Genomic DNA, 143,683 nt, shown 5'->3' with positions numbered 1-143,683 from the left:
GAAATGGACGTCAATAAATTTTTGGCGGAGCTAACCACTGAGGCAATAGAGGATGCCAGGAGGGTGGAGCTGTTGAGTATTGCAAGAAAGTTGAATCTTTCGAAGGTGAAGACATCAACAAGGAAGTCAGAGGTGCAGAGAGCCATTGCCGACATTATGTATCTACGGGGGGTGTTTCACGTAGAGGAGCTAGAGTCATTTCCCGAAAGTAAACCTAGTGAGGTTGAGATCTGACTGCAGATGGAAAAATTAAGGTTTGAGGCTGAAGAGAGGAAAAGGATGCAGCAGTATGAGTTTGAGTTGCGAGTAAAAGAGATGGAGGCTGTAAGACAGAGAGAAGAAAGGGAAAAAGAGAGGCGGTTTGAGCTGGCAAAGATAAAAGCATTGCAGGAAGGGGATAGGTAGTAGACCCAGCCGGGGAGATTCAAGGTGAGTCAGGAGATTAAGATGGTACCCCCATTTGAGGAAACGGATGTCGATAGGTATTTTCTGCATTTTGAGAAAGTCGCTGTGAATCAGGACTTGCCGAAGGAGAAGTGGGCTATTCTGTTACCGTGTGTTCTTAAGGGGAAGGCCCAGCAACCCTATTCAGCGTTGTCTGCGGATGAGGCAAAGAATTATGATGAAGTAAAAGGGGCTATACTGAGGATTTACGAGTTGATTCCGGAGGCATACCGGCAAAGGTTCCGGAATTTGAGGAAGCCGTGGGACAGCACGTACTTAGAGTTTGTCCATGAGATGCAAATGTACTTTGAGCGTTGGTGCGCCTCGAAAGGGGCCAGTGAGGATCTTGACAAATTAAAACAGCTGATGCTGATCGAGCAGTTTAAAAGCTGTGTCCCTGAGGGTATGAGGACGTACTTGGACGAGAAAGAGGCAGAAACCCTGGCCATGACTGCCAAGTTAGCAGACGAGTATGCCTTAACCCACAAGGTAAAGTTTTCTCTGAGTAAGAGCTACCAGAGGGTAGTAGGGATGATAGAGAGAGCCCACCGGCTAAGTCAGAGAGTAAGCCGGGGACTAGCGGAAAGGGTAAGGAGGATGAGAAGCGGTCTGGAGGGAAGTTCCCCAGTTCTACGTGTTATAATTGTGGGAAAGCCGGTCACATAGCGCCTAAGTGTTTTGCTCCCAAAAGAGGTAAAGGAAAGGGAAAGGCGCCAACTCCAACTGCCTGTATTTAGCCGGCTGAAATGCCGTTAAGGGAGGAGGAGGAGTCAAGCCAGGTTCAGGAAGGATGTGAGGCATTTCTTTCGACTGGGTTGGTATCTGTGAAAGAGGGGTCAACCCCAGTGCCAGTGAGAATCTGGAGAGACACTGGGGCTTTTCAGTCCCTGATCCTAAGCAGTGTGTTGGACTTCAGTGCTGGTGACGTGGTGATAGAAGGGGTTAGAAAAGGGACCGAGGCAGTACCGTTGCATAAAGTATTTTTGAAATGTGACTTAGTATCCAGACCAGTCACGACAGGGGTGCAGCCTGCACTCCCGATACGTGATGTGGATGTCTTACTCGGGAATGAGCTGGCAGGAAGGGATGTTTTCCCAGCAGTTCAGCTCACGAGTAAGCCTGCAAGGGCTGAGGACCCGCCCACAGATTCGGAAGTTTACCCTGCCTGTGCAGTAACCAGAAGCATGGCGAGAAGGGCTGCTGAGACAAACACTAATTTAGCTGAGACATTTTTACTGTCCCTGGATCAGCAGGGATGAAAGAATAGTGAGGATATGGAGAGTAAGGGGGTCGAGGCAGATTTATCGTTGTCAAGGAAAGACTTTGTGGAGAAACAGAGCAAAGATGAGAAGCAGATGTGGCAGCTGGAAGGTCCAGTGTTGGACACTGATGGTTTATGTAGCTTGAAAGAGCTGTCTGCAGTTGGAGAATTTAAGGAGTGTGTTCCCGATGCTGTGAGGGCATTCTGAGGTGAAAAGGATGCAGCTACCTTGAGGGTTAGCAGACGAGGTTGTTTTAACCCGCAGGGTTGAGTTTACTCCGGATGGGAGTTTCCCAGGGAATAGCTGGGAGGATCAGGAGAACTTGGAATTTGAAACTGGAACTGGTATTGAAAGCCTGGAAGAGGCAGATGTCCCGTTTGCCTGTGTTCAGGTTGTTGCGGTGCCTGTGGATTCACAGGGTACTGAACCTTGTGTTGAGACTCAGTTAAGGTCTGAGGTGTCTGACTTGGTTAAAAAGGAATGCAGTCCTTTTGTGTCAGATAGACTTGGTTCAGCGAGTAAGGGGTTAACCCTGGTGCCAGTGGAAAGTGAGGATTCTCAGTCACTTGTGTTAGAAGGTGTTCTAAAAGTTAGTGATGAGATGAAAGCCAGTGATGTGAATATTATTGAAGATAAAGGGAAAATTATTGTTCATGGACTTTTAAATAAAGTACTTGTGAAGTGTGGATTGACTTTGCTGAGAGAAGCTGCTCTCTCAGATGCTGAGACACTACTTGCTGATTTGTTAAACTATGTTTTGGAATTTAAAGACAAATAACTTGGTGGTGTTGTTCAAGTTTGTGATTTGGAGAGACCATCTGCTGGTGTTATTATGGAAACTGATAGGATTAAAGATCTTAAAGATAAAATTAATGACTTGCTTAAAATTAATGAGTTGTTTGGAAGTTCAGTAAATGGGCTTAGTCTGGAAAACATTGGTGATAAGCTAGCACCTGTGCAGGGAGTCTATGAAGGCCTTATCCGAGCTGGTAAGAAAGCTGATCACGTGATGCTTAAGTGTTCTGTTTCGAAGTGGAAAAGGGACAATGGTTGACCAAATGCCTCTTTAAATAACAAGATCTGGTTTTGCAGGAATTAGATTTTTTTTTGTGACAAAGCTTGTGAAGGAGAAGAACAAAAGATTGCTAAACTGGAGTCTGATATTACAAGAATATGGCCTCAAAGTAAAGGGTACTGACAACGTGATTACTGATTGTTTACCTAGATGTTAGATTTGAAATTATATCTGTGTTACTCTGTTGATTGATGACTATTTATGTATTATATTAGACTCTGTAATGTACATTTATGTATAAATTTTTACACCCCTGTAAAAATTCCTAAAAGGGTGGGGGTGTGATGAGCAAACCAGGCTGAGATGGGGTCCAGAGTTGACCCCCCTGTGAACTATGCTGCTAATGAGAGAGAGAGAAAGAGGGGGGAGGCATCCTGCACAGATGAGAGAGAGAGAGAGACATGATTTAATATTATGGCTCCTTGGCTGATTGTTTATCCTTGTTCCAGTGACACTTTTGCCTGCTTGTAAGACTCTTGCAGAGACAGCAAGGCGGGACTGGCCTGATGGATGGCCAGTGTCCTGTAGAAGGGAGATAAAACAGGGGTGAGAAGACAGCTGAAACGTCTCCACCCAAGCAAGGCTGCAGGCCTGGATGGTGTCAGCCCCAGGGTGCTCAAAGCCTGTGCCCCCCAGCTATGTGGAGCACTTCACCATGTCTTCAACCTGAGCCTGAGTCTCCAGAGGGTTCCTGTGCTGTGGAAGACGTCCTGCTTCGTTCCTGTACCAAAGACACCCCAGTGCCTCCAATGACTACAGACCAGTGGCATTGACCTCCCACATCATGAAGACACTGGAGAGACTTGATCTAGAGCAGCTCCAGCCTATGGTTAGGCCACACTTAGATCCCCTCAGTTCGCCTACCAGACCCGACTAGGAGTTGAGGATGCCATCGTCTACCTGCTGAACCGTGTCTACGCCCACCTGGACAAGCCGGCGAGCACTGTGAGGATTATGTTTTTTGACTTCTCCAGTGCGTTCAACACCATCCGCCCTGCTCTGCTGGGTGAGAAGCTGACAGTGATGCAGGTGGATGCTTCCCTGGTGTCATGGATTATTGATTACCTGACTGGCAGACCACAGTACGTGCGCTTGCAACACTGTGTGTCAGACAGAGTGTTCAGCAGCACTGGGGCTCCACAGGAGACTGTCCTGTCTCCTTTTCTCTTCACCATCTACACCTCGAACTTCAACTACTGCACAGAGTCTTGCCATCTTCAGAAGTTTTCTGATGACTCTGTCATAGTTGGATGCATCAGCAAGGGAGATGAAGCTGAGTACAGGGCTACGGTGGGAAACTTTGTCACATGGTGCGAGCAGAATCATCTGCAGCTTAATGTGAAAAAGACTAAGGAGCTGGTGGTGGACCTGAGGAGGGCTAAGGTACCGGTGACCCCTGTTTCCATCCAAGGGGTCAGTGTGGACATGGTGGAGGATTACAAATACCTGGGGATACGAATGGACAATAAACTGGACTGGTCAAAGAACACTGAGGCTATCTACAGGGTCAGAGCCATCTCTATTTCCTGAGGAGACTGAGGTCCTTTAACATCTACCGGACGATGCTGAGGATGTTCTACGAGGCTGTGGTGGCCATTGCTATCATGTTTGCTGTTGTGTGCTGGGGCAGCAGGCCGAGGGTAGCAGACACCAACAGAATCAACAAACTCATTCATAAGGCCAGTGACGTTGTGGGTGAGGAACTGGACTCTCTGACGGTGATGACTGAAAACAGGATGCTGTCCAAGTTGCATGCCATCTTGGACAATGTCTCCCATCCACTCCATAATGTACTGGTTAGTCACAGGAGTACATTCAGCCAGAGACTCATTCCACCGAGATGTAACACTGAGCGTCATAGGAAGTCATTCCTGCCTGTGGCCATCAAACTTTACAACTCCTCCCTCAGAGTGTCAGACACCCTGAGCCAATAGGCTGATCCTGGACTTATTTCCACTTGGCATGATTAACTTATTATTATTTAATTATTTATGGTTTTATATTGCTATATTTCTGCACTATTCTTGGTTGGTGCGACTGTAACGAAATCCAATTTCCCTTGGGATCAATAAAGTATGTCTGTCTGTCTGTCAAAAGCAGGTCTGCAAAGACACAAGCAGACACACCACGGGACACTAAAAGAGTGTTGTGCACCCACGTGAAGGTGGGGGTTTGAAGGATCGATTCAGGGGAATCGATCAGTAGCTCACAGTGTGTGAAGGTGCAACCGGTGGGGACTTGTTTGTGTGTCCACCCTTGCCTGGGTGACAGGACTACCACTGAAGAACAGTTGTACAGGGGTCACAGTCGGTGACCATAACAGGACAGAAAGATAATGAAAGGTTCGACGGCAACGGAATCACCTCTCGCTCTCTCTCTCTCCAACGGTATACTAGCAACTACCTCAACCTAAACTGAACTGAACTGAACTCTGCACCATCGTAAGACTATTCATTTACCCCTAGACTTTGAAAGAGCTTGGTTTTGATTCCTATTTCCACACTTCTGTATATATCATTGCTCACCAGTTTCATATATTTGCTTTTTATAGTACTGTATTACTAAGTTTGCTAATAAACACTGTTAGTTACAGTAATACCAGACTCCAACGTGTATTCCATTTTTATGCTGGTTCGGCAACCCGGTCACGAGGTACGTGACAGTTGGTACAACTCCAAAGCCACTCATAGTCTACACCAACTATAATCCGTCAGTGTTTCTGAGTAAGATGAAAAACAAAAATAGAAGATTATTAAATTGGAGTTTAATGTTACAGGAGTATAATATATTTATAACTCATATTAAAGGCAAAGATAATGTGATTGCTCATTGTCTATCTCGATGTTGAATGTACCATGTAATTTTTTTAAATTGAATGATAATTTAATATTTGTCACACCTCTGTGTAATAATTTGTAAGGTGCTGTATACTGTGTATGTTGTAAATTTTATACATTTGTATTTTTTCTTTTGTAACTAGTTAATTGTTAATAACAGACCAGAATTTTTTTCGGAGGGAGGTGTTACGTACCCGTGGGTATCCTATGACTGTCACATGACCATGATGTAACTGAGGCTTTGCTGGGCATGATGTAATGGTCTTGTGATGGTGGCGTGATGTAATTTTCCCACCAGTGAGAGGCCATGTGATGGCCTGATTCAACAGAGTATAAAAGGAGGACCCCTCCCTGTGACGTGGGTCAGTTTCGTGGCTTAAGTCGTCCGTGACTCCGTTCTGCTTCATATTTGACTTTATGATGCAGTTTCGTTTTAAAAGTGGAGTTTTAATTTCTACTGTAGAATCATTGTGCTAGCAGTTCTGAAAATCATTGCCAGTTAAAGTCCAGTCGGAGAGTGAAGAATTATCGAAGTTCCGGAAGCCGAAGAATCAAGGAGAGTTGATGTCGGCGGTAAAACGGGTTTGATCTTATTTAATCTTCGTACACAGAGTTAGTAACCTGCGGCTGAGATAGTTCCTGAATTGTGAAAGCAGAAAGAGTCGGACGCAGTGTTTCACCAAGGAAAGGTCAGTGCCTTTAAGGCATTTTATTTCCTTTGCCGTAAATCCTTCAGGAACAGCATACTTCGGCTGGGATCAGCAGTAACGTCATGAAAGGGAATTTATTACTTCAAGGAAAGTCTCTCCTAAATGACTGTGTAAATCATTTGGACTTCTTGCAATACTATTTTAAAGAATTGAGTTTGCATTTCTCACTTTAAGAACTATTCGAGCTGCCATATAGCAGTCAACTTCCAGTTAAGTTAGTCATTTGTTTACTTTTAGGTATTTTTAGCAGTGTTTAATAAATATTTTATTTGTTATAAAACACCTGTCTCAATTATATATTCATTGTTGCTGGATCATAACACACTCTTTTTATTAATGCTACTTCACATTGTATTTCGTTACTGGACAGAAGTGCTGCAGCTTTCCACTGGTTGTCACATTTCCATTGGTTGTCACAAGGGCTTGTAAAGTTATGTTCAGCAGCATGTGCCTTGTTCTTATTTCTGGATCCACTGACCAGTTCCCTCTCATTTGGTCGCAGTTTCTTGATGGAGAATTTTATTTTGCTCCTAATCGTTTTAAGTCTGGGCTTCAGTCTGTGGACTGCAGATCTATTTATGGTTGATTATCTCTGCTGAGGACAGTGTCAAGCAATTGTCTCACAGTAACATTAGTAAGCAACACACACAAAATGCTGGAGGAGCTCGGCAGGTCAGGCGGCATCTCTGGAAATGAATAAACAGTCGACGTTTCAAGCTGAGATCCTTCTTTAGGACTGGAATGGATGTTCAGAACTGTACAGTCTTACAGAGGAAATATGTATTCCTTAAAAAGTATTTGAACACAGCATTGTAACAAAGTAACCACAACTTTCACCATGTTAGTTAAAAGGAACATTTTAACTTCCCTTGTCCTTGTATGGAATGTTTTGGGCTGTGCAATGGATCGCATTCAGTCATTTTCAGATGCGAGAGCATTGGTGGTGGAGTGAAGTAGGTTTGCTCAGGTTCTGAAACAAAAACGGAAAGTTGAGTGCATCTTCATTTCTGAGTTTATTGAATTTTTGTTTCACAGGCAGTGACACAAGGTTGTTTCTGGACTAATCCATGACATGATCATGTTGCAATGATGACATCTCACACAGAGATTCTTGCTTTTCTTGTGGTCGTTCCATCCTGCATTGGTCCAAATCTCAGTTTCACATCTTGCTCTGTATTTGCCTTCTCCTGCCTCTTTGGCTTGTAGATGTTGATAGTTTATCTTGCAGGGTATCTCTGTACACAGCAGCATTCCAGTCAATGAATATGGTCTCACTTCGTAGTTCTGTAATATACAGTAAAGTTCTTGTTTCCACAACTTTCTTTGTCACAAGGGGTTCTTTACCATATATATACATGTGAAAACTAAGCATACTGCAAACTGTTGAAGAACTCACTGTTAGCTCTCCTCAGAGCTTGCAAATCACCTAACAGTGCAGAGACATAGTACATTTTGTAGATTCCGACCTGACATTTTCTCCAGTGGGGATCTTAATATAGTCATCATCTGTTACAAGTATGTGTATGATGGAGAGCACTTGGTAAACACACTCCTTACACACACAAACCTTGCCTGATCATTCTGTTGTTGCGCTGAGTGGACACACTTCAATGTCTTCCTCGGTATATTCTCATCATGGGTCCTAAGCCACTTGGGTTGGTTTTATGGTGCCTTTCCTGCCATACATGGTGGAATACTCCATTTCTTTAGTAACGGGGGATGTGTAAGCCTGTAAACATTGTTTGTATACTGTAATTAAGGTAGATGCTTCTGTTGATTTGGTAATACGATTCTAACTACACTGTGGGGTACATCAGATTCTTTGATGGTAATTAAACGTTCTATGTCGTGCTGAATTAAAGGGACTCTTAACTCTCAATATGAGAGAGAGATAGGGGCTGTTGAGAGTTCACATTGGACAAGCCTAGTACAGACTATTATTATGTTTTCTGGTAGATCTTGTAAATATTGGTAGTTTTCTTTTCAGTAATTTTTGTAAGATGCACCTAATAAACACCCTTGCACTGAAGTGCTAAGTGACTCCAGCCATTTTCCCTTTGGTCATTACCCACATGCCTAACTATCAACTCTAATGTTAACACATGCTCTCTTTGGGTGCTTCCCCTATCTTGAAGCTTGGCATTGTGGTTGTTTGGTATATCAAACACTTGTCCAATTCCTGGGATCCACAATCTTTCTCTTAACAGATGTTTTTTGACGTTGCTGTGAACATTGTCCATATTGCATTCCCGTAGTGACTCAGAGTTGACAATGCAATTACCTTAGAGCACAAGTTTTATGAATCAGGATTATTATCACTGACATATGTCATGAAATTTGATGTTTTGCAACAACAGTACAGTTCAATTCATAAAAAATTACTATAAATTACTATAAGAAATATTAGACCATAAGACATAGGAGCAGAATTAGGCCATTTGGCCCATCATGTCTGCTCTACCATTCCATCATGGCTGATTTATTATCCCCCTCAATCCCATTCTCCTGCTTTCTCCCCTTAGCCTTTGATGCACTGACAAATCAAGAATCTATCTACTGCCACTTTAAATGTACCCAATAACTTGGACACCACAGCCATCCATGGCAATGAATTCCACAGCTTTGCCACTCTCTAGCTAAAGAAATTCTCCCTCATCTGCATTCTAAATGGATGTCCCTCTATTCTGAAGCTGTCCCTCTGATCCAAGTCACATACTGTATATAGAACTAAAATACTGAGGTAGGGTCTATGCATTCATTGTCAGAAATCTGATAGCGGAGGGAAAGGAACTCTTCCTGAAACATTGAGTATGTGTCTTCAGGCTTCTATACCTCCCCTTCATGGTAGCAATGAGAATAGGGCATGTTCTGGGTGGTGGGGGTCCTTAATGATGGATGCCTTAATGATGAACGAACATGGTAAGTTGAATTTGGAGATTGTTGTGAACTGTGTGTTCAAATTGCAGTAATATATAGTGTAAATCACACGAGGGCGCTGTTTCCATTTCTGCGATTGATGCTGCACCCACAGCAAAGAGTGACATTGGGTTCCATTGCAGCATCATTGATTTAGGCAGGGTATTAATGCTCACAAAGTCTCTGCAATGTGGGAGGAAACTGGAGCAGCCATTTAACTTGCTTTTTAACAAGATGATGCACCATCAATAACTCTCTGAGACGTGAAGGTGAGATATCGGCTTTTATTGACTGGAAGAAAGAACAAGCAGTTGTTGACCACCATACTACATCCTGGAGACTGAGGGCAGGGCTCAGGCCTCAATCGCCTTTATACCGGGGTCTGTGGGAGGAGACACGGTCAGTGGGAGGGGCCACAGGAGCAGTCAGTGGGGGGGGGGGGGCATGTCCAGACAGGTATATGTAGTTCACCACACAAGACTTTCTACAGGGGCACGATTGAGAGCATCCTGACTGGCTGTATCACTGCCTGGTATGGGAACTGCTCTTCCCTCAATCACAGGATTCTGCAGAGAGTGGTGCGGACAGCCCAGCACATCTGTAGCTGTGAACTTCCCATGATTCAGGACACTTACAAAGATAGGTGTGTAAAAAGGGCCCAAAGGATCATTGGGGACCCGAGTCACCCCAACTACAAACTGTTCCAGCTGCTACCATCCGGGAAACGGTACCGCAGCATAAAAACAGGATCAGCAGGCTCCGGGACAGCTTCTTCCACCAGGCCATCAGACTGATGAACTCATGCTGTCACAACTGTATTTCTACGTTATATTGACTAACCTGCTGTCCATACTATTTATTATAAGTTACTACAAATTACACATTGGACATTCAGATGGAGGTGTAACATAGGGATCTTTACTCCTCATGTATTTGAAGGATGTGTTTAATAAAGTCAATTCAATTCAATTCCTGCCTTCCCCTTTGTAACCCTTCATGTCCTGATTAATCAAGATTCTGTTAACCTCCACTTTAAATATACACAAAGACTTGGCCTCCACAGCTGCCTGTGGCAATGAATTCTACAGATTTACAATCCTCTGACTAAAGAAATTCCTCATCTCATTATCCTCAATGGTTGTCTAGTCAACAAGTTAAACAGGCAGTTTGCTAAGGTCAGGCTGTGTTAATGGAGAGAGTGAGTCGATACAACAGGGATAATGTAAAGCAGAAATGGTCAGTTCTGATGCAAAGTGAGTTGAAAATTGAACACACTTTCCATCTATCAATGTCTCTGCAGTAAAGCCAGAGCACCCTGACGAAACCGACAGTCAATGGAATGCAAACAGTGAGAATCTCTGTTCTTGTTACTTGCCTTACTGCTGGGGATGTAACACTGGACCACAAATGTTTTCAAAAGTGTTACTTCATCAGAATTTCTTTATGCTTATGATCGGCCACTTGAAGCTGAACACACATATAATTTCAGATTATTCCATTGATGAATTCCAGTTGCCCAGATATTGTTTCTCCATGACCACAATGTCCTGGTGAACCCTTTCACAATGCTGTCACTGACAGAGCCTAGAATTGCAGGGAAGAAGTTGAAATGGGAATGTAGAAAAGTCATCTTTGGAGACAGGTTGCACTTCATGGCTTTGTATGCTTGGAGCATGTTGTCAACCAGCTGCACGTAGTTTGGTGCTCTATAGTTGCCAAGAAAGTTTTCGACAACATTCTTGAGTGCCTTCTATGAGATTTTCTACATTCCCACTAGAAGTTCTTTGAATTGCCTGTCATTGATGACCTTGTAGCGGTGTGCTACACGCAGCGCTAAAATTACGACACAGAGTCGGTAACTGCAGTCGAAAGAAAAAACTTTATTCGAAAACTTCAGCCTCACTTTTAAGCCTCTGTCAACCGACCCCCCCATGGCGCAGAGGCTCCAAAGCTCTGTGCTCGCAAACCCCCGTAGGCTATCTAATTGTGAGTCGGTTCGGATACGCTAGGAAATGGGTCGCCACAACCTGTTTGATTTCAGGACCAACAAAAATTCATTCCTTAATCTTGGCATCAGTTGTTCTGGGAAACATCTGTCTCACATATCAAAATCCTTCGTGGAAACTTAGTTTTTCTAAAAACCTGTCCAACCTTGCAACATCTGCCCTGCCTAAGCATGCCCAGGCACGCCAGGGCAGGATGGAAAACTTTTCAGCTTACATTGCGGGCACCAATTCAATTGACTTGAATTATGAATTGAAACAACATATACAGTATAGGCAATTCTTAAAAATTGATGCGTGATTGGGAAATTTCGTGGTGATTTTCATGATCAGCATCCCAAAATCCATTAGATACACCCAAAAGTATTCAGGAAGCAAAATCTTTCTTGTCTAGTGTGATGGATCCTCTACTAGTGATGAACTTTAAGAGGATAAGCTGATAGATGTAACTAAGACAATAAAAAGAACAGAGAAGGGAGTTAAGTCAAATACTTTTCCCATGCTAGGGATATCAAAACAAGAGGGCATGGTTTAAAGTGTGAGGAAAGAGGTTTAAAGGAGTTTTGAACACAGGTGAGATACCAAAGGAGGTGTAAGCTTTTCTCTCTCTCCGCTAGCCTGCAGGTCACCCTTGGGCAAGGTGTAGCATCTGCATCGCCCCCCCCCCCCCGATGAGGGTCATGTGAAGCTACGGAAGCAGGTGGTCGTATGAGTAGCCGGTGCATGTCACAAGTCCTGGTTATGTAACCACTGACACAAGGTGGATGATCTCTGAAGAGTATTGACAATGACTAGGGAAGTTAATAACTCATCAGTTAATAACTCATTGGGGTGATTGATAAGTTTGTGACCTAAGGTAGAAAGAAATGAGTTATTAACTTCAAACTGTCTGCATAATCACTCAAAGAGTTGAGTGATCTCCTTCTACCTTAGGCCATGAACTTATCAATCACCCATCTGTGGACACTTTCTGGAGGTCCAAGATCTGTATGCTCCATGACCGCTGGCCGAAGTGTGTAAATGTAGGGGGAACGATGTTGAAAAATAAATGAGCTAGGTTTTCTAAAATTGACTCCTTCTACCTTAGGCCACCAACTTATCAATCACCCCTTGTACTTACATTGTCAATGTTTCAAGTTGGTGATACCATTTATTGGAGCAGCAAAGTGAAAGATCTGCTTGCATCTATAAGTTCTGATGTTGATACTGTAGCTATTAATCAATTCATTCAACATGCGTATAATCTCCTGGATAGTAGATTTCCTGATGATGAGTTAACAGCATTGCAAGTTTTTGACACTTGCATTTGCAAACGCAACCTACTTTGACTTTGTATGACTGATAAAAAAAAATACAACGAAGGTTTGGCCTCAAAAATGTCACAGCAATAGTGTGATTTCAAATTTGCTGTTTCTGAGGAAGTTAAGACTGGTTCAATTAAGACATTCACTGATATGTTGAACTACGTGCTTAGAAATGAAGAATCTGAAGAACTGTCAACTCTTGTTGACATCACTGGAACACTTCAAGCATCGAGTACTGACTGCGAACATGGATTCAGTCTTATAAATTCCACCGACGGCAAATCCAGAAACAGACTAGAAATGGAATATTTGGATGATCTAATTCAGGTGGTCTTGCAGTCAACCCAACACTCCTTGGGTTGACATCTTCTGGATAGATCATGGAACCATATGTTTCACTTCTTTTATGTCTCTTGTGCTTGTTCTTCGTCTCAGATGTGATTCTGGAATTGTTGGAGCCTGTGATTTGCTGCATGGAGATGGTTTAGGTGTTCCAGCGCTCTGCAGTCTCCAAGAGAATTCCAGAGGCTGCGTGCCTGAACTTCAAGTCAGGCAGGCTGCAGGATGGCTATGGGGCATGAACCAATGTTTGACTCCATTTTGCTGATGAAAGCTTCCATTGCACTTTAAAGTGATGAGGGAAATTGAGGTATTGAGGTGATTACGGAAGGTAAGTGCCAGCTGCCTGCCTTTTGATCATTGACGATCAATAGACAATAGGTGCAGGAGTAGGCCATTTGGCCCTTCAAGCCAGCACTGCCATTCGCTGTGATCATGGCTGATCATCCACAATCAGTATCCCGTTCATGCCTTCTCTCCATATCCCTTGACTCTGCTATCTTTAAGAGCTCTATCTAACTCTTTCTTGAAAGCATGCACGCCTGCTTCACCAGGAAAAGCCTTTGCGCGGGACGGGACTGTGAATTCATGCCTCCTACAGTATTCCTGCCCGGGGAAGTTTGAATAAATCTCTTTTGTAACTGCAGTTCACCGACTACATGTCGTTATTTCAGCGCTGCATGTATCACACTGCTACAATTGGTGACCCTGACGGCCCAAATGATATTTGAGCCAAAAATGAACGACGCCGCATCTGTTCATGCAGTTTCGTTGAAACTGCCAAGCTTCTGGACGCTGCGACCTCACCTATGGTTCCAGCAAGCAGAAGCCCAATTCCACATTCGGCAGATAACCTCAGATGCCACATGTTACTACTACGTGGTGAGCTCCCTCCACCAGGAGACAGCTGCCCAGGTTGAGGAGTTCATACAGTCGCCCCCAGCGGACAGAAAATACACAGAATTCAAAGCCCTGCTCATAAGGACTTTCGGACTCTCACAACCCGAGTGAGCTGCCGGCTTACTGCACCTGGATGGTTTGGGAGACAGGCCACCATCGGCTTTGATGAACGAGAAGCTCTCCCTGGCTGGAGGTCACAAGCCATTAACCAGGGATAAGGACTCTTGTCAATATGTTGTAAAAACTTTGAAGGAGGAGTTCTCGGTTAGAATCTTGGTATGTGCAGCCGGGTACCAGAAGAAATGCTCGGTTCCAGCTAAAAGGCAGCAACAAGAAGATGCAGCTTTCAGACCTTCTTAGACTGGGTTGGTTGGGTGTGTTGACTTTAAGGTGGACTGTTGGCAAATTGAAGGGAGAGAACAGACTAGCCATGGCATGGGAAGGCTATTGAAAAACGTGAGTCAATTTCTGTTTATTTATTTGCTTGTTTGTTTATTTAAAGTCCTTCTGGTCCTTTGAGTCCCATTGCTCATCACTCCCCTGATTTAACCCTGGCCTAGTCATGGGACAGTTTACAATGACCAGTTAATCTTACCAACCGATCAGTCTTTGGACTGTAAGAGGAAACTGGAGAACCCAGAGGAAACCCATGCGATCACAGGGAAAACATCCATACTCCTTGCAGATAGCGGCAGGAAATAAACCCAGGCTGTTGGTACTGTAAAACGTTGTGCCAACACCACACTGCCGTGCCACCTCATGAGTTGGAAACATCAAGGAGGAAGGCTCCATCTGAGATAAGAAAAGATAACAATTAATTTCAAAATCCAGGGATTTGTAGGGCTGACTTACGAGCATTTTTCAAGGTGTGCTCATGTGTTTACTTGCTACAGGCCTGGACTGGTTCAGATATTTCAAAGCTGAGTGGAGAGAGGTCCATGGTGCTGGGTGACAGGCACTGGTAAATATTCAGAAACACTATCAGGTTTAATATCACTGGTATACATTGTGAAATTTGTTGTTATGCAGTGACAGTACATTGCAATATGTAATAATAAAAATTGTGAATTACAGTAAGAAGAATATATATAAAAATGTTAAATTAGATAAGTAGTGCAAAAAGAGAAAATAAAAGTAGTGAGGTACTGTTCATGGTTTCAATGTCTATTCAAAAATCTGACGGCGGAAGGGAAGAAACTGTTGCTGAATCTCTGAGTGTGGTTTTCAGGCTCCTGTGCCTCCTCCTTGGTGGTGGCAATGAGAAGAGGGCATGTCCTGGGTAATGGGGGTTCTTAATGATGGATGTCACCTTTCTGAGGCATTGCTCCATGAAGATGCCCTGATGCTGGGAGGCTAGTGCTCATGATGATGCTGATGGAGTTTACAACTGTCAGCAGCTTATTTCAATCCTGTGCAGTGCCAGATGGTGATGTGATACAGCCAGTTAGAGTGCTCTCCACAGCACATCCATAGAAATTTGCAAGGTCTTTGATGACATACCAAATCTCCCCAAGCTCCTAATGAAATATTGCCACTGTTGTGCTTTCTTTGTAACTGCATTGATATGTTGAGCCCAGGGTGGATCCTCAGAGATGCTGACACCCATGAACTTGCAATAGCTCCCCCTCTCCACTTCAGATCCCTCCGTAAGGACAGGTGTGTGTTCCTTCGTCTTCCCTTTCTTAAGTCCACAATCAATTCCTTGATCTTACTGACGATGAGTGCAAGGTTGTTGCTGTGACACCACTCAACCAGCTGGTCTATCTTGCTCTGGCATGCATTCTTGTCACCACCTGAAATTCTGCCAACTCTTTTCCACAGATGCTGCCTGGCCTGCTGAGTTCCTCCAGCATTTTGTGTGTTCTGCCAACAACCGTTATGTCCAAGAATAGAGGAAAGCCAGTACTGATCTTGGGTTTAAATTCATTTTGGTGCCCCATACCTCTTTCATTTTCTCCTATTTCTTTATATCTGTGCCAGCTCCTTGTCTAGACTTTAAAGGGCTCAAACATTGAAAGATTCCTGTTTCTTTTCCAGAAAAAATTCTGGCATGTTTCCATCTTATATTTGGTTTAGTTGTCAGATTTCCAGCTGCCCAACGTATCACCCCTGCTGGTGAACTCAGCTTTCTCCAGACTCTGCTCCCTTTGAGATCCCTGCTGATTCATTCTCAGCTGTTGCATAAAAATTCTTAGACACAGAGCAACTGCATGCCAATAAAAGTACAACATATCCTGGTGTCTAGCAACCAGCTACAAAGAAACATGGAAGCGACAGAGGAGATGGTTATTTTTAGGAGGGAAGTTTGATGATAAATAGTTCAACATCGTGCACCCCTGCTGCTCGCCATTTCAATGTAAATAGATAACCTGTTCCATTCCATTTAATGGTGTTGAGTCTGGGACAACTTGTAGTGTTTGCTCCTTGGTGACAGAATGATTCACCATGCTGAGACTTAGCAAAAGGTCAGAGTAAGGGTGTGTGGAAAAGCGTAATGGAACATCTTGTCTGCCGTTATAAGCCAATGCGACAGTATTGATGCAGGTATCTCAAAACTGCTCTGTCAGTTGGAAGTTACTTGTAACTACAATGAGGCGAATTGTCTGGTGCACAGGGGGTGGGAAATTGCTTGATTTTGTTTGAGGTCCAGAGAATCTAATAAACATATTTTATTAACATCTGGCGATTGTTTCCAGCAGATTGGCTGGTGACATTAGGAGCCGTTCTGGAGTTTAGGAGACGGGATGGATGCCAATGGCCAGTATGGCTTTGCGCACAGAATTCCCATTTGTAAATGAACAGGTTCCCCCTTTACTCATTTGGCTGGTTGGTGGGCTGTGTAGATACATCTGTTGGAATTCCATTTGCTTGCTCAATATTATTTTTCTCAGCAGGTGGCAATCAGTGTGACACACCGTGAGGCCTAACAAGAGTTTGGGGGCTCTTGGCTTCTTTCTCTGTGGGCAGCAATCAGCATGAGAGGTCGTACATTGCCGACACAGCATGAGAGATCAGCTGTTGGTGATGCAGCATGAGGTTTAGAAAGAGCTTTATTTTTGGCAGGTGGCAATCAGAGCGAGGGGTCGTTGGCAAAGCAGCGCAGGGTATAAAAAGAGCTCAGGTGTTCTTTTTTTATCTTGGTGGGCGGCAATCAGCATTGGGCCAATAAAAAGAAAGGAAGTGCGAGTGGAGTGGCCATTGATGAATGGGACACTGCTAGAGTGGTCCAGCTTCGGCTAAACAGGCTTGGGCAAGCACAGGTGGAGGTTCTAAGCAAGTAAGTAGGAAAGTTTCTAGTAAGTTTTTTTTCTGCTAGTGCATTGAAGATGGGCCTGGGGATAGTGATATATTCCTTGTGTGAGATGTGGAAAATTTGGGAGACCTCCAGTCTCCCTGTTAACTGCATCTGCATGAAGTGCATTGAGCTGCTGAGAGATCATGTTAAGAAATTGGAACTGCAACTCAATGACTTTTGATTCATATGCAGGCCCCTGGGAACAGGAATAGCCAGCCAGTGCAGTACCCTTATGCTGATCCCCTCAATAAAAGATACACTGCTTTGGCTACTGTTGGGGGTGGGGGTGATGACATACTAGGGGAAATCACACAACCAGGTCTCTGGCAGTGAGTCGGGCTCTGTGACTTAGAAGGGAAAGGGGAAGAAGACAAATGCAGTAGTGATGGGGGATTCCATAGTTAGAGGAGCAGAAAGCAGATTTTGTGGATGTTAAGGACAGCCGGATGGTATGTTGCCTCCCAGGTGCCAGTCGGGATATCTCGGATTGAGTCCACTATATTCTAAAGGAAGAGGGTGAACAGCCAGAAGTTGTGGTACATGTTGGTACCAATGACATAGGTAGGAACATGGAGGAAGTCCTCAAGAGGGAATATAGGGAGTTAGGGAGGAAGATGAAAAGCAGGACCTCCCCAGGGTAGCAATCTCTGGATTACTACCTGTGCCACGTGCCAGTGAGAGTAAAAAATAGGATGTGAGGCTGAGGAATGGGTGCAGGAGGCAGGGGGTAAGATTTATGGATCATTGGGATCTCTTCTGGGGATGGTATGACCTCCACAAAAAGAATAGGTTATACCTGAATCCGAAGGAGACCAATATCCTTGCTCGAGCTGTTGGAGAGGATTTAAACTAATCTGGCAGGGGAATAGGAACTGGAGTGATAGGGCTTAGGATGGGGCAGCTTGTATGCAAGTAGAGGCAGTGTGGAGTGAGACTGTGAAGAAGGACTGGCAGATCTTAGGTGATGAATACAGAAACGAAGGTGTTATATTTGAAAGCACACAGTATACGGAATAAGGTAGATGATCTTGAAGTGCAGTTAGACATTGGCAGGTATGAAGTTGTGAGCATCACCGTTTATAGCTGTGAGGTTATTGTCCAAAGATAGGCATTGTATTGTAGCAAGAGGACAGACAGGTAGGCAGAGGGGGTGACATGGCTCTATTGGTAAAAATTGAAACCAAATCTTCAGAAAGAGGTGACATAGGATAGGAAGATGTAGAATCCTTGTAGGTAGTGTTAGGAAACTGCAAGGATAAGAGGTCCCTGATGGAAGTTATATACAGATGTCCGAACAGTAGCTAGGGTGTGGGATACAAATTACGATAGGAGATAAAAGAAAAGCATGCAAGGCTGGGGATTGAACCCACTAGGGGAATGGGAATTCTAGATTGGAGGTTATTAATAACTCAGATTAGATTAGAAAATTTAAGGTGAAGGAGCCCTTAGGAGTTAGTGATAATAACATGACAGAATTCTCCCTGCAATTTGAAAAAACAAAACTAAGATCAAATATATTGGTATTACAGTGGAATAATGGGAATTAAGGAGGCATAAAAGAGGAGCTGGCCAAAGTTGACTGGAAGGGACACTAGCAGTGATCTCAGCAACACTGGTGTTTCTGGGGGTAATTTGGAAGGTGCAGGAAAGAGACATCCCAAAGATGAAGAAGTATTCTAAAGAGAGGATGAGGGAACTGAAGCTGACAAGAGAAGTCAAAGACACCATAAAACAGGGGTTCCCAAACATTTTTATGTCATGAATCCCTACCATTAACCGAGGGGTCGGTAGGCTCCAGGTCTGGAACCTCTGGCATTTTTTTTAGCATGTCACATCAGACAGTCAGCTGTTCTTGTCTGGCGTGTGGTGTCAGGATTGGTCTCCTTCTGGATTAACCCGGTCACGATATGAACGTTCCTGACTCGACCCTTGTATTGTTTACGAGGCTGACACTCAACCCCGCATGGATGGGAAGCGTGCTTGGGGGGGCAGCTGGACTTGGATTTGAACTCGGGAACCTTCGCTCTGGAGTCTGGCGCTGATGCCATTGCACCACCAGGTGGCCTACCACTGGCATTAAAGCAAAAGAGAGGACATATAATATTGCCAAAAATAATGGAAGGAAGGGGATTGGTGAGCCTTTAAAAGCCAACAAAATACAACTAAAAACAATAAAGAGAGAAGCGATGAAATATGAAGATAGGCTAGCCAATCGAAGGGTCTCGGCCCAAAGCGTCGACATCGCTTCTCCCTCTCGATGCCGCCTAGCCTGCTGTGTTCTACCAGCATTTTTTGTGTGTTGTTGTTTGAATTTCCAGCATCTGCAGATTTCCTCGTGTTTGTACAAAAAGTATATTCAGATGTGTACACAATAAAAGAGGAGAGAGTGGATATCAGATGACTGGAAAGTGACACTGGAGAGATAGTAATGGGGAAGGAGCATAATAGCAATTTTGCATCAGTCTTCACTGTGGAAGACACAAGCAGAATGCCAGGAATGCAAAAGTGTCAGGGGGCAGAAGTGAGCGTCATTGCTATTTCTAAGGAGAAGGTGTTAGAGAAGCTCAAAAGGCTGAAGTTAAATACATCACTTGGATACATCCCAGAGTTCTGAAAGAAGTAGCTGAAGAGAATCTGGAATGGTTTGTGAGAACTGGAAAACTGCAAATGTCACTCCATTCTTTAAAAAGGGAAGGAGGCAAAAAAAATGTAGCTATAGGCCAGTTAGTTTGACTTAAACGGTTGGAAGGATGTTGGAGTCAATTGTTAAGGATGAGACTTTGGGGTACTTGGAGGCACATGACTAATTAGGCCAAAGTCAGCATGGTTTTCTGAAGGGGAAATCTTGGCTGACAAATCTGTTGGAATTCTTTGAGGAAATAACAGGCAGGATAGACAATGGAGAGTCTATGGATGTTGTGTATTTGGATTTTCAGAAGGCTTTTAATGAGATACCCTGTGTGAGACTGCTTAACAAAATGAGAGCCCATGGCATTACAGGAAAGATACCTGGAGGGATAGAAGATTGGTTGACTGGCAGAAGACAAACAGTGGGAATAAAGGGAGCCTTTACTGATTGGCTGCCAATGACTTATAGTTTGCCACAGGGGTCAGATTTAGGACTGCTTCTTTTCATGCTCTATGTCACTGATTTGGATGAAGGAATTGTTGGCTTTACGGCCAAGTTTGCAGAAGATACATAGATTGATGGAAGAGCAGGTAGTGTTGAGGAAGCATGGTGTCTGTAGAAGGATTTAGACAGATTGGGAGAATGGGCAAAGAAGTGGCAGATGGAATATGATGTAGGGCAGTGTGTGGCCATACACTTGGGTAGAAGCAATAATGGTGTGGTCTATTTTGTAAACATGGAGAAATTTTTAAAAAATCTGAGGTGCAGAGGGACTTCATAGTCCTTGTGCAGAATTCCCTAAAGGTTAATTTGGTGGTGAGGAAGGCAATTGCAATGTTAGTATTCATTACAAGAGGAGTAGAATACTAAAGCAGAGATGTAATACTAAAGCTTTATAAGGCACTGGTGAGGCCTCACGTGGAGTATTGTGAATAGCTTTGGACGCCTTATCAAAGAAAGGATGTGCTGATGTTGGAGAGGACCTGGAGGATGTTCATGAGAATAATCCCGGGAATGAAAGGGTTAACATACGAGGAGTGCTTGATAGCTCAGGGCCTATACGTGCTGGAGATAATCTATCAAACATTGAAAGGACTGGATAGAATGGATGTGCAGTGGATATTTCCTAAAGTGTGGGAATTTAGGCACTGAGGGCACAGCCTCAAAATGGAGGGACATCCATTTGGAACAGAGATGAGGGAAAATGTCTTCAGAGGGTGGTGAATCTGGGGAATTCTTTGTTACAGAAGGCAGTCCAGGCCAAGTCATTGAGTATATTTCCGTGAATAGTCAGGGTATCAAGGGTTACAGGGTGAAAGCAGGAGAACGGGGTTGAGAGGGATAATAATGAAATGATGGAGCAGATTCGATGGTCTGAAAGGCCAAATTCTGCTCCTAGGTCTTATTACTGTTTTGAACTATTGGAAGCAATTGCGATGCCCAGCTAAAGAAGAGATTGAACCTGAGGCGGGCCTGGTCTGTTTGGTACAGTTTCGACTACCTGAAGTCTCGACTGGTAGGCGGTATTAAGTATTACACTTCATGCCCGAATGGTATGGTTAGCTTTGTTGATGAACCCACATAATTACTGGGACACAACTGTCCTTCTACCTTCCCTATCCTGACAGCCACGTCTCTGTGAATGCAGATCTTGACGGTGAAATGTGTCACTACTTTGTAGGTTTCACTTGAGTGCGAAGTTATTTGAAGGTCAGGATCATGGATGTTTCTTAATCTCGTGCTGCATGAAGCAGCAATGATCCCTGCCCTTCTTAGGCCTGAACAACCTGCTGCTGGGTCTCCGTAAAATCCTCCAAATTCACCGGAAGGATAAATGAACCGATGTCAGGGTCCTCTCCCAGACCAAAGTCTGCAGGCCAGCCTCTTTCAGTACTTCCACTTCCCTCCACCATCTGCCCGTCACCTCTCCTCACCTGGATCCACCAGCTTGGCAGCTGTTGTACCATCCCTTTCTCACCTCTTTACAAAGACTATCTATCTTTCACCTTTCCGTCCTGATGAAGAATATCCCCTGAATCTTCAGCTGACTCTTCCTCTCCACAGATACAGCACGAACCACTGACTTCCTCCTGTTGTTTCTTTTTAGCTCCAAATTCTTTTTGCACCAGATTTTCAAAACCGACACTTCATATCAATAGGTTTCAATAGATACATTTAATACTGGAGAAATCTATAAAATATTCATCCTGAAATTCTTTTTCTTCATAAACATCCACGAAAATAGAGTCACAAAGAATGAATGACAGTTAAAATGTTAGAACCCCAAAGCCGTCCCCCCAGATTCCCCTCTCATGCACAACCAGTAGCAAGGTAACGACCCCCTACCTCTCCCAGCAAAAAAGCACCACCACCCTCCACCAAGCACTCAAGTGTGCAGCAAAGCTTCAATAAAGACACAGATTTGCAGTACCCCAAAGACTACTCGTTCACCCAGTATTCGACATACCACAGGCTCTTTCTCTCTCTCTCCCTAATAAGGGAAAAAGAGGAGCCCCTGTTCACAGTGAGAGGGGAGACATAACAGAGAACTCACTGATCAACTTTGCTCTGGAAGAAATGACCAGGGAGACAGGAAAAGATGTAAGGATATATTTTAAAAATCTTCACTGACCTCTGGGGATCCTTGGACCAAAACCATGCAAAGTGGAAGAGGAGCATTCAGGACGGTGTTGAGAACTGGGAGCACACAGTGTTAGTTGGCTGAAGGAGAGCGTCCGTCTCACAAGCCACCCGCCTGTCCTCAGGGGTTCTTGTTGTCCCATCTGTGGAGAGTTTCCAGCTTCCACATTGACGTCGTATCAGCCTCCTCAGAACCCTCAGAAGTGGAGTGGAAGTGTCACCTTCAGCTCCCGAGATGATAGTGCAGCCACGCTCTCTTTCACCTAACCAGACTTTGGGTTGCATTTTCAACCATAGAAGTTTCCTAACCTAGGGTCTGCAGCCTCCTTGGTTAATGGTGTTGTCCCATGGCATAAAAAAACCCATTGCACTAAACCCATTGCTTTTTCTCCATCTCAGCTGCAACAAAATGATCTCTGCCCTTGTGAAAACTTCTATGGCAAGCTACGAAGACCATCCTTGATAAACTATAAAAATAGTTGACTTTCAACAAAATGCATGACAGTTCCCTTGTCAACTTAATGGCATTGAGAAAGGGGTATAAAAAGTGAATCCTGTTGCAGAGGAAGTTTTATTTAAGGACAGTTGATAACATTTATATATAAAGTTTGAGGTGAGCTGTGGGTCAACTGGAAACTGGCTGAGGTGAAGAGCACGTTAGAATACTGGCAGCAGTGGGCTGATGTGGCATCGATGTCACCACCTCATGGGCTGCTGACATTTTAGTTAAATGGTTTATCCTTGGTCTTCGACACAGTGTGCTCAGCCTAATAAACTGTGTAATGTACCACCAGTAAGCAGTGACTTAGTGCACAGAGGTGAAATTCCTCTTAACATTAGTCACTGTCCCTGAAACTCTGCTGCCATAGGCAAGGTTCCTCTCAGAGAGTCTGATTTTCATGTTGGAACCCGATGAACTTCCTTGCTTGTTGAAGGGACACTTTAAAAAATGACTTCTTCTGCAAATGTGCCCTTTTAACTCTTTGTGGGCTTCAATGGAATGGATAGCAGTGGAAGGTCTCTGTCAGATCGCCATTCATTTTCTGATGTTTAGGGTTATTCCAGCTGTTAAGAATAGCCAGCAGTCTTAATTCCAAGATTACAGTTTATTTTAGAGTACAAACAAACAAACAAATACTAAACAAAGTAAATAAAGAGCTGGAAAATTATGCTAAGAGGTGTATAGACAAAAGAATAAAGATGGTGCCTCTGAAAAATCTTTCACTTTTATAAATAAGATAAAAGTAAATTCCTTAGATAGGAATGAATGAATTAATTGGCTACATAATTAAGTCAATTATATCATGTGGGTATTGTGCTAATACTTAGCCAATGAAAAATGAGGAAGGTGATAAACCGTTAGTTTTATCGCTATCGTTAGTTTTACCGCTTTCTGCCAGCGAATGTGAAAAATACATGAGTTTGTGAAAAAGTACAAACTTTGTAAAAGGTCTGATTAAAAAAAAGACAGTGGTTTCCAACATCTTCAAGCTTGGAGACTCAATACCGTAACCCAAGCAGCCGTGTAAACCTCTCCAGCTTTCTCCCCATCTCTGCTCGTAGGGCAGAAGATGACAAGATCATCCTCCACAAATGCATGGAATAAGCAATATCAAAGTATTATTTAACCATTAAGGTGGAGATGAGGTGAGAGGGATATTAGCACCAAGGTAAATGTTTAAGCAACACACACAAAATGCTGGTGGAACACAGCAAGCCAGGCAGCATTTATAGGGAGCACTGTCAGTTTTCACCTGACCCTTCGTCAGGTCTTGGCCCGAAACTTCAACAGCGCTTTTCGCTATAGATGCTGCCTGGCCTGCTGTGTACCACCAGCATTTTGTGTGCGTTGTGTGAATTTCCAGCATCTGCAGATTTCCTTGTGTTTGCAAGGTGAAGGTTTACTTTACTTTATTGTCACCAAACAATTGATACTAGAGCATACAATCATCACAGCGATATATGATTCTGCGCTTCGCACTCCCTGGAGTACAAATTGATAGTAAATATAATAAAAATTTAAATTATAAATCATAATAAAAAATAGAAATGAGAAAGTAAGGTGGTGCAAAAAAAAACTGAGAGACAGGTCCGGATATTTGGAAGGTCTGGCCCAGAACCGAGTCAAGATCCGTTCAGCAGTCTTATCACAGTTGGAAAGAAGCTGTTCCCAAATCTGGCCGTACGAGTCTTCAAGGTCCTGACCCTTCCCCTGGAGGGAAGAGGGACAAAATGTGTGTTGGCTGGGTGGGTCGTGTCCTTTGTTTATCCTGGCAGCACTGCTTCGACATCATGCGGTGTAAAGTGAGTCCAAGGATGGAAGATTGGTTTATATGATGTGCTGGGCTATGTTCGCGATCTTCTGCAGCTTCCATACCAGGTTGTGATGCACCCTAGAAGAATGCTTTCTATGGTGTATCTATAAAAATTAGTGAGGATTTTAGAGGACAGGCCAAATTTCTTCAGCTTTCTCAGGAAGTAAAGGCGCTGGTGGGCCTTCTTGGCAGTGGACCAAGTCAGGTCACTTGTGATATTTACCCCGAGGAACTTAAAGCTTTTGACCTGTTCCACCTGCGCACCACTGATGTAGATGGGGTTGTGTGGTCTGCTACTCCTTCTTAAGTCAACAACCAATTCCTTCGTCTTGCAGACATTGAGGGATAGGTTATTGTCTTCGCACCAATCCACCAGGTTCTTAATTTCCTCTCTGTACTCAGACTCATTATTATCCAAGATATGGCCTACAATTGTGGTGTCATCAGCAAACTTGTATATTGAGTTTGATGGAAACTTGGCTACACAATCAGGGGTGTACAGTGAGTACAGCAGGGGGCTGAGTACACAGTCTTGTGGGGCACCGGTGCTCAGAGTGATTGTAGAGGAGAGATTGTCCCCTATTTTTACAGCCTGTGTCCTGTCTGTGAGGAAGTTGAAGATCCAGCTGCAGATCTGAGTGCTGAGACCCAGGTTCTGGAGCTTAGGAATCAGTTTATTTGGAATGATGGTGTTAAAGGCAGAGCTGTAGTCGATGTAAAGGAGCTTTACATATGTGTTTTTATTCTCCAGGTGTTCCAAGTAGGAATGTAGTGCCAGAGAGATGGCATCTGCCTTTGACCTGTTGCTCCGACAGGCAAATTGCAAAGCGTTGAGGTTGACCGGTAGGCCATAACCAATCACTTGAAGCACTTCATAGCAATTGATGTCAGAGCAACAAGTCAATAGTCATTCAGACATGCCACCTTGCTTTTCTTCGGCACCAGGATTATCGTTGCCTTCTTAAAGCACGAGGGGATCTTAGACTGAATTCTATATAAAACATTGTATAGGTTTTCACAGCATATAACCAGGCGATTCCAGCCCACCAATCCATCCTCATTTTTATGCTCCAAAGAAGTTTCCTCCCACTCTTCTTGAATCTAACATATTTCATTCTCCCTTGTGCATGTACATTGCCATTATTTGCCTCAATTACTCAGTGTGGTGGAGACTTCCATAATCAGAATCAGAATCTGGTTTATTATCACTGGCTTACAGTTTCATTCATTATGTACCATTTTTTATGACGTCAGCAATCACGATCTTTCCGTGACCATGATTGTTCTTGGTAAATTTTTCTGCAGAAATAGTTTGCCATTGCCTTCTCCTGGGCAGAGTCTTTACAAGACGAGTGACCCCAGCCATTATCAATACTCTTCAGAGATTGTCTGTCTGGCGTCTGTGGTCACATAACCAGAGCTTGTGATCTGTACCGGCTGCTCAGACAACCATCCACTACCTGCTCCCAGGGCTTCACGTGACCCTGATAGGGGGGCTAAGCAGGTGCTACCCCTTGTGCAAGGGTGACTTGCGGGCTAGCGGAGGGAAGGAGCACCTTACACCTCCTTAGGTAGAAACATATCTCCACTCCACCTCTCATGTCTTACAAGTATATCGTGAGAAATTTGCTATTTTGTGGCAGCATTGCAGTGGAAAACATGCAATTGCTGTACATTACAAATTATATAAATAGAGCAAAAGAAGAAATTATTTATTGAGATACAGCACTTTGAGCCACACCGCCCAACAATCCCCTATTTTAACTCTGGCATAATCATAGAACAGTTTACAATGACCAATTAACCTACCAATGGTACATCTTTGGACTGTGGGAGGAAACCCCGGGGCAGCCGGAGGAAACCCACGCAGAACGTACTGACTCCGTACAGGCAGTGGTGGGAGTTGAACCTGGCTCCCCCCGTACTGTAACGGGTTGAGCTGACCACTACGCTACAATGAGATATTATTGTTCACAGGTCGATACACTGTTTAGACATCTGCAGATTATTTTCTGGTTTGGGTAGATGTTCTCCAAGAAACGCTGTTGCATAATACAATATTTATTAGTGACATGCAATAAGGGTCATTGGGAAAATGGTCTGCCTGCTTGAACTTTGAACCACCATTCTCCTCTGGCATATGGTGAATGCTCCATCCTTACTGTGAAGCTAAACTTCCTTCAGGATCCTGACTGTGGATTCTTGGCAACTGAAACAGGCAAAGAAACTGGCTGTATTTAAGGTTGAAGCTATTCCTCAGCAAATCTTGGTGAGCGGCCTACTTCTGAACTTTGTGACAGCAACCCTCCCACACTGAGCCTTCCACATTTAATCACGGCGATGAGCACTGATCAAAACCTCCAAACCCACTCTACCCTTTTGCCACACTTTCATAAGCAAGCACTTTACAAAAGAATTTATCAGATCACAGGTTAGTTTTCTTCCTTTATAACTCCAGAGTCTTTCAGGGTCTTTGAGCTAATTTGATCAGCTGGAGCCAGTGTTAAAAATGAGACCGTGTGTTAGCAAAGGTCCAGTGGTCTTTGCACAGGGCTGGTCAAATCTTTGCCCCAGATGGAATGCTTGATTAGACTTGCCAAAGTGAACTCACATTTCAGTGATGAAGCAGATAAAACATGATCCTTGATTGAGTTTCACTGGCGATGAAGTTTACTGTCCAAGTCTGTCTCTGCTCTGCCAGCTGTGGAACAAGGTTTCTAAAATTGGAATTGGGTCATTAGCTTAAAATAGGCAAGGAAACACTGGGAGAACTCAGCAGGTCAGATAGCATCATTTCAGCTGAAACACTCAACAGGTTTTTTGCCTGGGTTCCTCAAGATTTCTAGCATCTGCAGAATCTTTTGTGTCTATGATAGTTTGTTAGATGGTGAAGAAAAAAGTTTGATGATGGAGCAGGTCACCATTACAAAGATCATGGGCACTCTGATGATACCTCCTTTACATTAAAAACTCAGTGAACTAATGAAACAGCTTTTATCTCCTTTCTGAAATCCCTGCCCCATATTAATCTGATCTGGATGTGACAGCTTGTTGTAATGTGAATAAAGTCACTAGAGAGACACTGAAGCTAATGGATACAGAAGTGTTTTATTCAACAAAAATGAGCAGCAGACATCATACTGAGACCCTCTCGGGAGGAAGAGGCCTTCCGGCCCAATATCATGTGACATTTTTTTATATGCTAAAGATTAAAGGTAACAGCAGGACAATTCTATAGTTACAATGCTTCCTTTGAATTACATACAGTTTTCACACACCTCCTTCTTTGCACTCACACTCCAGACACCCAAAATGAATGTTAATCAGCATTGTCTGGTTTGCAATCAACTGGTGTCCATAGCCCCAGGAAACTATTGTTGCGGGCTGCATTTTAAATTCAATCTACAATCCACGTTCATGCCTGAAGATTGGTTGATGGTGAATTTAATATTTTCTGTATAGCCTCGCTCCAGAATATGCCCTAACACGGCCCAACACACTGGGGGTTTCACACCTTGAAGACCAACAACACAGTCTGGGTGGAGACTGGATCTGCTGGCATAATGAGGAGGAGCCTATCACTGGAAATTTAATCTTCCACTTGGATACCTCTCCAGGTGCCTGACCATGTTGGTAATTCCCACCTGGTCCAGGTGCTGTCTTATTCCATGAAGACTGCGCCTAGTGGACTGGAGAGGAACTGCAGCCAAGACTATTCTGAACTGAAGAGGGTGGCTGCACTCCAAACAGCCAATAAAACTCCGCCACATCAGCTACAAACCCAGGCACCCCCCCACCTTCCCCACCACTGCATAGCTCATTAGCTATCAAAGCTCTCACAGTATATTGAATGCTTGCAATAGCTGACATATTTGTAAACTTTCAAAGATGTCTGGGAAAGTATTAAAATATCAAAATTGATACACTAAACACACACATACTATGAAATCAATGTTTAATTAACTGTATAAAATCAGATAAATCAGAAAAAAAGGTGTAGTCATTCTTCAGGCAGGACCTGTTCTACTCACTTACGCCAGAGAAACCAGCATTTTCTGTGTATGGTAACCTAGTTGAGGATCACTGGGGAAGTCTGTGGAAGTTCAAGTGTCCCAGGAGCAGCAGCACTTGACTGGAATCCTGAACTTTTGCTCAGTTAATAGATTATTATCTGGATCTGCCGTATGTACTATAGATCATTATATCAGTCTGATGTTAAAGCTTCACTAAAGTGTATATGCACAGAGCAACAGGATGAGAATAAGACCTTAGACAAAATATTTGCTCGCACAGCTTCTAAAAAGGGCCGCGTGGTTGAAATTCGAGTTAAACCAGGCAAGAGCAATTAGCACCCATTGAGAAATTAATTTTGTCACATTTTGGTAGCATTATTTTATTGAACCAGTGATCCTGAACTCCCCGGCTGGAATCACCCAATGTTTTTCTGATGCTGGTCCATGTGGAGTTCAGCAACTGGTGGAGTTCTCTGCATTTATGTATGGAATTGGCTGTTTGAGCCTGCGCTGGTTAGAGCAACTCCCGCTGTTCCTGCGAAGAACAACAACTGTGAGGGAGTAAGGTAAGGATAGAGTAATTGATTTTCTAAATTATTTATATTTAATTAAATGTTTGTAATTATTTTACAATGACTTAAACATTTTAGTTTCTGTTCACTTCTTTAAATTAATTTATTTTAACTAATGTTTTTATATTATTTTAAAGAGTCTTTTAATAGAACACACATTACAGCATAGTGCAGGCCTTTCGGCCTATGATGTTGTGCCAACCATTTAACCTACTCTAAGATTAATCAAGCTATTCTCTCCTGCATAGCTCTCCATTTTCCTATCGTCCATGAGCCTATCTAAAAGTTTCTTAAATGTACCTAACGTACAACTGTAACCCCGTGAGTGCAAGTTGCACCCGGAGGACTGGCGAGTGGCTAATGCTGAACCTCTATTTGAGAAGGGAACAAGGGAAAATCCTGAGAATTATAGACAGGTGAGTCTCACGAAAGTTGTAGGGAAATTGCTGGAGAAAATTCTTAGGGAGAGGATATATGAGCATTTGGAAACCCATGGCCTAATTAGGGAGAGCCAGCATGGCTTTGTGTGAGGCAAGTCATGTCTTACCAACTTGAATGAGTTTTTTGATTAGAGAGATTGATGAGAGAGATTGATGAAAGTAGAGCAGTGGATGTTGTCCACATTGATTTTAGTAAGGCGTTTGACCAAGTCCTTCATGGAAGGCTAATACAGAAGATTAAGATGCTTGGGATCCATGGAAAATTGTTTTTTTGGATTCTGAATGACCTTGCATGTAGAAGGCGGGGCAGTGGTTGAAGGGACATTCGAGCTGGAGGTCTGTAATCACTGGAGTTCCACTGGGACCTCTGCTGTTTTGTGATGTATATAACAGACCAGGATTAAAATTAAGGTGGGTGGGTTAGTCAGTTTGCAGGTGATACCAAGATTGCTGGAGTTGTGCATAGTGTAGAAGACTGGCAAAGAATACAGCGTGAGATAGATCAATGGAAGATATGGGCAGAGAAAAAGCAGATGAGGTTTAACCCAGATAAATGTGAAGTGTTGCCCCTTGGTAGGGCAAAACCATTAACGGTGTCACAGTGCAGAGAGATCTTGGGGCTCAAGTTCACAGCTCCATGTAAGTGGCTACACAGGTCAATAGGGTGGTTAAGAAGACTTATGCTTTTATTAGTCGAGGCACTGAGTTCTAAAGTCAAGAAAGTATGTTGCAATTTTATACAATTATGGTTAATTTTGGCCACATCTGGAGGTTTGCATACAGTTCTGGTCACCCCATTATAGGAAGGATGTTGAGGCTTTGGAAGAGAAGCAGAAGAGGTTTACCAGGATGCTGCCTGGTTTAGAAGGCGTGTGCTGTCATGAGAGGCTGGATAAACTTGGGCTGTTTGCTCCGGAGTGGCAGAGGGCTGAGAGGATTACTGATAGACGTTCATGTGATTCTGAAAGGCATAGACAAAGTAGCGAGGCAGTATCTTTTCCCAAGGTCAAAATGTCTAATACCAAAGGGCATGCGTTGAAGGTGAGACGTGGTAAGTTCAGAGGAGGGGTGAGGGGTAAACATTTTACTCAGAGACTGGTGGACGCCTGGAATGTGCTGCCTGGTGTGGAGGTAGAGGCAAATACCTTACATATGGAGGCCAAGTGGGAGGGGATGGTTAGATTAATCTTAGAGTAGGTTAAATGGTTGGAACGACATCTTGGGCCAAAGGGCCTGCACTATGCTGTAATGCTGTACAAGAGACATCTTGATATGCACACGAGAATGAGGAAGATGGAGGGGTATGGACATGGTGTGGGCAGGAGGGGTTATTTTTTGTCTTTTTTAAATTTACTTTTTAGCAGGTTCAGGACAACACTTCTGGTCAAAGAGCCTGTTCCTGTACTGTCCGGGTTCTATCTTTGTATCTGTGTTCTACCGCCACCCCTGACAGGGCATTCTTTGCACCCACCACTCTCTGTGTAAGAAACCTACCTCTGACATCCCCTCTGTACTTTCTTCTAATCATCTTAAAATTATGCCCACTTGTATTAGCCATTTCCATGCTAGGAAAATGTCTCTGGCTGTTCATTCAACCTATGACACTTGTAAACCTCTATCAGGTCACCTCTCATCCTCCTTCGTCCCAGTCAGAAATCCGTAGGTCACTCAACCTATCCTCATAAGACATGCTCTCTAGTCTAGACATCATCGTGGTAAGTCTCCTGCGCACTCTCTCTAAAGGCTTCCACATCCTTTCTGCAATGAGGCGACCATATTCCAAGTCTGAACTAACCAGGATTTCACAGAGCTGCAACATTACGTCAGTCTCCCCACTAGTGAAAGCCAACACACCATACACCTTCTTAACGACACTACAAACTAGCATCTATGGACATGGATCTGAAGATACCCCTGTTCCTCCACACTGCTGAGGATCCTGCCATTAATTCTGTATTCTGCCTACAAGTTCAACCTTCCAAAGTAAATCACGTCTCATCTGCCATTCCTCAGCCCAGCTCTGCATCATATCAGTGCTCCAGCTTCTGCAGTATCCATAATTCCACCAACCTTTCTGTCATTTGCAAACTGAACAACCCACCCTCCCACTTCTCCATCTAAGTCACAGGTAATCACAAAGAGCAGGGTCTCAGAACAGATCCCTGTGGAATGCCATTGGTCACCGATCCCCAGGCAAAAAGCTCTCTATCTACAACCCACACTGCCTTCTATGGACAAACCAACTCTGTATCTACATGTCCAAGTTTCCCTAGATCTCTGACTTATGGACTAAGCCTACCGTGGGGAAGCTCATCAAACGCCTTACTAAAATCCATGTACACCACATCCACTGCTCTACCTTCATCAATGTGCTTCATCACATCCTCAAAGAATTCAATCAGTCTTGTGAGACATGACCTGACCCTTACAAAGCCATGCTGACAATCCCTAACTAAACTATGTTTCTCCAAATGCTTGTAAACCCCTGTCTTTAAGAATCTTCTCCAATAATTTGCCCACCACTGAAGTAAGAGTCACTGGTCAATAATCCTTCGGTTTTATTTTTGTTAGCTATTTTGTGGGCAGGACTTTGTTCTGACTGCTCCAGATGACGGGATTAACACATACATCTTGCCAGTGTACAGGGCCTCATGATTAGCAGTGGGGCTTGTCACTTAGCAACTAGTTGATAGATACATAAACAATTTTCCAGTCGATCAGCAGTGGATGTGGATGTCTCGATGACGGCAGGAATTTCTGGCGCAACGCCCTGAGAATAACTACTGACTTCCCTGACGTGCTTGTTGCTTTCCACAGTGGATCGTGAGAAGGAAACTCCCTCCTTAAAGTAGCTGCAGTAGAATAAGCTCTCCTTTAATGGTGGCTCTTCTTGCTTTTTATAAAGGATAGGAAACACAGAAGGTGACAGCCCTAGATACTAGATCACACTTCTTTGTCCAAGGCAACTAACCTTTAAAGAAATAATGCTGAAAGGATAGTGGCAGATGATGAATTTCAAGCAACACACACAAAATGCTGGTGGAACACAGCAGGCCAGGCAGCACCTATAAGGAGAAGCACTGTCGACGTTTCGGGCCGAGACGTTGACAGTGCTTCTTCCTATAGATGCTGCCTGGCCTCCTGTGTTCCACCAGCATTTGGTGTGTGTTGTGTGAATTTCCAGCATCTGCAGATTTCCTCCTGTTTGCTCGATGAATTTTAAGACTGGCTTTCTGTGAACCTCTGAGAATGATGGTCTAATGAACAGAGGGGTGTGCAGTGCACATTTGGACATCACTTCAGGAGTTTACACTGCGACCCAGTGAGAGATGTGTGCATCGTTAAACTGATTTTCCCATTGTAAACATGCTCCAAGGATGTAGTTGTGTAGATGAACCTTGGAGGGGAGGTGGGGATTAATGAGTGTGTGGGGAGAATTAAACACATGGGATTGATGTAAATGGTAGCTGATGTTTCCATTGGACTCAATGGGTCTAGAAAGGCTTTACTCTAGTACTGTACAATTGAATATGGGGCATAATGTGATAAAGATAATTTCTGAGTTGCTTTGACTCCCGGTGGAAAATTCAAACAAGTACTTTCTAGTGACAGTCACACTAGTGACATACCAATGCATCAGATTCCTTGTCACATGTACCATTTCTGACTTTTTTGATACTTCGAGGTCTCTGCTGGAGACGTTGGACAGAATTGACAGGGTGACCATTTTGGAAACTCCTGGAGTCGCATCCAAACAGCTTCAGGAAAGCATGGGGGAAATGAAAGCAAAGATTATCATCCTCTTTTTCCTTTTTTTTGGTATTTAATTAAAAAGATAGATACGTTGGGAAGATGTGCAGGGTAGCACAGTGCCGTAGAGGTTAGCACAACACTTTTCAGTACCAGCAACCCAGGTTCAATTCCCAGCACACTCCAAAGACGTACCGTTGGCAGGTTAACTGGTCACTGTAAATTGTGCCGTGATTACGTTAGGATTAAATAGGGAGATTGCTGGGTGGGCAGGAAGGGCCTACTCTGTGCTGTATCTCAGTAAACAAATAAATAGATAGTGATAATGTAAGGATTAAGAAGAGCCATCTGTGATTGATGGGACAAGTAGTGGTATCCTAGCTACAGTTTATTTTGAGCTGGAAGCCCTCTCCACCCTTGCTCTCCTTATTTGGTGGGTGAGGCATTTTAACGCTGCAGGGATTTCTCTCCTGCTCAGTGGAGAGCTTGCCGTCAGACTGTGCACATCCCACTGACCTGTACCCTCTAGAAATGGCCGAAAAGAAGACTGAAGCAGCAACTGAGGAAGTTGACAGTAATGAGAAAGTAGAGGGCAAACAAAATGCTGATATTGCCGACCTGGGGCCTTTTGAAATCGTCATCGGGTGAGTGTCAAACTGCTTTCCACAAAGTAGTGGCATGTTAGTGAGGAAGGAAAACGTAGATATGAATTTGACAAAAATGTCTCTAAAGGTCGACTATCTAATTTCACCATGCTGATAAAGGGATTAATTCAATATTTATCAGTCATAGATTCACACAGGGCAACAAGGGTCCCTACCTTCCACAGAGTCTGCACTAATCATCACGCACTAATCCCATTCCATCCTCTCCACGTTCCTGACAACTCCCCTCAGATCTGCTCACTCATCAACATGCCGGGGGCAATCTACAGAGGTCAATTAGTATACCAACATGCATGTCTTCGAGCAGTGGGAGGAAATCGAAGAACTCTCCGGAAACCCATCGCCACAAGGAGAACTTGTAGGCTCCATCTATACAGCACCCGAAGTCAGCACTGAACCTGGGCCACTGGGGAGCTGTAATTCAGCAAGCAATTTTACCAGTTGTGCCACTGTGCCATTCCATCGATGTTCAACAGCACTCATTACAAGAACAAAACCTGATTGAAGATGAAGAAGCTACAGGGAAAGTTAATCAGTCATCAGCAGAAAGCAGAACCTATTTCACAGAGTGATACATGACAAGCTCATATTAAAAACATTGCAGTCACTGTATTTAGTGGCCCAGTTAGTGGACAGTCCAATTTGTCTTCAACTTCAGCACAGATAGTAATGGAATTAGAACAACTTAATACATTCATTCACTAACGACAGCAGCCTCAAAATACTGTATCTTCAGATGTCTATGTTTCAAACTCTGGACGTTGTTATTTCTTGTCTCAGTAGGCAAAGGTTGGTTTATTGACTATGCACAGCCAGCGCACAGCTTTGCCTGCCAGAAGCTCTTATAAGGAAATTTTGGAGAGGCTGCCTAATAATTTAACAGTCCGTGATGGACATCACATCTGCAGTGTTCTCATTGATGTTGCCAATTAGAGATTCAAGGCAAGACACATATTCAGGAAAAATTACCTTCATAGAACATATCAAATAAATAAATATGTAGTGTTGCATTTGTGCAAAGCATATACAAATATGAGTATATTTGAGTATATATATATAGATAGATAGATAGTGCATATTATATATTTTCCACAAAATAATAAATCCTGTCTTAAGATCTTCAAGGTATTTATGATAAGTGTGATTATAAATACATAAAGATGAAAAGGCTCTCTGTTGTGGAATCCAATACATGTTTAATTAGATATAAATGTATGTACCAAGAGCAAAGGTTCATCTCAGCTTTTTTTGCAAACTTAATAAATCTAGAAAATCAACAATACAGTCTTCAACCCTTTCACTGACTTGCAGATTTTGAGCAAGACTCTTCATCTACTAAATAGGCCAGTTTTTGACTTATTTCTAAAGTAAAACACATGAAGATGGTGGAAATTTGAAAGGAAAAGCCTTTTGTACCTCAGTTTCAGCAATGTGTTTTTTCCCTTCCTCTGTAAATCATTCATCTCCTATTTACATTAAACATAAACTACATCAGCAAACCTTTACCAACCCCTCAGCCTGCAGCAAAACCAACTGTGCCTTCAGTCGCTGCCTTCTCACAAATGTTCTCTTTGTTCCCTCCGCCCCTCCTATTTAAACCATTTTAAACTTTTTCAAGCTTTGACAAAGGGTTCATCAAATTTTAACTTTATTTCTCTCTCCACAAAGGCTGCCTAACATGCTCTGCGCTTTTTGAAATTTTCTCTTTTAATTAACAATCATTCCTGTTATTTATCAGGATTAATGTCTCCCTTATCTTACTCCCACAGGGATAGCAACAAGGTTTGTAGAAAAACAAGGATGCATAGATTCAGTTGCTAGGGGTATGGGGAGGGCGCTAAGTGGTCTATGAAATTTCAGAACGTTCTGGAATTATTAAAATGCATTCAATGTAACTAATTATAGTTGAAGTATTGTTCCCATGAGTTTATAATAAGGCAGGAAATTTAATGAACATTATGGAAATTTTGGTTATCTAATGAGTTAAGAAGACTGGTTGCTCATGTTAGTGAATTTAATTGAATTGACTTAATTTCTTACATCCTGCACATACACATGGAGAAAAAACCTTTAGTTATATCTCCGTCTAAATGTGCGCTGTGCAATCATAGTCATTTATAATAAATTGAGCAGTCAATGGAACATAGAAATACACTCATGTCAGCTTGAGTTAATCAGTCTGATGGCCTGGTGGAAGAAACTGTCCCGGAGCCTGTTGGTCCTGGGTATTATGCTGCGGTACCGTTTTCTGGATGGTAGCAGCTGGAATAGATTGTGGTTGGGGTAACTCAAGTCCCCAATGATCATACAGACCCTTTTTACACACTTGTCTTTGTAGATGTCCTGAATCATGGGAACATATATGTTATGTGGGTCTTATTATTAGTAAAACCATAGAACATTACAGCACAGAAACAGGCCTTTTGGCCCTTCTTGGCTGTACCGAACCATTTTTCTGCCTAGTTTCAAGGACCTGCGCCTGTCCCATATCCCTCCATACCCCTCTCATCCATGTACTGTCCAAGTTTTTCTTAAATGTTAAAAGTGAGCCCACATTTACCATTTCATCTGGCAGCTCATTCCACACTCCCACCACTCTCTGTGTGAAGAAGCCCCCCCCCCATGTTCCCTTTAAACATTTCCCCCTTCACCCTTAACCCATGACCTCTGGTTTTTTCCTCCTCTAGACTTAGTGGAAAAAGCCTGCTTGCATTCACTCTATTGATACCCATCATAATTTTATATACCTCTATCAAATCTCCCCTCATTCTTCTACACTCCAGGGAATAATGTCTTAACCTATTCAACCTTTCTCTGTAACTCAGTTTCTCAAGTTCTGGCAACATCCTTGTAAACCTTTTCCGCACTCTTTCAACCTTATTAATATCCTTCCTGTAATTTGGTGACCAAAACTGCACACAATACTCCAAATTTGGCCTCACCAATGTCTTAGCCAACCTCGCCATAACATTCCAACTCTTATACTCAATACTTTGATTTATAAAGGACAATGTACAAAAGGCTCTCTTTATAGCCCTATCTACCTGTGATGCCACTTTTAGGGAATTTTGTATCTGTATTCCCAGATCTCTCTATTCTACTGCACTCCTCAGTGTTCTACCATTTACCTTGTATGTTCTACTTTGGTTTGTTCTTCCAAAGCGTAATACCTCACACTTGTCTGTATTAAACTCCATCTGCCATTTTTCAGCCCATTTTTCCAGCAGGTCCAAATCCCTCTGCAAGCTTTGAAAACCTTCCTCACTGTCCACTACACCTCCAACCTTTGTATCATCAGCAAATTTGCTGATCCAATTTACCACATTATCATCCAGATCATTGATACAGTGACAAATAACAATGGACCCAGCACTGATCACTGTGGCACACCACTAGTCACAGGCCTCCACTCAGAGAAGCAAACCTCCACTACCACTGTCTGACTTCTCCCATTGAGCCAATATCTAATCCAATTTACTACCTCACCATGTATACCTAGCGACTGAATCTTCCTAACTAACCTCCCATGCAGGACCTTGTCAAAGGCCTTACTGACATCCATGTAGACAACATCCACTGCCTTCCCTTCATCCACTTTCCTGGTAACCTCCTCGAAAAACTCTAATAGATTGGTTAAACATGACCTACCACGCACAAAGCCATATTGACTCTCCCTAATAAGTCCCTGTCTATTCAAATACTTGTAGATCCTATCTCTTAGTATTCCTTCCAATAATTTACCTACTACTGATGTCAAACTTACTGACCTATAATTTCCTGGATTACTTTTAGAACCTCTATTTATAGAGGCTTAATGAAATAAACCAGGGATAATATTCCAGAAAGAATAATCTTCAGATGTATTAGTGGGTTCAGTCTTTTTTTAAATAAGAATGAACATACTTTGTTGAGAGAGATCTCACACACAAAAAAAATCACAGCTCAGTGACCATTATCTTTTCAGATTTAGACCTACAGCCAGTCCAGAGTGTGATGTCCATGCAGGTTATAAGATTGTTATTTCAATCCTTTTCACTGTCATTCATCACTCACCCCATTTCCAGCATAAACTGTGAATGGCAGTATTGCTGGACAGAAACAACGAACCAAGCGCACCTTACTCGTTCCATATGGAAACAGGCAGCATCTCCAGAAAGTCATCTTGTTTATGTTAAAGACAAATCTTTTCAATTAAGTTGACTGAGTTCCTTGACAAGCAGTTCGAAGATAGTGAGGTTGCTGCTTATTACTATTTGAAAGTACTTGATAAAATGTCCCACAGGAGGCTGAAGGAGACTGCAGAATCAAGGGACAGGTGACAGAATGGATTTAGATTTGGTCTAGATCAGGGGGTCTCAACCTTCTTATGCCATGGAATCTTACCATTAACGGAGGGGTCTGTGGACCCCAGGTGGGGAGCCCTTGGTCTAGAAGGTCAAAAACAAATGTAGAGGCAAAACAGTTAATACTGGCCAGGTAATCCAGAGGCTTGGATTAACTATCATGGTAGGCTGTGGATTTACTTCAGTTAATACTCTTGAATTTCCTAATTTAAAGTTTGAATTATATTTTATTATCCAAGTAAATATATGTCACCATATTTGTTTTCCTGTGGGCATTCTCAACTAATCTATAGAATAGTAACTATAACAGGATCAATGAAAGATCAACTAAAGTACAGAAGACAACAAACTGCAAAAGCAAATATAAATAAATAGCAATAAACAACAAGAACATGAGATAACAAGATAAAGAGAACTTAAAGTGAGATCACTGGTTGTGGGAACATCTTAATGTATGAACAAGTGAGTGTAGTTATCTCTTTTTTTCAAGAGCCTGGTGGTTGTGCAGTAGTAAGTGTTCTTAAACATGGTGGTGTGAGTCCTGGGGCTCTTGTACCTTCTACCTGATGACAGCAGTGAAAAAAGAGCTTGACCTGGGTGGTGAGGATCTTTGATGATGGATGCTAGTTTCCTACAACAGCTTTTCATGTAGATGTGCTCAATAGCTGGGAGAGCTTTTCCCATGATGTACTGGGCTGAATCTATGACTTCTTGTAGGATTTTCTGTTCAAAGACATTGGTGTTTCCATACCAGGCTGTGATGTAGTCAGTCAATACACTCTCCACTGCACATTTATAAAAGTTTGTGGAAGTTTTAGATGTCATGTCGAATGTCATGACAGACTCTGAAGGAAATAGAGGTTCTGTAATGCTCTCTTCATAATTGCCCTTACATACTGGGCCCAGGAGAGATCCTCTGAAATAGTAACACCCAGGAATTTAAAACTGCTGACACTCTCCACTTCTGATCCTCCAATGAGGACTGGCTTGTCCTCTTCTCAAGACTACAATCAGTTCCTGGGTCCTTTGCAACAATAAATAGATTTTAGTAATGACGACCACAAAATAAAGCCCTACTGGACTTTGTAAAGACCCATCCAGTTCACTAATGTCCTGTACCTATGTGGTTGACTCAAAAAACTCATATGCCCAGTAAGCCATTTATTTCAAGGCCAATTGGGACAGGCAGTAGACACTGAATTTGTCAGTGACACCTGAATTAGAAAATGAGTTTTAAAAATGCAGAGAGAAATTTTGATAAATATTTTTTAGACTGAGATTTGATTTGTGACAATAGTCCATAAAGATTAGTTAGGGTCCATTACTCATTTTCAATTTTATACCTGACTACTGAGATATCTATTATTTAAGTTTAATATAACATTTCTCAGTAAGTGACTGAGTGAATAGTTATGAATTTCGGAATGACATTGATGAGGTGGTCGGAGCATGGCAACAGGGTTTGGTGATGTGAAGAGATGAATTTTGGAAATGTTGGTGCAAAGGGACAGTATATACTGTACAGGGCATTGCTTTAAAAGGGTAGATATAACTATTGATTAACTTTTATGAATACAGGGTAATGAGATTGTTATTATGAACAGATATAATGTAATTGGTAGTTTTTAAAATCTTTTTTGACCTTTTATATACACTTTTTTGTACTCTGTATTCTTCTATGTAGAAACTAATAAAAATATTGGAAAAAGAAAAGGGTAGATAATTAGAGATCGTGCTGCCCACATAAATTACAGTGTGCTCAGTCTTTAAAAAACTTCGCATGAGCTTAAGTATAGACCACAAGATCATAGAATATAGGAGCAGAATTAGGCCATTTGGCCCATTGAGTCTGCTCCCCCATTCCATCATAGCTGATCCAATTTTCCTCTCAGCCCCAAACTCCAGCTTTCATGTATCCCTTCATGCCCTGACCAATCAAGAATCTATCAAACTCTGCCTTAAATATACATAAAGACTTGACCTCCACAGTTGCCTGTCACAAAGAATTTCACCACTCTCTGGCTAAAGAAGTTCCTCCTCATCCCCATTCTAAAAGGGCACCCCTCTATTCGGAGGCTGTGTCCTCTGGTCTTAGACTCTCCCACCATAGGAAATATTCTTTCCATATCTACTCTATCAGGACCTTTCACCATTTGACAGGTTTCAATGAGGTCACCCCTCATTCTTCAGAATTCTAGTGAATAGAGGCCCAGAACCAACAAACACTCTTCACATGACAAGCTAGTGAATCCTGGAATGATTTTCATGAACCTCCTTTGAACCCTCTCCAGTTTCAGCACACCCTTTCTAAGATAAAGGGCACAAAACTGCTCAATACTGAAAATAAGGCCTCACCAGTGCCTTATAAAGTGTCAATATTGCATCCTTGTTTTTATATTCTAGTCCTCTTGAAGTGAATGCTAACATTGCATTTTCCTTCCTCACCATAGACTCGACCTGCAAGTTGACCTGAGGCAATCCGCACAAGGCCACCCAAGTCCCTTTGTACCTCAGTTTTTTGTATTTTCTCTCCATTCAGAAAGTAGTCAACCCTTTAACTTCTTTTACCAAAGTGCATGACCATACACTTCCTGACAGTATTCCATTTTCTATTTCTTTGCCCAGTCTTCTAATCTGTCTAAGTCCTTATGCAGCCTCTCTACTTCCACAAAACTACAGTGGTGCTTGAAGGTTAGTGAATCATGCAGAATTTTCTCTATTTCTGCATAAATATGACCCAAAATATGATCAGATCTTAGCTTAAGTCCTAAAACTAAATAGAGCGAACTCAATTAAATAAATAACACCAAAACATTACACCCATTCATTTATTTATTCAGAAAAATAATCCCAATATTACATGTATTTGTTGGAAAAAGTATGTGATCTCTGGGGTAATGCCATCTACAAAAGCTGTTTGGAGTCAGGTGTTCCAATCAATGAGATGACATTGGAGGTGCAGGTTGTAGAGATGCCCTGCCCTATAAAAAAAAGAGACAAGGTCAGGTTACTGATTCAGCCATTCCAAAACATAAATTTTCTTCTTTTTAACATTCTGTTGTTGATTTACTCTTGTCTTTCAGATCCACTTCTATTAAGCTTCAGGTGATGGACCACTACCCTGACATTCTCCTGTAAAAATGTCTTGATACAATTTTGAATTCATTGTTCCCTCAGTGGCTGCAAGTTCTCCAGGCCCTGAGGCAGCAAAGCAGCCCAAAACCACATGCTTCACAGGTGGGATGAGGTTTTGGTGTTGGTGTGCAGTGCCCTTTCCTTCAAACATTGTGTGCTTCTGCCAAAAAGTCAACTTTTGGCTCATCTGTCCACAGAACATTGTCCCAGAAACATTTTAGAACACCAAAGTGGTCTTTTGCAAACTTGAGATGTGCAAAAATGTTTAGTTTTTGGAGAGCAGTGGTATCCTTTGTGGTGTCCTCCCATGAGCACCACTCTTGTTCAGTGTTTTTCTTACAGTGAGCACATGAACGGAGACTTTAGCAAGTTCTAGAAATGTTTGCAGGTCTTTTGCTGTTACCCTTGAGTTATTTTTCACTTCCTTCAGCACTGCACATTGTGCCCTTAGTGTGATCTTCACAGTGACGCCCACTCCTAGGGAGAGTAGCAACAGTACTGTTTCCTCCATTTGTAGACAATTTCTCTTACTACAGACTGATCGATACTCAGGTCTTTAGAAATGCCTTTGTAGCCTTTTCAAGCTTCATGCGTCTCTACAATTCTTCTTCCAAGGTCCTCTGAAAGTTGTTTTGATTAAGGCATGATGCACATAAACAGATCTTTCTTGTGAACAGCGGGCTCTGTCAGCAACCTGACTTTGTGTGTCTTTTTTATAGGGCAGGGCACCTCTACAACCCACACCTCCGATCTCATCTCATTGATTGGACCACCTGACTCCAAATAGTTTTTGTAGAGGGCATTACCCCAGAGGTTCACATACTTTTTCCAACAAATACATATAATATTGGATCATTTTTCTCAATAAATAAATGACCAAGAATAATATTTTGTGATATTTATTTAATTGGGTTTTCTATCTAGTTCTAGGACTTATGTGAAGATCTGATCACATTTTTGACCATAAGGCCATAAGACATAGGAACAGAATTAGGCCATTTGGTCCATCAAGTCTACTCCACCATTCCATCATAACTGATCCCAGATCCCACTCAATCCCATACACCTGTCTTCTCGCCATATCCTTTAATGCCCTGACCAATTAGGAAACAATCAACTTCTGCCTTATATATACCCATAGACTTGGCCTCCACTGCAATCTGTGGCAGAGCATTCCACATATTTACTACTCTCTGGCTAAAAGATAAGTTCCTCCTTGCCTCTGTTCTAAGGGACGACCCTCAGTTTTGAAGGTGTACCCTCTAGTTCCGGATACCCTCACCATAGGAAGTATCCTCTCCACATCCACCCTACCTAGTCCTTTCAACAGTCTGTAGGTTTCAATGAGATTCCCATGCATTCCTCTAAATTCCAGTGAGTACAGGCCCAAAGCTGCCAAACAATCCTCTTATGTTAACCCCTTCATTCATGGAATCATCCTCGTGAACCTCCCCTGGACTCTCCAATGACAAAACATCCCTTCTGAGATATAGAGTGCAAAACTGTTGACAATAGTCCAAGTGTGGCCTGACTAGTGTCTTTTAAAGGCTCAACATTATCTCCTTGCTTTTATATTCTATTTCCCTTGAAATAAATGCCAACATTGGATTTGCCTTCTTTACCATAGACTCAACCTGGAAATTAACCCTCTGAGAATCTTGCACGAGAACTCTTAATTTCCTCTGCATCTCTGATATTTGAACCTTCTCCCCATTTAGATAATAGTCTGCACTATTGTTCCTTTTACCAAAATGCATTATCATACATTTCCCAACATTGTATTCCATCAGCCACTTTTTTCCCAGGCTTCCAATTTGTCCGAGTCCTGCTGTAATCGCATTGCTTCCTCAGCACTACCTACCCCTCCACCTATCTTCGTATCATGTGCAAAATTTGCCACAAAGCCATCAATTCCAGTATCTAAATCATTGACAAACAATGCAAAAAGCAGTGGTCCCATTAATGACCACTGAGGAACACCACTAGTCACCAGCTGCCAACCAGAATAGAACCCCTTTATTCTCACTTGCTGCTTCCTGTCTCTCAGCCATTCCTCTATCCATGCCAGTATCTCTCCTGTAACATCATAGGATTTTATCTTGTTAAGCAGCTACCTTATCAAATGCCTTCTGAAACTCCAAGTAAATGACATCACTGCCTCTCCTTTGTCCACCCTGCTTGTTACTTCCTCGAAAACTCGAACAGATTTGACAGGCAAGATTTCCCTTTACAAGAACCATGCAGACTTTGACTATTTTATCATTAGTCTCCCGGTACCCTGAAACCTCATCCTTAATAATAGACTTCAACACTTTCCCAATCACTGGGGTTAGGCTAACTGGCCTATAATTTCCTTTCCTTTGCCTTCCTCCCTTCTTAAAGAGTGGAGTGATATTTGCAATTTTCCAGCCCTCCGGAATCATGTCAAGATCAAGTGATTCTTGAAAGTTCACGACCAATGCATCTGTTATCTCTTCAGCAAGCTCTCTCAGGACTCTGGGGTGTAGTGGCCCAGGTGACTTATTCACCTTAAGACCTCTGAATTTGCCTTGCACCTTTTCCTTTGTAATAACAATGGCACTCACTCCTGCTCCCTAACACTCATGGACCTCTGACACACTGCTAGTGTCTTCCACAGTGAAGACTTGTGCAAAGTACCCATTAAGTTCACCTGCCATTTCTTTGTCCCCGATTACTACTTCACCAGCATCATTTTCCAGTGGTCAATATCAACCTTCACCTCCCTTTTACTCTTTATATAACTGAAAAAAACTTTTGGTATCCTGCTTTATATTATTGCCTACTCTGTCCTCATATTTCATCTTTTCCCTTCTTATATTTTTTTTAGTTGCCTTTTGTTGAATAGCTTCAAAAGCTTCCCAACCATACAATTTCCCACTCACCGTTGCTACTTTATATGCCCTTTTCTTGGCTTTTATGCAGTCCTTAACTTCCATTGTCAGTCACGGTTGCCTACCCCTGCCATTTGATAACAACTTCTTCTGTTGGACACGTCTGTCCTGCACCTTGTGAACTATTTCCAGAAGCTTCAGCCATCTCTGCTCTGCCATCATTCCTGCCAGTATCCTCCTCCAATCCACTGGGCAAGCTCCTCTCTCATGCCTCTATAATTTCTTTTCTTCCATTGTGATACTGATACACGTGAGTTATGCTTCTCCCTCTCAAATTGCAGTATGAATTCAATCACATTATGATCACTGCCTCCTAAAGGTTCCTTTACATTAAGCTGCCTAATAAGATCTGGGTTATTACACAACACCCAATCTAAGATAGCCTTTCCCCGAGTAGGCTCAACACAAGCTGCTCTAAAATGCCACCCTGTAGGCATTCAACAAATTCCCTCTTTTGCAATCTGATACCAACCTGATTTTCCCAATCCCCTTGGATATTGAAGTCCCCCATTACAATTGTATCTTTCCCCTAAATACAAGATCAGATCAGGTCAGATCCCATTGCAATTTTAACCCCAGATTTGGAGGCCTATATATGATTCCCATAATATTTTTTCACCCTTGGAATTTCTTTTTTTTTGTAATTTATTTTTTTATTGAAGTTCATCATCAAACAATCACTTCCATAAGATGTATTTCAGACATTGTATATCACAAATCTCCACAAACTATTTATCTGAGGTATACACTTATAGAAAAGAGCGGAAAGAAAAAACAAGCAAAAGGAAAGAACTATGTACAAGTAGGGAGTGATCTTTTTTTTTACAACATATTCATTGATTTGTGAGAATAAAATCAGGCCTATGAGGCATTATGTAGTTAAACCATTTTTCCCAGTATGATTCAAATTGTTCCAGCTTATGATTAACAGATGCTGTTACCTTCTCCATTTTGTAAATGTCCATTATAATTTCCATCCATGTATTTAAAGTTGGGCTCTCCTGTGATAACCATTTCCTAGTAACTACCAGCCACCAACAGTATATTCATTAAATATTTATCTCTTTTCAACCATTCTTGAGGTATATATCCAAAATATATGGTCTTACTCTCTAAGGGTATTTCACATTGAAAGATGTCTTGTAGGGCATTGCGTATCCTCCTCCAATAGTTTTTGATAACAGGGCCATCCCAAAAATATGATAATGATTTGCATTTTGATTTCCACAATTTCTCCAGCAAACAGGGAGGTTACTATCATAATGGGATTTCTGAGAGGGTGTAATAAAATATCTTATCAAGTTTTTCCATCCAAACTCCCTCCATTTCTGTGAACTGGTACACTTCCATTGATACCTCCATATTGGTGTCCATTCTTCCTCAGATATAATTATCCCTCCTTCCTTCTCCCATTTTGTCTTAATGTAAGAAGTCGAATGTGTTCTAAGATTTGACAACCCCTTATACATGCTTGAAATGATTCTACTACCGTTATCTGAATTATATGCTTTTCTAAATAGCTCTATCAAGCATGTACTTGCCTTGGTTACATTTTTAAGCATCTTATTAACATATTGTTACATCTGTAAATAACGATAAAAGTCTTATTTTTCTAATAAGTGTTTCTCTTTAAGCATTTCAAAACTGAACAGTGTTCCTTCTTTAATTATGTTGCAAAGAACTGTTATTCCTTTAGCTGTCCAGTCCTTAAATCTAGCATCCAATTTATTTGGTGTAAAATCCAAGTCATTTGCACACCATTTAAGAATTGCAATATCCCCCTCTAGATTATATTCTTTTATAGTAGTTTTCCATATTTTAAGAGTCAATTTCACCCATGGGTTATCAATAGTATTTGTCTACCTTTGCAAGTTGTTATCAGCCAAAATTGCCTGTAGGGGATGGGAAGTACCCGCTCCTCAATGTTTTACCATTGAGCATCATATGATGGGTTGCACCAACATATCACAGCTCTCAACTGTGCTGCAAAATAATAATCTCTAAGAGAAGGCAGGCCCCATCCCCCCTTTTCCTTTGCTAATTGCAAAGGAAAAGACAAACTTTGAGACAAACTCTAGGCCTTTTACCCTGCCAAATATACCTTGATAACATCTGTTCCATTCATTGAATTGATTTTGATTAATCTCTATTGGTAGGGTCTGAAAGAGATATAGCAATCTGGGCAGTATATTCATTTTAATAGATTCAATCCTTGAACTGAGACTGAAAAAAGGAATCAGGTTCCATCTTGCCATATCTTCCTTAATTTTTTATATAAAGGCTGATAATTACATTCTGATAATTCTGCCAAATCTTTTGGCATAATGATGCCCAAATATTTGAAAGACTCTGTGTGCCATGCCCAGGGGTATCGACTTTCAATTTCTCTTGGTGGGCTATAGTAATATGAAAGTAGTTGGGTTTTATCTATGTTGATCTTGTATCCTGATAATTGACCATATTGTTCAAAGGATTACATCAAATTAGGTAAAGAGTACGTTGGTTGCCCTAGATAGATCAAAATGTCATCCACATAACAAGCCAATTTATGCTTTGTCCCTTTAATAGTAATTCCCTTGATATCGTAACTCCACCCACAAAAATAAAGCCAGCTGGTGGTGTAGTGGCATCAACTCTGGACTTCGGGCGAGAGGTCCCAAGATCGAATCCGGCTGGCTCCCTTGCACGCTCTCCTCCTGTGCTAGGTTAAGAGGTGGTGATCTCTTAAAAGAACCTCACCCAGCAGAAAGTAATGGCAAACCACTGCTGTAACTTGCCATGTACATGATCTCCCAAAATGTCAGAGCGGTGTGGAGGGAAATCATCTGCCAACTGGAAATTTTAGATGCGACCCATTGACAACGATGACCCACAAAGTACAACTTTCTCTGACCTGATGTCACCTCTTTCTAAAGATGTAATTCCATCTCTTACAAACAGAGCCACACCACCACATGTGCATTCCTGCCTGTCCTTTCGATACAAAGTATATTGTTTGATATTAAGCTCCCAACTATAACCTTCTTTCAGCCTCAAATCAGTGATGCCCACAATGTCATACTGTCTAATCTCATGCCGACCATTCACCTTATTCCAAAAACTACGCGCATTTAAATACAGAACCTTCAGTCCTGCATTCCCTGCCATTTTGAAATTTGCCTCTGGTAAAATTTAACTCTTTGTTCAGTGTGCATTTGTACCCAATTGTTGGCTTGTCCTTCCTTCCATTCATATTAAACCCATCACCTACTTATAAACCTGTTGGTTTACACATCCCTCCACCTATCTTCATATCGTCTACAAACTTTGCAACAAAGCCATCAATTCCATTATCTAAATCCTTGACATATAATGTAAAATGAATCAGTCCATATACAGACGCCTTTGGGACATCACTGTCATCTGCAGCCAACTAGAAAAGGCTCCCTTTATTCTCACACTTTGCCTCCTGCCAATCAGTTAGAATCTTTCCTGCAATACCATGGGCTTATAGCTTGTTAAGTAGTGTCACATGTGGCACCTTATCAAAGGCCTTCTGAAAATCCAAATACATGACATCAACTGATTCTCCTTTGTCTATCCTGCTTGTTACTTCTTCAAAGAGTTCCAATCAGGCATGATTTTCCCTTGAGGAAATTATGCTGACTCGAGCCAGTTTTATCATGTGCCTACAAGTACCCTGAGACATCATCCTTAATAATCAACTCTAACATCTGAGGTCAGACTAACTGGCCTATAGTTCCCTTTCTTCTGCCTCACTCCCTTCTTGAAGAATGATGTGACATTTGCAATTTTCCAGGCCCCTGGAACCATTTCAGAATCTAGTGATTCCTTAAAGATTGTTACCTATGCCCCCATGACCGCTTTTACCACTTCTTTCAGAACCCAGGAGTGTACACCATCTGGTCTAGGTGACTTTCAGTTTCCCAAGAACTTTCTTTTTAGTTATGGCAACTTCACATATTTCATGACCTCTGACACCTGGAACTTGCTCCATGCTGCTAGTGTCTTCCACAGTGAAGACTGATGTAAAATACTTAATCAGTTCGTCCACCATTTCCTCATTCCCCCATTCCTACCTCTTTAAGCATAATTTTCCAGTGGTCGGATATCTGCTCTCACCTCTCTTTACACGTTATGTATTTGAGAGAAACTTTTGGTATCCTCTTTAATATTATTTGCTAGCTTATTTTCTTGTTCCATCATTATCTTATTAATCACTTTTTTAGTTGTCTTCTGTTGGTTTTTAAAAGCTTCTCAACTTGCCACTATTTTTTACTTTATTATATGCCCTCTCTTTGGCTTTTACGTGGGTCCGGGTCTTGGGGACAATTCCAGGATTCACACTTCAGGAACTATTTAAAGGTCTTAGAAACTTATACGTATGCATTTAGCCAGATTTTACCAGGGTTGAGGGGCCACTGTGGTGAGGAATACATGGACTATTCCCAGCAAAGTGGTGATGGATCATTTTCATATCTCTGAAAAGGTTTCTAAATGAAGAGAGACCACCCCCTCTGGAAGTTGATACCTCAGATAGGAGCAAGGGGATCTTGTTCTTTTTATTTTGTATTTCAGTGCGGCACAGTGATGCAGCTAGTAGAAATGCTGCCTTGCAGCTTCAGAAACCCTCTTTGTTTCTCACCTCGGGTGCTGTCTGTACAGAGTTTGTAGGTTCTGCCTGTAACCGTGTAGGTTTCTCTGGGTTCCGCTCACATCCCAAAGAAGTGTGTGCTGGTTTTTAACTGGCCACTGTGAGTTCGCCCTAGTGTGCAGATGAATGGTAAAAACTGAGGGAGTTAGTGGGAATGCACGGAGAACAGATTGGGAATAAGGCCATAAGACATAAAAGCAAAATCAGGCCATTTGGCACTTTGTGTCTGTTCTGCCATTTTATCATGGCTGGTCTGTATCGCTCTCAACCCCATTCTCCTGCCTTCTCCCCTTAACATTTTACATCCTGATTAATCAAGAACCTATCAAACTCTACCTTAAAAGAACTCAGTGACCTGGCCTCCACAGCTACGCGTGGCAACAAATTCCATAGATTCACTACCCTCTGGCTAAAGAAGTTTCCCCTCATCTCTGTTCTAAATGGATCTCCCTCTATTTTGAGGCAGAGCTCTCTGCTCCTAGACTCATCCACTATAGGAAACATCTTCTACACATCCACTCTATCTATATTATTCAATATTCAATCGCTTTCAATGAAGTCCCCCTCATTCTTCTAAACTCTAGTGAGTACAGGCCCAGAACCTTCAATCACTGTTTATATGGTAGTCTTTACCTTTCGGGAATCATTCTTGTGAATCTCCTCTGAACCTTCTCCAATGCCAGCACATTCCTTCTTAAACAAGGGACCCAAAACTGCTCGCAATACTCCAAGTGAGACCTCACCAGTGCTTTATACAGCCTTAGTATTACATCCTTGTTTTTATATTCTAGTCCTCTTGAAATGAATGCTAACATCGCATTCACCTTCCTCACCACCGATTCAACCTGAAAATTAACTTTTAGGGAATCTTGCACAAGGACTCCCAAATCCCTCAACACCTCAGATTTTAATTTTTTTCCATATAGAAAATAGTCTATGTTTTTACTCCTCCTACCAAAGTGCATGACTATACATTACCCAACATTGTATTCCATCTTCCACTCTCCTAATCTGTCTAAGTCCTTCTGAAGCCTCTCTGCTTCCTCAACACTACCTGCCCCTCCACCTATCTTTGTATCGTCCATTAGTGCAGGCCTAGTATAAATCAATGGTTGGCATGGATTTGATGGGCTGAAGGGTCTGTTTCTATGATGCATCACTCTGAAACTTTGTGTGTAAAACTACTGGAAGGCAACTTCATTAACTGTTCTAAACGTGCAATGGAACTGTGTTCAGAATGGGAAATTTAAAAGTTAAGTGGAGACAGTGGGGGTGTTGGACTAAATGTGACTGCTGTTTAAAAACTCAATATGGGCATGATGGGCTCAATTGCTTCCTTCTATAAGACTTTTGATTGTTATGTCTTTCAGTGTTGCTTGATGTAAATGGTATGAGAACACCAGGGTATAGATACTAGGTTGTGAAGGGCTTCGCAGTGCTGTTCAATTCAACAAATGTAAAATAAGATGAGGGAGGATGAGTTTGAACTAAAATCACCGTATTAAGCCTAAATAATGGAAACCACAACAGGATGAGGGAGGAGTTGGATAGGGTAGACTGGGAACACAGGATATATGGTGGGACGGTTGAGGACAGTGAGTGAAAGACTTCCAAAGAGATTTTTCACGGTACTCAACAAAAGTATATTCCAGTTGAAAGCAAGGACAGTAAGGGTGGGGAGAGCCGGCCTTGGATAACTAAGGAAATAAAGGAAGGCATCAAACTAAAAGCTCGTGCATACAAAATTGTCAAGAGTTGGGGGAAACTGGAAGATTGGGAAAACTTTAAAAAGCAACAAAGAACCACTAAGCAAGCAATAAAGAAAGACAGAGTAAGAAGATAAACTAGCACAAACTATAAAAATGGATAGTAAGAGTCTTTTTAATTATATAAAGTGGAAAAGGTTGGCCAAAGTTAACATAGGTCCCTTGGAGGACGAAAAGGGGGAATTGATATTGGGTAATGAGGAAATGGGTAAGGCTTTGAATGCTTATTTTGTGTCAATCTCCACAGTGGGAGGACATGTCTAATATGCCAAAGAGAGATGTTATGGATGCAATGGGAGGTGAGGGCCTCAATACCATAATTATCACTGAAGAGGTAGTGCTGAGCAAACTAGTGGGCCTTAAGATAGACAAGTCCCCTGGTCCTGAAGGAATGCGTCCCAGGGTACTGACAGAAATGGCAGAGGTTATAGTTGAGGGTTTGGTGACAATTTACCAAATTCTCTGGACTCTGGGCAGGACCCAGTAGAGAAGGCAAATATTACACCACTGTTTAAAAAAGATGTTGGCAAAAGGCAGGTGACTATATGCTTGGTAGTTTAACATCTGTAGTTGGACAAATGTTAGAAGCTATCATTAAAGAAGAAATAGCAAGGCATCTGGAAAGAAATGGATCCATCAGGCAGACACAGAATGGATTCAGCAAAGGCAGGTCCTGTTTGACAAACTTACTAGAGTTCTTTGAGGATATAACAAGAGCAGTGGATAGAGGGGAATTGATGGACATTACTTACTTGTATTTCCAGCAGGCTTTTGATAAGGTGCCACATAAAAGACTTATCCATAAGATAAGGATGCATAGAGTTGGAGATAATGTATTAGCATGAATAGAGGATTGGTTAATCAATAGAAAGCAGAGAGTTGGGATACATGGGTGTGACTCTGGTTGGCAATCAGTGGTGAGCAGTGTTCCGCAGGGGTCGGTGCTGGGCCTGCAACTGTTCACAATATACATTAACGATCTGGAAGAGGGGACTGGGTGTAGTGTATCTAAGTTTACTGATGGCACTAAACTGAATGGAACAGCAGATTGTGCAGAGGATACAGAGAGTCTGTAGAGAGATATAGCTAGGTTAAGTGAGTGGGCAAGGGTCTGGCAGATGAAGTACAATGTTGGTAAATTCAAAGTCATCCACTTTGGAAGGAAAAATGGAAGAGCAGATTAGTATTTAAATGGTAAAAAAAGCAGCATGATGCTGTGCAGAGAGACGTGGGAGTGCTTGTGCATGAATCACAAAAGGCTGATTTGCAGGTGCAGTAGGCTATCAAGAAGGCAAGTGGAATGTTGGCCATTGCTAGAGGGATTGAATTTAAGAGCAGGGAGGTTATGCTGCAACTGTGCAGGTACTGGTGAAGCCACACCTGGAGTACTGTGTGCAGTTCTAGTATCCTTACTTGATGAAGGATATACTGGCTTTGGAAGTGGTGCGGAGGAGGTTCACCAGGTTGATTCCAGAGATGAGGGGGTTAGACTGTGAGGAGAGATTGAGCCACCTAGGACTGTGCTCACTGGAATTCAGAAGGATGAGAGAAGATCTTATAGAAACATATAAAATTATGAAAGGGATAGATAAAATAGTAGGAAAGATGTTTCTGCTGGTAGGTGAGACTAGAACTAGGTGATATAGCCTCAAGACTTGGGGGCGTAAATTTAGGACAGAGATGAGGAGGACTGGAGGCTACCTCAGTAAATATATTTAAGACAAGATTGGATAGAATTTTTTATAGCAGGTGAAATAAGGGTTACGGGGAAAAGGCAGGTAGGTGGAGGTGAGTCCGTGGTCAGATCAGCCATGATCTTATTGAATGGTGGGGCAGGCTTGATGGGCCAGATGGCCGACTCCTGCTCCTATTTCTTATGTTCTTATAATCGAGAAAAGGGGATTTTCAGCACTTTGATCCTGTCGAGCACCTTTTATACATCTTATAACAAACAACAATTAACTCAGAGTGGATCATTCATATGCGTGTTTATTTTACTTGTTGCAAGGGAAGGATCACTACACAAGAGCTGGTGGTAGCTTCAAAAACATACAGTGTAGTCATTCATTTATATACAAGTGTTATCTACCCATGCCAGTTCAAGGAGCAGGTGCATTCTGTTAGTCTTCTTAATCAGTGCACTTGGCATCCTTCCAGTAACTGAATGCACTTGTCTTTCCATTTTTTTTTTAAGACAAAAATGTCATTCCGTTGCTTGAAATGAAGTGTATTTTCATCTAATACACCAACACGTCCACAGTGGTATTCAATGGCATGCACCGTATCCTTGTACATTCCCTAATTCCCTTTGGAGTGAGCATGACCTGCAGCATTCATGGTCACTCTTGTAACAGCAGGACTTCACCACGGCTGTGACATTACTTGACATCTATGCATCTATTCCAGATCTGAGCATCTGCTCCAGGCTTGTGAATTTATTCAAAACACAGTCCTGGCTTCAGTTCAAAGTTCAAATAAATTTATTATCAAAGTACACGTATGTCACCATATGCAACCACGTGATTGATTTTCTTGTGGGCATTCACAGCAAATCCATAATAGAATAATAACGATAATAGAGTCAATGAAAAACCGCGCCAACTTGGGTGTTCAACCAGTGTACATAGACAACAAACTGTGCAAATACAAAAAAAGAAATAACAAACAAACAAATAAATAAATATCAAGAACATGAGATGAAGAGTCCTTGAAAGTGAGCCCATGGGTTGTGGGAACAGATCAGTGATGGAGCAAGTGAAATTATATCTTTGGTTCAAGAGCTTGATGGTTGGGGGTAATAACTGTTCCTGAGCCTGGTGGTGAGAGTCCTAAGGCTCCTGTACCTTCTTCCTGATGGCAGCAGCGAGAAGACAGTATGTCCTGGGTGTTAGGGATTCCTGATGATGGAAGGCCCTTCGAAACAGTTTGCTATCTTGCGTGTTCCTTAGACCTTCTCCACTCTGCCCACAATGTACCCTACCCGTCCTTAATTTCCTCACCATGAACCTAATAAAGTGGCCAAACATGACACACCTCCATTCCCAACTCTTCCTTGCCATCAGTCTGCCATTAGCATCCCTTCCACTTGGGCTTAGCCTTTCCTGATGACAGACACTTGCCCCTTATCTTTCAAATCCTTTCCTCAACCCACACATCCTCTCTTCTTTGACTGCCAGGGCCCAGAGCTAATCTCAGAATTTCTTGGTGCAGTGCATTGTGTGTAAGGGGAGATCCTTTGTCATGCAGGATACACGTTCTTTGATTACGTGAGGAATGGAGGTGGAGGTGGGCGGGAGGGTGGCCTTTGACAATATAACTACTGAGCCATGAGAACCCAACTGATGTGACTTTTCAGGTGCTGATCAAAATCTAAGGAAGGAGCAATTAGGCCAAGAGACCGCCTCATTTAGAACCCGCATTGTGTATGGACAAATGTTTAGCAAGGCCTTTTGCAAAGTCCCAACTGGGAGGCTGGTCCACAAGGTTCAGGCACATGGCATTTAGGATGTTGTAGCAATTTATACCCAGCATTGGCTTAGCAGGAGAAGCTTGAGTATGATAGTAGATAGTTGCCTCTCTGACTAGAGGCCTGGGGCTAGTGATGTGCTGCAGGGATTGGTGCTGGGTCCATTGTTAAGTTAGTCATCCATATCAATGATCTGGATGATAAAGTGGTAAACTGGATCAGCAAATTTGTGTTTGACACCATGATTGGGGGTGTAGTGGACAGCGAGGAAGGCTATCATGGCTTTCAGTGGGATCTGGACCAAATGGAAAAATGGCAGATGGAATTCAATGCAGACGAGTGTGAGGTCTTTCAGTTTGGAAGGACAGAACAAAGTAAGAATTATACAATGAAAAATAGAGCACTAAAGAGTTTGGTAGAATAAAGGAAACTGGAAATAAAGGAAGTGACATCAAAGGTAGACAGGACCGTAAAAAGAACTTTGGGTAGATTGGTCTTTATAGATCAGAGCATTGAATGCAGAAATTAGGATGTTGTGTTGAAGTTGTATAAGATGTCAATGAGGCAAAATTTGGAGAATTGTGTGCAGTTTGTGGTCACCTACCCACAGGAAGTGTGTCAATGAGATTGAAAGAATACAGAAAAATGTACAAGAATGCTACCAGGACTGCTGACCTGAGTTATAGGGAAAAGTTGAATAGGTTAAGAGTTTATTCCTGGAATGTAGGAGAATGAGAGATTTGATAGAGATATACAAAGTTATGAGGGGTATAGGTGGGGTAAATGCAAGCAGGCTTTTCCACTGACCAGAACTATAGGTCATAGATTAAGGGTCAAAGGTGAAATATTTAACTGGAACTTGAGTGGGGAGCATCTTTACTCAGAGGGCGGTGTGAGTCAGGAATAAGCTACCAGCAGAAGTGGTAGATGGGACTGATTGGAACATTTCAGAGAAACTTGGAAAAGTATATTGATGGGAGGAATATGAAGGACTGTGGCCAAGTGCAAGTTGATAGGACTAGACAGAATAATGGTTCAGCACTGCCTAGATGGGGTGAAGGGTCTGTTTCTATCCTGGAATGCTCCATGATTCTATGACTGACAGACCAGGCAGATTGTCTCTTTAAAATGGCCTTTCTTCCCTCTGTGAGTGTCTGGCAGTAAACTCCCAGTTTACTGCCACCTCCTCCTGTTGAGATAAAGAGAGTTAAAAATACACTTGAAATTCCATTTCAATGAGCCACTGCAGTGAGCAGAGAAGAACTGGCCGCAGACATCACTGGAAAATAATGTGGGGGTAGATCTGCAAAGCACGTCACCCTTGAACTGTCAGTGACACCAGAATTGTTGGGCATATCTCACAATTTTCTGATCGGAGCTGGGATAGTGGAATAAGGTCTTTAATCTCAGAGCTGCTGTTTTTGCCACAATACACAATATATATACTCTGAACACATAAAAGGGGACATATTGATACATTTTAAAATGTCATTTACATAGAATTATTTATTCGTATATTGCAAAATGTGCCAGTTATAAATTATTTAAAAGTGTGCTCATTGTTCTTCCTGGGCCATTAGCTCCCAGTGAATCATAGGCTATTGATGAGCTCTTATCTCCATCGTCCTCTGAAGTCGATGGTATGGCTGGAGATCATCAATGTTTCTGCAATCCATTATTTCCACTGTACAGGGGACTGGCCTGTTCAACTTCACCAGAGCCCTGTTGGCTGTCCTTACCTGTTTCCACCTCTCGTGATGTAGGGTTGGACTTTGAGAGGCGTACGCATTGTTATGTAAGGGGATACTGCTGTCATCAAGCATATCATTTGCAGTCTCATCTCATAAGCAACACCGAGCCAGACCGCAAATCAACTTGTGTGGAGATGCTGGCTGTTGTATCAACGTATTCCAGAACTTGGGTTTTACCTGGAAAATTTACTTTTGCTGATTCAGGCTGCTTTCTCTTCAAACGATTCATTGTAGAGAAATGACTAGAGAAATTAAGGGGGACTTCTGTTGTGGACTCAGTGGCTGAAGGGCTGTTTCTACATAATATTGCTCTCTCCCTATATTAATAAAGAAAAGTCCCCAGCTTGATTGGACAATGTCTCAGTGATTGCAGAGGTAAAAAGTGCATCAATAAGCGATCTTTGGAAAGTCCCCAGGTTCTGGACCAATTCCAGCAGATGGAAGCATGTCAAACATAACTGCTAGTTAAAGGGAGAATGGAAATAAATGTAGAAATGTGAACCAGTTAGCCTGATACCTGTTCTCAGCAAAAGGTTTTAACACATCTCTACAATCAGGTCCAACAATCATTTATAAACTCTAAATGTGATAAGCAGAATCAGCAAGGATTTGAGAGGGGTAAATCAAGTTAGAAGAACCTATTAAGAAATTCTAACAAGTTATCTGGTATGGTAGAGAAGGAAAATCATTCCTAAAACGGGATTATAGAAAGACATTTGACAACCTTATTCCATAAAATGGGCACCGAGGTTTTGATTGAGATAAGGGTTTAGCTAAAAGATAGAAAATAGAATGGGTACTCTACTTGTTGGTAAGCATGCAGTTTGTAACATGGTTGTATGGTTGAAGAAAAAGTCCCATTGTTTTCTTGGCAATAACATCTGCTCCTTTTAAATTCCAGAGAGCAAATACCTTCTATTTTCTTCAAGTTCCAGTTCAAAAACGTAGAATACAGCTCGGGAAGGAATAAGACATTTTTGTGCTATTCAGTGGAACAGCAAGATGCAGATTTCCAGAAGATGCAAGGATACGTGGAGGACGAGCACACAAGCATGCATGCGGAAGAGGCCTTCTTTGTAGAGGTCTTCAAGGAACGCAATGGCAGCTCGAAGTACTCCATCACTTGGCACGTCTCCTCCAGCCCTTGTGCGGCCTGCGCTTCTAAAATTGCAGAATACCTGAAGAAGAGTCCCAACGTCCGCCTCACCATCTTCATGGCTCGCTTGTTCATGTGGGAAGAGCCTGAGATCCAACAAGGTCTTCGGCTGCTGAAAGCTGCTGGTTGCCAACTGAAGATCATGAAAGCTCCCGAGTATAACTACTGCTGGAGCACTTATGTTGAAAACGAGGGGGAATCTTTCGTACCCTGGGAAGACCTACAGACCAGCAGCTTGGCATATGAAGGGATTCTAAATGAAATTCTACAACGTGCCTAGAAGGGTGAGGCATTCTGACGTGTCCCCAGATTTGGTGGTTCCCACCATCTGATGTTTTTATTGCCTCAGTGCATGTTTGCTGTGAGCACTCTTATTAGTTTTTATTGATTTACACATGGGAAGGAAAGGTAAGAGTGACGGTGTCAATACTGAAAGTTTGGTTAACTCTTTATTTATATATGCCAATAAAATTAGGGGTTGGAGGGAACGAGTCTTGTGATTATAATTCTGCCTCTGAGTCAGATAGGGAAGGATTTGAAAGTTTCTATGAGTTAACACCGGAGCTCCAAATATAAAATTCATATAAATTGGGTGTTGGTGATCATCCCATGTGTCTTGTTGGGAGTCCATGGCATTCTCCAAAATAAAAGAGAGCAACCTGGTGCAAAGATAGTCATAGTTGTGGGAGTGGTGTTCACTTTGTGATCTGTTAGACTATAAGTAAGTCTGCAACACTATTCAAGGACTAATGCAATGTTACAAAAAAAGGGGAACAGAGATAAGACTGATATTCTTTTGGTTCCTGACAATAATCAATAAATTTTTCACCAAACAGGCCAATGTTAAATGGCTAGTTGGAAGCAGTTATGATGGGAAACATCTTGCAGTGTTTTGGAATAGTGCAGTGATGTGCATATCATGTTTCACATCCCAAACTCCTGGTCATGGTTTGTGTCAACAGACAGGCAGACCAGGACACTTTCAGAATTGTACCACAAGAGTAACAGACGCATGAACAAATGATGACTACAGGAATTAACAATGGATGATTGGAGAGCTTATGAGCATAAATATTTTCCCTAGTGTGCAATGTGCAATTGCATTAGACTGACAGATGAGGGGTAATTGGAATCGAGTGAAACAAGTCAATCATTATTTTAAGATTATACTAGTTATTTTTTTCATAAGCAATAATTTTGTTATATATATAAAATTTAGACTTGTAATAAAAATAGAAAACTCTGAAAATACTCAGATCAAGCACTATGTATGGAAAGGGAAATAGTTCACATCAAAGATTATAATCTTATAGTCATTTATATATATAAAATCATATATAACAATTACAGCACAGAAACAGGCCATCTCGGCCCTCCACGTCCATGCTGACGCTTACTCTCACCTAGTCCCAGTGGCCCGCACTCAGCCCATAACCCTCCATTCCTTTCCTGTCCATATATCTATCCAATTTTACTTTAAATGACAATACTGAATCTGCCTCTACCACTTCTACTGGAAGCTTATTCCACACAGCTACCACTCCCTGAGGAAAGGAATTCCCCCTTGTGCTACCCTTAAACTTTTGCCCCTTAACTCTCAAATCATGTCCTCTTGTTTGAATCTCCCCTACTCTCAATGGAAAAAGCCTATCCACGTCAACTCGATCTATCCCCCTCATTATTTTAGATACCTCTATCAAGTCCCCCCTCAACCTTCTACGCTCCAAAGAATAAAGACCTAACTTGTTCAGCCTTTCCCTGTAACTTAGGTGCTGAAACCCAGGTAACATTCTAGTAAATCTTCTCTGTACTCTCGATTTTGTTGATAGCTTTCCTATAATTCGGTGACCAGAACTGTACACAATTACTGTTGATATATCTTTTAATAAAGTATTGACTTGAGATGCCATACTGATGTCTATAGCACTGCCACAGGTGGGATGCTGTACACAATGCCATGGCATGTTTATACATGTTGTAATGTGTATGTCAAAATTTGAAATAGACAACAGGAATGTTAAAAGTGTGACAAAAACAGTAAGTGTTACTACAGGAAGTTAGATGCTTTGGAAAGCAATGCGATTAAACTTTAGATTTTTAGTGTATTTTATGGAGATTTGGAACCACAGTTGCACGTTTTACAGATTTGTCCTGCTCAAGTTCAAAACGGCTTTGAGTTGCATATGCCAGGGTGCAGCAGTGACGTATGCATTTATATCACAGGTGTAAATGTGATGGATTAAAGGCATCGTCTGCGAGCAGACTAAAGAACATTAAAGTACATTGACTTAAGTGTGATTTTTTTTCTAACAGGCTGAAACCCCCCAGTGTGCATAATTTTGGAGGGGATATTATAATTTAATAACAGCACCAGAGATGTTCATAACTATATTGAGAAGAGCGTCCTGATACTCTGCTCAGTGAGGTGGGTGCTCAATACTATTATGGGAGGGAACTAGGAGAAAGCAGTCCCTCTGCTCACATAAATATCCTCTCTAAAAAGTTACTGAATATTACACAGTGGCCATATTTCACAAAAATACTTTTAAAATTGGGCAGCTGTGACAATTCTTGAAATTCTGACAAAAAGATGTCTTTGGTGCTATAGTTTCATGCTAGGTAAGTTGTACAAATAGAGAATATTGGAATGGTGAGTTTACAGCCCAAACATCTCCCTCCACATGGAAACTTTATGAATAACCATTCTAAATTATGATATCAGGCCTGCTAGTGGAAGTCCATAACTTTGCCCTTGCAAAACTCTCCCTCTGTGTTCAACTGCCCTTTGAATATTCCATATGTTTTCCTCTAATATTCAGGGGCTAATTATTTTATGTATGTTTTCATTCTTGAAATACGGACGTTCTTTTTGAAATTTGATTACATTTCACTCATTAAAACATATTTGCTAAAGCAAGACCAGAGTTCACCTTAACCAGCATTTAATGTTTGCCATTTCTCAAAAGGCATCCAGTTTTCCTACTGCGTATTTTGAATGCAACCAAGTACCGTACTTTGAACCTCCTCAACACTTTCAATAGTATTCACAACAATTTTGGTAATAATTGAGCTTAATGCAAAAACTGACTTGATCCCACTATTTGTAAACACCAAACTTCCAGCAAGGACTCTGCCAATTTGACTGAGATCACCTACTTGTCCAGTGCCAATAATCTTGTTCCTGTTTTGCTGAACTTTATTTAAATCAGGGGTTCCCAGCCTGTGGTCCATGGACCCCTTGGTTAATGGTAAGGCTCCGTAACATAAAAAAGGTTGGGAACCCCTGATCTAAAGAGAGAATAATCAGGGAAAACTTATATAGATTTATAAAGGATTATCGATGACAGGAGAACTTAATTTTTGTTTTAAAGATATGAATAAACTATATAGGAGCATCTACAGTTCGTACTTGTACGGATTTTGGGAAAATCAATTAATAAAATTGCTTGAAGCAACCATTACAACAAAGCCCACAGGACTGAGGGTGAATTATTGACTTAAGAGAAGACCAAAGATTATCTAGGAGAATGCAACCAGTCATGTCTTTCAGGAATCTTTATTACGGTCTCAACTATTAACATATTTAGTACCAGGTTAAATTGCAGAAGTGCAATTTGTTGATGACAAATGCAGGCAGGCTTTTTCCACTGAGGTTGGGTGGGAACACAATTAGAGGTCTTGGGTTAAGAGGGAAAGGTGAAAATTTTAAGGGGAAACTACTTTGCTTAGAGGGTCATGGGAATGTGAAATGAGCTGCCAACTCTATTTCAACATTTGAGGGAAGCTTGGATAGATATGTGGTTTATAGGGGTATTGAGGGCTAGGGTCCTAGAGCAGGTAACTTAAATGGTTCGGTGCAAATGAGATGGGTGAAAGGGCCTGTTTCTGTACTGTACTTCTCTCTGACTCTATGACATATGCTCTTGCTGGAAGCATTAAAACGTGATTCTAAAGGATTAACTAAACAGGCAAACTGTGGCAAATAAATTTCCATGCAAGCAATTTCAAAGCTATTCACACTCAGAGTAAGCGTACCCTGAATATTGATTGGTGTATACTATCTCCACTCTAAGAACTTTGGATTCCTAGTAAATTAATCACGATCATGTCATAGACGGGGGAAATAATCAAAAAGTCTTAACACACAGAATCTAGAGGACAGTGTGAGCTTTCAGTTCAGAATATATTCATTGAAAGCATACTTTGATTCAATATTTCAATTACAAGATTTCACACAAGGATTTATTTAAAAATGATTCAGAGATAAAGTGATTGTATTATTCCTGATATTAAATGAAACTGACAGGAAAGCAACAAACTATTGCTTATTACTTTAGGGTTTTAGATTAGAGACGGGCTGAAAGTGTATCTCTCACAAAAATAGTACTTCACTGCTATATCTGCTGGCAATAAAAAAATCCCTTTGACTGCCATATTTTTTTGTATATAGGAATGTGGGTACATGTAACTGTGGTGAAGCTACCGTGAGAAGGGACTGAGTACATTGAATGCATGCTCATTATTCATTGAAGTTTTGTACTCAGGATATTCATCAAACAGAACAAAGGAGAAACTTTTAAAACATGGGTAAAAACACAGAACCTGTTGGAAATATACAAGCAGTATCATGATTTACAATGGATAAAGGATAATAATTTGAAGCAAGACCAACTGAGCGAGATATGTGATGGCCTGCCCTGCAGCATCACAGTTAGACGTGCTGGAACTCGATGCCAGCAGCTTCAGCTGTTCCTTTCACATACACTTTTCATCCCATCAGGAGCAGCTATTTCTGTTTCACCTTAACACTGGAAGATCTGTGGCCCTTTTGGTCCAAGGTTAAGGCTGTGCCTGATGGTTTGAAGTTGTATCTCCATATTTTAAGAAGATTTTAAACTCAATTCTTTAATATTTGTTCTGGTAATGCATAGTAAAGTTGAACCACTAGTCTCATCACGTCAAGTTAAGTCAGAGAATACACAGTACATAGATCAAACTTCAGAATCAATGCCAAGCAAAGAGATGCAGTGTGTAATTGGTTATTATTTCAAGATCTTTAGCTTGGAAAATTAGCAATAAAACATTACATTCTATCATTAGATTTGATTCATAGAACACCGCAGCACAGAAACAGGCCATTTGGCCCATCTAGTCCATGCTGAACGATTAGATAGAGAGATACTTTGTTGATACCAAAGGAAATTACAGTGTCACAGTAGCATTACAAGTGCACAGGTATACAAATGTTAGAAGAGAAGCAAAAAAGAATTAAAAAAAAAGGTTTCCTCAAATAGTCTAACAGGAAGGGGTCATCACTTTCCTGGCTATAGGCTGACTCATTATAAAGTCTCATATAGGCCTCATATCATGCTCTTTGGAGCATCACAGTTGTCTTAGTCTATTATTATAAGTACTCCTCTGTTCAGCCAAGGTGGCATGCACAGGGTGAGAAACATTGTCCAGAATTGCCATTATTTTCTGTAGGGTATATTGTCCTGCCACAGCCTCCAGTGTGCCCAGTTTGACTCCTATAACAGAGCCAGCCTTTCTATTGTTTATTGAGCCTGTTGGCATCACCTGTGATGATGCCATTGTCCCAGTACACCATCGCTTAGACAGTTGTACTGGCGATAACAGACCAGTAGAACATGTGAAGGAGAGACCTGCATACTCCAAAGGACCTCCGTCCCCTTAGGAAGCAGAGGCGACTCTGTTCCTCTTTGTACAGAGCCTCTGTGATGGTGCTTCATGCAAGTCTGTCATCCAGGTGCACCCCTGGGTACTTGTAGGTCCTCACCATCAATGATAACAGGGAGCAGAGCAGGCTTAGTCTTCCTAAAGTCCATCACTATCTCCTTTGTCTTACTGATGTTGAGCTGCAGATGATTCAGTTTGCACCATTTGACAAAGTCCTCCACCGGGGCCCTGTATTCATCCTCCCGTCCTCCCTTTATTCACCCAACTACTGCTGAATCAACAGAGAATTTCTGCAGATGACATTGTATCTAAAGTCTGAGGTATACAGGGTAAACAGGAAGGGAGCCAATACACTCCCCTGTGGGGCACCAGTGCTGCTAACAGACATGTCGACATACAGCTCTGAAGCCGCACGAACTGCAGTCTGCCAATCATGTCGTCCATTATCCAGGATTCAATGGAAATGCCATCCTGCATTGAACAGAGCTTTTCCCCCAGCAATGAGGTCTGTCTGCTATTGAAGGCACTTAAGAAATCAAAAAACATGATCCTCACTGCGCTGCCCTGCTAACCCAAATGGGACTAAGCTCGGTTAGCAGGTAGGTGACAGCATTATCAACTCCAATGTGCTCCTGGCAGGCAAACCGTAGGGTACTGAGGGCTGATCTGACCAGGGGTTGGAGCTGAGCCAGGATCAGTCTCTCTAGGGTCTTCATGATGTGTGAGGTCAGAGCCACTAGATGGTAGTAATTCAGGACTTTCAGTTGGCCTGCTTGGGTACTGGGAACACACATGGTGTTTCCATAGAGTCAGGCCCCTTTCCAGGCTGAGAATCAGATTGGAAATGCCTAGTCCCATCCTGACCCTAACCCCGACTTGTAATGCTACCACTCTCCCTTTAATCCCTCCCGCTCTGTCACATCTAAAACTCCAGAACCCCGGAAATTGAGCTGCCAGACCTGCCCTTCCTCCAACCAAGCCTCACTAACCGCTACAATGTCATAACTCCACATGCTGATCCATGTCCCAAGCTCCTCTGCCTTTCCTACAATACTCCTTGCTTTGAAATAAACACGGCTCAGAACATTATCCCACCATGCTCAACCTTTCCATTCCTGACTTTGTATTAAAGGCTTAGCAACATCTTTCTCTACAACCTCTCCACTCTCTGTTCTGGCATCCTGGTTCCCATTGCCCTGCAATTTTAGCTTAAACCCTCTCCACCCGCACCCCCTGGGCAGCAGCACTGGTAAATCTTTCCGCTAGGAATTAGACCCACTCCAGTTCTTTATCAGTCGCTACTTTAAACAGCAACTCACTCCTGACAAGACTTACAGTTTGCAAATAGCTCCCACCCTGTAAGATGTCTTTCTCTCTCTACTTCAGATTCTTTAAACTAGAATATATTCCTAATGGAAATGCCAGTATTTTTCTTGCTCAAAAACTATCATTTCTACAAATATTACATGGATTAATGATGTATCATAAAGTAGATATAAAGTCTATTATTACATTTCACCTTCTGTCAGTGCACTAAAAGCACATTGGCATTTAGTGTTAGCACCGAATAAGGTCTCCCTCTACCTCAAAGTAGGTCAAACTCACTTGGAGCAGAGTTACGTAGGTTTTCATCTATGCCAGGATCTGTGTGTTTGTTAATGAGGAAAGGCTCAATACACCATGGATAATGGGCACCAGCCCAATAAGATACAGACAGAGGCAACAAGAAGAGATGCTGCAAGGCTTCAGAGAGAGCTGCTGGATGAAATGGCCTCCTGTGGAGTTAACTGATAATTCCTTATTCTGGTTTACATCATTTTATGGCATATGAGAGTCGTGTATATCTTCACAAAGCAAATCAGCTGTCTCAGTATTTATTGGGAAGACAGTGCAGAAAATGACACACCTCTCCAGAATCCAGTCAGTACTAGCAGCCTGGAAACTTTTCTAATTATGCAGTGGGAAAGAGCTGACTGTGATTGGCACCAATTCTAATCTTTCTAATCCATATGTGGCTGTCTGGCCAGGAATATTCCATGTGTGTGGTTCTGTAGCTAGACGTTATCTGCTGTTAAACAACTGACCAATTTAGCTCTGCAATGCGTCATGGATACTGTTGCAATGAAGCATGAAGGCCAAACCTTGTGTTTCAGAAACTTCAGCACACTTAGTAATCTCTTCTTCAGTGAGGACCTGGCGAAGTTTTTGCAATGCCAGCTTTGCTGTCTGTTTATTAATTAAGGCCGTTTGCTTTCTCAGGTGATCACAAAATAACCTGTGGTGAGTTCAAGAAGCATCAGTGGATTTGGAGTCCTTACCAACAGTCAACAGCATGCCAATAATCACTAAAACATATCCAGTACAAAGAATTCAGTACATTTAAGCCAAAAACAACCCACTGAACTTTATATGCAACAGCTAATGGCCAATATTGTTAAATAATTGTACACTTCTCTTTATTGTAGAATACTGGGTGCTGTTAAAGCCAAACACTTCAATAACTCCACACAGAACAGCGGGCATCAGTGAAGAAGCTAAGCTAAAGTTATTTGTTCATTCGGATTGAACCGAAAGGAATTTGCTTTTACTTCTGGAAATGTATCAGGTTTCTTGGACATGTACTTAATGTCTTGAACTCGAGCTCTTTGATAGCAGTTACTGTGAAATGTCCCAGTCGAAAGGAAGCTCCAAGCTACTTACTGTAGTTTTAAATACTGGACTGCCTGAAGCCTGCAAAAAGGTTTCATGGTAATAAAATGCAATACTTTGTGTATAGAACACCAGTGTCTTGTAGGAAATGTCAGTGTGCCATATTCAGTATTCACTGCTGCTTTGTGCTTTACAATAAAACATTGTGTAACGTTTATCTGGTTAGCGCTTTCATTTCAGGTCTGTCAGCTTCTCATCTCCTACCTCACACCATTTACAACTGAAACTTCTGGATTCACCTTCAGGATTTCTGGTAGTTTTTAAAAATTTCTATCCCAAGATTAATCTTTCAGAAGATGTTTAATCATGAGAATTAACATAAACAAATTGATTAACTTTAAACAGCTCTTGAAATAATCAGAACAGAAAACATACGTACTGACATACAGCAATTTATTGACAAGTCAGTTTATCTTAAGTGGCACATACAACATCTGCATCTAGGTGTTATCTTGTGTACCAATGCCCAACTTACAAAAGGGTCACTTCTACCAACTACATCACTGCTAAAAGCAACGTAGATCCGTTATGGAAAGACGGCTGTGCGAATCATTCTCACTTGAGTAAATCATACCACACTTCACTCCAACTATCAAACACCTGTTTACACCAAGCATGTTTTATTCCTTCTTAATTCCCAACAACTCTGCCTAAATTCTACAACTCCACTACGGAAACTTTCATTTCTTCGTTATATCCTGTATCATCTGGTGTGGGCGATCATGGTCTTTCCACGACCGTGATTGCTTTTGGCAAATTTTCCTACAGAAGTGGTTTGCCATTGCCTTCTTCTGGGCAGTGTCTTTACCAAATGGGTGACCACTGCCATTATCAGTACTCTTCAGAGATTGACTGCCTGTGTCAGTGGTCGCATAACCAGGACTTGTGACGTGCACCTGCTTATCAAATGACCATCCACCGTCTGCTCCGATGTTCACATGACCCTGATCAGCATGACTAAGTAGGTACCACACCTTGCCCAAGAGTGACCTGCAGGCTAGCAGAGGGAAGGAGTGCCTTATACCTCCATTAGAAGAGGGACATCCCCACTCCGCCACCTGAGAAGGTTAATTAACCTAGCAAATCTTTGAGAAGAATCCAAGAGGGTTATAGAAAGAAGATACAAACTCCATAAACAGTGCTGGCTGCTGGAACTATGACACAGTAGCTTTACCAGCTGTGCTATCCAATACTTACTGAGGGATTTCACAGTACTACCCAATGTGGTACAGTGTATCCAGGCCTGGAGAATTGTTGTGTACAGTGTATTAATTCTTAGCTGATCTCTACTGAAGCAGATGTTACAACTGACACCGAGACTAGTACAGAGAAAACTTACAAGGATGTTGATGGGTCTTGAAGACTCAAGTTATAAGGAAAGTTTGAATAGTTTAGGAATTTATTCCTTGGAGCTTAAAAGATTGAGAGAAGATTTAACAGAGGTCTACAAAGTTAGAGAGATATAGAGAGGGTAAATGCAAGCAGGCTTCTTCCACTGAGGTTGGGTGGGACCTCAACCAGAGGTCATGGGTTAAGGGTGGAGGGTGAAAAGTTTAACAGTAACATGAGGGGAAACTTCTTCACTCAGAGGGTCTTGAGAATTTGGAACAAGCTGTGAGTGCAAGTGGTGCATGTGAGCTCTAATTTAACATTTAAGAGAAGTTTGGACAGGTATATGGATGGCAGGAGTATGGAGAGCTATAGTCCTGGTACAGGTTGATGGGAGTAGGCAGTTCAAGTAGCTCAGAAGATGGGCCAAATAGCCAGTTTCCTAACAGTACTTTTCTATTAATCACCTCACCCTTCCTTTCCCCTGGGGAGCCAGGTGATTAATAAAAAAACAAAGAAAATTTATAAACACAAGAGATTCTGCTGATGCTGTAACATAGACTGGAGGAACTGAAGTTGGGCATTATCTATCGAGGCAAGTAAACGACTTTCAGTTAGTCCTGACAAAGGGTCTCGGCCCGAAACATCAACAGCGCTTCTCCCTATAGATGCTGCCTGGCCTGCTGTGTTCCACCAGCATTTTGTGTGTGTTGTTTGAATTTCCAGCATCTGCAGATTTCCTCGCCTAAACAATTGATATATCGGGCTGAGACCTTCAACCAAATGTTGTGGATAAATAACTACTCTGTACCCAAACCAGTGTTTTTTTTTCATTTCAGTTGACTAGTGAATTAGAACATGATAAGATAAAAAAAAATACAGTATAGTAGATTTTCAGGTAATCAGCCATGCGATCATTATTCCAGTGATGAAAAATAAAACTATCTTTGGCATGTTCTTGGCAACTAACCATCCCAAAATAGTTACATCAAAAATTATTTTCCTCATCTTACACTAACCCCTAAAACTGACCTCACAAAGACATCATTTCAAATCACTGCTATTTGCATATATGTAACTCAATGCTATGGACCGGTAGATTTGAAATGGGTTGTTTTGGTTCTGTTAAGTAAATTAGAAACTGAAAGACTTAATCAGCTCTTATGTCCACTTATGTATCTCTGCAGTCAGATAAGACAGAAACAGTAACTGCCACTTGGCAGTTCACTAGGGTACACACAACTGTCAAAAAGGACAACCTGCTGAGGACATGCCAGTTTGCTGACCTAGGCAGCAAAGATATATGAGTTGTTCTTTGCTCAACAGAAGAGCGAATCAAGACATTGATGAACAAATGTGTTAAAAACAAGAAACCTGCCAATGCATTGGTTTGGGCAAATACAACCAAGACCGACTTTAGCAAACAAGTAACTTAAAGAGATCATTGGGCAAAGTAGAGAGTGCAAAACTCAACAAGAAAATTATCAAAAGATAAATATTGCAAAGCTGAGACGGCTATAAAATTTATTTTACTGATTTACATTTTGTGGCATCCAAGATTATTAACATTAATAACACATTGTTGAGAAATTCTACCAGAAGGCAATTCAGAAAAGGGAAATGCACAGAAACCAGACCATAGAACATTACAGCACAGAAACAGGCCTTTTGGCCCTTCTTGGCTGTGCCGAACCATTTTTCTGCCTAGTCCCATTGACCTGCACCTGGATCATATCCCTCCATACCCCTCTCATCTATGTCCCTATCCAAGCTTTTCTTAAATGTGAAAAGTAAGCTCGCATTTACCACTTCATCTGGCAGCTCATTCCACACACTCCCACCACTCTGTGTGAAGACGCCTCCCCTAATGTTCCCTTTAAACTTTCCCTTCTTCACCCTTAACCCATGCCCTCTGTTTTTTTTTTTCTCCCCTAACCTCAGTGGAAAAAGCCTGCTTGAATTCACTCTATCTATATCCATCATAATTTTATATACCTCTATCAAATCTCCCCTCATTCTTCTACGTTCCAGGGAATAAAGTCCTAAACTATTCAACCTTTCTCTGTAACTCAGTTTAAGTCCCAGCAACATCCTTGTAAACCTTCTCTGCACTCTTTCAACCTTATTGATATCCTTCCTGTAATTCGGTGACCAAAACTGCACACAATACTCCAAATTCAGCCTCACCAATGTCTTATACAACCTCACCATAACGTTCCAACTCTTATACGCAATACTAAAGGCCAATGTACCAAAAGCTCTCTTATGACCCTATCTACCTGTGACGCCACTTTTAGGGAATTTTGCATCTGTATTCCCAGATCCCTCTGTTCTACTGCACTCCTCAGTGTCCTACCATTTACCTTGTATGTTCTACCCCATTTTTTCCTTCCAAAGAGCAATACCTCACACTTGTCTGTATTAAACTCCATCTGCCATTTTTCAGCCCATTTTTCCAGCTGGTCCAAATCCCTCTGCAAGCTTTGAAAACCTTCTTCACTGTGCACTACACCTCCAATCTTTGTATCATCAGCAAATTTGCTGATCCAATTTATCACATTATCATTGATATAGATGACAAATAACAATGGACACAGCACTGATCCCTGTGGCACACCACTAGTCACAGGCCTCCATTCAGAGAAGCAATCCTCCACTACCACTCTCTAACTTCTCCCACTGAGCCAATGTCTAATCTAATTTACTATCAGACACAATCACTTGGGCAAATGCATCTACATTTTTGAATTGCTGCCTTTGGAAGCAATCGAAAAATTGCAAGGACGAGAGACTACAAATGCTGGAATCCAGAGGGAAAACTTCTGAAAGAACTCTGTATGGTCTGGCAGCATTTGAGGGAATGGTTAGTAGGCATTTTGGATCAAGACCTTTCATCTGGACTGAACAAAGGAAGTCAGCCGGCAGAAAGAGAAGGGGAATAATGGGGCAAAAGCTGGCAAGCAATAATGAAGTGGCAGATGAAACAGGTGGAGGAGGGTGAAGATACAGAGGATGGAGATTATAGGTGGAGGCAAAGGACTGAAGATTAGAGAATTTCATAAGGTGAAGAGAAACCAGGTAAGGGTGAGCAGATAGAACAGATCGTGTGGGGGGGGGGGGGGGAGGAGGGAGAGAAGAAGAGGACCAAGTGGGTGGTGAGTAGATGAAAGGGGAAAGAAATAGATGGGACCTAGTGTTGGGAAGGTGCTTGGAAGGAAGGGCATAAATGCAATGTCCTGGGTACACAAAGAGAAAGGAACAGAAGGGGAGCAAGTTATCCAAGCTGGAGAATTCAATGTTCATCCCATTGAGCTGTGGGTTGTCCAAATAGAATAAGCAGTGCTTCCAGTTTGCTTTAGCTAACCTTGGCAATGAAGATGGTGGAGGACAGATTAGTATGGGAATGGGAGAGGCATGAACATGGCAAGCAATCGGGAGCTCCAGATAGCTATTTCGGAGAGCATAGGAGCATGGCAAACAGTGGTCTGTACTTGGTCTCATGGATAAAGATGGTTACATAAAAGCAGAGGGTAGGTTGCTGGTGTGATCCCTAGAGATAGTGGAAAGGGGTAGGTGGGATCTCATCAAATCTGATGGAAGACTTATGTGCTGGAGTGTACAGACCAAGAGAACTCTATCCCTTTTGCATGTTAGGGAGGAAGGGCAAGAATGGGTGGGGGAGATGGAAGAAAGGCATGGCAAAAGACAGGGTGGAAGGTGTAACCCAGGGAGCCATGGGAATCAAGAAGTTTGTACTAAATGTTTTGGATAGTTTGTCTCCTGAGACAGATCAGGAAAGGAGAGGCATCTTAAAAAGTCCAAGTAAATTTGAGGACAGGTGCAAGTTAACAGAGAAGTTGATGAAATTGATGAGTTCTGCACAGCTGCTGAGGCTGAACCAGTGTGGTTATTGAATTGTTGAACTAATTGTTGTGTTTAAAGTTGGAGTGAAGCCAGAGCAGATTTGGAAAGGAGATTGCTCGGTGTAGCCAATGCAAGGCAGGCATATCTAGGCCTATTGCTTTGATTTGGAGAAAGAGATGGCAATCAAAAGTGAAGCTGTTCTGGATAAGCAAGTTCTGCCAGACAGAGGCAAGTGTTAAGAGGGGAACTGATTTAATCCATGTTTAAAAGGTAATTGGAGATGCTCAGTTCCTCCCATAGGGAATTGTGTAGGGAGTGGAATTCCATAGTGAAGGCAAGACAGTGGGGGGAGGGAATTGGAAGTTGTTAAAATGGTAGACATCGTGCAGAGCACCCAGATTCCGGTGGAATTGAAAGGGGAGAGGGTGAGGTTGATAGATGGTGAGAGGACGAGAGAAAGGACAAGGACAAAAGAGGGCGAGGGGGCGAGAGGCAGGTAGAGAAACCAAGGCGGTAGTTTATATAACTTAATATAAGCTAGATTAGAATCAGAATCAGGTTTATTACCACCAGCATGTGACGGGAAATTGTTAACTTAGCAGCAGCAGTTCAATGCAATACATAATCTAGCAGAGAGAGAAAACGATAATAAATAAAATAAAACATAATAAGCAAGTAAATCAATTATGTATATTGAATATATTATTTAAAAATGTGCAAAATAAAGAAATACAGTATAGTAAAAAAAGTGGGGTTGTGTCCAAGGGTTCGATGTCCATTTAGGAATCAAATGGCAGAGGGGAAGAAGCTGTTCCTGAATCACTAAGTGTGTGTCTTCAGGCTTCTGTATCTCCTACCTGATGGTAACAGTGAGAAAAGGGCTTCCCTGGGTGCTGGAGGTCTTTAATAATGGACTCTGCCTTTCTGAGACACCGCCCCCTGAAGATGTCCTGGGTACTCTGTAGGCTAGAGTCCAAGATGGAGCTGACTAGATTTACAACCTTCTGCAGCTTCTTTCGGTCCTGTGCAGTAGCCCCTCCATACCAGACAGTGACGCAGCCTGTCAAAATGCTCTCCACAGTGCAACTATAGAAGTTTTTGTGTGTACTTGTTGACGTGTCAAATCTCTTCAAACTCCTAATAAAGTACAGCTGGCCCATCAGCAATGGTGTCAGTTCAATACCTACATATACACCTAAACTTATACTGTTCAAAAAGACACAAATTGAAGCAGCCCATATTATAATTTGTTTTTAAACCAAATTATTTCAGAGATTACTCTCTCTGTGATGCCTTGTCCATTCTTGCCTCCCCACCGATCTCTCTTTCTTTTTCAATCTTTTATTATTGTTATTAATATCAACAAGATAAAATTGATACATAGATAATGGATTACAAACATACATATTTCAACTAAACATGAAAGAATACATAAGCAATGGTTACAGTACAAATGAGTATTCCCAAATCATGGACAAACAATATACAAATAAACAAGGCAAACCTAGGTATATCATAACATATAATAAAAAAACAGAAAAAAGAAAAAGAAACAAAAATATGCAAAAAAAATCTAATAATCTAGTAACTAATAGGGAAAAAAGAAAAAATGGAAAGAGAAAAGAAAAAAAGGGCTGTTTATAATATCTCACAAAAATACAAAATCATCAGTGTCGTCAACTCTGATCCTCTCAACATATATAAAATCAAAACTGGAAAATCAAATAGGCTTGGAACAGGGTCATATTACATCATATGAAAATATCGAATAAATGGTCTCCATATCTTTTCAAATTTAATAGAAGTGTCAAATACACCACTTCTAATTTTTTCTAAATTTAGACATAACATAGTTTGAGAAAACCAATGAAATACAGTAGGAGGATTAATTTCTTTCCAATTCAACAAAATAGATCTTCTAGCCATTAGTGTAAAAAATGCAATCATTCGACAAGCAAAAGAGGATAAATGAAGTGAGTCCATCACTGGTAAACCAAAGATTGCAGTAATAGGATGAGGTTGTAAATCAATGTTCAATACCGCAGAGATAATATCAAAAATATCTTTCCAATATTTTTCCAAAAGCAGACACGACCAGAACATACGAGTTAAAGACGCTATTTCAGACTGACATCTAACACAAATAGGATTTATATAGGAATAAAAATGAGCCAATTTATCCTTGGACATATGAGCCCTATGCACAACTTTAAACTGTATTAGTGAATGTTTAGCACATATAGATGTATTAACTAATTGAAGAATTTTATCCCAATTCTCAATAGGGATAGTAAGGTTAAGTTCTCTTTCCCAATCATTTTTAATCTTATAAAAGGGCTCAGAATGTATCTTCATAATTATGTTGTAAAGTTTTGATATTAGCCTTTTCTGAAAAGGGTTTAGTTCAAACAAATTCTCCAAAGTGCCTGAAGACACAAAATTTGGAAAAGTAGGAAGTAAGTATTTAAGAAATTCCTAATCTGTAAATATCTAAAAAAATGAGATCTAGGCAAATTATATTTATTAGATAATTGCTCAAAAGACATAAAACAGTTATCCAAAAATAAATCAGAAAATCGTAGTAATCCTTTAGTCTTCCAAGCCGAATAAGCTTGATCCATAATAGAAGGATAAAAAAAACAGTTGGATACAATAGGAATATTTAAAACAAACTGAGTCAACCCAAAAAATTTCCGAAATTGAAACCATATACGTAAAGTATGTTTAACTATCGGGTTGTCAATTCGTTTCAGCAATTTAGAAAGAGCATAGGGAAGGGAAGACCCTAAAATAGAACCCAGTGCAAATCCTTGTACAGATTTAATTTCCAGGTTCACCCAATGAGGGCTAAAAGATATATCCCAATCCTTTAACCAACATATCAAATATCGGATATTAACTGCCCAATAATAAAATCTAAAATTAGGCATTGCTAATCCACCTTCCTTCCTTGCCTTCTGTAAATATATTTTACCTAACCTAGGATTTTTATTCTGCCATATATATGAGGAAATTTTTGAATCAACATTAGCAAAAAAATATTTCGGAATAAAAATTGGTACCGCTTGAAATATATATATAAAAACTTGGGTAAAATAACCATGTTAATAGCATTAATCCGACCTATCAGAGATAAAGATAGTGGTGACCACTTAGTAAACAAACATTTAATCTGATCGATTAAGGGTAAAAAATTAACCTTAAATAAGTCTTTATAGTTTTTTGTGATTTTAATCCCTAAATAAATAAAAGAGTCATTAACTAATTTAAAAGGTAAGTTTCCATAAATTGGGACCTGTCTATTTAAAAGAAACAATTCACTCTTATTAAGATTTAATTTATACCCGGAAAAATCACTAAATTGAGCCAATAATGATAAAATTGCAGGAACGGATTTCTCAGGATTAGAAACAAATAATAATAAATCATCTGCATATAATGATAACTTATGTATATCTATCCCACGATTAATACCAAGAATATTCTGTGATTCTCTGATAGCAATTGCCAAGGGTTCTAAAGCAATATCAAATAATAGTGGACTAAGAGGACAGCCTTGTCTAGTGTCCCGAAATAAACGAAAAAAGGGAGATCTTTGATTGTTAGTAAGCACCGAGGCTACTGGAGTATGATATATCAGTTTAATCCAGGAAATGAATGTCGGACTAAAATTAAACTTCTCCAGCACATTAAATAAGTATGGCCATTTAACTCTATCAAATGCTTTCTCCGCATCTAATGAAATGACACATTCTGAAGTGCTATGTGAAGGAGTATAAACAATATTCAATAGCCTCCTAACATTGAAAAAAGAATAGTGATTTTTAATAAAACCGATTTGATCTTCCGAAATAATTTGGGGTAATACCTTCTCCAACCTGGATGCCAGTAACTTGGAAAAGATCTTGGAATCTACATTCAATAAGGATATAGGTCTATAGGATGCAGAGTCAGTAGGGTCTTTATCTTTCTTCAATATTAAAGAAATGGAAGCTCTATAAAAAGATTGTGGCAAATTGCCCAATCTAATTGCTTCTTCAAAAACCCTGCCTAACCAATGAGAAAGAGTAGTGGAAAAACATTTAAAAAATTCTACTGTATACCCATCTGAACCTGGTGCTTTCCCAGAATTCATAGAGGAAATAACCCCTTTAATTTCTGCATCCGTAATAGGAGTTTCTAATATTGAAAGATCATCTGATGATAATTTTGGAAAATTCAATTTCCCAAGAAAATCACACATGGTATTACGATCATGAGGGAATTCGGAATGATACAGGGAGGTATAAAAATCTTGAAATGATTTATTTATCTCATCAAGGTTAACTGTCAGATCCCCATTCTGCTGATGGATCTTAGTAATTTGACGTTTAACTAAAGCATTCTTCAATTGACTAGCTAACAGTTTACCCGATTTATCACTATGTATATAAAAATCAGATCTGGTTTTCATTAATTGATTTTCAATCAAAGATGTAAGTAATAAACTATGTTCCGTTTGAAGTTCCACCCTTTGTTTGTAAAGCTCCTTACTAGGAGTAATCGAATATTTCTTGTCAATCTCTTTAATTTTATCAACCAATCAAAGAGTTTCCTACTTAATGCGTTTTCTCAGACCAACAGAGTAAGAGATAATCTGTCCACGTATATATGCTTTAAAAGTATCCCAAAGTGTTCCGCAAGAAATATCATCCATGGAATTAATTGAAAAGAAGAACTAAATCTACCCCCATATCAGCAGAAGACAACTCCGTATATAAAGGATATTAGAAAAATCCACCCGAACTCTAAAGAAATTATAATCACTATACTAAAACCAAACTTCTTAATATAATTGGTAGTAAAAAAAAAGAATATAATCACTAGTAACTTATAAATCGGGTTAAAACCCAAACAAACCAAAAAAAAAATTTAAACTGTGATAATAGATGCATTAGGGTTAGATTGCATTAGATTGCATTATAGGAAGAAGACGAGAGAGAAAAAAAATGGCGAAATCATAAAAAAAACCAAAACTATTTTAAAGAAAAAACCGCCATCTTAGTAAAAAAAATATTCACCTTCAAAGGATTAAAAATTCACCTTCACCTTCAAAGGATTAATAATAATAACCAAAGATAAAGTACAGTGGTTGAAGTAAGTAAAATAAAAAGATTAGTATGTCGAAAAAAAACTTTAACTAGAGTATAAAATATAGAGTAAACTTACACCAATAGCCAGAAAGAAAATCTGGTTTTGGAAATAAAAACCATCTTACACTATCAAAATCACTCATTTATTAGAAATGAGTGTCCGTAACAGTAGGAGAGTTCTCCTTCAGAAAGCTTCTCGCTTCAGAAGTAGAAAGAGAAACCCAAAGTGGAGCATTCGGAGGCGAGATTCTGAGCTTCGCAGGGTATAAGAGCGCCGGTTTTAGATTTTTCTCATAAAATTCAGACATCAGAGGTTTAAAAAGAAGCCTTGCCTTCATTATTTCAGGACTAAAATCTTCTACTAAACGGAAATTGTGATCTTGAAATTTGACCAATCCTACACGCCGAGCCACATGAATAAGTTGCTCCTTAACATGCACATAATGAAATCGGACAATTACAACCGGTGGTTTAGCTGAAACACTCGGTGATTGACGCATAATTCTGTGAGCGCGATCGAGTAATGGAGGACTGTCTGGGAATACAGAAGGGAACACATCCTTTAAAAGTTGAGCAAAGTACTTCATGGGGTCCCCTTGTTCGATACCTTCCGGGAGATCGAGTATGCGTAGGTTCTGTCTTCTGGACCGATTCTCAAAGTCGACACTCTTGGCTTTAAGTGTTTCCACCTGTTTAATCATCGAAAATAAGTTCTGCTGCAGTTTTTCAATTATCAAGTCTCGCTTCCGAGCGTCTTCTTGCAGAGTTGCGATTAGAACTTGCTGCTGGTTAACTACTGAATCCGTCTTATCAATATAATCTTGAAAAGCCTTTATATCTTGTTTAAAAATTTGTCGTTGTTCTTCAAATTTTTGATTTAAAACCTCCAATAACAATTCATAAGTTAATTCGGTACGTTTAGGATCAGACTGCTTCTTTCCGTTCCCATTAGGATTCTTCCCAGGTTCTCGCCCTTTAGATCTAAGAGCCATTTCTGTATTCATTTCTTCAAAATTCACAATAAACTCTTAAAGATAAGTCCAAGAAAATAGCAAGAATCTTTTGGTGTAGGTAAAAATAAGTTAAATAAGGGTGATCATAGGTTAAAAAAAGTAAAGGTTATGGAGCAAATCTGAAACAGTACTCACTCCATGAGCGTCTACTGCTGACTCCCCCCACTGATCTCTCTGCAGGAACTTATCCCTGCAAGCAAAAGTGATACATCGGCCACTTTTCCTCCAATTAGGTCCCCATACAGTCCTTCCAGGTAGGCAACACATTACCTGTGAATCTTCTGGGGTTGTCCATTGTGTCCGGTGCTCCCGATCTGGCTTTCGCTACATTGATGAGACCTGACGTAGACTGGGGGACTGCTTTGTTGAGTACCTTCGCTCCATCTGCTAAAAACATGATTTCCCAGTGGCCAACCATTTTAATTCCAATCTCCATTTTGACACAAGACCATAAGACGTCGGAGTAGAATTAGGCCACTCAGCCCATCTAGTCTGCTGCATGATTTGACCATGACTGATCTATTTCCCTCCCAATTCTCCTGCCTTCTCCCCATAACCTTTAACATGCTGACTTATTAGGAACATATCAACCTCCATCTTAAATATAGTCAATGATTGGGCAGCCACCCGTGGCAACAAATTCCACTGATTCACCACCCTCTGGCTAAAGAAATTCATCTCCATTCTAAACGTATGTCTGTCTGTTTTGAGGCTGTGCCCCCTGGTACTAGACTCCCTCATCTTAGGAAACATCCTCTTTGCATCTACTCTATCGAGGCCCTTCCCTAAGTCCCTTTGCAACTTGGGTTTTTGAACTTTCTCTCTGTGTAGAAAACAGTCCACGTTCAAGTCCATGGCCTCCTCTACTGCCAAGAAGAGGCTATTCTCAGGTTGGAGGAGCATAACCTCATTTTCCATGTGGCTAGCCTCCAAACTGATGGTATGAATACTGATTTTTCTAAGCTCCCCTCCCCGTTCTTCAATTCCCTATTCTGGTTTCCCTTTCACCCCTTCTCTTCACCTATCACTTTCCCCTGGACCCTTCTCCTTCCCTTTCTCTCTCAGTTCACTCTCCTCTCCTATCAGATTCCTCCACTAGCCCTTTACCTTTTCCACCTATCACCTCCCAGTTTCTTAATTCTAACACACCCCACACCCTCCTGGCTTCACCTATCACTTTCTAGCTTCCACCATGCCCCCCTCACCCGCTTCCCCCCTTCCTTTTTATAGAATATCAATTCCAAGAATCCACAACTCCCATTCTGATGAAAGGTAGTCGCCTCAACTGTTTGTCTCTGTAGTTGTCACCTGGCCTGCTGAATATATCTCGCATTTTTCTTTTGATCTCAAATGTTTTCATTTTCAGCACAATATTTTGTTAAAGCTCCCCATGATACAACAACTAGTTTATAATCAAATGTTTCCCACCTCATCAGCAGGATGTAAAATAGTCATTGGGTCTTGGAATTATTACTTCAGTGCATCAAGTCAACATCAGCTCTCTGTTCACTCATTCAGCCAATCACATTACCTACTTTCCCACACATGTTTATAAGCTGATTTCCTTCAAGTGCTATGCCAATTTCCTTTGGAAATCATTGATTGCCCATGTTTATAGGAGCAAGCTATCAGCTCTTGCTAAACAAAGTTCTACCTCACATTCCAAGCTAACCTTTTTACTGAAACAACCCCAGATTTTCCAACCAAATTTGTAGCTCTACTCCTGGAAACACCTTCACAAATCTGATCAGCATACAAAGGCTTCAGTTTCTTAAGTGTGATGACCAGAACAGTATGCATACTTTATAAAACATTCAACACAACATTCCTAGTGTTGTACTTTATACATGGCATCCAAGATTCTTACACTTTACCATCTATTCTTAATACAATCAAAGATCTACACAAATGAATCTCCAGGTTTCCTGGTTCCAGTCCACTTTCAGGTTGTGCCTTCAAGTCTGTGTTGTCTCTCCCCGTCAACAGGAGCAAAACGGCAAACTTCATATTTTCTCCTTTGTTAAACGTCCATGTTCACTTTCTATAATATGAGATCTAGGAAACTCTCAACATTCATTCCCTAACAACATTAGTAACTCTTTAAGCACAGAATCCAATCTGAAATGATTTTATCTGAATAGCAGCATTCTGAAATTCCCACAGAATGTAAGAAATACAAACAAAAGGGTTTCATTTAATCAAAACCCTGTTGTTTGTATTTCCTACTCAGAAACTATTCCCACTTTTAGATGAACATACTAACCAGGTTCAATCACAAACTACTTGGCAATTTTGGTTTTTGACGGCAATCCAGAGTTGCCCCTCTGAGCAATCCAGACTTGCCCCCTTTCCACTGAAAGGGCCAGGCCACAGAGTGATTCAGCGAGTACACAGTGATAGTAATATCAGTGCTCTGAAAGACATCATGAATTCTCTCAGCAACTTTATTCCAGCTGAGTTTGTCCAATCCACATCCAATCCTGTAAAGAAAGAAAGCAGTCCATGCCAGTGATTTTTGGCTTCAAATGATACAGTCTATGTAAAAGAAGTCAATGCAACCCCACACTTTCAAACACTGCAAAAAAGATCCTGCCTTTAGATAGCTGAGCATTTAAAAAAAAATCTCGCATTTGTACATAACAATTTTGCATTAACATGCAACACCCAGCTTGCATTATATTTCTCCCCCATCCCCATTAATATTTTGCTCAGTTACCTAGACCAGGGTATTCTATTACCTGGGCATTGAGATGCGGGTGACTTGATGATTGATACAGTGTCTCTTCATGGCCTCCAAGCTGCTCTGTAGACTTTCATAAGTTGGCTTTTGGAAGGCTCTCTTTTTAGTAATCTGTGCAATAATAATCCCACTTAATATTAACCAATTACTCTTTGATTAATAAAGAGTGAAACATTAAAGTGGTTATTTGTTCAAGGTAAAGGCAAGGCACTCTCTCAATTAAATAGTATATAAATAGTTTGGAAATGTAATAACAAAAATCAATTTGATTGCTGAAGCATATTCTAACATTGGATATCTTAAAACAATTCTCACGAGCTCTGAATTCTCAAATCAGAAATGAAGATCAACTTTCGCAGCCATCCTTGTCCTTCTTGGTGTTGGAAGGAAGCGTTGGAAGTGCATCGGAATGGTGTTGGTGAGTAACACCATACGTATCACAGCCAGCGTGTGCACCAGTGGAGGAAGGTACTGTTTTAAGAACAACAGCTGCTATTCACTTTCACCTCGGACGGAGAGATTCTCATCCAGGCAGGTAAAGTCACTCATTCTGGCAAGAGGAGAGTATTCCACAATGTCCTTAAGTCGTGCCTTCTAGGTCAAGGGAAGGCTTTGGGGTGGTACTTGAGTCAGTGACCACATGATATTCAGCCTCTACACAGCATTTGTGGCATTTGCTTTGGGTCAGGGCTCTGAGGCGTTGGTAGGGGACTTCAGGGTGGCAATGCTTTGAATGGCAAGTGATGTTACTACTTGATCACACATATGAACTGAATCTTGATTATCTTTCACAGAGACAACGGATAGCAATATTAGAAATGGAAATGCATTTGAACATTGTGGAATTAATACTCTTTCTACATCTGATCTAATGATGGGCAGGAAAGTCACTGATGGTTGAGCCTATAGAAGAATTTCTGCAGCAAGGCTAATCGCTGAAAGGTCACAACACCAAAGCCTAGTCTAAATAGACAGAGAAATCCAGCTAGCTTCTCCAAAGCCATCCCTCAACTCCCCAGAAACTAGCCTGCTGAATTTTGGGGAAAAATTACCAATGCTACCCACTTATTCCCCTTATAGTACATTCCACACACTGATTACTTGCTCTACAAAATACTTTCATATCACTTTTGGTTCCTGTGCCTGTTCCTTTTGTCTTGTTTGCTGACTCCCTTCTGCCAATGGGAACTGTTTCTCTTAATGACAAGCCCATAATCTTACACTATCATACTAGAGGAACTCAGCAGATCAGGCCACAAGAGTCAATGCCAACCTTCAGGGTGTCGACTGAAAACACTGACCGATTATTCCTCTCCTTAGAGGCTGCCTGATCTTGCGAGTTGCTCCAGCATTTTGTGTTGTCTGGATTTGCAGTACCTGCAGAATCCCTTGTGTGTCTATGACACTATCAAACTCCTTTTGAAAGTTAATGAACTACATTCACAGGATGTTACTTTAGCCAAAAAAAAGCAATCAAGTCAGTTGCCTAAACAAATTAACTCTGAATCCCAAGTCAAGTCAAGTCAAGTCAAGTCACTTTTATTGTCATTTTGACCATAACTGCTGGTATAGTACATAGTAAAAATGAGACAACGTTTCTCAGGACCATGGTGTTACATGACACAGTACAAAAACTAGACTGAACTATGTAAAAAAAAACAACACAGCTCCAAACTTTGAATGACTGCCTATTTAATCTGTTACTCCGACAACTATTTTTAAACAAAGGTGTAAAATTTGCAGTCTTATAACCCTCTGGCACCATGGTTGAACCAAATCATTTGGCATCAAATTTCTTTCCCTACTTTCTTTGGAAATCTCGGATGTTTCCCTTGCAGACCTGTATTTATCCACTAAATCACAGAAACAGCATGGGCTTTCCTCAGGTCCTCCCATTTTCTCCCACATCATAGTTTAACTGGCCACTACTAGAACATGCTCCTTATATACAAATGAAAGATAGAATTGCTGACAAATCAATTACAATGTAAACTGGTGCCCAAAGGAAATGGGACTGCTGTGAATTGGCTTAAGACAGGTAGGCTGAATGACTTGTCTTACAAGGATATGGAAAAGGAAATGTTTCAAAAACACAGTCTGTGTGGGTTTTATTGTCCACACCATGGCAGGAAAAAAAATAAAAATACAGAATACTGTGACATTAAAATTGCTTATATAATATACTGGGACAAGCCCAAATGAAGCCTGTTATACCAGATTGAACTTGGCACAAAAATATACCAAATGTAAATTGGCACTAAGTGAACATTAAAGCTAAGATTTGTTATTTAAAGACAATCAGATCACAAATGTTTCATTACCAAACACTGAAATGTTACTGTCAACCAGGGAGCTTCAGTCACTTGAATTTAGTCATAAGCAAATGATAGAGATGCATTTTGGAATTTTTGTCAAACCAGAAAACAATGCTATTATTATATGTCTGATCTTGTGCAAAACAATTTATTGCCTTGAAAAATTCTGGGAGGCAGGGGCATCATGAGTGAACCTGATGGCGGGCAGGCTGCAGGATAGGGCACGAGCCCATGTCCAACTCCAATTCACTGATCAAGGTTTCCATTGTGCACCAATTAAAGTGACAAGAGAGATTGAAACATCGAGTCTGGTGCAGAGGGTGAGTATCAGCTGCCCGTCTTTTGGTCACTCTGCTACTGGACAGGGGAGAGCCACCCACTGTGGCCAGAGTGTGTTGCCCAGGTTTTCTGTGTTTTGGATGTGGACTTGGACTATAGACTTTTTTCAGTCTAATTTTTTTAAAAAATACTTCATATAGTGAGAAATTCTAGTGCTTGAATTACCAGATAGTAAATGTATCTTTGGTTTCTCTTCAGCACTGCCACTTCTCCAGTCTTCTTCTCTGTGAAGCAAAGAAAAGTTGGTCATTTTAGTAACAGGTTTATCAAGAACACAAGAAAAAGCAGAATTAGACCAACTTAGTCCTTTTTGCCAAGTCTACCATTCAACAACGTGATGGCTCAGCACTACTTTCCTGCACCAACTCCATAATATTGGAAAATCCGGTGCTGATAAATCTCAAATGATGGACTAGGCCTTCATAGACTTCTTTGGTAGTGAATTCCAAGATTTGGGGGGGAAAAAAAACACATGTATTTGGCTAATCCCTTGCTGTCTGAATCCGACACCCCAAGAAGTAGAAATATCAACTCTACATCCAACCCCATCTGGAATTTCCTCTCATTCTAGAGTATGGGCCTGGTCAGTTTCACCATTCCTCATGTGAAACCTACCAACACAGAAAACAACCTCTTATTACGCTCTTGTGCCCTACTCACCTGACTCGAAAAAGATGGCCAAGATAAAAACCAACCATGAGATGTAAGAGTTTCAGTCATAAAATAATAAGAATAGTAGTAGAGATCGGCCATTTACACCTTCCACCGTCATTTAAGGATAGCATACAACAGGAATGGCTTTTAGCCCCCTCAGCCACTCAATATAATGGCTGATCTTCTACCACACATTATTTTAATACCCATCTCCACATCCTTCAATTCCTCTAACATCCAAAAACCAGATTGATACTATTTTTGAAAACATTCACAGAACTTATTCTGCCAATAGAAGAGACAATCAACAGCTTCCCTCTCTCTGAGTGAATAAATTCCTCATTGAGTCTCGAAAATGCCCCACCCAAGACTAATCATCCCCCTCAGGACTACCCAGCTAGGTGGAACATCCTACATCCACTCTTGTGCCCTTTAAGAGGCTTCAGAAAGGACACTCAAGAGGCACCCGTCAAAAGGCTCTCAATCCTGGGCCCTGTTTGGCAAATATTTGCTGTGATTTAGCAACTGACCCTTCATAGCTATACCAGCTAGTGGAGTGGTGTCTCAGCAACAACCTGGCACTCAATGTCAGAAAGACAAAAGAGATGATTGTCGACTTAGGAAGGGTAAGATGAAGGAACACATACCAATCCTCATAGATGGATCAGAAGTGGAGAGAGTGAGCAGTTTCAAGTTCCTGGGTGTCAAGATCTCTGAGGATCTAACCTGGTCTCAACATATCGACGCAGCTACAAAGGCGGCAAGACAGCGACTATACTTCATTGGGAGGTTGAAAAGATTCGGCATGTCAACAAATACACTCAAAAACTTCTATAGATGTACCGTAGAGAGCATTCTGACGGGCTGCATCATATCTGCTATGGGGGGGGGGGTGCTACTGCATAAGACCAAAAGAAGCTGCAGAGGGTTGCAAATTTAGCCAGGTCCATCTTGGGTACTAGCATACAAAGTAGCCAGGACATCGTCAAGGAGCAGTGTCTCAGAAAGGCAACACGCATTATTAAGGACCTCCAGCACCCAGGGCATGCTCGTTTCTCACTGTTACCATCAGGTAGGAGGTACAGAAGCTTGAATGCACACACTCAACGATTCAGGAACAGCTTCTTCCCCCCCGACATCTGATTTATAAATGGACATTGAACCGTTGGACACTACTTCACTTTTTCAATATATATTATTTCTGTTTTTGCATAATTTTTAATCACTGATATACATATAATATAATTGATTTATTTTCTTCTATATTATGTATGGTATTGATCTGAATTTTTGAATTAATTGAATTTTGAATTGACTTTATTACTTATATCTTTCATATACATTAGAAGTAACTATCTACACATTACGTCTCCATCCAAATATGCAAAGTGCAATTTAGAGTAATTTGTAATAAATAGCATGTACAACAGGACTTTCAATATAACATAGAAATACAGTTGTATCAGCGTGAATTAATCAGTCTGATGCCCTGGTGGAAGAAGCCGTCCTGGAACCCGTTGGTCCTGTTTTTATGCTGCGGTACCCGTTTCCCGGATGGTAGCATCTGGAACAGTTTATAGTTGGGGTAACTTGGGTCCCCAATGATCCTTCAGGCCCTTTTGACACACCTGTCTTTGTAAATGTCCTGAATAGTGGGAAATTCACATCTATGGATGCACTGGGCTGTCCGCACCACACTCTGCAGAGTCCTGCGATTGAAGGAAGTACAGTTCCCATACCAGGCAGTGATACAGCCAGTCAGGATGCTCTCAATTGTGCCCTGATAGAAAATTCTTAGAATTTGGGGAGCCATACCAAACTTCTTCGACCATCTGAGGTGGAAGAGGCATTGTTGGGCCTTTTTTTAAAATCACACAGCCGGTATGTACAGACCACATGAGATCCTCGGTGATGTTTATGCTGAGGAACTTAAAGTTGTTCACTCTCTCAACCCCAGATCCATTGATGTCACTAGGGGTTAGCCTGTCTCCATTCCTCCTGCAATCCACAACCAGCTCCTTTGTTTTTGCAACATTGAGGGAGAGATTGTTTTCTTGACACCTCTGTGTCAGGGTGATGACTTCTTCTCTGTAGGCTGTCTCGTTATAATTTGTATTGTCAGCACATTTAATTAGCATATTGAAGCTGTAGGTGACGACACAGTCAGAGGTATACAGCGAGTAAAGGAGGGGGCTTAGGACACATCCCTGAGGGGCACCTGTGTTGAGGGTCAGAGGGGCAGAGGTGAGGGAATCCAATTTTACCACCTGCAAGCAATCTAACAGGAAGTCCAGGATGCAGCTGCACAAGGCAGGGTGAAGGCTGAGGTCTCTGAGCTTCTTATCAAGCTTGGAGGGAATTATGGTGTTGAATGCTGAACTGTAGTCCAAGAACAGTATTCTCATAATAGTATCCCTCTCCTCCAGATATACAAAGACGATATGTAGAGCAGTGGCTATTGTGTCTGTCAATCGGTTGTGTCAGTAGGCGAATTGTTGGGGTCTAGAGTGGGTGGTAGCAATCCTTCACCAGCCTCTCAGAGCATTTGCTTATTATTGAGCTGAGTGCAACAGGACGCCAGTTGTTCAGGCATGTTACCTTGGTCTTTTTCGTACAGGGACGATGGTGGATGTTTTGAAGCAGGAGGGCATTCTACACTGGGAGAGGGAGAGATTAAAAATGACTATAAACACATCTGCCAGTTGTGCCGCACACATCCTGAGTATCCGCCCTGGGATGCTGTCCGGTCCGGCAGCCTTGTGACTGTCCACTCATTGGAAACTGCTGCTAAGTTAACAAACTTCACCAGACATGCCAGTGATAATAAGCCTGATTCTGATTCTTTGGGGATGGCAACAATATTGTACTGACTACTCTAATCTCAGCCCTATAGAATAAGCCCTTTTCCCCCAATTCCCTTTATCTAAAGGATTTATCATTACTCACAGAAGCGGAGTCAATGGCAATTTTGTTATAAAAATCTGTGCAAATATGAGACAATAGATTTAACAATAATCAGATGAAGAACTACCAGTAACCCTGAATAAATCCTGAGCAAGCAATTCTGAAAAGGGACCTCTAGTACAATACTCCATAACCTATAAATCTGTGAAACTTTTCTTTTAAAAACCGGATTTTAATCTAATATAAAATGTTTCCTTTGACGTCCACATACACACACAGGAGAATAGAGCACAGGCCAACAATGAAAGAACTTAACCAAATATTTTTTCATCAGTCACAGGAATATTTGGTTTAAGTTTTAGTGTCAAACCAAGATGAACCAAGTTCGAACAGTAAACAATCTCTTACTCTGGTTCCGTAGCTCGGCAACGGATTGAAACTTATTTCTGAACGTAACTGCGATCCCTGCTCCCATACGGCAGTCCTCACTGATACAGTGTGCCAGTGATTCTTCTGCTGGACATTCGAACAGATCACCAGTCACGTACGAGATAGCAAAGCCCTATGATGGCAAAGAAAATTAGTTACAGCAATGGCCCAGTATCTTATTCCACCAGAATTCACCACTTATATAGTTATTTTCACCATCAAAAGCATACCTAATTTGCATAATCATCGTCTGCCATGTCATATGACATGGGTGATCATGGTCTTTCCATGACACTAATTGTTCTTGGCAAATTTTTCTACAGAAGTGCCTTCTTTTGGGCATTCTCTTTACAAGGCAGGGGGACCGCAACCATTATCAACGTTCTTCAGAGATTGTCTGCCTGGCATCAGTGGTAGCATAACCAGGACTTGTGATACACACCAACTGCTCGTATAGCCATCCACCACCTTCTCCGTAGCTTCACATGACTCTGATTGGGAGGCTAAGCAGATGCTACACCTTGGCCAAGGGTGACCTGCAGGCTGGCGGAGGGAAGGAGCACCTTACACCTCCTTTGGTAGAGACGCATCTCCACCCCACCATGCAAAGTAATTTGCAGGTTGGCAAAAAGGTCAATTCCCAACATCAACAACCCAAAAGGTGTTTCGTATCGCCAAGTTTAAGCAACATTTTCCATTTAAAGATTTGTTAACATAAATGTTGGATTCTTTACAGGAGCATTTATGAATTTTGCACCAAAACAGATGGAGACATGTCACATGTCTCACAGCCCAGGTTCAGATCCAAATCTGACTCTTGGTGCTTGTCTATGTGGAGGTTTACCTTCAGTGACTAAACAGATACTCTCCAGTTTCCTCTGACATCCCAATGACATGTTTACTGAAAGAGTAACTGACCAACCTAAGATCCAGGGGGGAGTTGATTTTAAAGTGCATACAATAAAATGAGAGTAGTGTATTTTAAAAATGTTTATTTGGCAATACAGCACAGAGTAGGCCCTTCCAGCCCTCTGAGTCCTGCTGACCCAGCAAGCACCTGACAACACCGATTTAACTCCAACCTAATCATGGATGAATTTACAATGACCAATTAACGTACCCAGTACGTCTTTGGACAGTGGGAGGAAACCTTAGCATTCCATGCACTTCGTGGGGAGGACATACAGGTTCCTTACAGATGAGGCCAGAATTGAACACTCAGCTCCGATGCTCAAAACTGTAAGAGCATTGCACTAACTAGGGTTAACATGACACCCACAGGATGGTGTAAATGACTGCTTGATAATTGGCAAGGACTTACTGGACCAAAGACCAGTTCCAATGCTGTCCACCTGACACAAGGAGGCAAATGCATGTGAGTGTTCATTTCAAGAGGACTTAAACCTAAAAGCAGGGAAATAATACCGGCACTCTATAAGAAATTGGTTGGAATGCACTTGGGAAAGCCCTACCTGGAGTACTGAGAGCAATTTTAGGCCCTTTATCTAAGAAAGGATGTACTGACATTGGAGAGGGTCAAGAAGAGGTTCATGAGAATGGTCCAGGGGTGAAAAGGTTAACATATCAGGAATGTATGATGGCTCCTGGTCTGTAGTCGCTGGAGTTCAGAAGAATTGGGGGGGGGGGGGGGGTACCTCATTGAAAGCTATCAAATGTTGAAAGGGCTACATAGAGTGGATGTAGGAAGGATGTTTCCTATGGTGGTTGAATCTAGGACCAGAGGGCAGAGGGACATCCATTTAGAATATAGATGGTGAATATTTTAGTCAGGGGATGGTGAGTCTGTGGAATTCATTGCCACAGATGGACGTGGAGGCCAAGCCATTGGGTATGTCTAAAGCAGAGGGTTGAGAGGTTCTGGATTAGTCAGACAATCAGAAGGGTACAGGGAGAAGGTGGGAGAATGGGATTGAGAAAGATAACAAATCTGCCATTACTGAATGCCAGAGCAGACTTGATGGGCCAAATGGCCTAATTCTGCTCCTATGTCTTATGGCTATTATGATAGACGATAATAATTTGGTCAGAAATGGCCTTAAGGACCCTTTAAAAAAATTTAAGGGAATTTCCAGGAAGTTCAGGGTGTGAGCAACTGCTGAAGATATGGCCAAAGCAAAGGTTGATGGGTCAGAACTGGAGAAGCACTGAAGTCTTGGCATTATATCATTAGTCTTACATTATGATGAACTTCTTTTGGTTCCTTAATCAAGTAAAATGGAACGTATTTTTAAGCAGATTATGATTACTTTCGCATACTCACATTGTGCTTTGGTGCTCTCTCAATACAATCCATCCTTTTGGTCATTCTACCTGCTTAAGATAACAGGAGTGTTTATTTAACTACAAAATTCTCCTGCTCCTGCCTGATTATCTACTGCTACTGGAAGGGCTGAGACGCAGTGTACTCCAGCACTGGCCTTTAGCTGCTCAAACTTCCCTCCCCTCCTCACTTTATAAAGAAAAGATCAGAACATTCAGCCCATCCAGTCTGTCCCACCCTTCAACCAAGCTTGACTGATAGATTATCCCAATCGCCTGCATTCTCCCTTGATGCCCTTACTAATCAAGAATCTATCAACTTCTGCTTTAAATATACCCAATGACTTGTCCTCCACAGCCGCCCGTGGCAACGAATTCCACAGATTCACCACCCTCTGGCTAAAGAATTCTAAATGAACATGTATTTCTTTAGTTTTTTTTTCATTAACTTTGCTTTGCTAACCTGTCAAATTTCAATTATTATATTCCTGCAAACCCCGTTAGCACATTGTATGTATATATATATATTTTTTTTTTAATTGAGACACAGTCCCTCGAGCTGCACCACCCAACAACCCTTAATTTCACTTAGCCTAATCATGGGACAATTTACACTGACTGATTAACCTACCAACTGGTAAGTTTTTGGACTGTGGTAGGAAACTGAAGCACCTGGAGGAAACCCATGAGGTCACGGGGCAAATGTATAAACCCCTTACAGACAGCAGCAGGCTGTAAACCCAGGTCGCCGGTACTGTAAAGCATTGTGATAACCACTATGCTAATGTGCTTAAATGCTTTGCAAACAACTGTGGGATATTATTGAAACCTTCAACAAAGCTGTACTATTCTATGCTCAATGTATATCCTCATCCAATATGGGAAAGACTTAAAAAACATTCTTACAAACTCCTACAGAAAACTTTATTACAAGTTAAGCTACTGATCTAGGCATTTTGGACAGACAAATACCACCTTTCTTTGCTCAATTTAGTGGATAACTTTGGTTGCTTTGCGGTGCTGCAGAGAAGATATGATCACTGAAAAGCTAGAGCTGAGTGTTTTGAAACTCAGGTAGGGCAAAGAATTTAAAAATCAAACACAAGGAAATCTGCAGATACTGGAAATTCAAGTAATGCACACAAAATACTGGTGGAACGCAGCAGGCCAGGCAGCATCTACAGGAAGAAGCACTGTCGACGTTTCCGGCCGAGACCCTTTGTCAGGATTAACTGAAAGGTCTTGACAAAGGATCTCAGCCCGAAACGTCATCTGTGCTTCTCCCAAGAGATGCTGCCTGGCTTGCTGCATTCCACCAGCATTTTGTGTGTGTTGCTAGGGCAAAGAATACCTGCCACAAATTGATCTTATGAAATCATAGGCACCAAGATCTTCCACAGCGGGCTCGGGCTGGCTGTGGGAAGGAGAACGCAGCAGGACCCTGATGATGGGGACAGAGCAGGAACACGGAAGGGCACGATTTGAAACAAATCACAGATGAAAAAATTGGAGCCAGGATCTTTTATCAGGGAACCTATTAAAACATAAAAAATAATTTTCCTTAAGAAGAACCTTTTATTAAAAAAATAACACATTTAAATTTAAACAAGTTTTCAGATAAGGCCATTCCATTGAATCCTACGTCGATCTATTCCTGCAATTTTTTAATGCCTGTTCCCATTCCCCGACCCCAAACTCAATGAGAACACTTGAGCAACTTTAAAAGGGGGCGTGCCCAGCAAATGAACCAATACAGAACAGCCGCTAGCAGAAAACCCGTTGGAATTAACGTCAGAGGGACAGTTAAAGATGCCGCGCAGTTTACAACGGTCTAATACACACACAATGCTGGAGGAACTCAGCAGGCCAGGCAACATCTATGGAAACGAGTAAACAGTCGACGTTCAGGGTCGAGAACCTTATTCAGGACTGGGAAGGGAGGGGAGAAGTCGGGCTCTTCTCTCGATGCTGCCTGCCCTGAGTTTCTTCTAGCATTTTGTGTGCGTTGCTTTCGATTTCTAGCGTCTGCAGACTTCCTCGTGTTTACCAAGGGCCCCGAGGTGGACTCCCGAGCCTTCTGTCCCCGGGGAGGGGAGGGGGCTGTATAGTTGCACCGCACGTTGCTCCGGGCTTCATGGGTGTAGGCAAGAGGTACTGTGACCCAACCCGATATCTACTGCGTGTTTCCGCGGCGCCTTCTCCGAGCGATGAAGATCTTGTTGGTAAGGGCGCCGCTGCGCGGGTCGCCGAAGTCCCGCAACGGATCGGGTCGAGGAGTTGAACCAACCTGCCGGTACGGCTTGGGGTGGGGAGATGACCGCATCAACCCAGCCCTACCTGCCGCTCTAAAATCGTATCCTTAGCCCAGCCTCCCCGCCGCCCGCCCAAAGCGGTAAACGGAAGAGAAATACCGTAGATGACGGAGTCAGACTGTAAACCAACTGAAAATTAAAGGACTGGAAGGGTCCAGCACGGCCGGCCAGCGCCACTGGAAAGGAGACAATGTTGGCCTTCCTGCCGCGGCGTTTTCTGTTTTCGTTCAGGATGCCCCAGGTGGAAGCCGCACAGAGATCTTTCAGCAACAGAAAATGTGCGGGCAGCAGCAATGCGGAGTTTCCGCTCACTTAGATGACGTTGGAGCCGCTGAATCGTGTTCTTCCTCTCGATTCGGACTGCGTCAGTTTACAGGCTCAGGAATATTGCAATCTTAAAAACTAAAAACTAAATTTTATCACATACACTAGCTCCGACCACTGCACAGCCCACTGCCTCATTCTGTTCGCCGTTTCGATAACTTCTGATTATTTTTACAAATATTAATTGCTACGGAAGGAATAAATCTGCCAGGCGTTACGTTTACGTGGGTAAAAATGTGGCAGGTTTCGTTTAAATAAATTTTGGGACTGGCGTGAAAGCATCTCCTCTTGAAATTATTGCTTCCAAAAAGTAATAGAGTTGACCTCCTGAAAGTGGAACGTTAATTTTTAGTTTAAAATATGTACAAAATGAATTTTCCCGCAAGCTCCGTGTGAAACGAATGCCAGTTTTATATAAGTAAAAACTAGGTTATTCTCAAGGTGAGGCTTGAATTGCTACAGTTACCGAAATGGTTGTAGATCGGAACGTGTGGGAACGTCTCGCCTTTTATCTCTCACAAAATGCTGGAGGAACTCAGCAAGCCGGGCAGCATCTGCGGGAAAGAGTGTGGTCTCGAAATTGGGTCTGAAACGCCGACTGTACTCTTTTACATAGATGCTGCCGGGCTTGCCGAGTTCCCCCCCCCTCCCCAGCATCTTGTTTGTGATCTTTTAATTCTAGACGTTTTGTGGACTTGGGGGAGGGGGGGGGGAATGTAAACATTAGCAAGTAAATACTTCTTAAAAGTTACAAGAGTAGCAAGTTTTTTTTATCCATAATGACAGATGAAGTTCTTTTAACTCAACAACTATATTATTTTTATTAACAAAATATGCTTTATTCAAAATTAAAATTATTTACAATAAACATTCGATGACTCTCAATCCTTTACAGACATTTCCACTACATTCTATACATTTCCACACGTTCAGCCACACAGGTGGCCCTATGTTGGTTCATCTTTAAACACCACTGTTAAAGGTTAAACTCCCCGCCACCCTACCCCTTCCACTCCCGCGGGAGAAGAACCCTAGACTGTGGTCCTTCCCCACCGGGCCCTTGCGGTGGCTGCACCGAGTTTGAGTGCGTTCCTCAGCACGTACTCCTGCAGCCGAGAATGTGCCAGTCGACAACATTCCCCCACGGACATCTCGTGTGCTGGTAGACCATCAAGTTTCAGGTGACCAAAGAGTGTCTTTGACCAAGTTGATGACCTGCCAGCAGCACCGGATGTTGGTCTCGGTGTGCGTCCCCTGGAGCAGCCCGTAGATCAGAGAGTCCTCTGTTACACAGCTGCAGGGGATGAACCTTGACACTGCCCCTTCCATCCTCCTCCACAGTGTGCAAAGAGGTGGGTCACCGACTCCTCCTCTCTGCAGTCCTCCCGTGGGCAGAGGGATGTGGAGATGACATTCCGGGCGTACAGAAGGGATCGGACTGGGAGGGCCCCTCTCACTGCCAGCCAGGCGAGGTCTTGGTGCCTGTTGGTGAGGTCTGGCGATGAGGCATTTTGCCAGATGAACCGGACAGTCTGCTCAGGGAACCACCCCACTGTGTCCATCTCGTCCTTCTCCTGCAGGACTTTACGTACCGACCGCTGCCTGACAGCCCTGTAGTCAAAGGCATTGACCTGGAAGAACTTTTCCTCGAAGGACAGGTATGGTGGCAATGACCAGCAGACTGGGGCGTTGCGCGGGAGTGGGGCCAGACCCATCCTTTGTAGTTAGGGTGACAAGTAGATCCTGGACACATAGTGGTACTTGGTGCCCACAAGCCGGCCATCGGGGTGAGGGCGATATTGGGAACGTTTTTGCCACTATTGTCCAGGGACTTGTGCATGGTGGCCCTCCTGACCCGCTCCATCTTTGATCCCCAGACGAATCTGACCGGGCACTGTGACCCAGAGCGTGAACCCAACTAGTCTCAACAGACGGGGCAGGTGACCATCTCACACCCTGGCAATAGTCAGGGTGACCCACAAACACACAAGTAAATAACTGTATAACCCAAGCTAAAATGTAACAAATGAACTGGAACTTCCCACCATAATCCCACAAAAGCATTTTAACACAAGAACAATAAACAGTGCTGGTCGTTAGAAATGCAGGGGCGGCTGTCGACAACACCCCTCCCCAGAGCGTCACAGTATATTGAGTGAGGGCATGCCTTTAAGTTTGCGGTGTAATATTTGATGTATCTTTAAACTGTTTGATTTTATTTAGTGAAAAGTTGTATCTGTCTTGTTGAACAGAAAAGTGCAAAGCCACAAAAGTAAAAACAAGTTAGATGTTATATAATCAGACAGCACAGAAATGATCTCCTTGGGTCTGCATGTTGACAGGTAATCTACACTAATCCTGTTTTCAGACCACATCCTACTACGGCTTCCCTATCCACATTCCTGACCAAATACTTGTTAAAAGATTGTAATAGTGTCAGAGTCCACCACCTCCTCTGGCAGTTCATCCAGATGTTTCTTCATCCACTAGGTGAAAAATTTAACCTCTAGTATCTCCTTTAAATCTCTCTTCACTCATTCTAAATCTCAACTCTCCTGCCCTGAGGGGAAATAAGATTCTTGCTATTTATCTCATGATTTATCAACCTCTGTAAGATCACCCCTCTGCCTCCGACATTCCTGTGAGAATGAAATATTTTCCAAACAGGGAACAAATTCAGAAATCAGAGATGCAACTGAACTTGGGAGTGCTAGTGCAGGACTCCATAATTGTTAATGTGTGGTTGAGTCAGTAGTATAATATATTCTGAATGTAAAAATGAATCAAATGAAATTTAATAAAGGGCATGTTTTTCATTTGCAGGATTGACTTTGAAATCTTGTTTTAGTCATTTCATTTTAAATTAAGTTCAGTGTTTTGATGGCGTGATGGTAATGACATTCATCCATGAAAATCCTGTAAAAATGCCTTAAAATATTAAGGTTTTCTTAAAGATTGATCAATTCCAAGATCTGGTCTTCATACTAGAGCCTAAAATAAAGATTCTAACTTAAACAAAACAGAGTTTCAATAAATTTCATTTTTCAGAATTTCAAGTAGCCAAAAGTGCCCTTAAATGCAGAATCACCCTTACACGTGCTGTTCCCTGAACCCTCTACAAATGGAAATGTCTTTTTCTTTAAGGTTATTGTAATTTATCAACCTACATCAGATCTGAAAGTCCAAAGGTTGCAGCAAAAAATTCCATCACCTTTTCATTCAGCTTCCTTATGATTTCAGTGGGTTATGAACTTACAAAACAAATACAAAAAAAAATTTTGTTCTATGGCTGCGTTTTATAACCTTGGCAAAATCAATTACCAAAGTTTTCAAAGCATTTTAATTAGTGGGAGCACAAACATAAAAATTGAGTCCTTGGTTTTCCCCGTCTTAGTCTAATTTTAAACTTGGCAGGTGGTGTAATAACTTCTGAAAGCACCTGAAAACACTTCAAGTTCACAGATACATAAAGGGAGGAATTTTAACTTTTGTCACGCACTATTTAATAAGCATTTGAGAGATGGAACAGTTAAATCTGCTTACTTTCAGAATTTGACAGCTTTAAATTTATCAATGGGCTAGGGCAATGTTTCCCAACTTTTTTTTTAGCTCAACACCCCCATAAAGCACTTTCTTAGGCACAATATACTTTGCTGCACCCCCAATATGTAAAAACATACCTACCATATGCTAATGTGAGAAAAATGATTTTGCTTTAAGTTTTTATTTGTCTTTAAACCTAGTTTACACAGTACCTGTGCACTGTACAACAGCTTTGATATCAATGTGATCCTTGAACTTGGTTTTTAAGCAAGAATTGAAATATCTGGTTCAAGTTGTGACTGCAGAAGCCTGAAGTCCCCATGTGTAACAATGTCCAAATGGTTTCTATTTTTTGTGAGTTTGTGGTACACCGTACTGAAGCCTCTTTCAACAAGGTAAGCAGATGGAAGTGTATTGAAAAGCAGTTTGGCTCTTCTCCAAAGACCAGAAAACTTTGTCTGACGGTGTAGCCACACATCACAAAAGTCAGCATTTTTGAAAAACATTTTTGCTTCTTCATCATTTGATAATTCTACTTACAAGCTCTTTTCCTGTTCTACCTCGCAAAGGAATGGGTTAATTTCCCAGTCCAGATTTCCCAGACAATTCAAATTCTTGAATCGATCCTGAAAATCCTTCTTCATCGATTAGGGATGTAAGTGGTACTCTTGCAAATCACCATCTGTGAAAGAGATGTCATACTTTCCATGCAGGGAAATTGTGGGAACACTTCTCTCAGTGCTTTGCTTATGTATTTCCAATAAAAGTGGATGCTGTTTTTTTTTTGCCTGGATTAAATTGAAAATTTCACCCTGCAGTTTCATATTTAGAATGTTCATTTTGTCATACAGATTGGCTAGGTATGCCTCATCTCCACATAAAAAGTTCAATCTTGTTTCCCAAGCTCTTGTTGAGCTTGAGCAAAAATTCAACTACAGTGTCAAAAAGATCAAAGAAACATTTTAAACAGCAGTCTTTTGACAGCCAGTGCACTCAGTGTGAAGAAGCAAGCATACAAACTCTTCATCATTATCTTGGCATAACTGGCAAAATATTCAGCTATTTAATGAATGAGCTGAAATTTTGTTCATAGATGATATTACAAGAATCATGCTTAAAAAAACAATAACTGAGGTTCTTGTCTGTGAAATGTTGACAATGAATTAGACGATGGATTACAAATGGACGGAATTTCTTTTTTCATAAATGCCACTAAACCAGCATGATGACCTGTCACACGTGATACTTCTTCTGTTGCAGAAGAAATCATGTTCCTAATTGGAATACTTCTATCCTAAATATATATTTTGTGCTCATCGTGGATTGATTCTCCATTGATTTTCTTTTACACTTTTTACAAACAAGTATCTCTTCCTAAAGTTTTCCATTTCTGATAAACTGTACCTATGCCATTAGCAATGTCTCATTGTCTTCCACAGTTGAGTCATCCAGTTTGTTGACGAGAAGGACCTACAGTCTACAATCAGTGAATTCTAATGAACCAAGGACGGTGGAAAGACAGACCAGTTGCCTTTGTTCTTGCCCAAATTAAGGCAATGGAGGCTGCCATTTTATGAAGAGACTGTGTTCTCCATTTTTTTGAGTCAGCTACTTAGACTGTTTTAAAGTGGACACAGTGATGCATCATCTGCTGGACTAGAGATAATTTCCAAATGAGAAGTTATTTGTGAGATGTTCGTTGGTTGGGTATAACATACAGGTTTGTGAATTTTGGTCTGTGTCTGGTCTGCGTGATTGAGAACAAAGAGCCGAAATGACAATTGTCAATTGAATTGAATTGAGTTTATTTCTTACATCCTTCACATACATTAGGATGTCCTGGATCATGGAAAGTTCACATCCACAGATGTGCTGATCTGTCTGCAGCACTCTCTGCAGAGTCCTGCGATTGAGGGAGGTACAGTTCCCATACCAGGCAGTGATGCAGCCAGTCAGGGTGCTCTCAATTGTGCCCCTGTAGAAAGTTCTTAGGATTTGGGGGGGGCAAAGCCAAACTTCCTCAACCGTCTGAGGTGAAAGAGGCACTGTTGTGGCTTTATCACCACACAGCTGGTGTGTACAGACCATGTGAGGTCCTCAGTGATGTGGATGCTGAAGAACTTGAAGCTGTTTATCCTCTCAACCCCAGATCCATTGATGTCAATAGGGGTTAGCCTGTCTCCATTCCTCCTGCAATCCACAACTAGCTCCTTTGTTTTTGTGACATTGAGGGAGAAGTTGTTTTTTTGACACCGCTGTGTCAGAGTGATGACTTCTTCCCTGTAGGCCACTTCATTATTGTTTGAGACAGGGCCAATCAATGTAGTGTCATTGGCAAAGTTAATTAGCAGATTGGAGCTGTGGGTGTTGATACAGTCATGGGTACACAGGGAGTAAGGAGAGGACTCAGTACGCAGCCCTGAGAAGCTCTTGTATTGAGAGCCAGAGAATTGGAGGTGAGGGAGCCCACTCTTACCACCTGCTGGTGATCTGACAGGAAGTCCAGGATCCAGCTGCACAAGGCAGGGTTAAGGCTGAGGTCTCTGAGCTTCTTGTTGAGTCTGGATGGAATGATGGTGTTGAATGCTGAACTGTAGTCCAAGAACAGTATTCTCACATAAGCATCCTTCTCCAGATGCGTAAGGATGGTATATAGAGCAGTGGCTATTGCATCGTCTTTTGATCGGTTGTGTCGGTAGGCGAATTGTGTCGGGAGGGGGTCCAGTTTGTGGTTTTAGCAAGCTGCAAATGTAGTCCTCCACCAGCCTCTCAAAGCATTTGCTTATTATTGAGGTGAGTGCAACAGGACGCCAGTTGTTCAGGCAAGTTACCTTGGTCTTTTTTTGTGCAGGGATAATGTTGGATGTTTTGAAGCAGGAGAGCACTCTACACCAAAAGAGGGAGAGATTTAAAATGTCTATAAACACTGGGAAGAGGGCAATAAATGGATGCTGGTCTAGAGCAGAGCCAGTAAAAAGGTGTTAATGGTCAAACACATGGCCTGCAGCCAATAACACTAGGGTGCAATATTTGAATTGGTAGGAAATGAATATTAAAATGGATGCGTCAAGTATGCTGGCAGTGGTAACTCTCCAGCAACCGGAGACCAGCCATCGTGGATGTGAGGTTCCTCACAGACACATGGAGATTTGAAACGGGACTACGGGGAACCTGTGGCCAGCAGCAGAAACTCCTCTTGAACTACTGATACAGTATATAAATTCACTTGTTCTTCCATTGAGAAGATAAAGGTACTTGTTGGTATTTACCTCGCTGATCCTTATTACAAGGAGCAATTCTTGTTGCAAGTTTTATCTGTTTTTGTACCTCTGTGCATAGTTGGTACTCAATATCTTCACTCATTTTGTCAATATGACAAGCTAGAGTCATTACTCAGAGGAATTCATTTTAAAATACTGGTATCCATTTTGAGAACAGTGGTGAATAGTGGGCATTACTAATCTTTCACCAATTGTATGGTATTCTCCACACTTTGCTTTTTAAACATTTCCAAAATGAAAGCAATGAGGCCACTATCAAGGTCATTTTTAGCTTTCTAGACATATGACTCAAGTCTGCAATGCTTTTCAAATGCTCTTTCATTTTCTGGAGCCTTTTCATGGTGTCTTTTACAGAAGTGTTCCTGCAATCTTGATGGTTTCATTAGAGAGTAGAGTATACAAATAAGGCACATGGGCATCTCTGATCTGACGGGATCAAAATAAACCCATCCTCCACATACGTAACTTTGTTTTGATGCACTTTCTGTAGTCTGTTTCTTAGCAGGATTAGAATTGAATGCTTCACCACCTGCAGACTTAGAGATTGTGCCTTATGCATTTATCCATCATTGACAGTGCTAAACTAAAATAAAAAATTAACACAAACTGGGAATGCCCATCAGATGTTGACAATGGCAATGAGTTGACACCGTCGGTCAGGTTTCGTGCCTCAAGTTAGGGTGCCACTACTGACCTCCCCCCCCCTCCCCAAGAACCTTGAATTCCCCCGGTGACTTCTATTTCCCCTAACACCGCTTTAGGACACATAACCACCCCCATTGGGAAACACTAGGCTTGGGGTTTCTAGCTCGAGAAACCTGGCATCTGAGGGAGCCAAGACAAGTCAAATCCAAAACATTACAGGGCAGAATTTCCCATTCTCTGGCCTTCGCAAGTTCAATCTTGCCGCAATACACCTTTGACATGTTTAATATTTCCTGCTCCTTTTCAAGGTTCTTTTCCACTCTCCTTTGAAAGCTAGGAATCTCTAAATCTGGTTGGCTGATGGCCAGGAAATGGAGAACAACTTTATCTCTGCTGTCACTCCCAAGCCCCTTTTCTGTGTGTTTAATCCTGAAATTGTCCAAAGGTTGTCCTAATTGATTAGCTGTAGATCTAAAGATTAATGAAAGTTCTCCCATTTCATGATGTGAGGGGAAAGAGTAAAACAGAGACTGTCAGAAGACAGCCTCTGAGATTATCACTGACCCCATCAACTCTGGAGAACTCCCATCCACTGCCAACAATCTCATAGTTCACTTACCACGCACTGCTACCTTGTCTCTACTGAAGATCCACAAACCAAACTGTCTGGGTGGGCATATTGCCTGTCTGCTTCTGCCTCTGAACTCATGTCCACGACCTTGATTCTATTCTATCCCCTTTGGTTCAGTCCCTTCCCACCCACATCCGTGTCATTTCTCATGCTCATGACCTCAGCAGTTTTCAATTCCCTGGGCCTGACCACCTCACTTTCACCATGGATGTCCAGTCCCTAAACACTCCTATTCCCCCATCAGGAAGGCCTTAAAACTCTCCACTTTTTCCCCCTCAATAAAAGAACCAACCAGTTACCCTCCACCACCTCCCTACTCTGGCACAACTCATCCTCATGCAATTCCAAGACTTCCTCAGTAATACTCCCCAACTCTTCCTACATTACATTGATGACTGCATTAGTGCTGATTCCTGCACTCATGCTGATCTCATCAATTTCGTCAACTTTGCTTCCAACTCCCACCCTGCTCTTAAATTTACTTGGTCCATTTCTGACACCTCCCTCCCCTTTCTTGATCTCTCTGTGACCGTTTCTGGAGACAAACTGTTGACCAATATCTTTTATGAACCTGATATCCACTGTTATCTTGACTATACCTCGTCCCATCCTGTCTCCTGTAAAAATACCGTTCCATTTTCTCAGTTTCTTCGTCTGTCACATCTGTTCCCAGGATGTGGCATTCCTTTCCAGGACATCAGAGATCTCACCTGCATCTCCTTCATTTCCCGAATATTGGTGCTCACCCCATCTTCCCGCTGTCTTCACAGTGATAGAGATCCGTTTATGCTTACCTACCATCAGCACATCATTCTCTGCAATTTCCACCATCTCCAAAGAGATCCTACCACCCAAACATACCTTTACCACCCCCTCACTCCACTTTCCACTGGGCTCACTCCCTTCATGACTCCCTTGTCTATCCATCCCTTCCAGCACTTACCCCTGCACCAGTCAAAGTTCTACACTTACTCATTGCCCTCCTCCCTGACTTCCATTCAGTGCCCCAAACAGTTTTTCCAGGTGAGGCAATACTTTACCTGGGAATTTGCTGGGGTTGTCTATTGTGTCTGGTTCCCGATGCAGTCTCTACATTGGTGAGACCCGTCATAAATTTGGGAACTGCCTCATTGAGGACCTCCACCCTGCCCACCATATTTTCCCGGTGGCCAAACATTTTAATTCTGATTCCCATACCAACATACCAGTCTATGGCCTCCTCTAGTGCCAAGATAAGACCACCACTCAGGATGGCGGAGCAACACCTTATATTCCATCTGTGTCACCTCCAAACTGATGGCATGAATATCAAGTTCTCCTTGTGGTAAAAACAATTCTTTCCCCCTCACCTCCTCTTCTATTCCCCACTCAGGCTCTTCTCATCTGCCTATCTCCTTCCTCAGGGTCCCCTCCTCCTTCCCTTTGTCCTGTGGTCCACTGTCCTCTTATCAGATTCCTTCATCTCCAGCCCTTTACCCTTCCTACCCACCTGGATTCACCTATCACCTTCTAGCTATCCTTTTTTCCCTCCTTCACCCTTTTATTGTGGCATCTTCCCCCTTCCTTTCCAGTCCTGAAAAAGCATCTCAGCATAAAGTATTATCTATACTGGTTCATTTCCACAGATGCTGCCTGACCTACTGAGTTCTTCCAGCATTTTGTGTGTGTTGCTTTGGTTTTCCAGCATCTGCAGAATTTCTTGTGTTGAAGCAGAAGAGTTCACCAGCACTAAAACAGTGCAACAGATGTTACAGTTGTCTTTCAGGGCTTCAGTATCCACTTGAGCACAATGCAATGTGACAATTCAGTCCCAATCTGCCAAATACTTGCCCTCAACCCCTGTACACCCAAAGTCATTATGTTGCAGAAAAGTTTACAAATAGCAGTTTACTGGGCCAGAGAAAATTGTGGAGCTTTTAATGGGAAGTCACCTTGCTGCTTTACTCTCTGAAGTGGAATCCACAAATCAAATTGAAGTAGGGTCCACAGCATGCATGGTGAATTGGTGCATTCAGTGACAGTGGCTAATATACTTCTATTCCAAGGCATAGATCATTACAAGGCAGTATTTACTTTAGAGTTTACCCATATAAATATTGTTTAACAGTTTGGAGTCGTGGCTATGATGACATTAGAAAGTACAAGCCTGCAATAATATTTGTAGTCTTAATAATAATGTCCTTGAATTAAGTAAGCAGTAAGGACAAGGTAGCTTGCATCCTTACAGGAAATGTTTATTGCACAGGTATTAACACCCAAGTCTATTTTATAGAGAAAAATAAATATTCTCCATGATTTTTATTTTTGGAGTTCTTTGGATATTATCTCCTCTGAGCCACATCAATAATGAAGAGTGCAAATTCTGGTTTATACCAGTAAGGAATTTTGAGAATCATGGTAAGCTGTGGAGGGTGGGAATGGTCAGTACTTGCAGGGCATTTGGTTGGGATGCAAGTGGTGGAGAATACCTGTGACAGGGTGAGGCTGGAGTTGCTGTGGTGATGAGTTGCAGAGGTCCTTCAGTTACTGTGTTAATGGGGGCAGGTAGAAGGTCATACTATCAATAAAGCAATGTTGGGAATGCAGACGTGCAGGATATGCTCAGCATGTCAGTTTGTCCCGTTGGAGAGTGAAGAACTGAGCCAATATCACAGATAGATAGAAAGGGTGTTAAACTACCAACTTGCTTACTTTGCATCAGAACTGACCATTTCTGCTTTACATTATCCCTGTCGTATTGACTTACTCTCTCCATTAACACAGCCTGACCTTAGCTAATCACCTGTTTAACTCGTTGACTAGAGAACCTTTAAAAATAGTGAGATGAGGAATTTCTTTAGTCAGAGGATTGTGAATCTGTAGAATTTGTTGTTACGTGTGGCTGTGGAGGCCAAGTCTTTGTGGTTGACAGAATCTTGATTAATCAGGACATGAAGGGTTACGAGGGGGAAGGCAGGAATTAAATTGATTTTATTACTTACACCCTTCAGATATATGGAGTAAAAATCCATATGTTACATCTCCATCTAAATGTGCAATTTATAGTAATTTATAATAAATAGTATGTACAACAGGATGGTCAATATAACATAGAAATACAGTTGTGACAGCATGAGTTAAGCAGTCTGATGGCCTGTTGGAAGAAGCTGTCCCAGATCCTGTTGGTCCTGGCTTTAATGCTGCAGTACAGTTTCCCAGATAGTAGCAGCTGGAACAGTTTGTAGTTGGAGTGACTTGGGGCCTTTTTACACAGCTGTCTTTGTAAATGTCCTGAATAGTGGGAAGTTCACAATTACAGATGTGCTGGGCTGTCCGCACCTCTCTCTGCAGTGCCCTGTGATTAAGGGAAGTACAGTTCCCATACCAGGCAGTGATGCGGCCAGTCAGGATGCTCTCAATTGTGCCCCTATAGAAAGTTCTTAAGATTTGGGGGCCCATACCAAACTTCATCCATCTGAGGTGAAAGAGGCAGTGTTGTGCCTTTTTCACTACACAGTTGGTATGTACAGACCACGTGAGATCCTCAATGATGTTTATGCTGAGGAAAAGTGGATCAGCCACAATAAAAAGTGGAACAGACTCAATGGGCCAAATGGCCTAATTCTGCACTTGTAACTTATGGTCTTAGTTGTTGTGCAAATGAAGTCTCCGGAGAAAATTACTGGTAGATACAAAGCAGCCTCTTTCTTTGAAAAAGGAGGTACAGCAGGCATCATGGAGATGCTTTCGGTGGAAAGGTCTGCTGGCCCAACGTGGGGCTCGATATTTATTTGCTAAACATCAAAGAACAATTCCATATTTACAATGTATGCAATGCTTTCTTTGATACCATATACAACCTTCACACCTCCTGATTCACATCCCACCACAAAGATCCAAATGAATTTTAATCGGCATTGCCAGGACTGGGATTGCCAGCTTTTATGAACCTATTGATCACAGCTGCACTACAAATTAAATCCACAATACATTTTCAGATGTGAAGACTAGGAGCCAAAGTCAATTGCTAAATGGATATGTCCTAAACCAAAAATTACACTAATAGTCCCTCCTCTTAGCCTCCTAGACACAAATAAATTTGTACCAGAAAAGGCCAAAAGGCCAACCTAATGGAGGATCTACTCAAACAAGGCAGCAAAAAATACCCTGACTCAGAATCCCACCCCCCAATTATTTTGTGTGCCTCCACATCTATCCTATCATCCCTAATCGCTACCTACAAAATGCTAATCAGACTGTTTGTTCCAGAAATTTGAACAAAAGTCTTTAGCAATGTGACATCATTCGTATTCCTGTTGGTTCTTCCCCACTGGCCAATTGCAGCTTAATCACGTTCCTTGTCTTCACCCCTTCATCCTCTGGCAGCTAGAACTCTTTCCAGCGGCACCAGCAAGGCAGATACCAGGGTGCAGATACAAATGCTGGAAAGGCTCAGGAAAACTCATTGGCACAACCTGGTAACAAATAGGTGAAAACACAGGACTGAAATACACTGAGCAATAACCAGGGAGGCAGATGATAGGTGGAGCACAATGAGACACGGGTGGCAGCAATACCGGTAATAATGAGAAACAGATGAGAGACGGAGTACTCAGTGATACAGGGGCCGGAGTAGAGCAGGAGCGGGGACAGGAGCACATGGCAATACAAAACCCCAGACTGACAGCTAGGGGAAAAACACGCAAAAAAACAGAGTTCAACTGGAGGTACTGACAGACTTTAAATTTTTTTTTTGCATTCATGGTTGTCAAATTCAGGATATTTTTTCCCAAATATAGTCTTCATTCACAATAAAAATTACACGTAAAAGAAGAAACAGTGCAAAAGCACTTCTGAATTCATGATCAGTACATTCAGTAGTGTGAACTTTGCAAACATGTACAGCACCCATGTTTGGCTCCCTGAGGTGATACTCCCAAGGGGCTTCCCCACTCATATGTTGTAGTGTAAGGAGACTAGACTGTGGCCCTTCCCCACAGAGTCTTAGTGTTGACCATACTGAGCTTCAGTTCTTCCCTCAATTTCTCTTGCAGCCTTAACTGTCCCAATCTACAGCATTCCTTTACGGACATCTTGCTGTTTTGGAAGATCAACAAGTTTTGGACAATCCAAAGAAGGTTCTTCACCAAGTTGATGGCCTTCCAGCAGCACAAGGTATCTGTCTCGATCTGCGTCCCCAGAAACAACCTGTAGATCAGACAGTCCTGTGCTATATAGCTGCTGTGGATGAACCAGAACACAGACCCTTGCATCCATCTCCTCACCCTCTTAGCAAATCCAAAGCCTGCAAACTGTAACTGTACCTTCCCAAGGCCAGCATACATTGGGGATGATATGACATTTGTAGAGGAAGGCTCTGACTTGAAGGACAGCTGTCACTGCCATCCACATGAGGTCTTGGTGCTTGCTGGTCAGATTTGGTGATGAGACAATAGACAATAGGTGCAGAAGTAGACCATTCTGCCCTTCGAGCCTGCACCGCCATTTTGAGAGCATGGCTGATCATCTACTATCAATACCTGGTTCCTGCCTTGTCCCCATATCCCTTGATTCCCCTATACATAAGATACCTATCTAGCTCTTTCTTGAAAGCATCCCGAGAATTGGCCTCCACTACCTTCTGAGGCAGTGCATTCCAGACCCCCACAACTCTCTGGGAGAAGAAGTTTTTCCTTAACTCTGTCCTAAATGACCTAACCTTATTCTCAAACCATGCCCTCTGGTACTGGACTCTCCCAGCACCTGGAACATATTTCCTGCCTCTATCTTGTCCAATCCCATAATAATCTTATATGTTGCAATCAGATCCCCTCTCAATCTCTTTAATTCCAGTGTGTACTAGCCCAGTCTCTCTAACCTCTCTGCGTAAGACAGTCCAGGCATCCCAGGAATTAACCTTATGAATCTACGCTGCACTTCCTCTACAGCCAGGATGTCCTTCCTTGACCCTGGAAACCAAAACTGAAAACAATACTCCAGGTGTGGTCTCACCAGGTCTCTGTACAAATGCAAGAGGATTTCCTTGCTCTTGTACTCAATTCCCTTTGTAATAAAGGCCAGCATTCCATTAGCCTTCTCCACTGCCTGCTGCACTTGCTCATTCACCTTCAGTGACTGCTGAACAAGAACTCCTAGATCTCTTTGTATTTCTCCCTTACCTAACTCTACACCATTCAGAGAATAATCTGCTTTCCTGTTCTAACATGAGGCATTCTAACACATGATTTGGACTGTTTGCTGAACTAACAAACCATCATAATCCACAGTGAAGGTGGCCATCAGGTCTAGGGCAACATTTGGTACACCTCTTCCCCTTTCTCAGGGACTTGTGCATTGTGACCTACCAGACTTGCTCCATCTTGGACCCCAGATAAGCTGGAAAATGTCTTGGGTGATTACCAAGGCAGGAGAATGAGGAATGGATACTAGCTTCCCAACTATGGGCTCTATACTAATGGCATGCTGGCCTTTATAACAAGAGGAATTGAGTATAGGAGTAAAGAGGTCCTTCTGCAGCTGTGCAGGACCCTGGTGAGACCCCACCTGGAGTATTGTGTGAAGTTTTGGTCTCCAAATTTGAGGAAGGACATTCTTGCTATTGAGGGAGTGCAGCATAGGTTCACAAGGTTAATTCCTGGAATGGCAGGACTGTGATATGTTGAAAGATTGGAGTGACTGGGCTTGTATACATTGGAATTCAGAAGGGTGAGAGGGGATCTGACTGAAACATATTTCTGATTGGACACGCTGGAGGCAGGAAGCATGTCCCCGCTGATGGATGAGTCCAGAACCACAGTTTAACAGGCCACAGTTTAAGAATAAGGGGTAGGCTATTTACAACAGAGATGCGGAAAAACTTTTTCACCCAGAGAGTGGTGGATATGTGGAATGCTCTGCCCCAGAAGGCAGTGGAGGCCAGGTCTCTGGATACTTCCAAGAGAGAGTTAGATAGAGCTCTTATAGATAGCGGGGTCAAGGGATAAGGGGAGAGGGCAGGAACGTGGTACTGATTGTGTATGATCAGCCATGATCACAGGGAATGGCGGTGCTGGATAGAAGGGCCGAACGGCCTACTTCTGCACCTACTGTCTATTGTATATTGTCTATTATACTTCTCACTGCCTCAGTAAAGTAGCCAGAATAATCAAAAAGGCCATCCTGGACATTCTCTCTTCTGCTCTCTGCCATCGGGCAGAACATACAAAAGCCTAAAAGTCTGAAGGCTGGAGGACAGCTTCTATCCCACTACCACTGGACTGTTGAACAGATCTCATGTAGAGGGTGTTTAAAGATCAATTGCACAGAATACAGGAAAGGTATGTTCCTGTTAGAAGGAAGAATGAGGATGGAAAGGTAAGAGAACCTTGGACGTCCAGAGAGGCGATGAATTTAGTCAAGAAGAAAAAGGAAAAGTATGTAAAGCTTTGGAAGTCAGGATCACACAAAGCACATGAGGAGGATAAGGAATCCAGAAAATAAATGAAGAAGGGAATTCAGAAAGCCTGGCAGGACCATGAACAGTCCTTGGCGAGTAGGATTAAGGTGATTCCTAAGGCATTCTATACATACATCAAGAGCAAGAGGATAGCTTGGGAGAGGGTGGGACCACTCAAGGATAAAGGAAGGAATATTTGCTTGGATGCAGAGAATGTGTGTGAGGTACTTAATGAGTACTTTGCTTCAGTATTTACCAAGGAAAAGGATTTGGAGGACCAGGAGATCAGTGCTGAGTGTATAAATACTTCAGGGCAAAAAGGAGGAAGTATGGGGCCTCCTAATGAGTATTAAGTTGGCTAAGTCCCCAGGGCCTGATGGGATTTACCCCAGTTATTGACGGAGGCAAGAGACGAGATTGCAGGGGCGTTGACCAGTATCTTTATGACCTCTCTAGCCACAGGTGATGTCCAGTAGGACTGGCGAGTGGCTAATGTTGAACCTCTATTTAAGAAGGGAACAAGGGAAAATCTTGGGAACTACAGACTGGTGATTCTCACGTCAGTTGAAGGGAAATTGTTGGAGAAATTTATGATGGTTAGGATATACGAGCCTTTGAAAACCCATGGCTTAATTAGGGAGAGCCAGCATGGCTTTGTGTGGGGGAAGTTGTGTCTTACCAACTTGACTGAGTTTTTTGATGAGGTGGCGAGAGAGATTGACGAGGGTGGGGCAATGGATGTTGTCTACATGGATTTTAATAAGGCATTTGACAAAATCCCTCATGGAAGACTAATCCAGCAAATTAAGATGAATGGGGTCCACGGAAAACTGGCAGTTTGGATTCAGAACTGTTTTGCACATAGGAGACAGGAGGTAGTGTTTGAAAAGACTTAATCAAGCTGGAGGTCTGTAATTAGTGGAGTTCCACAGCGATCTGTGCTGGGACCTCTGCTGTTTGTGATGTATATAACTGACCCGGATGAAAATGTAGGTGGGTGGGTTAGTTAGTTTGCAGGTGATACCAAGATTGGTTGAGTTGTGGATAGTGTAGAGGACTGGCAAAAAATACAGCACGATATAGATCAGTTGCAGATATGCCTGGGCAGAGAAATGGCAGATGGCGTTTAACCCAGATAAATGTGAGGTGTTGCACCTTGGTGGGGCAAATGCAAGCAGACAATACAACATTAAGGGCAAGATCCTTAACAATGTTGCTCAGTAGAAAGATCTTGGGATCCAAGTTCATAACTCCTTGAAAGTAGCTGCCCAGCTCAATAAGATGGTTCGGAAGGCTTATGGAATGCTTGCCTTTATTTGTCAAGGCAGGGAGTTCAAAATTCAAGAGGTTACGTTGCAACTTTTTAAAACGCTGGTTAGGCCACATCTGGAGTATTGCATTCAGTTCTGGTTGCCCCACTGTAGGAAGGATGTTGAAGCTTTGGAGAGGGTGCAGGAGAGGTTTACCTGGATGCTGCTGGTTTAGAGGGTTGCGAGAGGCTGGATAACCTTGTGTTGTTTTCCTTGGAGCAGCAGAGGCTGAGGGGAGGTTTATAAGATTATGAGAAGCATAGACAGAGTAGACAGGGAGTATTTGTTCCCCAGGGTTGAAATGTCTAATGCCAGAGGGCATGCATTGAAGGTGAGAGGGGGTAGGTTCAAGGGGGATGTGAGGGGTAAGTGTTTAACTCAGAGTGGTGGATGCCTGGCATGGTGACAGAAGCAAACACATTAGATGTTTTTAAGAGAAGTTTGGAAAAGCACACGGATGTAAGGAAGATGGAGGAATATGGGCATGGTGTAGGTAGGAGGAATTAATGCTGGGATGTTTTTGATTTGCTTTTAGCTGGTTCAGCACAACATTGTGCATTTTCTCCTTGAAAACAGACCTACTTTGTCACAGAGAATGTGGTCAGTGAGGCAGCTCACCCTGCTCTTCTTGGGTTAGTTGTACAATTGTCACCCTTTTGAAGCGTTGGACTGCAGCAGTGAGAGATTGATACTGTCCTGGAACAGTCCTGCCAGTTGGTTGGCACGAACAGATTTTCAGTGCCCTACCAGATACACATCAGGGCCTGATACCTCGCAAAGCTTCACGCTCATGACGGATGTCATGTTGTTGGCCTCACAGGGTCACAGCAGGTGTAGTTTTATTCTTCCTTTCAATGCGTGCATATTGAGCTCATCTGGGACTGAAGAGCCACAGACATTTATTATGTTGGGTTTCACCGTGTAGGAAATAATGGCCTGCAAACCCGATCAGAGCTGATGTGCACCCGATTCCATCTTTAACCAATTGGAATTGTTTCTTTTGCTCTTCTGTAAGTCGTGCCTGGACTTCCCGTAATGATAGGGAGTGTTTTGTGATTGGTGGTAATGCTGCTCAACTCCTCCAATGCCTGCCTGAAGGTGCCCTGAGATGGAGCGTACACTGCTACCAGGATGATGGCAGAAACCTCCTTCAGCAGGTAAAATGAGCAGAACTGAGACAGAACCCTTATGCCTGTGCACCATCGTGAAGCATACTCCAGCCCCTCTACATTTATTTCATCTTTCAGAGACTATACATTTGCCAGCAGGATAATCGGGAGTGGAAACCCAAGGTCTCTTGAGTTTCAATTGTACCTGCAAAATGACCGGTGTTCCTCGCTTCCTTTCTCTTAAAGGGGAACTGCACTTTTGACCTAAACCTGTTCTAATTCATTCTATGTTTCCAAAATTCCCGTCCACATCTGGACTTTGGTGTTTCTTTGCTCATCTCTAATGTCTAGGACCAACTGATGATTTGTAACCTCTGAATCTGTGAACTCATCTGCACACGTTGACACTATCCTTCCTTGGCTCCACTCTATCGTGAGTCTGTAAAAACAATGGGTTAGTAGTAGTGAAACAAAGGGAGAGTTCCATGGAGGTTGTAATGGCGTAATGCCAAAATGGTGGCATGCACCATTAAGGACCCCCATCACCTAGGACATACCCTCTTCTCATTGCTGTCATCAGGGTGGAGGCACAGGAGCCTGAAGACCCACACTCAATGTTTTCAGGAATAGCTTCTTCCCCTCTGCCATCAGATTTCTGAATGCATTACTTACTTAATTTAACTTGTTATATATATAATTATTACCATAATTTACAGTTGTTATTGTTATGTACGTATTGCAAAGTACTGCTGCTGCATAACAACAAATTTCACCACACATGCCGGCGATGTTAGGCCTGATTCTGAAATAGTGCATGCAGGGACAAAGAAGTTGAGGGTATATCAGCAAGCTGGAACGAAATGCCTTGAGTTTGCAAGGGTAGAGTGATGTAGGGTGAGGGAATGTGAACAGGTTAAATACTGAGAGGTATGGTTGCAACTGTGTAGTGACATAGGATGATAAAAGACAACTTGGCATTGAAGAGGGGACAGAATTCAAAACCTGTTTCTTGTTCATTCCACACTATGAGTGAAATCATTCTTTACCCAATAGGGGGAGCTCTGATCCTATTGCTTGTAACTGGAACTCCGGAGTTCTTGAGCAACATGTTCACAACAAGAAGTGAATAGATCATTCATTTTATCTCTTGCATCTTACTGAATGTTTTTGTTTTTCATCTAATACAACACGCAGTAATGCAGCTTGGACAGTCTTTCATTACACCTGTGCAAATATTCTCTCTCATACACACTTTTTGCAATATTTTCAGGTTACACATTTTTTTACAAAAATACTTATCTAAGTTTCCATATGTGCCAGAATCTGATTTGTTGGATCATATTTTGAATACGAATCCTTTAGTAAGAGGTTCCATTTGTAGAATTTATAATTTATTTTTACTACAAAAAGATAACCTCTCACTAAAGATTAAACAAGATTGGGAGAGAGAACTTAATATAATCATTGTTAACAAAGATTGGTTGCGAGTTCTGAAAGTGGTCAATTCTTCTTCGATATGTGCCAATCACTGTTTAATTCAACTTAAAATTGTTAACCATTATTATTTAACAAAGGAGAGACTATCTAAAATATTTCCTCACACAGACAATTACTGCGATAGGTGTAAAACTGAAGTAGCCACTTTGTCACATATGTTCTGGTCATGTTCTTCATTAAAATTTTTCTGGAAATCTTTATTTTCTACAGTTTCTAAAGCTCAGAAAATTAATTTACAACCTAATACATTAACTGTTCTATTTGGAATAGTTCTGCATCATATTTAGGGTATTTCGTCTTCAGACCAACATGTAATCGCATTTGTTACATTGTTGGCAAGAAGGGCTATTTTATTAAAATGGAAAGATACCTCTGTCCCTACATTAATTCGATGGTTTTCTCAAGTAATGTTACGTCATAGTTTGGAAAAAATTAGAAGTAGAACTTTTGATCCTCGATTTGATTTTGAGAGAAGGTGGGGCTCTTTTGCCAAATATTATCATTTAATTTGAATTAATTTATGCGATTTCCTTCCGATTTTATTTTATATAAATGTGAATTGGTGGTTGATGATTCTTCTTTATATACGTAGATGATAGTAAGCCGTATTGCTCCGGGAGTTGATTTCGAATGGGTTTTTTTCACTTTTCTTTTTTCTTTTTTTCTTTTTCTTCGTCTTGTAGTTAGTGGGGTTTCTTTTTTTTTATTAAGTTGGGGTTCTCTTTTTTCCTTCTTTTTAAAAATATTTTTTCATTATCAGATATTACCCTTTTTTGATACTTTTTTTCTTCAGCTTTATTAATTGTATATATATATATATATATATATATATATATATATATATATATATATATCAGTTTGTTGAAGTTTTGTATCATTTTATAGCTGTAGAAGATTATGTATCAATAACAAGATTCTAAAAATGAAAAAGTGCATATATGTGTTGGTGACAATAAACTCAACTGTTCTTGTCTTGAATCAAATCAGTGAGCCCAAAGTCTTGAGGCTGTGGATTTTCTCAAAGGCTTTCTGGGATGTCTTGGGGGAAGTAACAAAGTGTGGAACCTGAAGGAAAGCCTGACGACAGGGGAAATGACCTCTTGAGGCACATTTTGTGGCCCAGGCCCAACTTGTGAAAGTTATTGGCTCCTTGCTGGCACTCCTTGCTTTGTGAGAGGAATACCTCATGACCACTCCTTAAAGTTATAGAGTGCCACAGCACAGAAACAGGCCTTCCAGCTTACCCTGCCCTTGCTGACCCACTCTTCTGCCTAGTTCTATCTACCTGGACCCAGACCACATCCCTCCAAACCTCTCTCATCCATGTACCTATCCAAGCATCGCTTAAGTGTCTACCACTTCTGCTGGAAACTCATTCCACACTCGCACCACCATCTGAGTGAAGAAGTTTTCCCTCAGATTCCTGTTGAAAATTTCACCTTTCACCCTAAACCTATGATATCTAGTTCTAGTCTCACTCAACCTGAGGGGAAAAAGCATTCACACATTTGCCCTAACTATACCACACATACTTTAGTATACCTTTGTGAGTTCTTCCCTAATTATCCTGCACTCCAGGGAATAAAGTCCTAACCTATTCAACCTTCCCCTATAACTCAGATCCACAAGTCCTGGCAAGATTTTCCCTACACTTTTTCCAATCTTATTTACATCTTTCCTACAGGTCAGTGACCAATACTGCAAATAATACTCCAAATTAAGCCTCACCAGTGTATTGTATGATTTCAACATAACATTACAACTCCTGTAGTCAGTATGTTGATTTGTGAAGTCCAATGTGTCAAAAGCACTCTTTATGACCCTATCAACCTGTAATACCACTTCCAAGGAATTATAGATCTGTGCTCCTTATTCCGTTTGTTCTGTGGCAAATTTTACCCTGGTTTGTCCTCCCAAAATGCAACACCTTATACTTGTCTGCTTTAAATTCCACCTGCATGTTTCAGCTCATCTTCCCAGCTGGTCAAGAATCACGCTGCAAGCTTTGATAGCTTTCCTTGTAATCCACTGTGCCCCCAATTCCAAAACTTTGTCGATCCAGTTTACTACATCATCCAGATCATTAATATAGATGACAAACAATGGACCCAGCACCGATCCGTGTGACACATCACTAATCACACATCTGCAGTCAAACTTCTAGTTGCTTCTTCTCAACCAATGCTGGATCCTCTTGACTACTTCACCCAGGATGCCAAGTGACCTAAACTTCAGGACTAGCTTCCTATGCAGGCCTTGGTTAGCTACCATGTAGACAATGCCTGCTGCCTTTCCTGTATCAAACTTCTTGGCAAATTCTTGGAAAAATTTTTAGGGTTATTCAGCCTCTTGTTCGACTAATTTTAACATCTCTGCAGAGCCATTCCTGTGAATTCTTCTTCAGAACCTGACAGATCTGGCTTGGTGTGACTGGGCATGGATGTGGCCCTCTTGGCTTATGCAACACTGTGCTCCTCATGGTCACATTACTCGCTGACTTGCAGAGAAGGCTCAAGTGCCAGTGAGCCCTTTCAGTTACGTCCTTGGGGAGAAACATTCAGGGCTGTTTGTATGCCAGTGGCAAGTGGAAATGAAACCATTTGCATGGAGCATCACACACTTCCTCTATCTGGGAGCCCTGCTGAGTAAGCCCGGACTGCTCCTCAAGGTTATTGCATTTCAGCCTCATGCTCCTGGTCTTTGGCCTTCAGTGCTGAGTTGGTGATGGGGGTAGGGTGGAGGATGGTGAAATGTCAGTCATGGGCCCTCCTTATTGGTCTGCTCCTAGGCTTGGCTAAGATGGCTATTCACAGGTCCTGGTAACTGCCTTAGACCTTCCAAGGATACATCTGTGGCCAGGTGTCCCTGGAGAAGGATCTTGCAGGGTACCCCGGATTCTTGAAGACTTTATGAGACTGGTGGGCCTTACAGAGGCTGGAGTGCATCCATAATATTTTAATTTGATGTTTTAATCGCATCCAGTATATATTAGTAAAGATTAGGCAAAAAATAATGCTAATATTGTATTTCTATGTTATATTGACTATCCTGTTGCACATACTATTTATCGTACTAATTATTAAAAATTACAATAAATTGCACATTTAGACAGAGACATAACGTAAAGGTTTTTATTCTTTGTGTCTATGAAGGATGGAAGTAATAAAGTCAACTCAGTTCAATTCAAATTAAATATGTAAACAAAGCTCTTTATTTAAAAAAATGCCTTCCTGTAGATAGAGCAAAGAGCGTCAGGGTTCCATGAAGCCAGGTTTGGCAAGCAAAAACTTACCCCGACTAACGGCAATTGCTAGCTTGTATGCAAATGAGAAGGGCAAATAGCTGGTGATATCTGAAAGGGGATCTTGTCTGTCTTGTAGAATTACTGAGTAGGCAGCAGTATTTAGAGTTCAAAACATTGAGTATACAAATAGTTAAATATTGCTGTTTGGGAAAATATACAACCATACCAGTGACTTAGCATGTGTTTTCACTAAACAATTACATCACATTTAAAAACTTGATGTTTTGTCCTTGGGTTTGATGCCCCAGTCTTGGGCGAATGAACACTACAATACCTTTAATAATTGGCCATTGGATTAGCTGAAGAAAGAGATATTGGGTTTGGCAGTATTTTGAGTGAGGTCACATCCATGGTCACAAGCATGTGTCAATGCCCTGTAAATAGTTCTATTTTTATGTGTCAAAAGTAATGTATCCTGTGCTCTTGTGCATGTCAATAAATGAAGCCATCAGCTTCCTGCAGTTACGACAGGATTTTAGAGCATGACGCTGGGGAATTACTACCCTGAGTTCAGCTGCACCCCTTCAACATGAAAAGGAGTTAGTGCTGCTTCCCACTGTGGAGTCAGGGTGCAACTCCAGAAGAGTATATTTTGAGTACATTTGCAAAATATTTGCTTATGTACTTTTGACATTGATGTGCTCAAACCACACCTACATTCAGCAACAATGCAGCACATATCCGATTGCCTCTGTGTACAACTGGTTCCGCAGATTTACTTAGTACAATACATGCCATTTAATCCTGCCTCGCAGCTTCTGTAGCTAAGAGGCAAATTGGATAAGGAAGTCAAGCATATGCCATTTCTCTGTTTTAAGTCATGAATCAGCTAATAATGTCATTGCCCCAAATGCTGTGTCTAATTTTGGGCTTGTCTCTCTGACGAGTGTTTCTTATTATCTCAGACTTATGTCTGACACATGCTGCCTGCTCTTCTGACATTGTTTATTAAGCCACTGCCTTTGAACAATTTGAACACTTTTAAGACTGAAGGCAATGGATTTCGATAAGCAAGAGGCTGAAAGGTTGCCAGGAATCAGCAGAGATGAGGAGTCAGATCAGCCCTTGATCGGGAAATCCTACAAAAAGTAGTGGATATAGCCCAGTCCATCACAGATAAAGCCCCTCCCTCCATTGAACACAGCGACACCAGATATTGTCACAGGAAAGCATCATCCATCATCAGTGACCCCTACCACCCAGGTCATGCCTCCACCAGGAGTCTTTGGACTCACACCACCAGGTTCAGGAACAGTTATTACCCCTCAACCATCAGGCTCTTGAACCGGACAAGATAGCTTTACTTGCCCCATCATTGAAATGTTCCAACAATCTATGGACTTATGTTCTCAATATTTATTGTTTATTATTAAAGATTTCTTTCTTTTTGTACTTGTACAGTTTGTTATCCTGCACACCGTTTGAACATGCAATCTGGTGTGGCCTTCCACTGATTCTATTGTGGATTTATTCAGCATGCCCACAAGAAAATGAATCTCAGGGTTGTATATGATTACTACTTTGATAGTAAATTTACTTTGAACTTTGAACATGACATGATTGAATTATAGAGCAGGGTAAGAGGACTTAGGTCCACTCTTGCACTTAATTTACATTTATGGGTTTATGGGTGTTTATCTTTTGGAACATTTCTATGCCTTTCCATTCGATGATGTAAAATAACATCTTCTGTACAGGTGAAAAATATTCATGCTTCCAAATCAGAATCAGGTTTATTATCACAGACATATGTTGTAATACTTAAAACACATGTAAGTCTGCAGATGCTGGAAAGCAGGACCAATGCACACAAAATGCTGAAGGAACTCAGCAGGTCAGGCAGCATCTGTGGAGATGAATAAGCAGTCGATGTTTCGGGCTGAGACCCTTCATCGGGACTGGAAAGAAAGGGGTAAGATGCCAGAATAAAAGCGTGGGGGGAGGGGAAGGAGGAAAGCTGGAAGGTGATAGGCGAAGCCAGGTGGGTCAGAAAGACAAAGGTTTGGAAAGGAAGGAATCTGGTAAGAGAGGAGAGTGGACCATAGGAGAAAAGGAAGGAGGAGGGCACCAAGGGGGAGGTGATAAGCAGGTGAGAAGAGGTGGGGAATAGAAGAGAGGGAAAAATTACCAGAAGAAGAAATAGATATACCATCAGGTTGGAGGCTAACCAGATGAAATATAAATGTTGCTCCTCCATCCTAAGGGTGACCTCATGTTGGCACAAGAGGAGGCCATGGGCTGCCAGGTTGGAACAGGAAAGGGAATCAGAATTAAAATGTCTGGCTACCAGGAAATTCTATTTTGGCACATGGAGTGGGGGTGTTTAGTGAAGCTGTCCCCCAATTTATGACGGGTCTCACCAATGTAGAGGAGACCACATTGGGAGCACCAGACAACCCCAGCAGATATGCAGGTGAAGTGTTGCCTCACCTGGAAGGACTGTTTGGCCCTGAATGGAGGTGTGGAAGGAGGTCAATAGGCAGGTGTAGCACTTTGGCCACTTTCAGGGATAACTACCAGAGGGGAGATTAGTGACCAGCAATGTCAACTAGTTATTCATTGCCACAGATGACTTGCTAACTTGCTGAGTTCCTCCAGCATTTTGTGTGTTTTGCTTTGGATTTCCAGCATCTGCAGAGTCTCTTGTGATTGTGAGGCAGTGGCTTTTTGAAAGGGTTCTCCAATTAGTTTTTCCCCGTCTTGCCCTCACCGGGCAGCATGGGAGCACACTGGTGAGTGTAATTCCCATCGCTCTCTGTAAGGACTTTGTTCTCCATGTGACCAGGAGGGTTTCCTCTGGATGCTCCCGTTTCCTCCCCCATTCTAAAGATGTACATACTAGTAAGGGTTAGTAAGCCGTGGTCATGCAAAGTGGGTGCTGGAAGCATGGCGACACGAATAGGCTGCCCCCAGTGCAAATTTGGACTGTGCTGGTTGTGGACACAAATGATGCATTTCACCGTTTGTTTCGATGTTTCAATGGATATGTGACAAATGAAGCCAATCTTATACACTTTTCCTTGCAAATTATTATACATTTTTTTTCAAAAATCTTTGATTCTTCCATTAGCATTTCAGCCAAATTCAGTTCATAGCTGTGTAATGTATTCTTCACATCACCACCCAAGTCATTTCGGATTTTGAGGCCTCTTTCAGTCAGGGTCTCGACCATGGATATTGCATTCTAGCTGGCTGGATATACAAACCTGGGCAGTACGATACGGAGAGCAAGCTGTTGCCCGTGTAACCGGCTCCCCCCTCTATACTGCTGAAGAAGCCAAATGAACAGCAGAGACTGATACAGTTTGTCACCAGAAGCGTTGCAGAAGTTGTAGAGTCCTTGAAAGTGATTCTATAGATGTATCGTCATTTCAGAGTAATGGTTATCCCACCAGTTCAGGAGCCTGATAGCTGTAGGATAATAGCTGTTCCTAAACCTGATGATACGGATTGCAATGCTTTTGTAAGTTCACAAAATGCTGGAGGAGCTCAGCTGGCCAGGCAGCATCTTTGAAAAAGAGTAAACAGTTGATGTTTCAGGCCAAGACCCTTCACCAGGACTGATGAAGGGTCTCGGCCTGAAATGTTGACTGTTTCCCCTTTTCCATAGGTGCTGCCTGGCCTGTTGAGTTCTGCCAACATTTCCACCTGCCACCTTGTACTCCTCCCTCTCAGAAGGAACATAACTGAAGAGGCAGAAATTGGAAGAAACTCCATGGTTTATAAGGGGATGAGACAACTGAAGGCCCAACCCCTAAATTAGATTCATAAAGAACAGGGATGGGGAGGGGGGTGGAAGACAGAAATGTCACTGAGACTGAGCCTTCCTAGAATTTGAACACAACAATGGCAACTCATACCTCTGTCTGATTGGGGAGTAGTATGAGTTTGCACAGCAGAGCTTTGGCTGAGCCCAGGTTTACAGAAGTAGGAAATTTGGACTCCAGTCAAAAATAGCTGAGAGGTAACAAAGCAAGCAGATTTGGTTTGGTGCCTTGTTTACTTCAGTTATTGCAGCACCAGTTATTGGTGAGATGATTGATGACTCTTAATCAGCATTTCAGTATGAATCAAAACCAGATATGGAGATTTCAGCAGAGCAGAGCATGTCAGTGACCCTCCTCAAGTGGTGCACTTCAGCAGTAATGATTCATAAATTTCAAATGTGACTGTAACTACAGTCCATCACTAAGTATTGTTACAAAATTGGAAAGGTTTTCTGAGGAATTAGTAGATTCATCCTGTGTTCTTCCAGACGTATATGAAAGTGTATATCAACAGCTAAATGTTAGAAAATTGTTGTTTTTCTGCACATTATAATAAAACTGTGCAGGGACAGGTGTTTGCACTGTGTTGCTTACTAGTTCACTGTGGGGAACTATTGCAGCCCCTTGGCTTCTGTGAAATGATGCCACTTCACTTTAGTGTTATTCTACTGAAATATCTGGTGAAGCAGTCCCTTCGTGGGATGGCGGGGGAGTGGGAGGAGGTACATCTCTACCAAAGAAGATGTAAGGTCATCTTCCCTCTGGGCAAGGTGTAGCACCTGCTTAGAAACCCCCCCCCCCCACCGATCAGGGTCACGTGAAGCCATGGGAGCAGGTGGTGGAGGGTTGTATGAGCAGGTTGTGCATATTGCAAGTCCTGGTAATGTGATCACTGATGCCAGGCAGGCAATCTCTAAAGAGTACTGATAATGGCTGGGGTCGCCTGACTTGAAAAGACACTGCCCAGAAGAAGGCAAACTGCGACTGTATGGAAATTTTCCAAAAAGAATAATGATTGTGGAGACCTTGATCGCCCATGTCATATGATATGGCATGTAATGACAATGATAATGATAATTAATCTATGTTCAGCTCTGCCCTATCCCAAATGAAGCAAAATGAAAATAGTGTGGACTCTGTACATCTAGAGCAGGGGTTCCCAGCCTTTTATATGCCTTGGAGCCTCACCATCAACCAAGAGGTCCGTGGACCTCAGGTTGAGAACCTCTGATTGAGAGGCACAAGTCATGTGAGCTTCGTTAAGTGACAATTATGAGCGAAGTGCAGGAAGCAACATCAGCACTTACACATAAACACCTCAACTCTGAAATGACTGTGCAACCTACGGACTCACAGTCCAGGGCTCTACAAGTCACGTTCTCAGTTGTATTTATTTATCATTATTATTATGGACTTGTTGTCAGAGGCTATTGACGTGCATGCCTTTGGGAGCATTTAATAGGTAATGGGAGTTTATCTCCCCAGCTTCCCCAGCTTCACGTGTGGCTTAGCTACTAAGCTTGGCAGAATAGTTTCTACTGACAGGAGAAGGGGCAAAGGGACGTTACTGGTCCCTTAAAACCAATTGCTTCAGGCAAATGGGGCTGGTCAGTTGTGGTTGGCAGCTCATCTAGGAAAAGGAAAATTCTGATCTTAACCCATCACTGCCTTGTGGCTATACCCACACATGGGGAAGGCTTCGAGAGTAAGGCCCAATGGAAACATCCGGTGCTGGTGGCCCTAAAGCAGTCCTACATTGAGTTCAACACTGACTGACACCTGCACGACGCAGCTGGTGGCAAACTGTATCAGCCTCTGCTGTTCCTTTGGTTCTTCAGATGCATGGAGAGAGGGAGCGTGCTACACGGGAAACAGCTCGCTCTCCATATTGTACTGCCCAGGCTTGCGTATCTAGGCAGCTAGGATACAAAATCTATGATTGACCCCGACCGATGGAGGCCTCACCCTCACTTATCATTTTATTATTATTTTGTACTTGTGCAGATTGTCTTCTTTTGCACATTGGTTGTTGTCACCCTTGTGTGTCATTTTTCATTGATTCTATTATATTTCTTTGTTCTACTATGAATGCCTGCAAGAAAATAAGAAAATATATGATATATATGTGCTTTGCTCAGAAATTTATTTGAACTTAATCTTTCTTGACTACACAGTAAATTTGACACAATGGGAGTGGGTACTGTGGAACATCTGTCTCGGATCTGGCTGCCTAAAGAAATTCATTGCTATCTGATATGATACACATACCATAATTTTAACCAACAGGTCCTAAACAGGTTGTATTTCAATTAAACACTGCTGTGGGAGTGCCACACACTTCTCGCACTGTTTCCTGCCAGTGTTGCAACTCAATCTTCCTGCTGGAAAGCAGTAAATCTACAGGAAACCGTTCAGCATGCGACGTCTCCATTGCAGAGCCAAGGCCGGTCTCGCTTTACTGAAGCCTGCGGCTGCATATGCACCTGTTCAGAAACTGAGTTCCAACTCATCTTTGACTCATAAAGGAAAGGTCCTAACAATTAACACCCTCAATAGCAAAGACTCTACCAACCTGGGCCTGTGGTACAATGCTGGTCTCAGACAGCAAGACTCCACAAGACCCTGGAAGTGTGGAGCACATGCTACACCTTGGCAGCTGCATCTCTGTAAAGCAGGATATTGATGATGAAATTCATAATTTGGCTGAGTGAATCAGTTGACCCAGAACCTGTTGCCTATGGGGTATTTTATACCTGATGAGATATAGAATGGCTTCAGTAGTCATCGTAGAGCATCAGAGACGTACCTTCACAAAATCTTCAACATCTATTGGCATATCTTTTCCCAAGGCAATATCCCTAGCAAGGAGGCCCTAGTAAAGCATCAGTTTAGATGTTAGGTATGCCTGTTGGAATGGATTACTTTCTTACTTTAGTCCAAACACTCTCCACTGGGGGCACCAAGGTAAAGATTCGGCGATGCTTCCTTGACAAAGTCAAAAATATTGAGATATTGGGAACACCCAGAAGCTCTGGGTAAATAATTGGAAGGAACCCACCTAAATCACCCACTCCCCCATCCCTCTCAGCACCTCCAGCACCACATGTGGCAGTCTTTGAGTCCCCATATTGATCTCATGAGTCACCCACAGAACTGATTGTCAAAATCCAAGCCATCCTTGATCCCAAGGGGAGTGCCTAAGAAGAAAAGGCAGAAGACAAACATACATTTTGGAAAAGCTGAGGTTGGTGAAGGTTACAGAAGAGTGCAACATCTGGCAGATTGTTCACAATTATATTTGCTCTGCAAGTAATATATGAGTATTAATACAATGGACCTTTTTGCTTCAGTTGTATTCAGGCATTACAGCAATCTGAATTTTTTTCTTCTGGTGTTTAATAATTTGTCAATATTTTCCAGTCCTTTTCTTATATCAACTTCTTGGTAAACTGCGTTTACAAGGGCACTCTTGATCCTCTGACATTGGATCAAAGATCTCATTATTCACAAAGTGAAAGTATATAGATTATTTGACTATACGAAACCACAATCTTGCCCTGGCCCTAATCAGGATGTCAGTCTATGCCAGGCCTGATAAATACATAATCGGGTAATGTAAGGTAACGTGTAAAATATGACAAGTGCCTTTTTCTCCACAGTACTGTCATCTAGTTTAATGAAGAAGGACAATATTCAGCTTTAATTAAGATAAAAGTGCAATTCAGTACTGAAAGACTCAACTTTTTTTCTATTAAGGTACTTCAGTGCCAAATTTCATGGTGCAGCAGTGCAAGGTGAGAGTATTGAGGCCTGTTCTTTGAACTTACTATCTACTAAACCTTTGCATACAAGGACAATATTGCTGATTTTTGAGAGTGGAACAGTCTGATCATTAGTATCCCCAAAGAGTCTGGGATGTATCCAAATTTTCTTGAGCCCAATTTATAACTGCCCAATGAACTTCAATGTAAATAAAAGCAAAAATACTGCAGATGCTGGAACTCTGATATAAAATCATGCAGGAAACACTCAGCAACTCAGGCAGCATCCACAAAGTTAGAAACAGGATTGGAGCTTCATTTCTGAAACTCCTTTCCAAAGAATTAAAAAAAAACAATCGGGTTTGGAAAAGAGGTGATTAATACCGGCAAGAACAAGTTGGCTCCTCTTCTCTCTCCGTTTATAGAGGCTGGTTTCTCACAGGATGTTAGAATATTGTGTTTTGGTCAATTTCTGAGTATTCAGATCACAATTGCATAAACTACTGCCAAATCCCGTTCATGTAGGTAATTCACTCACGTTCTGGATGCAAAAGTGGTTACAAAACACAGAATAAATGCAACCACACAGGATTTGCAAACTTAATATACACACTTGGCAATCCACCTGAAGCCAAGTGTGCATAAAGCATGCTGAATACATCTTTTGGCCAGCACATTAACATTCCTAATTTATTGCTCATCTTCCTCTCTCAAAAATCAACAATATCATCTTTGTATGTAAAGATTCAATAGATAGTAAGTTCAAAAAGTCAGCACCAGCACAGGCCCCTGAGGTGTATCAGTGTTGATTATCAGCGAGGAGTAGATGTTATTTCTGATTGTACACGGTCTCCCCGGAAGGAAGTCAAGGATCCATTTGTAGAAGGAGGTACAGAGGCCAAAGTTTTGGAACTTGATGATTAGAACTAAGGGTAGGATTGTGTCAAACACTGAGATGAAGTCAATAACAGCCTGATGCTATTGTCCAGGTGATCTAAGGCTTAGTGGAGAGCCAAGAGGATTGCACCAGCTGTAGACCTAATGTGGCGATAGGCAGATTGCAGCAGATCCAGGTCCTTGTCTAAGCAAAAGTTGATTCTGGTTTCTCAAGAAGCTTCCTCATAGGAGATGTGAGTGCCTTTGGATGATAGTCATAGAGGCAGCTCATCCTGCTCTTCCTGGACACTTCTTTCACAACTGAATTTCATTTGTATCCTTTTTGTATTGGAAAGTTCAGATGTCAACTCCAGTGTCCTCATGGAATGCATTGGTTTTCCTCAAGTGCCCCAGTTTCTTCCCACAGTCCAAAGATGTACCAGGTAGGTTAATCAGTCACAGCAAATTGTCCTGTGATTAGGTTCATGTTGATCGGGGTTGTGGGGTTGCTGGGGTGGTGAGGCTCAAATGCCTACTCTGTGCTGTATTGCTAAATAAATAAAGAGTTGGGGAGCATTACTGGGGAAAGCTTGGAACATGGACTGTTCAACATAGCCAATGAAAAGGCAGGCATAGCTGGGGCCCATGCAGTGCCCATGGCTACATCTTGAATATGACCTTTTGGAAACCTGTGGCCTAATTAGAAAGAGCCAGTCATGACTTACTAACTTGACTGACCTTTTTGAAAAGGTGATGAGGATGATTGATGAAGATAGAGCTGTGGATGTTGTCTACATGGATCTTAGCAAGGCATTTGACAAGGTCTTCTGGAAGGCTAATCCAGAAGATTAAGATGCATGGGATCCATGGTGAATTGGTTGCTCTGCACATAGAAGACAGTGGGAAGTGGTTGAAGAAACTTATTCAAGCTGTAGGCCTGAAGTTATTGGTGTTTCACAGCGATCCAAGCGGGGACCTCTGCTGTTTGTGATGTATTTAACAGACCTGGATGAAAATGTAGATGGGTGGATTAGAAAATTTGTGGTGATATGAAGATTGGTGGAGTTGTGGATAGTGCAGAAGACTGGCAAAGAATACAGTGTGATTTAGATCAGTTGCAAATATGGGCAGAGAAATGGCAGATGGAGTTTAACCCGGGTAAATGTGAAGTGTTGCACCTTGGTAGCGCAAATACAAGGACATCGTAGAAGGACAAGACCCTTAACAGTGTTGATGATCAAAGGGATCTTGGGATCCAAGATTATAGCTCCCTGAAATCTGTGGGCTGATAGGGAGCTTGAGAAGTCAGTTGGTATGCTTGCCGTTACCAGTTGAGACATTTAGTTTAAAAGTCAGGAAGTTATGGTACAGCTTTATAAAACTCTCATTAGGCCACATCTAGAGTATTGCATATATTTCTAGTCACCTCACTATAGGAAGGATGTCAAGGCTTCAGGGAGGGTGCAGAAGAGGTTTACAGGATGTTGAATTGATTAGAGGACATGTGCTATAATGAGAGGTTGGACAAACTTGGGTTGTGTTATCTGGAGTGGCAGAGGCTGAGGGGAGATCTGATAGAGGGTTATAAGATTATGAGAGGCATAGAGAGAGTAGACAGGGAGTATCTCTTTCCTAGGGTTGAAATGTCTAATACCAGAGGGCATGCATTTAAGGTGAAAGGGGTAACTTGAAAAGAGATCTGAGGAACAAGATTTTTTAGACAGAGAATGGTGGGCACTAAGAATGTACTGCATGTGGTAGTGGTAGAGGCAGATATATTAGGGACTTCTAAGAGACAATTAAATAGGCACAAGAATAATTGGTTTGGCAAAACATTGTGTGCGGAAGAGTCTGATGCTGTACTGTTCTATGCTCTACTGTAGGTCAAAGGGACTGATCCTGTTCCTGTACTATTCTATTGTGGACCAAAGGGACATTTTCTATTCTAACGTGGGTTGAAGAGTCAGTTTCTGTTTTTGTACTGTTCTAGGTTTTATTTTGGGCCGAATGGTTTGTTCCTGTACTGTTCTACATTCTTTGGTGGGTCGAAGGGTTTGTTCCTGTTACTGTACTGTTCTCTGTTCTAATGCGGGTCCAATGGTCGGCTCCTGTTCCTCTGCTGTTCATTGTTCAATTGCAAACCAAAGGGTTTGTTCCTGTATAGTTCTGTGTGCTACTGTGCACTGAAGGGTCTGTTCCTGTATAGTTCTGTGAGCTACTGTGCACTGAAGGGTCTGTTCCTGTATAGTTCTGTGAGCTACTGTGCACTGAAGGGTCTGTTCCTGTGTAGTTATGTGCGTAACTGTGCACAGAAGGGCCTGTTCCTGTATAGTTCTGCGTGCTACTATGCACTGAAGTGTCTGTCCCTGACTAGTTCTGCGTGCTACTATGCACTGAAGGGTCTGTTCCTGTATAGTTCTGTGTTCTTCTGTGCACTGAAGGGTCTGTTCCTGTATAGTTCTGTGTGCTACTGTGCACTGAAGGGTCTATTCCTGTATAGTCCTGTGTTCTTCTGTGCACTGAAGGGTCTGTTCCTGTATAGTTCTGTGTGCTACTGTGCACTGAAGAGTCTATTCCTGTATAGTTCTGTGTTCTTCTGTGCACTGAAGGGTCTGTTCCAGTATAGTTCTGCGTGCTGCTGTGCACTGAAGGGTCTGTTCCTGTATAGTTCTGTGAGCTACTGTGCACTGAAGGGTCTGTTCCTGTATAGTTCTGTGTGCTACTGCGGAATGAAGGGCCTGTTCCTGTATAGTTCTGTGAGCTACAGTGCACTGAAGGGTCCGTTCCTGTATAGTTCTGTGTGCTACTGCGGAATGAAGGGCCTGTTCCTGTATAGTTCTGCGCGCTACTATGCACTGAAGTGTCTGTCCCTGACTAGTTCTGTGTGCTACTGTGCACTGAAGGGTCCGTTCCTGTATAGTTCTGTGTGCTACTGCGGAATGAAGGGCCTGTTCCTGTATAGTTCTGCGTGCTACTATGCACTGAAGTGTCTGTCCCTGACTAGTTCTGTGTTCTTCTGTGCACTGAAGGGTCTGTTCCTGTGTAGTTCTACGTGCTACTGTACACTGAAGGCTCTGTTCCTGTATAGTTCTGTGTTCTTCTGTGCACTGAAGGGTCTGTTTCTGTACAGTTCTGTGTGCTACTGTGCACTGAAGGGTCTGTTCCTGTGTAGTTATGTGTGCTACAGTGCACTGAAGGCTCTGTTCCTGTATAGTTCTGTGTGCTACTGTGCACTGACGGGTCTGTTCCTGTGTAGTTATGTGCGTAACTGTGCACAGAAGGGCCTGTTCCTGTATAGTTCTGTGTTCTTCTGTGCACTGAAGGGTCTGTTTCTGTACAGTTCTGTGTGCTACTGTGCACTGAAGGGTCTGTTCCTGTGTAGTTATGTGTGCTACAGTGCACTGAAGGCTCTGTTCCTGTATAGTTCTGTGTGCTACTGTGCACTGACGGGTCTGTTCCTGTGTAGTTATGTGCGTAACTGTGCACAGAAGGGTCGGTACCTGTATTGTTCTGTGTTTTACCATGCACTGAAGGGTTTGTTCCTGTATAGCTCTGTGTGCTAATATGCACTGAAGGGTCTGTTCCTCTATAGTTCTAGGTTGTACTGTGCACTGAAGGCTCTGTTCCTGTATAGATCGGTGTGCTACTGTGCACTGAAGGGTCTTTTCCTGTATAGGTCTGTGTGCTACTGTGCACTGAAGGGTCTGTTTCTGTATAGTTCTAAGTGCTACTCTGCACTGAAGGGTCTGTTCCTGTATAGTTCTGTGTGCTACTGTGCACTGAGGCTCTGTTCCTGTATAGTTCTGTGTGCTACTGTGCACTGAAGTGTCTGTCCCTGACTAGTTCTGTGTTCTTCTGTGCACTGAAGGGTCTGTTCCTGTGTAGTTCTACGTGCTACTGTGCACTGAAGGCTCTGTTCCTGTATAGTTCTGTGTGCTACTGTGCACTGAAGGGTCTGTTTCTGTATAGTTCTAAGTGCTACTCTGCACTGAAGGGTCTGTTTCTGTATAGTTCTACGTGCTACTGTGCACTGAAGGGTCTGTTCCTGTATAGTTCTACGTGCTACTGTGCACTGAAGGGTCTGTTCCTGTATAGTTCTGTGTCCTTCTGTGCACTGAAGGGTCTGTTCCTGTACAGTTCTGTGTGCTACTGTGCACTGAATGGTCTGTTCCTGTATCGTTCTGTGTTCTACTGTGCACTGAATGGTCTTTTCCTGTATAGTTCTACATGCTACTGTGCACTGAAAGATCTGTTCCTGTATAGTTCTACGTGCTACTGTGCACTGAAGGGTCTGTTCCTGTACAGTTCAGTGTGCTACTGTGCACTGTAGGGTCTGTTCCTGTATATTTCTGTGTGCTACTGTGCACTGAAGGGTCTGTTCCAGTATAGTTCTGTGTGCTACTGTGCACTGAAGGGTCTGTTCCTGTACAGTTCTGCGTGCTACTGTGCACTGATGGGTCTGTTCCTGTATAGTTCTAGGTTCTACTGTGCACAGAAGGGTCTGTTCCTGTATAGTTCTACTTGCTACTGTGCACTGAAGGCTCTGTTCCTGTATAGTTCTGTGTGCTACTGTGCACTGAAGGGTCTGTTCCTGTATAGTTCTGTGAGCTACTGTGCACTGAAACGTCTGTTTCTGTATAGTTCTACGTGCTACTGTGCACTGAAGTGTCTGTCCCTGACTAGTTCTGCGTGCTACTGTGCACTGAAGGGTCTATTCCTGTATAGTTCTGTGTTCTTCTGTGCACTGAAGGGTCTGTTCCTGTACAGTTCTGTGTGCTACTGTGCACTGAATGGTCTGTTCCTGTATCGTTCTGTGTTCTACTGTGCACTGAATGGTCTTTTCCTGTATAGTTCTACATGCTACTGTGCACTGAAAGATCTGTTCCTGTATAGTTCTACGTGCTACTGTGCACTGAAGGGTCTGTTCCTGTACAGTTCAGTGTGCTACTGTGCACTGTAGGGTCTGTTCCTGTATATTTCTGTGTGCTACTGTGCACTGAAGGGTCTGTTCCTGTGTAGTTATGTGCGTAACTGTGCACAGAAGGGCCTGTTCCTGTATAGTTCTGTGTTCTTCTGTGCACTGAAGGGTCTGTTTCTGTACAGTTCTGTGTGCTACTGTGCACTGAAGGGTCTGTTCCTGTGTAGTTATGTGTGCTACAGTGCACTGAAGGCTCTGTTCCTGTATAGTTCTGTGTGCTACTGTGCACTGACGGGTCTGTTCCTGTGTAGTTATGTGCGTAACTGTGCACAGAAGGGCCTGTTCCTGTATAGTTCTGTGTTCTTCTGTGCACTGAAGGGTCTGTTTCTGTACAGTTCTGTGTGCTACTGTGCACTGAAGGGTCGGTACCTGTATTGTTCTGTGTTTTACCATGCACTGAAGGGTTTGTTCCTGTATAGCTCTGTGTGCTAATATGCACTGAAGGGTCTGTTCCTCTATAGTTCTAGGTTGTACTGTGCACTGAAGGCTCTGTTCCTGTATAGATCGGTGTGCTACTGTGCACTGAAGGGTCTTTTCCTGTATAGGTCTGTGTGCTACTGTGCACTGAAGGGTCTGTTCCTGTATAGTTCTGTGAGCTACTGTGCACTGAAGGGTCTGTTCCTGTATAGTTCTGTGAGCTACTGTGCACTGAAGGGTCTGTTCCTGTATAGTTCTGTGAGCTACTGTGCACTGAAGGGTCTGTTCCTGTATAGTTCTGTGAGCTACTGTGCACTGAAGGGTCTGTTCCTGTACAGTTCTACGTGCTACTGTGCACTGAAGGCTCTGTTCCTGTATAGTTCTACGTGCTACTTTGCACTGAAGGCTCTGTTCCTGTATAGTTCTGTGTGCTACTGTGCACTGAAGGGTCTGTTCCTGTGTAGTTATGTGCGTAACTGTGCACAGAAGGGCCTGTTCCTGTATAGTTCTGCGTGCTACTATGCACTGAAGTGTCTGTCCCTGACTAGTTCTGCGTGCTACTATGCACTGAAGGGTCTGTTCCTGTATAGTTCTGTGAGCTACAGTGCACTGAAGGGTCCGTTCCTGTATAGTTCTGTGTGCTACTGCGGAATGAAGGGCCTGTTCCTGTATAGTTCTGTGAGCTACAGTGCACTGAAGGGTCCGTTCCTGTATAGTTCTGTGTGCTACTGCGGAATGAAGGGCCTGTTCCTGTATAGTTCTGCGCGCTACTATGCACTGAAGTGTCTGTCCCTGACTAGTTCTGTGTGCTACTGTGCACTGAAGGGTCCGTTCCTGTATAGTTCTGTGTGCTACTGCGGAATGAAGGGCCTGTTCCTGTATAGTTCTGCGTGCTACTATGCACTGAAGTGTCTGTCCCTGACTAGTTCTGTGTTCTTCTGTGCACTGAAGGGTCTGTTCCTGTGTAGTTATGTGTGCTACAGTGCACTGAAGGCTCTGTTCCTGTATAGTTCTGTGTGCTACTGTGCACTGACGGGTCTGTTCCTGTGTAGTTATGTGCGTAACTGTGCACAGAAGGGCCTGTTCCTGTATAGTTCTGTGTTCTTCTGTGCACTGAAGGGTCTGTTTCTGTACAGTTCTGTGTGCTACTGTGCACTGAAGGGTCGGTACCTGTATTTTTCTGTGTTTTACCATGCACTGAAGGGTTTGTTCCTGTATAGCTCTGTGTGCTAATATGCACTGAAGGGTCTGTTCCTCTATAGTTCTAGGTTGTACTGTGCACTGAAGGCTCTGTTCCTGTATAGATCGGTGTGCTACTGTGCACTGAAGGGTCTGTTTCTGTATAGTTCTAAGTGCTACTCTGCACTGAAGGGTCTGTTCCTGTATAGTTCTGTGTGCTACTGTGCACTGAGGCTCTGTTCCTGTATAGTTCTGTGTGCTACTGTGCACTGAAGTGTCTGTCCCTGACTAGTTCTGTGTTCTTCTGTGCACTGAAGGGTCTGTTCCTGTGTAGTTCTACGTGCTACTGTGCACTGAAGGCTCTGTTCCTGTATAGTTCTGTGTGCTACTGTGCACTGAAGGGTCTGTTCCTGTATAGTTCTACGTGCTACTGCGCACTGAAGGGTCTGTTCCTGTACAGTTCTGTGTGCTACTGTGCACTGAAGGGTCTGTTCCTGTATAGTTCTACGTGCTACTGTGCACTGAAGGGTCTGTTCCTGTACAGTTCTGTGTGCTACTGTGCACTGAATGGTCTGTTCCTGTATCGTTCTGTGTTCTACTGTGCACTGAATGGTCTGTTCCTGTACAGTTCTGTGTGCTACTGTGCACTGAATGGTCTGTTCCTGTATCGTTCTGTGTTCTACTGTGCACTGAATGGTCTTTTCCTGTATAGTTCTACATGCTACTGTGCACTGAAAGATCTGTTCCTGTATAGTTCTACGTGCTACTGTGCACTGAAGGGTCTGTTCCTGTACAGTTCAGTGTGCTACTGTGCACTGTAGGGTCTGTTCCTGTATATTTCTGTGTGCTACTGTGCACTGAAGGGTCTGTTCCAGTATAGTTCTGTGTGCTACTGTGCACTGAAGGGTCTGTTCCTGTACAGTTCTGCGTGCTACTGTGCACTGATGGGTCTGTTCCTGTATAGTTCTAGGTTCTACTGTGCACAGAAGGGTCTGTTCCTGTATAGTTCTACGTGCTACTGTGCACTGAAGGCTCTGTTCCTGTATAGTTCTGTGTGCTACTGTGCACTGAAGTGTCTGTTCCTGTATAGTTCTGTGAGCTACTGTGCACTGAAACGTCTGTTTCTGTATAGTTCTACGTGCTACTGTGCACTGAAGTGTCTGTCCCTGACTAGTTCTGCGTGCTACTGTGCACTGAAGGGTCTATTCCTGTATAGTTCTGTGTTCTTCTGTGCACTGAAGGGTCTGTTCCTGTACAGTTCTGTGTGCTACTGTGCACTGAATGGTCTGTTCCTGTATCGTTCTGTGTTCTACTGTGCACTGAATGGTCTTTTCCTGTATAGTTCTACATGCTACTGTGCACTGAAAGATCTGTTCCTGTATAGTTCTACGTGCTACTGTGCACTGAAGGGTCTGTTCCTGTACAGTTCAGTGTGCTACTGTGCACTGTAGGGTCTGTTCCTGTATATTTCTGTGTGCTACTGTGCACTGAAGGGTCTGTTCCAGTATAGTTCTGTGTGCTACTGTGCACTGAAGGGTCTGTTCCTGTACAGTTCTGCGTGCTACTGTGCACTGATGGGTCTGTTCCTGTATAGTTCTAGGTTCTACTGTGCACAGAAGGGTCTGTTCCTGTATAGTTCTACGTGCTACTGTGCACTGAAGGCTCTGTTCCTGTATAGTTCTGTGTGCTACTGTGCACTGAAGGGTCTGTTCCTGTATAGTTCTGTGTGCTACAGTGCACTGAAACGTCTGTTTCTGTATAGTTCTACGTGCTACTGTGCACTGAAGGCTCTGTTCCTGTATAGTTCTGTGTGCTACTGTGCACTGAAGGGTCTGTTCCTGTGTAGTTATGTGCGTAACTGTGCACAGAAGGGCCTGTTCCTGTATAGTTCTGCGTGCTACTATGCACTGAAGTGTCTGTCCCTGACTAGTTCTGCGTGCTACTGTGCACTGAAGGGTCTATTCCTGTATAGTTCTGCGTGCTACTGTGCACTGAAGGGTCTATTCCTGTATAGTTCTGTGTTCTTCTGTGCACTGAAGGGTCTGTTCCTGTACAGTTCTGTGTGCTACTGTGCACTGAAGTGTCTGTTCCTGTACAGTTCTGCGTGCTACTATGCACTGAAGTGTCTGTCCCTGACTAGTTCTGCGTGCTACTGTGCACTGAAGGGTCTATTCCTGTATAGTTCTGTGTTCTTCTGTGCACTGATGGGTCTGTTCCTGTACAGTTCTGTGTGCTACTGTGCACTGAATGGTCTGTTCCTGTATCGTTCTGTGTTCTACTGTGCACTGAATGGTCTTTTCCTGTATAGTTCTGCGTGCTACTGTGCACTGAAGGGTCTATTCCTGTATAGTTCTGTGTTCTTCTGTGCACTGATGGGTCTGTTCCTGTATCGTTCTGTGTTCTTCTGTGCACTGAAGGGTCTGTTCCTGTATAGTTCTGTGTGCTACTGTGCTCTGAAGGGTCTGTTCATGTATTGTTCTATGTGCTACAGTGCACTGAAGGCTCTGTTCCTGTATAGTTCTGTGTGCTACTGTGTACTGAAGGGTCTGCTCCTGTATTGATCTGTGTGCTACTGTGCACTGAAGGGTCTGTTCCTGTATAGTTCTGCGTGCTACTGTGCACTGAAGTGTCTGTTCCAGTATAGTTCTGTGTGCTACTGTGCACTGAAACGTCTGTTCCTGTACAGTTCTGCGTGCTACTGTGCACTGAAGGCTCTGTTCCTGTATAGATCTGTGTGCTACTGTGCACTGAAGGGTCTGTTCCTGTATAGTTCTGTGTGCTACTGTGCACTGAAGGCTCTGTTCCTGTATAGTTCTGTGTGCTACAGTGCACTGAAACGTCTGTTTCTGTATAGTTCTACGTGCTACTGTGCACTGAAGGCTCTGTTCCTGTATAGTTCTGTGTGCTACAGTGCACTGAAACGTCTGTTTCTGTATAGTTCTACGTGCTACTGTGCACTGAAGTGTCTGTCCCTGACTAGTTCTGCGTGCTACTGTGCACTGAAGGGTCTATTCCTGTATAGTTCTGTGTTCTTCTGTGCACTGAAGGGTCTGTTCCTGTACAGTTCTGTGTGCTACTGTGCACTGAATGGTCTGTTCCTGTATCGTTCTGTGTTCTACTGTGCACTGAATGGTCTTTTCCTGTATAGTTCTACATGCTACTGTGCACTGAAAGATCTGTTCCTGTATAGTTCTACGTGCTACTGTGCACTGAAGGGTCTGTTCCTGTACAGTTCAGTGTGCTACTGTGCACTGTAGGGTCTGTTCCTGTATATTTCTGTGTGCTACTGTGCACTGAAGGGTCTGTTCCAGTATAGTTCTGTGTGCTACTGTGCACTGAAGGGTCTGTTCCTGTACAGTTCTGCGTGCTACTGTGCACTGATGGGTCTGTTCCTGTATAGTTCTAGGTTCTACTGTGCACAGAAGGGTCTGTTCCTGTATAGTTCTACGTGCTACTGTGCACTGAAGGCTCTGTTCCTGTATAGTTCTGTGAGCTACTGTGCACTGAAGGCTCTGTTCCTGTATAGTTCTGTGTGCTACTGTGCACTGAAGGGTCTGTTCCTGTATAGTTCTGTGTGCTACAGTGCACTGAAACGTCTGTTTCTGTATAGTTCTACGTGCTATTGTGCACTGAAGGCTCTGTTCCTGTATAGTTCTGTGTGCTACTGTGCACTGAAGGGTCTGTTCCTGTATAGTTCTGTGTGCTACTGTGCACTGAAGGGTCTGTTCCTGTATAGTTCTGTGTGCTACAGTGCACTGAAACGTCTGTTTCTGTATAGTTCTACGTGCTACTGTGCACTGAAGGCTCTGTTCCTGTATAGTTCTGTGTGCTACTGTGCACTGAAGGGTCTGTTCCTGTGTAGTTATGTGCGTAACTGTGCACAGAAGGGCCTGTTCCTGTATAGTTCTGCGTGCTACTATGCACTGAAGTGTCTGTCCCTGACTAGTTCTGCGTGCTACTGTGCACTGAAGGGTCTATTCCTGTATAGTTCTGCGTGCTACTGTGCACTGAAGGGTCTATTCCTGTATAGTTCTGTGTTCTTCTGTGCACTGAAGGGTCTGTTCCTGTACAGTTCTGTGTGCTACTGTGCACTGAAGTGTCTGTTCCTGTACAGTTCTGCGTGCTACTATGCACTGAAGTGTCTGTCCCTGACTAGTTCTGCGTGCTACTGTGCACTGAAGGGTCTATTCCTGTATAGTTCTGTGTTCTTCTGTGCACTGATGGGTCTGTTCCTGTATCGTTCTGTGTTCTACTGTGCACTGAATGGTCTTTTCCTGTATAGTTCTGCGTGCTACTGTGCACTGAAGGGTCTATTCCTGTATAGTTCTGTGTTCTTCTGTGCACTGATGGGTCTGTTCCTGTATCGTTCTGTGTTCTTCTGTGCACTGAAGGGTCTGTTCCTGTATAGTTCTACGTGCTACTGTGCACTGACGGGTCTGTTCCTGTATAGTTCTGTTTACTACTGTGCACTGATGGGTCTGTTCCTGTTCTGCAGTGTTCTGTGTTCTGCTGTGGGCAGATAGGTTTTTTCCTGTTAATGTACATTTTTAAATTCTACTATGGTCCGAAGGGTCTGTTCCTGCTCCTGTACTGTTCTATGTTCTTTTGTGGGCCAACAGGACTGTCCCAGTTTCTGTAATATTCTGGGTTTCATTGTGGGCTGAAATGTCCGTTCCTGTACTGTATTGTTCATTGTTCTATTGCAGACTGAATTGTCTGTTCCTGTACTGTTCTCTGTTCTATTGTGGGCCGAATGGTCTGTTTCTGTTTCTGTACTGATCTCTGTTCTATTGTGGGCCGAATGGTCTGTTCCTGTTTCTGTACTGATCTCTGTTCTATTTTGGGCCGAATGGTCTGTTCCTGTTTCTGTGCTGATCTCCGTTCTATTGTGGGCCGAATGGTCTGTTCCCTTTTCAACATTCTATGTTCTGGAAGTGACACTGATCAAGTTGCTCCTCAATTGGTTTCAATATGTTCAGTCGGTGCATTTAATGTCTGAGAAATGTATACAACGTACATCTTGAAACTATTTTTCTTCACAAATTTCCATGAAAACAGACGAGTGCCTCAAAGACAGGATGACAATTAAACATTAGAGCTCCGTAGCACCCCCAGCTCCCCCCCACACACAAACAGCAGCAAGATAATGTGCCCCCCTGCCCTGCCCCGCCAGCAAAAAAGCATCAGCGCTCTCCACCGAGCACTCAAGTGTGCAACAAAGCATCAATAAAGACACAGGCTGGCAGTACCCCAAAGACTACTCGTTCACCCGGTAATTCGACATACCACAGGCTCTCTGTCTCTCTCCCTAATAAGGAAAGAAGAGTTGCCGCCATTTCAAAATGCAAACCAGTTCAGATCTGTTCAAATCCAATCCTCATTGTGTGCTGAGTTGGTTCGTTTCAGAATCAGAATGAGGTTTATTCTCACTATCATATATTACGAAATGAGTTGTATGCAGCAGCAGTGCTGTAGAATACACAAAGAGTATTGTAATGTAGAATAAGGAACAAAATATAAATTAAAATTTTAACTCAATAAGTAGTGCAAATAGAGAATAAATGTAGTGAGAATGTGAACAATGGTTCATTGTCCATTCAGAAATCTGATGGCAGAGGGGAAGAAGCTGTTCCAAAAAAACTGAGTGCGAGGCTTCGGGCTCCTGGACCTCTTCCCTGCTGGTAGCAACGAGAAGAGAACTTCTGGGCTATGTGGGTCTTTAACGCTGGATGCTGTCTTTTTGAGTCATTGCCTTTTGAAGATATCCTCGATGCTAGGGGAGGCTCGAACAAATTACTAAAGCCAAGCCAAAGAGAGCTCAGCAAGATGAGGGAGTGAGGTAGGGGGTATTGAAAGAATGTTTTGTGCTCTGTAATGCATTTCCAATACAACCATGTATGAGATTGAAATGTTATTTTCCCACTTGAAGTACAATCTCTTTGTACTCCACAGAGTGAAATTGCATCTAAGTTGTCTCTATTTAATCATTGAAATTATATCAAAGGATAAATGCAAAATACTGGACATAAAAAAAGAGTGGCACAGTGTGAGGGAGTGGGGGAGGGCATATCAACGGTGGGTTGTATGGTTTTGCAGTTCATTTAGTAGATCGTACATGGTGTGACGATGGTGGTTGAGGTGACAATCAAACTGACGGCTTTGCCCAGGATAGCACTGAGCTCCTTGTGGGGCACCATTGCTGAGCAGGGGCCGGGAAAATCCAGGTGAGCTTTGAAAGTGTGGGATTTAGGAATAAGAGAGGAATGATAGGTAATACTGTAGGCTTCCCAACGGTCAGCAGGAATAAGAAGAGCAGATATGTAAGCAAACCGCAACAGCACCAGGGCTGTAGTGGTGGAAGATTTCAGCCTTCCCAACATTGACTGAGGTTGTGGCAGAGGCTTTAGTGAGGCAGGATTACAAAATGTATCCAAAAAAAACTTCTGGTGAAAAAAGATTTGTAAAGGCAAGGCAGTCTATATTGCCTATGGGCTTTAATAAAGCATTTGACAATGTCCTGCATGGTAGGCCAGCCCAGAAGGTTAACACACATAGGATCTAAGTTGAGTCAGGTAACTGGATCCAACATCGACTTGATAATAGCAGGTGGAAGAACGTTTTTCTGAATGCAAGCTGTGACAGGTTGTGTATGCTGAAACAGCCATTGCTTATGGTGTATGAGTGTAGGGAGATCTAACTAAGTCTGCAAATGGCAAATGGTGGTGCCGTGGAAGGTCCTTAGAACCTTATTCTAGGTAAGGGGCTCAAAATTGCTCACAGTACTCCAAGTGAGGACTCACTTGTGCTTTATAAATTCTCGACATTACATCCTTGACTAGAATATGAAAACAAGGATGCAATGCTGAGGCTTTATAAGGCACTAGTGAGGCCTAACTTGCAATATTGTGAGCAGTTTTGGGTCCCTCATCTTTGAAAGGATGTACTGAAGCTGGAGAGGGTTCAACGGAGGTTCACAAAAATGATTCCAGGATTGAACAGTTTGTCATATGAAGAGCATTTGATGGCTCTGGGCCTATGTTCTCTAGAGTACAGAAGAATGAGGGGTGACTTCATTGAAACCTATCAAACGGTGAAGGGCCTTGATAGAGTGGATGTGGAGAGGATGTTTCCTATGGTGGAGGAGTCTAAGACCAGAGGACACAGAATAAAGGGGTGATCCTTTTAGAACAGAGATGAGGAGAATTTATTTATCAAGAGAATAGAGAACCTGCAGAATTTTTCTTTGCCACAGGCTGTTGTGGAGGCCAAGATTTTATGTATATTTAAGGAAGTGGTTGATAGATTCTTGATTGGTCAGGGCATGAAGGGATACAGGGAGAAGGCAGCAGACTAGGGCTGAGAGGGAAAATGGATCAGCCTTGATGAAATAGGAGAGCAGTCCTGATGGGCCAAATGGCCTAATCATGCTCCTATATCTTATGGTCTTATGGCTGTCAAATCTTACAACAGCATATACATCAAAAGATAGGTTGGGTGGAATATTGGCAGTTGGAAATTAATCCTAGCAAGTGTAAGATGATGCATTTAGGGAAGACAAGCTGGGTTCAGACGTGAACGGGAAATGGTAGGGGGCTGCGGAATGTTGATGAACAGAGAGACCTTGTGGCTCAGGTACATAGTCCCCTAAAAGGAGGGACACAAGTAGATAGGGTACTGAAGAAGGCTTATGGCATGCTTGCTCTCACAACAGGCTATAGAATGTAGTATCTAGGACAAAAGCTTGCAACCTTGTAAAACTGGTTGGACTACACATTGAAATATTGCGTTATTTTGTGGTTGACATGGTACAGGAAAGAATGCGATCACACAGGAGATAGCACAAAGGAGATTCACCAAGTCCTGGCAACTTTAGTTCCAGGTGGAGAGTAGATAGGCCTGCAGTGTCTTCCCTGGATTGAAGGAGACTAAGCAGTGACCCCTCTGAAGCATATGAAATTATAAAAAGCGCAGATGGATAGTTAGAATCTTGTTCCATGCTGGGAATATCAAACAGAAAAGGACATAGCTTTAAGGCAAGAGGAAGGAGTTTTAAAGGGATTTGAGGGGAAAGTTATTTCTATACACAGAGTGCTTGATAAATTGACTAGCAGGATGGAGATACGTCTCTACCAAAGGAGGTTTAAGGTGCTCTTTCCCTCAGCTAGCCTACAAGTCACCCTTGGGCAAGGTGTAGCACCTGTTTATCCCCCTGATGAGGGTCATATGAAGCCATGGGAGCAGGTGGTGGACGGTTGTATGAGCATCTAGTACGTATCGTCAGTTCTGATAATGTGACCCCTGACGCCAGGCAGACAATCCCTGAAGGGTATTGATAATGGCTGGGGTAAGCCCTCTTGTAAAGGTACTGCCCAGGGAAGGCAAACCACTTCAGTAGAAAACTTTGGGACCATGATTGCCCTCGTCATATGGCATGGCAGCTAATGATGATGCTGATGCTCGATTACTGGAAGTTGCCATCAGAGGAAGTCGTGGAATCAGATACATTCAGTACACTTAAGGATCATTTAGACATTTAAATAGGCAAGCCATGGGTGGATGGGAGGGAGGGCGAAAAGATCAGCATGTTTGTGATGGGCTAAAAGGCCCACCTTTGTGCTGTGTAACCCTCTGGCACTGTGCCCAGACTCACAGCTTGTTGGGATCAAATTTCTGATCTCTAATGTTTAAATCTTGGATCTTTAGACATTAAATTTCCACAAATCAGAATCAGGTTTAATATCACTGGCATATGTCATGAAATTTGTCATTGTGCGGCAGTGCATTGCATCCATAATAATAAAAGCTGTGAAATGCAGTAAGTACATATATAACAAAAAGTTAAATTAAATAAGGAGTGCAAAAAAAGTGGTGAGGTAGTGTTCACGGGTTCAGTGTCCGTTCAGAAATCTGATGGTGGAGGGGAAGAAGCTGTCCCTGAAACGTTGAGTGTGTGTCTTCAGGCTCCTGTACCTTCTCCCTGGTGGCAGCAATGAGCAGAGGGTGATAGGGGTCCTTACTGATGGATGCTGTGATTTTGAGGCATCACTTCTTAAAGATGTCCTGGATGCTGGATAGGCTGGTGCCCATGATGGAGCTGGCTGAGTTTACAACTTCCTGCAGCTCTTTCCAGTCCTGTGTAGTGTCCCCACCCCCCACCCCGCCATACCAGACGGTGATGCAGCCAGTTAGAATGCTCTCCACAGTAAGTCTGCAGAAATTTGTGAGTGCCTTTGGTGACAGACAAATTTTTCTCAAACTCCTAATGAAATGTAGCCGCTTTGTGTTACTTTGTGTTTCCACTAAGTAAGTTAAGTCATGAATTCATCATCATCATCATTAATGATCACTCATGGTTGAGTTTGATTCTCCTCCTGGTGGTTGATCTGGTCACCTGTGGGTCTTGAGATGACTGCAGAGGCCGATCTGTGATCCACAAGTCCTATTGCAGTGTTGGCAAGGGGTGGGTCATTGAGGTGGTGGAGGATGTAACTGGTTGGGTTTCAGCAGCACGGTGGAGGTATACTTCAAGCTGTGCAGTCCCCTCATGGACCGTTCTTCTCCAGCTTTCCCTATCCTGTACTAATTCCTCTCACCAATTGAGGTTGATGTGGCACTTCCTCAGGCATGTCTTGATGTTGTCCTTGAATTGATTTCTCTGTCCTCCAGGAGTGCTCTTTGCATCCTTGAGTTGACTGAACAGGAGCTGTCTAGGGAGGAGTCAGGCATACGGATGATGTGGCCCACCCATTGCAACTGGCGTTGAGTCACGGTTATGGCTATGGAGCCTTTGTCAGTTTCCTCCAGAATGTTGGAGTTAGTATGCCTGTTCTTCCATGCTAGCACTCAGTATCTTTTGGAAGCATCTTTGATAGTAAGTTTCTAGGGATTTTATGTTCCTACTCTATGTCGTCCATATCTCTGCTTCATATAGCAAGGAGGGGAGGACTATAGCTTTATAGACTAGAGTGCTAGTCTTATTATCCCAATCTTCAAAAACCCTCTTTCTCAGCCTGGTAAAAGCTCCACTCACAGACCCTATTCTGCAAATTATTTCGAGGACAATGTTGGCTCTTGAAGTGTCAGGGTCCGGTCTGGTCCGGCATCCACGTTCCGGGTCTCGATCCGGTCCGAGTGCTCCGGACTCCGGGTCTTGCAGCTGTCCCTCCTGGCCCCTTTGAGCCTGTTAAGATCAGCCTGGATTAAGGAGGCACACCTGTGGCCAATTCAGCTGCAGGTCTTTATAAGGGGCTGTGGGCTGGAGACCAGGTGGATGGTCATTTTGTTCTGTACATGCCCTATCTGGTTGGTTTTGTTCCCATGCTTCTCTCCTGTGTGCTGGTCCTGCCGTTCTGCCTTATTCTCCTTGCTTGTGCTGCCATGCCCAATTTACCAATGTACCTGGTGGATCACTGTAGTTTTGCTGCTTACCCTGGACCCAGTTTCCTACCACTGCCTCTGTTGGATGGGTCCGGCCAGACTGCTGCTGCCTGGCGAGGGTTCTGCCCCCTCCTACTCGTTGCCTCTGTTGGGTGGGTCTGGCCGGACTGCCACTGCCCGGCGGGGGTTCTGCCCCTTCCATCTATTGCTCCCTAAGGGTTGTGACCCGCACCTGCCCAGGTGTCTACGACTGGCCCAGGCTTCCATGTTTTCTGCCTGGGAGGCGGCCCTGCCCTGGGATCCATGTGGCCCGCCCTAGAGACTCCTACCCTTTCCTCCCCTCATTTCCTATGGATTGTGCCCCCGCACCTGCCCAGGTATCCGCGACTGGCCCAGGCTTCTGTGTTCCCGCCTGGGAGGCAGCCCTGCCCGGGATCCCTGTGGCCCGCCGTGAGGAATCTGCCTGCCTGCCCGCCCCGAACCGTGGGATCCTCCTGCCTGCCTTGTCTGAACTCTGGGATCCTCCTGCCTGCCTGCTCCATCTGAACTGTGGGTTCCTCCTGCCTGCCTGCCCCGTCTGAACTGTGGGTTCCTCCTGCCTGCCTGCCCCATCTGAACTCTGGGATCCTCCTGCCTGCCTGCCCCGTCTGAACTCTGGGATCCTCCTGCCTGCCTGCCCCGTCTGAACTCTGGGATCCTCCTGCCTGCCTGCCTGCCCCGTCTGAACGCTGGGATCCTCCTGCCTGCCTGCCCCGTCTGAACTCTGGGTTCCTCCTGCCTGCCCCGTCTGAACTCTGGGTTCCTCCTGCCTGCCTGCCCCGTCTGAACTCTGGGTTCCTCCTGCCTGCCTGCCTTGTCTGAACTCTGGGATCCTCCTGCCTGCCTGCCCCGTCTGAACTCTGGGATCCTCCTGCCTGCCTGCCTTGTCTGAACTCTGGGATCCTCCTGCCTGCCTGCCCCGTCTGAACTCTGGGTTCCTCCTGCCTGCCCCGTCTGAACTCTGGGTTCCTCCTGCCTGCCTGCCCCGTCTGAACTCTGGGTTCCTCCTGCCTGCCTGCCTTGTCTGAACTCTGGGATCCTCCTGCCTGCCTGCCCCGTCTGAACTCTGGGATCCTCCTGCCTGCCTGCCCCGTCTGAACTCTGGGATCCTCCTGCCTGCCTGCCTTGTCTGAACTCTGGGATCCTCCTGCCTGCCTGCCCCGTCTGAGCTCTTGGATCCAGCCCTGCCTGCATTAACCCTTAAATGCCATGGCATCCCCATCCTGTCCTCCCCCTAGTACTTCAGTGTCTGCGTCCTGCGTTTGGGTCCATCCGGCCCCGTTCCTAACATGAAGAAAGAAGGCTGCCAAGATATGGGAAGTGATCAGTGTTCTCAGAGGGATGTTGTCAACTTTGATGGTTGGAGGTTTAAGAACTTGATCTGGAGCAGGTTGTTGCAGGACTTGGGTTTTCTCGATTTTTTTAGATCAAGTCCCAGGAGCTTCTATGCTTTGACAAAAGCATCCATTATGAACTGCAGATCCTCCACAGAGTGAGCTACAATGACGTTGTTGTCTGCATTTTCGAGCTCCATGATGGAAGTAGTCGACACCTTGCTCCTTGCCGTGAACCTGTTAGGGTTAAAGAGCCCCCTAACAGTCCTATAGAGGATCTGGACTCTTTGTGGGAGGTCGTGGCCTGTGGGATGAACCATGGTTGCAAATGAAAATAGCAAATGAGGTTGGGGAATCATGATATATCACAATTAACTTTCATAAAAGTTGCAAACAGTTGATTAAGTTTTTTATGCACAAGATGCCATTTGGCAATGAATAAGCATCTCAGTCTTGGAACAGATTCACCTGCATTCCTTTAGCATGATGTCTCATTGATCTCGAGAACAGACTCGACCAGTTTCTCTGCACCCATTGTATCATGCAAGGACGGGGGGTACGTTCTTGTCTGTAAACAGAGAGCTTGTTTAACTATTTGAAGATCAAGGCTGTTATAGTTTTTTGTGGTTCAACATATTTCTGGAGATTTTATCAGGTAAATTTTTGCCCCCACAACTAACCCAGCCAATAAAACTGTAATTTTATCTTTGAACCAATAAGCAAAAACATTCGCCAAGTATATAAAAATAGTCACTTTTCTAATATTACGAGGATTTTCTCCCTGTTTGCTCACATCAATATCTTGGAAACTGGACTTTAATTCCTGGAGAGTCCCAGAAAGTTAGTGATTTAATTTATAAGTTACATTTGAAGTAGATATCAGGGTATCTAGATGATTCAAAAGCAGTTTGATTGCATAGTCTCTGTGAAAAGTGTAACAATGTCACCCATCAGCTCTAAATATGCATGGGTAACAAAACTGTGCATTGCATCAAATGAAACAGGCCATTCACCCCATCAGGTAAGTTTGTGTTTATGCTGCTCTCCAGCAACCAACACCCCACCTTATCCCACTTTACCATATGCCTTTCTGCTCACCCACTTACCTAGCTTCTCCTTAAATAAATGCATATAATTCACATTAGCTACTCCCTGTGGTATGATTTCTATATTTTCACCTTCCTCTTCATGCAGAAGCACGTCATGAGTTCTTCAATGAAAGCTCTAATCATTAACTGATATGTATGGCCCTCAGTTTCAACAAGTCCAAAGATCCTTCATGCCTTCTCTACTGAAGCCCTTCACCCCCCCATACCATTCCTTCTTTTAATTAATGTGAAGAACTCCAATCCATTCAGTTTTCCAATATTTGTACTATCCCAATTGCACTGTGATGTAACCAATCCATTCTTGAAATTCTTTAGTCCATGCTTGAAATATGGAAATCAGAACTGTACACAATTGCCCTGGAGTAGTCTAGCCTATTTGCTCTGCATGCATCTTGATGAATGTGAAGTAGTATGAGATGTTTATTCTTCTCTTTTTTTTGCACTGTTTATTTAATTTATACATATATACTTCTTCCTTTGGGTGGTGGGGTGGAAATATGTCTCTACCAAAGGAGGTGTGAAGTGCTCCTTCCTTCGGCTGGCCTGCAGGTCACCCTTGTACAAGGTGTATTACCCACTTAGCCCCTGATCAGGGTCCGTGAAGCCATGGGAGCAGGTGGTGGACGGTCATATGAGCAGCTGGTGCAGATCACTGACACCAAGTGATGGCTGGAGAGTATTGATAATGGCTGGAGTCACCCGTCTCATAAAGACATTGCCCAGAAGAAGGCAATGGTAAACCATTTCTGTAGAAACATTTCACCAGGGACCACTATGGTCAATGAAAGACCATAATCGTCCCTTTCATATGACACGGCACAGAATGAAATAACAATATTTTTTGCTGGAATTTACAGTTTTTAATATTATGTTTTGCAATGTACTACTGCCACATAACAACACATTTCATGACATATGCCAGTGTTATTAAACCTGATTCTGATTCTGACATTAGTTGGTTTGATTGGCCCTGAGGATTACAATTATAAACGTAACTTCCTCCAAGCAATAAAAACTAAGCAGTTTGTAACTTACTCAGACTCGGTGCGGCAGTAACAAGATGAATTCTATGACTGTACTCTTTCCTTGGAAAGGGTAGGGGCAAATTTCCGAGGAATCGTGAGTAATTAAGATACCAGCTCTCTGGTAATTGTGTTGCTAGAATAACCAGTCCCATTGCTTATCAGGTAAAACATTGTTTCCATCCTTAAACTGGTTTGTGGCTTTAAAAATGGAATTTAAGCCCTGTAAGAACTTACTTCAATTGTAAAATTTATTGAAAGGTCTGATGTATGTCTGAAGCAAATCAGCAGAAAAGGTTCCATACCACTTGCTTTTCGTGGTACATTCTAACTGAATGTTTAATCTCATTTTCATTCAAACGCCTTCAAATATGTGTGATAGTTATTTTCAAAACCAAGAACGCTTCAGTCACATGTAAGAACACAGGGCTCAACAAGTAGAGGTCACCTTTACTGAGTAGAGGCACTCTGAAATGTAGAGGAGGCCAGGCTGTGAGTAGTTTAAGTTCAAGTTTAATTGTCATTCAACCATACAGGAATACCCAAGTATACAGCTAAATGAGGGAATGCTACTACGGGGCCAAGGTGCAAAACGCAGTACCATATATGATAGCAATCATATATGAGATACAGTCACACAAAAAATAGGTAGTCCAAGGCTCTGAGTCTGTGAATGCTGCAGTTGAACACAATACAGCTTGTCTTCTGCAGAGCGAACACTGGGGGCAGCACTGAC

General features: G+C 42.5%; 2 protein-coding genes across 3 annotated transcripts; one reads left to right on the top strand and one right to left on the bottom strand.

The window, feature by feature from the left end:
* The first annotated feature begins 29,126 nt into the window (after positions 1–29,126).
* On the top strand, positions 29,127–60,303 carry apobec2a (apolipoprotein B mRNA editing enzyme, catalytic polypeptide-like 2a). Its single transcript, XM_059971478.1, has 2 exons — positions 29,127–29,248; positions 57,038–60,303. The coding sequence occupies exons 1-2, from the start codon at positions 29,127–29,129 to the stop codon at positions 57,570–57,572; spliced, it is 657 nt and encodes a 218-aa protein (XP_059827461.1). The 3' UTR covers positions 57,573–60,303.
* Positions 60,304–72,780: 12,477 nt separating this feature from the next.
* Positions 72,781–92,136, bottom strand: LOC132395743 (ADP-ribose glycohydrolase OARD1-like). 2 transcript variants are annotated; one of them, XM_059972715.1, is made up of 6 exons: positions 91,109–92,136; positions 88,699–88,751; positions 86,397–86,550; positions 82,596–82,654; positions 79,775–79,887; positions 72,781–79,516 (listed from the first exon to the last, which is right to left on the bottom strand). In XM_059972715.1, the coding sequence occupies exons 2-6, from the start codon at positions 88,741–88,743 to the stop codon at positions 79,309–79,311; spliced, it is 579 nt and encodes a 192-aa protein (XP_059828698.1). In that variant the 5' UTR covers positions 88,744–88,751; positions 91,109–92,136; the 3' UTR covers positions 72,781–79,308. The 2 variants fall into 2 exon arrangements, with proteins under 2 accessions (XP_059828698.1, XP_059828699.1); XM_059972716.1 differs by having other exon boundaries at positions 88,699–88,748.
* Positions 92,137–143,683: the final 51,547 nt, after the last annotated feature.

Source organism: Hypanus sabinus, chromosome 6, assembly GCF_030144855.1.
Source record: "Hypanus sabinus isolate sHypSab1 chromosome 6, sHypSab1.hap1, whole genome shotgun sequence".
In the NCBI taxonomy this organism is placed as follows: Eukaryota; Metazoa; Chordata; class Chondrichthyes; order Myliobatiformes; family Dasyatidae; genus Hypanus; species Hypanus sabinus.
This window is presented reverse-complemented; position numbering and strand designations above follow the sequence as displayed.

Excerpts from the sequence above, each read along its gene's own strand:
- apobec2a (XM_059971478.1), top strand. The coding sequence starts at position 29,127 with ATGTGGAGTTCAGCAACTGGTGGAGTTCTCTGCATTTATGTATGGAAT. Across the intron at positions 29,249-57,037 it reads AACAACTGTGAGGGAGTAAG|AGAGCAAATACCTTCTATTT; the intron begins GTAAGGATAGAG and ends TTTAAATTCCAG.
- LOC132395743 (XM_059972715.1), bottom strand. The coding sequence starts at position 88,743 with ATGACCAAAAGGATGGATTGTATTGAGAGAGCACCAAAGCACAAT. Across the intron at positions 82,655-86,396 it reads TGCCGAGCTACGGAACCAGA|AGAAGAAGACTGGAGAAGTG; the intron begins GTAAGAGATTGT and ends TTTGCTTCACAG. Across the intron at positions 79,517-79,774 it reads ACCCGCATCTCAATGCCCAG|GATTGGATGTGGATTGGACA; the intron begins GTAATAGAATAC and ends CTTTCTTTACAG.